We start from the raw sequence: 144,179 nt of genomic DNA on the forward strand, positions 1-144,179 counted from the left end.
ATTTAAATGATAAGAAAAGCATGCACTCCCTGAGAGTAAAACACACAACAGTTTCGTATTCTTGTGTCTGCAGAATCCCGATTGGAGAAGGAAACAAGAACAGCAGGAGAAGGCTCACACCCTCTACCTGAAGTCTTGGCTTGGTGTTGCTCTATGAGATTATCCATGAACCTGAAGGCAGTAAAATAGCCTCGCCTTTGATTTGCCAAGATGTAAGGGCTAATCACCAAGAAGTAATGCACACAGCGTAAAGCTTGACAGCTTATGTTTGTAGTCAACCAGACCTGGCTTCAAGTCCTGACTTTGTCATTTCAGGCTCTGTGACCTTGGAAAAGCCCTTAACGTTTCTTGTTCTCCAAAATGGGAACTATCCCTCCAGCCACTTTATAGGGCTGTGATGAAGATGAAATACGGTAAAGCACATACAGTGGTTAACACAGCACTCGGTGTGTTGATATGCTTGATTAATTTAGCTATTAATAACGATTAATAAATGGTTATTGCTATTCTCCTACATAATCATCTAAAGTAAGTTTAAAGAGTTCTGAAATCCACATGCTATAGGTACCCTCACACCGAAACACTTACGCCCTCATCCTCTGACCCACCTTGGTTAACCGTATCTCAAGGAGCAGGTCACAAATTCAGTACTAAGGCATTCTGACTCAGAAAGTTTCCAAATTTATAGAATTTTAGAATATTGTATTTAGAATATTTAGAATTTTAAAATATTTATAGAATATTTGTTCTATAAATAAATTTATAGAAATTTATAGAATATTGTCCTTTGCTACGATAACATCTTTCTCTGTCAGAAATTGAAGCACTTTTGACACATCACTACACAGAAAGACAAGGTGATTAAATCAAGAAATGTTTGAAACACACACACAGCTTTTCTGCCTAAATTAACTATGAGAGTACTTCATGCCTACAACTGGCAATTGAGTTGACATGGGGTATGGATTTGGCAATGGTCGTAGCTGACATCATAGTCAGTTTCAGCTAATCGGGCTGTTCTTCAAGGGACTAAAACAAAAATGGAGTCCTTTCTGAATTTTCAGATACTTGTCTTTAATCACTGACCCACCTTGCTTAGTGAATTCCACAGATGTCAGTAAAGCTTAGAAATGTTACTTCTCTCTTCCTAGCTGACCCTGAAAAGAACCTATCAGAGTGGCCACTTACATATGGTTTTCTAGAAACACAATCGAAGTTCTAGGTCTGGGCTCCACTGAAGTGGCCACAAGCAAGGTTTCAAAAAAGAAAGGAGGTGGAGGAGATGGGGGGGGGTGGTGATTCGCACTCTTAACTTCCTACTCCCTGAATGCACTAGTCTCTACCTGTAGCTGCAGCCAGTCTTGCACCCTAGAGACCATCAGGTTTATATAAATACAGCTGCAGCAACTGGGGATTCTGAGCATCTGACCAAATGATGACAAATTCTCTGAAAATAATTTTTTTTTTTTTTTTTTTTTTTTTTTTTGCGGTACGCGGGCCTCTCACTGTTGTGGCCTCTCCCGTTGTGGAGCACAGGCTCCAGACACGCAGGCTCAGCGGCCACGGCTCACGGGCCCAGCCACTCCGCGGCATGTGGGATCTTCCCGGACCGGGGCACGAACCCGTGTCCCCTGCATCGGCAGGCGGACTCCCAACCACTGCGCCACCAGAGAAGCCCTGAAAATAATTTTTAAGGCCTGCATAGACCATTGCATTAGGTATGTTTAATGGGATGGCCCCAGGTCAATCCAAGTTTTTTATGAAACAGCTCCTGGCACAACTTAGGACTGCTCATTTCTATCCTGTCTTGCATTAGAATAATCAAATTATACACTAAGCTACTGAAATGAATGCATATGCACTAGGATACTCTAAACAGAATTGGTAAAGTGGCAAAATTCTCCCTCCTTATATTCATCTGCTGTGCTAAGAATGTGGCCAAAGGTCCCATGCTGACCAGACACAAGGGTTCTTGTATCAAGTAAATGTGTAACAGAGGGAAACAAAGACAGCTCCAAAGTACAAAGGATTTCTTGTTTAAACATAAAAAAACACAAAATTTTCTAAGCAAAATTACAGTGAAAAATTAAGTATGCTATATATATGTATATATATATATACACTAAAGTATATTTGTATAAATGGTGTTTTTATAAACAAAAGACAGGAAGGCAATAAAATAAAACATTAATAGTGAATTGTGATATGATGGGTAGTTTGGGTTATTTTCTTCAAACTTTAGCATTCTACAATTCAAGTTTTCTACAAGGAATCTGTATTACTTTTATAAACAGAAACACATACAAAAAGAAAGTAGGAATTTTTTTAAACTTAGATTTGTAATGCAAACAGCTGGAACCAGCATATATTTAAAAGGAAACTCTTATACACTGTTGGTGGGAATGTAAATTGGTGCAGCCACTATGGAAGACGGTCTGGAGCTTCCTCAAAAAATCAAAAATAGAACTACCATATGATCCAGCAATCCTACTTCTGGGTATTTATCCAAAGAACACAAAAACACTAATTTGAAAAGATATATGCACCCCTATATTCATAGCAGCTTTATTTACAATAGCTAAGATAGGGAAACAACCTAAGTGTCATTGACAGATGAATGGATAAAGAAGCTGTAGTATATATGTGTAATGGAATATTACTCAGATATTAAAAAGATGAAATCTTGCCATTTGCACACAACATGGATGAAACTACAGGGCGTTATGCTAAGTGAAACAAGTCAGACAGAGAAAGACAAATACTGTATGATTTCACCGATATGTGGAATATAAACAAACAAACAAAAAACAAACGAACAAACCAAACAAAAACAAACACGTAGATACAGGAATAGAGTAGCGGTTACAAGATGGGAAGGGGTACAGTGGGGAGGAGGGCGAGGGCCAAGTGGGTAAAGTTGACCAGTGGTATGGTGACAGACGAAAACTAAATTTTTGGTGGTAAGCATGCCAGAGGGTATACAGAAGTGGAAATACAATGTTGTACACGTGAAACTTATGTAATGTTATAAACCAATGTTACTGCAATAAAAAATTTTTTAAATAAATAAAATTTAAAAATAAAAGCAGACTTGAAATTAACACTCCCTGCTGAGCAGATCTGACCCTGATTCTAGGCCATCTCTGCATCCTGTCTGGGATGGGGCAGAGGCTTTGGCTGAGAGATACTGGGAAGTCTGCTGTAGCTGGTGGTTCCAGTCACCCTCCTAGTCCTGGGACAAAAAACAGGAGAATACAGCTGTTCCTGTTTGGTGGTCAGAGAACACTCAAGTTGAAAGCGATGATATGTCAGCTCTATTGAAAGAACACAGAATCACACCTCCTGAGCTGTCTCATTCTGCAATTAATGATGATGTGCCATTAGAAGCCAGCCTCACAATTATTAAATAAAGCAAAGATGCTGAAAACAAAACAAAGTTTATCATCTGCAACAAAGAAAAAGAGCTGATAGAATCATGGACCATACTCCTAACTCTTCTGATACTAGAGATATGAAAAAATACTGCCCAGCTGGAAGACAGGAAGCAGCCTGTTACTATGCAAAGAAAAGGGGAAACTGCAAAAAAAGGATGAGAGAAGGCGGCACATGGATGAAAACTTATATTCGTGGTCAGAAAGAGCAGGAACCGGTGTAATACTTGACATTCAGGGAAGCGTTTGCCTCCTCTGAGGCAATGGTTAGATATTTTAAGGAAATACGAAAAACGCATTTTTTCATATTTGTAACTGTACCAACGAAGGAAGGAATATTTGCATGTGGAAGGAAGATGGACACTGGCCAGTCTGCAGCATAGCCTGGCTCTCACTTACTGCTTACCAGAGAACTTACCACTGACAGTTGGGAAGAAAAGGCATATTCGTTTTTATCAATAAACTCCGAAAAATAGTACTGAAAAATCTAAGAGTTGCAAAAGAGGTTTGTCCAAGCGCTCATAGTGTCCACTGTAGTACTTAAGGAAGCTGCCCTCAACAGCCAAGTTGCCTGGGAACTGACCACCCCAGAGAAAGCCTACTGACTTGGTATTTCAGCCAAATTATCTGGGAGCAGAAACAAGAGATCACCAAAGTGTGTACATCTCCAGTCTATAAGTATAGTCTGTAGTATGTCAAAATATCCCAAATTGTCTTTGCCAATCTCTTTTTCTTAGCTGTTTTTAGGCATGAATTTTCACCCACAGAGCTCATGCCATTCCCTTGGAGGGAATTCACTAAGATTTTCGTTCTATATTCGTTATACTCAAGTGCACACTGAGTCAACATTTATTAGATGTCTCTGCGTTTGATGATTTCGATAGATATTTTTAGCATTTAAGAAATAAATGTCTTTTTTTTATATAATTTTTTTTTTTTTTTTTTTTTGGCTGTGCTCGGTCTTCGTTGCTGCGCGTGGGCTTTCTCTAGTTGCGGCGAGCGGGGGCTACTCTTCGTTGCGGTGCGCGGGCTTCTCATTGCAGTGGCTTCTCTTGTTGCAGGGCACAGGCTCTAGGTGCGTGGGCTCCAGTAGTTGCGGCACGCGGGCTCAGTAGTTGTGGCGCATGGGCTTAGTTGCTCCACGGCATGTGGGATCTTCCCGGACCAGGGCTCAAACCCGTGTCCCCTGCAGATTCTTAACCACTGCGCCACCAGGGAAGTCCCAACAAATGTCTTTAAATTAAAAACGTATTTTCCTAGTCTATCCTATTCTAGCCATTAGAGCTTGCCCCTAAAGGATTATAGGCTTTTCTTTCTTCAGGTTTTGATGGCTTCTGTACCCCTCTTATGAAATACTGTATTTTACCTTTTATTATTGTTTGTAGTTATTTCCTTCATCTGGGTGAAAGCCATTTAAGGCAAGATTTGTCTTATTTGTCTTTGTATGATCTCTAACACTTTACAAGTGGTAGGAACTCTGGAAATATGTGTTGAGCTGAATTAAATGTAATTACTTGGCATAAATGATAGGAGTTGTACTGTCCTAGATAATTGGTACAAAATATCCAAAATTGCATTCATTATATCACTCAAATCCATCACTCAAAAGCCTGCTTATTGCCCTGAATTTCAGATAATGAATGTCACCAACCATGTCCCAGATGCCCGTCCTCATGAATTCTCTCCTTTTGCAGTCTCTCCCCTCTCTTCTCTGTCTGACTATAGGCCCATTATTTCATAACAGTCTCTGTGTAAGCTGCTCCTGATTTCTCTTACTCCCATCTGGCAAATCCTTCTCACCACTGCCAAGGTAACCTTCCTAACCCAGGTAAAATCTTATTTTTCTCCCTCAAAAACCTCAAAACACTCTCAGGTACCCAAAACCTAAATGGCTTCTCCCGACGCCCTCTACTCTGATCTCAAGCCAGGCCTAAATTTCCAGCTTTCAGCTCCACAAGGCCCACACTCTGGCCACATGGGTCAGTGACCTGCTCCCAAAATTTTACACACTTTCTTCACTCTCTGTTGCCTAATTATTTCCCTACAATTTCAAAAATTCTTCTGAAGCTCAGATTTATGCAGACTCAAGTTTAACAGAAACAGGTAAAAGGGAGGTACCTGAAATTTCTTTAGCTATTAGAGGTCACGCATTTCTTTTGCAATAAGAGGACAGAAGAACTGAAGCTATAAGCAGAGACACTCAACATCATCCCTGCAACATATACCATATGGGTGTCAAACTCCTGGAAAGCAAAAAGGTGATGATACATTTTGACTCTGGAAGGGAAGGGCTTTTTGTCTGTTTTGTTCCCTGATCTCCCAAGAGCCTCAAGCAGTGCCTACCACATAGTAGAAACTAAATAAATACCTGTTGAATGAGGAAATATATCAGGAGGCATATTCAGTATGGAAGAAATTGAGGACAAAGCGGCATTTCGTGTGTGCCCAGTCTGTACCTGGCAGTGCACGGACAATGGGGATGGAAATGGGCATAGGAAGCCAGGCCCCGCCCACGAAGAGCTTATAGCCCAGAGAAGGCGACCAGCACAGGGGTACTATTTGGAATAACTCAGGTGGGGAGTTTTAATGTTTGACCGTGGTCTCCCCAACCATCAGAGAAAAAAGTTGACTAAACCCTCTGCAGTCCCTGGGCCCTTCTTGTCTGAAGTATGCCGTTGACATTTCCTACATGGAAGTTCCAAGAGGCACGGGGCTGTGCCCTCTCACCTTTGTATTCCTTGCAGAAGCCAGTACCATTCCTTGCAACTAATTGTAGCTTAATATCTTTTTTTTAATTGAACTGATTGCAATTGTCTAATTTTAAAAACGGAAATAAAATTAGAGATAAAGAAGAAAACCTCTCTGCACATTATAGTAAAAATATGTAAATTGGGAGATCGGTATTGACATATACACACTACTATATATAAAATAGATAACTAATAAGGACCTACTGTATAGCACAGGGAACTCTACTCAATACTCTGTAATGGCCTATATGGGAAAAGAATCTAAAAAAGAGTGGATATATGTATATGTATAACTGATTCACTTTGCTGAAAACCTGAAACTAACACAACATTGTAAATCAACTATACTCCAATAAAATTTTTTTAAAAAATCATCACACACTGGGCTTCCCTGATGGCGCAGTGGTTGAGAGTCCGCCTGCCGATGCAGGGGACACGGGTTCGTGCCCCAGTCCGGGAAGATCCCACATGCCGTGGAGCGGCTGGGCCCGTGAGCCATGGCCACCGAGCCTGCGCGTCTGGAGCCTGTGCTCCGCAACGGGAGAGGCCACGACAGTGAGAGGGCTGCATACCGCAAAAAAAAAAAAAAAAATCATCACACACACACACACAAAAGAATAGGATGTCACCAATAAACAGATCGCAGCGTATGATGTGAGGCAGCACAGAACAGAAAAGGCAGAAAACTTTGCACATTCAGAAAATGAATAGCTTCTTTGGGGAAATTGCTTAGCAACTTTGTCTTGACCTCCTCAAAAACAATGAGAATAATCAACCTACTTCACAGGGTTGAGAGAAACTAATCAGATAATGGATGTGAACTTGCTCTCTAAGTATGAGAATGTTCACAAACATTAGTTAATACTATTACCACTGATCAGTTCCCCGTGTGTGGCTGCCTTCTTCCCTAAACTAGTTAGTCAACCAGGTAGAGTATGGAAGAATTTTGTCTTATATCCACTAACCTCCTTAGATTTAAACTATTGGCTGTCTCACATTTAGAATTCAACAGGTAGCTAAAATCGGGTTTACTGCTGTTGGAAATGTTTATTGATTAATTAATGTGGGGAAAGAATATAAGAAAGTCAGGAGAGATTAAAAAAAAGTATGCATACTTTTGGTTCAATATGATATACCAAAAATAAGAGAATTATTCAAAGAAGGAAAAAATATGTTCACAAAGATATTTATTGCAACATTAATTTACAACAGTGGAAAAGAATGACTTTTCTCTCCAGCTGTAGCAGAGCTCTAAAGGCCCTGCTGTCCTCTAACCTCAGGATGACTGCTTTTGGTAAAGCAAACTGTATAATGAGGTTCTTGAGCTCACCCCCCAGTGCAGTTGACCCTCAAACAACACAGGTTTGAACTGCATGGGTCCACTTATATGCAGATTTTTTTCAATAGTAAATACTATAGTACTGCCCATCCGAGGTTGGTTGAATCCGAGGATGAAGAGGAAGCTCGGATACAGAGGGCCCACTGTAAAGTTACACTCGGATTTTGGACTACGGGGCATCAGTGCCCCTAACATGCCCATTGTTCAAGGGTCAACTGTATTTTGAATTCAGTAGGTTTGGTTCAATGCCTAGAAATTTGCATTGAGCACCAATGGTGTAGGCAATGGCTGTGGTACCGTCATTTAATGGACATTTTATAAAAGATAATGTAGCAATAGAAAAACATTATAATTAACTAGGAGGTTAAGGAAAAGCAAAATCAGGGACTTCTCTGGTGGTCCAGTGGGTAAGACTCCACGCTCCCAATGCAGAGGACCCGGGTTCGATTCTTGGTTGGGGAACTAGATCCCGCATGCATGCTGCAACTAAGAGTCCATGTGCTGCAACTAAGAGTCCGCATGCCGCAACTAAGCCCTGGTGCAGCCTAAATAAATAAATATTAAAAAAAGAAAAAGCAGAACCAAAATTGCACAACTGTGTAAAAGTTGTATGTTCAAGTTGACGAGGTACAAGATCAATTTTAAAGAACAATTTGATTTGTTAATCTAGAATAACTGAGAGTTAATTATTGTCTTCCTTTTATTTTGAGGGCTGTTGCTTAGCTGATTTTAAAATCTGTACTCGTTAAAACCAATATGTGGATTTGGGAATTTATGAACACTTTAGAAAACAGAAACAGCCAAAAACGATGGCTTCTGCCTTTCCCATTAACGTTCTAATTAATGTTAGTATGTAAATACTTACATGACTTTAGGAAGATAGCTTAGACTTGTCAACAAACAAAGGCACAAGAAACACACAGAACCATAACCATTAACCTCTCTCATAAAAACCAACAACTACAGTAACTTCTACCACAAATTTAGAACCCAGAAATGTCCACACCAGGATGACTTAGTGTGCAGACACTATAATCACATTACATATAATACCACTGGGGCTTTCTCAGAACCATCCAAAAGATTAAAGAACCGAGACATGTATATGACATAGTTATTGCTAGAATAAAAGGTTTAGATTATCTCTTAATCCCTTAGCATCTGTAGCTGAAATGCATTCTCTGGCATTACAGGTAAGAAGAAATGAGTCAAGAAACTTGCTAATTTATAAAATAGTGATTTTTCATAGTCTCCTGTTTGGAGCCATATCTGTATAGTTAATCTCAGACAATCGAAGCACTTAATAGATGAGTACTTCTTCCCCATGCCTTTTCATTTCCCTGGGAACCTGTGTTATGATCACATTTCCCATTGAAGTGGGAATTGATGGATGCTACAATCATTACCAAGTTAAGTTAAACCAATTGTTACTTAAGAGATTAAGGCCAAAGCAGATCCTCCTCTATTTTCAGATAACTACCTCTAATTCTTACTTGGTCAAGAGCAAACATAGCCATGGAATGTCTTAAATATAGTGGAGGACAGAAATAGAGCTTTCTTTTCAGAACTGACAAAAAGGAATAATTCACACTAGAAACTCAATTACTTATGATATCTAAAAACATAATGCGAAGTCCTAGCCATGATCTGGCCATTACAATAGGAGTTAAGGGTAAAGTCCATCAAAGACACTATTTTCACTGGGGTTAGGATATGTAAATTTGGATGGTATTAAAAATATACTCCTTCACCCCATACCAGCAACAATGCTGGAGACAGTTGGTCCAGGGACTGACTTTTGATAACCATTGGAATGGTCAGACCAGGATATAATCTTAGGTCTCACAGAGATCTTTAAAAAGAACTAAACTACACTAATCGAAAACCAGCAATAAATATAAATAGATACATAGGTTAAACACTTAGCTGGTACAAACTTTTTAGCAGTTCTATTATGCTTCATTTCATTTGGGCAGAGACTGACCCTGCATTGTTTTATAAAGTACTGAATTCATATTCTAGGTGTATAGATTTTTTTCCCCAGTGAGCTTGGTTTTCCCCCCTTATATTCCCAGGGTCAGAGTCAGCTTCAGCCCAACCCAGGTGAAATTTTATTTCTGGAGATGCCTACCGAGCTGGACCTCGTGTCCAACCTCAGTGATGGCCATTCTTAATCTGCGGCAAGCCCAAAGAGCTGGGCTGTTTCCTAAACTGTGTGGAAGGCTGTAAGGATGTGTTGGGGCCAGGCTCAAATCCCTGAGAATCCACAAGATCAGCCCTGCATCAGTTCTGGAACTTGTATCTCCCACTGGCTTCTCTGAGCGTCAGAAAACGTGGAACAGCTGAATTAGTCTCCGACCGCTGTCTTGCCACCTTCTCCCATACCTTTTATCCTTGGGCACAGTGCACATTCTAAGTTTGGGTCAGTACTTGCCTGTCTTCTGGGTGGTTGAAAACCTCACAAGTAGGACAATGTTGGACACATGAAGACAACCATTCTCCAAGAACAACATTCTTCAACTGGTGACAGTGCAATTTTGGAAGAGTGGGTTTCTATACTTGAGGTATCAGGGAGTCATAACAAATGAAACTTCTCACAGTTTCTCATCTTCTCATCAAATATGCGGCACTCGTAGAAATAGCCCCAAAGCTCGAGCATCTCTGCAGAAGCCAGAGCAGATGGAAAGCATCACCCTGATCACAGTGGAAAAAATCTGATACCTGTGATTAACTTTACCTGCGCCTCACCTGTGCCTCTCACCCCACCTGCGCCTCTAGCCTCAGATCAGAAAGCTCTTCACACACAGTACTCATGTGATCCCACAACAATTAAGGAACATCATGCTGGGCTTACTGCCAACTTATCCCATTACAGTAGAGATAACACTATCTCTAGAAGGTTCTCACTTCAGCCACAAAGAAAGCCCTTCCCAGATTAAATCCTACTGTGTGTCCCTCCCCACCCCCCAGGCTTTTCCCCATATGCCTTTTTATACAGAGCATATTCCACCAAATCCTAAATTCTTGGGTTCATCATTATCTGCTACCCTCTTACCCTCCTTGTAAAGCAGACTTCCTGGTGCCAGGGACATTAGTGAAACCTTCATCTCAGAAATTTGCTCATCCACCCCCAGGGTTCCCAATTGTTTAACCCAGTGCCATCCAATAGAACATAATGAGAAAGCCACTTATGCAATTTTAAATTTTCTAGTAGCCACATTTTTAAAAATTCTATTTATTTTTGGCTGTGTTGGGTCTTCGTTGCTGTGCACAGGCTTTCTCTAGTTGCTGCGAGCGGGGTCTACTCTTTGTTGCAGTGCGCGGGCTTCTTGTTGGGGTGGCTCCTCTTTGCCGCGGAGCACGGGCTCTAGGCATGCGGGCGTGCGGGCTCAGTAGTTGTGGCTCATGGGCTTAGTTGCTCCGCGGCATGTGGGATCTTCCGGGACCAGGGATCAAACCCATGTCCCCTGCATTGGCAGGCAGATTCTTAACCACTGTGCCACCAGGGAAGTCCTGGTAGCCACATTTTTTAAAAGTAAAAAGGAATAAGTGAAATCAATTTTTAAAAGTGTATTGTGGTAAAAATTCACCATTTTAACCATTTTTAACTGTACAATTCAGTGGCATTAAAGTTCTTGCACAATGCTGTGCAACCGTCAGCACTATCCATTTCCAGAACTTTTGCGTCAGCCCAAACAGAAATTCTGTATTCATTAAACACTAACTCTCCACCCCCACTTCCCCTAGCGCCCCGGTAATCTCTATTGTACTTTCTGTCTCTATAAATTTGACTATTCATATAAGTGGAATCGTATAATATGTGTCCTTTTGTGGCTGGCTTGTTTCACTTAGCATAATGTTTTCAAGGTTCATCTCTGTAGTAGTGTGTGTCAGAATTTCATTCCTCTTTAAGGCTGAATAATATTTCATTATATATATCGTGTTTTGGTTGTTGATTCCTCTGTTGATGGAAATTTGGGTGTGACCATCTTTGGGCTATTATGAATAATGCTGCTATGAACACTGGTATACAAGTATCTGTCTGAGTCCCCATTTTCAGTTCTTTGGGCATATCCCAGAATTAGTGAAACTAATTCTAAAAATATATTTTACTTAAACTAATATATCGAAAATATTACAATTTCAACATGTAATCAGTAGGAAAAAATGAGATACTTTACATTATTTTTACATTATTTTTTTGTATGGGGTTTTCAAAATCCAGCGTATTTCTTCTCAATTCAGATGATAAATTTTCAACAAAAAATTGATCTCTGTTTAGATTTCATAAAATATATATTTGAAAAAGTAGATTCACATGCCCACATTGTTCCAAATATACTTTAGAATATGTAAATTAATTAAAATTAAATAGAATTTAAAATTCAGTTCCTTAGTCACATTTCAAGTGCTAAATACCCGCGTGTGGCCAGTGGCTCCCATACTGAAGAGGGCAGGTCTAACCAACTGAGTAGAAACGCCTCTTTTTGGTGCTATACAATCCACTCCATCCTCCCTTACTCAGCCTGCCTCCCACTATTTCCCAACAACTGATCCTGGTCATTAACTCGAGAAATATTTATTGAGCCCTGACAATGTGCTAACCACTGGATATAACGGGAAACACATCTATGCATGGAGCCCCAAACCAGGTGGGGCCAGCAGACATTAAAAACAAGTGATTGCATAAATACATATACATATACATATATATATACACACACACATATTTATAGTTATAAACCTTATGGAAAAAAAGGGTGTGATGACAGGACAAGCAGATGTCAAACAGAATCACATGAATAACAATATCTTAAAATTTTTGATAAGTACCTGGAGAAAAAAAAGATCTGATGGGAGTTATAATAGTGGGCTTTATGTAGAAGAGAAGCTTCTCAGAGGAAGCAACTTGAAGCTGAGAAGGAAGGACAGATGAGCTGGGGAACGGGTATAAAAGAGGGACAGGGTAGTAAAGTGACAGGCAGAGGGTCAGCACGTGTGAAAGGCCTGGGGTGAGAAAAAGTTTCGTCTCTGAGAAACAGAGATGAGTAGAATGGTGCAAGTGTAGACAGCCGGGCCCCCAATGGGTACATAAGCAGGACTCAGTGTAGACAGTGGGGAGGCTGGGCAGGTAAGCAGGACCCAGTTTATGCAGGTTTTTATATCATAGTAAGGATTTGGGATTTTGTACCAAATGCAACAGGAAAGCTATTAAAGAACAGTTAAGAATGTTGGGCTGGCATTTCTTTTAAAGGCCACTTTGACTGGTGAAGAAAAGTCCTGACTCTGCAGCTTGGCTCTTAAAAGGGCCCTTCTTTCCTTCTTCAGCCTTTTGACCTACGCTGCTTGGTCAAAGCTGAACCATAATTCTTAGCTTGTATTTATCTACTGTCATTGTATGTACTGCCTTCCTTCACTGTTATTCATACACTCAGGTCACTAATGCACCTCACCCTAACTGTAATCTTTTCCAGCAGGTGGAAAAGCTTCTCACCCATCTTTGTGTGTCCACAGCCTGGAGTATGGAGCAGACAGACCCAGTCAATCTGTTAAATTGGATTGAGGTCAAAGTCTAATCATAGTTTGCTACTTTCTCCTTCCAAAAAGCATTCTGTGACCTAATTAACTCTTTGATCCAACTTTTCTGTACTCTGCTTGCCACAAAGAATGAAGTCCCTGAACAAGACCTGGGCAGCCCTCCAGCATCCCGGCAGGCAATACTTAATTACAAAAAGGGGTTTTGTTTCAGGTCAGGCTAGGGTTACAAAAGACATCAGCCCATATGTGACCTAGCATTTCAGAGCTTCAAGGAACTCTCCTTCTACCCTTCAAAGTTCTGGCATGAAAACTATATACTTGACAGAGTTCTCAAGAAATACAAACCCATCTCCAAGAAGTGCTTGCACACTGGGCTAGATGCACCGTCCTTAGCTAAGGGTGCCAAAAGCATTAGATTCCTTTCTACCTTCCATTTATTGTGGATTCCATGATCCGGGGGTAAGAAGTGTGGAAAGGGCCCAAACTCTGCGATACACAAACTGTGATCTTGGCCAGATTAATCTCTGAACCTGTTTTGACATCTAAAACAGGTGATAATACCTATTACTACAGACTGGTTAGGGGGACTAGGTGAGAAGTGAAAATATCTAGCAGCAGTTTGCGGTCAAACTGTTTTCTGTGCCTTACGGTTTGGGGAGGGGGCAGAAGGGAGGGGGAGGAAGAAGGAAGTGACCTCTGCCACCAACAGAAAAGCCACTAGGTTTCCTCTTAATCCTTCCTGATGAATAAGACATTATGGTAGATAGCTCAGAAGAAAAAACAAAAGCCCATTTATGAAACATAGTAGGACAGATATTTTCAATATCACACAATTTTTGAAGATACAAAGAGTAAATATAATTTTACCTCTACAGAAGCAGCCTTTTGTTTTATCCCCACCCTCGGCAGCCTGGACAAGCATTAACAAAGTCTACCACTGCGGGGTAATTCCCGGATTATAAAAGATGACTGCGAGAGATGAGTAAGGACTTCAGGCTTCTCTCCACAGCCCTTCCCTAGCATCGCACTTGGGCTGAGCTGTCCAGAGCCACATTTTCCTGCTGCTTCATCTTCCCCTTTTCTCCTGCCCTACCCAGTTCCACCCAGGGCGCGGCTCGGGACCGGGAGCTTCCTACGCGCCAATCTGGATGCTCTGGGCTCTGGGTCCGAGGGGAGTGGGACCACTGCAGTCAAGACCACTTTCCATTCTTCCCGACCACCCTCAGATCCCAGGACTCCTCCGTCCGGCCCGCACAGCTCTCCGACCCCTCGCCCGGCGTCTCCCCACCCTCACCCAAGTGCACGCCGGGTCAGCGCGAGGCCGAGGCAGGTCACTGCCCGGGACTGACCCAGGCCGGGCCCGAGCCCGGGGCCGGGAAGGGATGAGCGTGTGCCCGGCGCGGCCCCGCCCCATCGCCAGATGCGGAGCTGTGGGTGCGCGGTGATTGGCGGGCACGGCCGCTGGATGAATGGGGTGACCGCAGCGGGGGAGCGGGGCGGGGCCGCGGAGGGCGCAGGGTGGTGGAGCGCGGTCGGGCGCGGGGCCGGAGTGGCACCGCCCTGCGCCGCAGGCGGTTAACGGTCCCCACGCCCTGAGAGTGGAGGAGGGGTCCGGGGGCCGGGCTGTGGTCCCAGGGCCTGGCGTGGCTGTAGGGCCCGAAAGTGATGGGGGCCCCGGAGGTGTTGAGGTCCAGACTCGGGCGCAGGAGGTTGGAGTGGGGGAGGAAAAGCCGCGCCCGCCCCTCCGGCCGGCGCAAAGGGCGTCCCCACCCCATGAGGATCCCTCCTGGGCTCTCGGAGCCTGTTGGTGCAAAGATGGCCCGGAGCTCTTCGGAGGACGAGCTATGACAGGAATCCATGTCCGGACACGCAGCTTTTTTCCATCCCTCGACCAGCACCCTTTTTTGACTTCGCATTTTACATTGGGTCATCCAGCAAATATCTGTTGAGCGCATACTTTATGCCTGGCACACCCCAGTGAACAAGGCGGACTTGTTTCTGCCATCACGAAGTCTAAAGCCTAATTGGGAAGGTAGGGATAAAAATAGCAAGCGAAACAGTCGCAGATTGTGTCAAGTGCTGTGAATTGAGCGTAAACTAGTGGCTGAGGGAAAGGAGGTGAGGAACTGATTTTAGCCGGGGTAATAGGGGAGACCTATCTGAAAAGGTGACTTTTAAGTTGAGACCTGGAAAAGGGGAGGTGGGCAGTTTTAAGTGGAGGGTATAGCCTTTGCAAATGCCCTGCTGCCTCAAAACCCTTTTCTCATCCTCTCCAATACCTGAATTCCTGGGGCACCTTTTTCTGCACTTCTTAAGGTACATCACTTTTTTACCAAGTATTGTAGTTTTATTATCTCAATTCCTGGCACACACCAGGTCCCCAAAGAACATTCAGGAAATATCAACGTAGCATTAACTGACTTGCAGATACCCGGCTAGGTGCCCAGGTAAATTTAAGAAGTGAATAGACTATTCATGAATGTTTCCTGAATATTCATTTTGTCTTTTTTGTGCTTCTCCTATACACTCACTGTAGCACCCTTTATCCCTAGTCTTTGGGAATTTTTCTTAATTTATTTAACCAGAACGCAACTTCCCAGGTTTTCACACTTTCAGAGCTTAGTGACTTCTTTTTAAAAATTATTTATTTTTGGCTGCGTTGGGTCTTCGTTGCTGTGCGCGGGGTTTTTCTCTAGTTGCGGCTAGCGAGAGCTACTCTTCATTGCCGTGCACTGGCTTCTCATCGCGGTGGCTTCTCTTGTTGTGGAGCACAGGCTCTAGAGCACAGGCTCAGTAGTTGTGGCGCACGGGCTTAGTTGCTCCGCGGCATGTGGGATCTTCCTGGACCAGGGCTCAAACCCATGTCTCCTGCATTGGCTGGCAGATTCTTAACCACTGTGCCACCAGGGAAGATCCTTTTTCTTATATAAATTTATTTTATTTTTTGGCTGCCTTGGGCCTTCGCTGCTGTGCGCAGGCTTTTCTCTGGTTGCAGAGAGCAGGGGCCACTCTTCCTTGCAGTGCGTGGGCTTCTCATTGCGGTGGCTTCTCTTGTTGCGGAGCACGGGCTCCAGGTGCGTGGGCTTCAGTAGTTGTGGCACGCGGGCTCTAGAGCGCAGGCGTAGTAGTTGTGGCGCACGGGCTTAGTTGCTCCGCGGCATGTGAGATCTTCCTGGACCAGGGCTCGAACCCGTGTCCCCTGCATTGGCAGGCGGATTGTTAACCACTGCGCCACCAGGGAAGTCCGCCACAACATTTTTAACTCAAAGCTTCTGTAGGTGAGGAATCGGGGCATCACTTACTTAGGTGGGTTCTCTGCTCCAGGGTTTCTCATGGACTACAGTCAAGATGCCCACTGGGCCTGTAGTCATTTCAAGGCTGCACTGGGTAAGGATCCACATTGTTGGCAGGATTCTGTTCCTTGTAGGCTGTCATATTGAGGACCTCAGTTCCTAGCAGTCTGTTGGCTAGAAGCCACCCTTAGTTTCTTGTTATGTGAGCACCTCCAACATGGCACCTTGCTTCATCAAAGCATGCAAGTCAAGAAGCTATATGGAGAGAGCCAATAAGATAGAAGTCACTTTTTTCTACCTAATCTTGTAAATGTCATTCCATCATTTTTTTCGCATGATTTCTGCCATGTTCTTTCTATCTATTAGGAGCAAGTTACCAGGTCTAATCCATGGACATGAATATCAGGTGCCAGAGATCATTGGTGGCACTTTCAGAAGCTGCCTAGCATTATTAAAGAACATTAAACTGCTGAAATAAACTTGGGGCTCCAAAAACCTTTCATGCATATCCTGAAACAGCCTACTATGTTTTATTTGCTGTCCTTATCATGAAGAAAGTAAATGGTCTTTGAAAATCTGATTCAATAAACATTCATTGAATGCCTACTACGTATCTGGTATAGCATAATGCTAGAGGAACAAAGATAAATGACACATCTTCCAGCCTTGAGTTGGGTTAGAGAAGTAAAAGCAAATAATTACAACATTAATATCACAAGAGATAAAACAAAGGCCTGTACAGAGTGCTCTGGTTACAGGGAGAATAGGAAAGAAACATTCTGTTCTAGGTTACATTCAGAAAGTAAAAACGGTGGGAGGAGGTGGAGAGAAAAATGAAAAGACAACATATAAATTAAGACTATGTAGAGGGCTTCCCTGGTGGCACAGTGGTTGAGAATCTGCCTGCTAATGCAGGGGACACGGGTTCGAGCCCTGGTCTAGGAGGATCCGACACGCCGCAGAGCAAATAGGCCCGTGAGCCACAACTCCTGAGCCTGCGTGTCTGGAGCCTGTGCTCTGCAACAAGAGAGGCCGCGATAGAGGCCCGCGCACCATGATGAAGAGTGGCCCCCACTTGCCACAACTAAAGCCCTCGCCCAGAAACAAAGATGCAACACAGCAAAAATAAATAAATTAATAAACTCCTACCCCCAACATCTTCTAAAAAAACAAAAAAAGACTGGGGGCTTCCCTGGTGGCGCAGTGGTTGAGAGTCCACCTGCCGATGCAGGGGACGTGGGTTTGTGCCCCGGTCCGGGAAGATCCCACATGCCGCAGAGCGGCTGGGCCCGTGAGCCGTGGCCGCTGAGTCTGCGCATCCGGAGCCTGTGCTCCGCAACGTGAGAGGCCACAACAGTGAGAGGCCCGCGTACCGCAAAAACCAAACAAAAAACAACAACAACAACAAAAAAAGACTATGTAGAAGTTAATCTTCCTGATTAGCAAAATGCACAATAACATATTATTGTACTTTTAACTTGCTAGACTTTAAACAATTTTATGTGTATAGGGTATCTGACAGTTTTTTTTTAAATTGATTTATTTATATTTGTTTTTGGCTGTGTTGGGTCTTCGTTTCTGTGCAAGGGCTTTCTCCAGTTGCGGTGAGCGGGGGCCACTCTTCATCGCTATGCACGGGCCTCTCACTGTCGTGGCCTCTCTTGTTGTGGAGCACAGGCTCCAGACGCGCAGGCTCAGTAGTTGTGGCTCACGGGCTTAGTTGCTCCGCGGCATGTGGGATCTTCCCAGACCAGGGCTCGAACCCGTGTCCCCTGCATTGGCTGGCAGATTCTTAACCACTGCGCCACCAGGGAAGCCCCAGTTTTTGTTTTTTGTTTCTTTTGTTTTTCTGGCCGCACATGCAGCATGTGGGATCCTAGTTCCTGGATCAGGGATCGAACCCCTGCCCCCTGCAGTGGAAGCGTGGGATATCTGACAGCTTTTTAAGTTGTATACCTGCGTCCATTCTGTTGAAATACATCTGATGGAGGGCAGTGCATTATTTAATCATTCAGATTGGAAGACAATACTATAAAGCTATTAAACCTGAAAGAGAATTGACTGAGTGAACCTGACATCAGGGAATATATGAATTTCAAAAAAAATAAATGTGCTTCACCAACACATGCCAAGCAATAGTTTGCAGAAATAATAGAACTGCAACATACACTTGTAGATTTCACTTGACACTTAAGATGCCATATTTACTCTCAGCAGAAAGGGAATTTGAGATTGTGAAAAGAAATGGCACCGCCAGTTTTTGACATGTAATATAGAATGTCTAATATTGCAGGTGTACAGGGCTTCCCTGGTGGTTCAGTGGTTAAGAATCCGCCTGCCAATGCAAGGGACACGGGTTCGAGCCCTAGTCTGGGAAGATCCCACATGCCGTGGAGCAACTAAGCCCGTGCACCACAACTACTGAGCCTCTGCTCTAGAGCCCATGAGCCACAAGTACTGAAGCCCGTGCACCTCAAGCCCGCGCTCCACAACAAGAGAAGCCACCACAATGAGAGGCCTGCGCACTGCAACAAGAGAAGCCACCGCTCGCCTCGACTGGAGAAAGCCTGCACACAGCAATGAAGACCCAACACAGCCAAACATAAATAAAATAAAATAAATTGCAGGTGTACAAAAGCAAGGCGTTTTATGACACGTTATGCATATAACTAATACATCACATAACCTAGAATAATTAAACCAATTATGGCTAATATTTGGAAAACTTGTTTCATAAATAATAGCATTAGGGCAAAGCATATTCTGTGCTATATCACCAACTCCAAAATCATCCAGAGCACTTATAGAACACACTGCTCGACGAGGACGTAGTCCACACAAGCATGTTCTTAACAACAGAACCATGTCACTACTCTTTGCCAGTTGCACATAGCTTTTAGCCAGAATTTTGGTTATCATCTGCTTTTGTCTACTTCCTAGAATTCTTTAGCTCCTTCGTATGTTATAGAATGAAATATATCAATTGAGAAATTTCTCTTTCTATAACCAGCAAAGTAAAAGACACATTGAGAAGCTCTCCTGATTTAAGATCTTATCTTTGACAAAGCTCAGCCTGTAAAGAGGTTGAGGACTGAGACCTGAATTCAATCTTAATTCTTCACTTACTGGCTTTGCAGCCTTGCGATGTCACTTAACCCTTCTGTGGCTCAATTTTCTCATCTCATTATGGTGCTGAAAGGATAAAAGGAGAGTGTATTGGGAAAGGCTTTAGAAATTTATAAGTAGTAAAAAGAAAAAGAACTGGTGCCAAATTTGACTTATCATCTAAATAAATGTAACAGTCTCTATTTCAAGAGAAAGTGCTTGATATTCAAGATAACTGATGCAGGACTTCCCAGGTGGCGCAGTGGTTAAGAATCCACCTGCCAGTGCAGGGGACATGGGTTCGAGCCCTGGTCCGGGAAGACCCCACATGCCGCGGAGCAACTAAGCCCGTGCGCCACAACTACTGAGCCTGTGCTCTAGAGCCCGCGAGCCACAACTACTGAGCCCGCCTGCCACAACTACTGAAGCCCGTGCACCTAGAACCCGTGCTCTGCAACAAGAGAAGCCACTGCAATGAGAAGCCCGAGAACCACAATGAAGAGTAGCACCCACTCAACTAGAGAAAGCCCGCGCGCAGCAACGAAGACCCAACACAGCCAAAAACAAATTAATTAATTTTTAAAAAAGGTAACTGATGCATTTATAGAAGAGTAAGACATCCCGAATTCATACCAATTTAAGACAATGGTATGTCTTTTTCATCGTAACCATAGTTATAGTCTTTCTTCTTTTATAGCACTTTAAAAAGGTTAAGTATTCTCTTGGAGTGTGTTAACTTTTCAGATTTTAACATTTCAGAAAGGTGGCAGGAAAAACTATCATTAATGGGGAACAGAAAAATATTACCCATCGATAGTAATTTTTTAAATTATTATAGTTGTTATTTTCTTTCTCTTAGACTTAATTTTTGGCCAAGGGGTTCCTAGTAAAAGCATATCTTACTGATCTGCATTTCAATTTTCCATTCATTTGTTCATTAATTTATCCATTTAATAAGTACTGACTGAGCTCCTACCAGGTGCCAGGCAATGTTCCAGGTGCTGGGGTTTCAAGTAGTGGTGAACAGAACAGTCTGTGCCCTCAGTGAGTTAACAGGGGGATGAGAATAAACAAAGATTAAAAGTGAGCCTATAGGGACTTCCCTGGTGGTACAGTGGTTAAGACTTCATGCTCCCAAAGCAGGGGGCCTGGGTTTGATCCCTGGTCGGGGAACTAGATCCCGCATGCATGCCGCAACTAAGAGCCCTCGTGCCCCAACTAAAGATCCCGCACGTGGCAACAAAGATCCCACATGCCACAACTAAGACCCAGAACAGCCAAATAAATAAATAAATAATTTTAAAGTGAATCTCTAGTATGTCTGACAGTGATAAGTGCTAAGGAGAAAAATAAAGCAGAGCAAAAGGAAGGCAAGGAGGGAGATGTTACAAATGTAGATAGTGATCAAGGAGAACTCCCCAAAAGATGACATTTATAGAGATCAGAGTGAAACAAGGGTATAAGCCTTGGAGATTTCTGGGTTAGATTATTCTAGGCATGGGGGAGAGCAAGTGCAAAGGCCCTGAGGCAATTCTAGTGCTTAGTGTGCTCAAGGAATAAGAAGGAGGCCGTTGCAGGTGGAAGACAGAGTAGCTTTAGAAGGTCCAAGAAATGACAAAGGTCTTATATGTTGTTTTAAGGGTTTTGACTTTTACTGAGTTAAGAGTTTGATAGATTGTTTTAAGTGACTTAATCTGGCATTGGTTTTAAGAGGATTGCTCAGGCTGCTGGGTTGTGAATAGACCGTAGGAGGAAAACACAGAAGTAGAGGTCAAGTTGGAGACTATTGCAAAATTCTGGGAGACAGCTGATAGTGACTTAAACCAGTGGCTGTCATAAGGAGGGTGAAAAGTAAACAGATTCTAGATATGTTCTGAGGATGGACTAGGCAGGATTTTGCTGATGCATGAAGATAGGATGTGAAAGAAAGAGGAGTTGAACATAACTCTAAGGTGTTTGCCTTGAGAACACCACAGAGGGAGCAGGTCTGGGGAAAAAATCAAGAGTTCACTTTTTATCCTCAGTTTGAGATGCCTTTTAGACAGACACCCAAGAGGAGGAGTCATTAATAGGCAGTTAAGTATATAAGTCTGGAATTCAGGGGAAAGGTTTGGGCTGGAGAGATACATTTGGGAGTCAGCAGATTGTAGATGGAATCCAAAGCCATAAAAGGGGGATGATAATACACCTAGGAAGTAATATAGATAGAGGGAAGTGAGGACACAGATGCCTTTCATTGCCCAGTTGCTCCCAGATAGAGTACTAAAGACTATAAAAGGAAGTGGAGAAGAAAAGACCAGAGAATCCAGAAACAGGTCAAATTGTTCACTCATTCAGTAGATATTTATGAGCATCCGCTATTTACCAGAGGTTCTGCTAGCCATTGGGAAAACAACATGGTAGACAGGCATGGGCAGTGCCTTTCAGTAGCTCACATCCATTAGGATGAACACTCAAGGACAGGAATAGCGATAAACCTGGTTACATGTTGACCAGCAACAAGGAGGAGTAGCAGCAAAGTAACAAAGGAAGCATGGAACAAACCCCAAGGTCTGAGGAGGAAAGAAAACTGCCTTTTAATCTCTCTCTCTCTCCAGCAAGACAAGCCAGGCCAATGGGAGCCCCTGGCAACAAGATAACAGAAAACACAAATTAGAAAAGAAGAAAAAAGTAAGATCACGGGGAGGAAAAACAAAAGGCAGAGACTGAATAGTGTTACCCTTAGCATAAACTAGCTTATACTTGGTTTATATTTTAATCAACATTCAAATGTCCAGAGGCAAACATAGGCTTGTATTTTATCTCAAAAGAGAGGTTTCATTGGGTTGTGCAAATACCTCCTAAGCACATGTAGTATTTCATCTTTAAATCAAACAGCACTCATTAGAACAGCATTCTAATGAAACTTTCAATCGTATTTCTTAATTCAACTTCAGATGCTACAACAATAGAATAAATCTCCCAATATTTCTTAATACTGAAGCAACCTTCTGATACAGTTGGAAGTGTATGGTTGGAGGAGACCTGGGGTCACAGAAGGGAGAATGCTGCCAGAATTTTAAAATAAAGAAAGAAAAGCAGGAGGAGAGAGAGGAGAAGAAATAAAATAGTTAACTATTATGTGAAGATAATTCAACAATCACTTCTCAGGGGACTACCATGGATGCTATAGGGCAGGGGTCCCCAACCCCCGGGCCACAGACTGGTACCAGTCTGTGGCCTGTTAGGAACTGGGCCACACAGAAGGAAGTGAGCAGTGGGTGAGCGAGAGAAGCTTCATCTGCATTTACAGCCGCTCCCCATCGCTCGCATTACCGCCTGAGCTCCACTTCCTGTCAGATCAGGAGCGGCATTAGGTTCTCATAGGAGTGCAAATCCTACTGTGAACTGCACACGTGAGGGATCTAGGCTGCGCGCTCCTTATGAGAATCTAACGCCTGATGATCTGAGGTGGAGCTGAGGTGGAGATGCCAGCACTGGGGAGCGGCTGCAAATACAGATTATCATTAGCAGAGAGGTTTGACTGCACAGAGACTACAATAAATCAATTCCTTGCAGACTCATAGCAAAACCCTATCAGTGAGTGGCAAGTGAAAACAAGCTCAGGGCTCCCACTGATTCTGCATCATGGTGAGTTGTATAATTATTTCATTATATATTACAATGTAATAATAATAGAAATAAAGTGCACAATAGATGTAACGTGCTTGAATCATCCCGAAACCATCATGCCCCCACCTCCTACCCTGGTCTGTGGAAAAATTGTTTTCCATGAAACTGGTCCCTGGTGCCAAAAACCTGGGGACCACTGCTATAGGGAAACAAGTAAGAGTTACAGGGCTGTGTACTGCACCTACTTGGGTTCTTTTTTTTTTTTTTGCGGTACGCGGGCCTCTCACTGTTGTGGCCTCTCCCATTGCTGAGCACAGGCTCCAGAGGTGCAGGCTCAGCGGCCATGGCTCACGGGCCCAGCCGCTCCGCGGCATGTGGGATCTTCCCGGACCGGGGCACGAACCCGTGTCCCCTGCATCGGCAGGCGGACTCTCAACCACTGCGCCACCAGGGAAGCCCCTTGGGTTCATTTTTGACAGGCTGGTTGTAAGGATTGGGATGGCTCCAGCACAGGGTCTAGAACCCAACTGGCCAGGAATTTGATTCTGACACTCAGTAACACACTTTCCTTGAACCCTGGCATGGAATCCTAGGCATTCTCTTGATCTATTTTGAAAAAAAATACCCACAGTTAAGTTGAAGAGTCATTTCTTGCAACTTTATCCATGAATGCGATGGTGTTGCCATATGGAGTAACTCATACTGAAGTCATGGTAGTCAGTTTACACTGCAGGGTTAAGATGAGTTGTCTGGGGGACAGAAATTTCTCCCTAAATCATATATGTATTGGGAACCCTAAGTCTCTGGATGGGTAAAGAATGAGAACATGACCTTACTAACTTAGGTTTGAGAGGAGTCAATAGTCCTGGGACATAACTATCTGACAGAGGGTTGGAGTTCTGGAGCAGAAAATGGAAGCACCAGTGTGATGATGGTGAGGGGGAGTAAGAGCTCAACACACTTATTCAAAACATATTTACTAAGCTCTTATTATATATCAGGGACTGTAGTAAGATCTGGGGATAAATAATGAGCAAAATTCAACATGGTTCTCCCTCCAATGGAGTTTACAATCTAACACCAGGGCTCTTTAAAGTGAAGGTACAAGCACCCCATGGATTGAACAAGATGGGACAGTCAGGAAACTACAATGCAGAGTGAAAAATGCTCTAATGGAAACCAAGATACACAGACAATGACTAAGGCATATCTGTCAAGGGCATATGAAAAGGCGTCCTTTGTTTTTGTTTTTGTTTTTTTTGCGGTACGCGGGCCCCTCACTGTTGTGGCCTCTCCGGTTGCGGAGCACAGGCTCCGGACGTGCAGGCTCAGCGGCCATGGCTCACAGGCCCAGCCGCTTCGCGGCCTGTGGGATCTTCCCGGACCAGGGCACGAACCCATGTCCCCTGCATCGGCAGGTGGACTCTCAACCACTGCGCCACCAGGGAAGCCCAAAAGGCGTCCTTTGAAGGCTAGGAATAAAATAATAGAAATTTGTGTTTACTTTTCTCTTAAAATACGAAAAATTATTTAATATTTAATGTATGACTTGACAGTTATATAAGTCCATAATTAAAAATAAATACAGATATTTTGGTAGTATGGCCGAAACATTTTGATAGGTGAACACAGCAAAAACAATTGTGTCTGGGTAAAACTGGAGATTTTTGGAATATCAAGTTAAATTTGAAACTTTTAAAACCTGGAAGGATAGAACTTGTTAGGGTGATGAAGAGCTGAACCAGCTCTGGCCTTGAACTTCGGGCAGAAAAGTGAAGAATAAAGGAGATACATTTGCCCAACTCTTCTAGGCCTCTGGCATATGCTTTTCACCCGCCCCTCGACAGACAGTTCTTCATTAATCTCCTTATCTTGGTTTCCATCGTAGTGTTTACCATTCTGCAGGGTAGTTGTTTCCTGACTATATCATTTCACAGGGGGAGGGGATCCTTGCAGTTTTTTATTTCTAACACCTAGCATAGTATCTGTCAAACTGAAGTCAGTGTTTGTGGAGTTGAATGGCAATCGACTGTTAAAAATCTTGTTATTTGTTTATGTTTACATTATCTCATTTGTATATAGTTTGTACACCTGTATTCTTAAGGCAATGGGCAATTGCCGAGGTCCTGGAACGGCTGGCACATGATAAACATTGTAAATACGTAAATGAATAAACTTGCCTACATTAAACAGTTGACCATGTTGGGTCCGTGGGCACGGGGTAATAGAAATACAGCCAGAGGGCACTGGGAGAAAGGCTTAATTTCTGGGGCTGGATATGGGGAAAGCATAGGATACTAGGATGATGAAGGCCTTAAATTATCCAAATATCAATGAAAAACAGCAAGGATCTTCCACTTGTGCCCTGAGCACAAAGCACTTTGTCTTATGTGCTTAAACCTGTCTAGCTGAAAAGACGTCACTTACTCCACCACATTTTCTCCTTCTACAAAAAGTCTTGAGGAGAGATGGAGTTGGTAGTGATCACTAAGGGAAAATCAGAATCCCTAAGAAAAATCACGGTAAATCTACCCACCAGGAGTTAAGCTATAGCATCAGTTTTGAGCGCTTTTTTGTTGTTGCCTTATCTTGTTCGCGCCGGTGATCTCCGCAGGCATTTAACCCTATCATCCAAAACCAAGAAGAACTGGCTCCCTTCCAGAACCCGCGAGGAGACTGCACCAGAGTGGGCTTCTGCTGTCCAAACGCGGCCACACAACCTCGCCACGCCTGGCACTAAAAGAATCAGAGTTCAGGGCATCGGGAACTTCACTGGTGCTATTGCGCAGGCTCTGCGTTCCACGCAGGCTTATTAGGAAGAAAGGGGATAAAATTGCCCAGAGACACGTGAACCGGAGGGGACCAACCCAGACCACGGTTCCCCACTGCGTCGGATTCTGGAATTTACAATCACGAAAGTTCTATTGTCTCGCGATTGGCTCCGGAGCCGCATGACATCATAGCGCTTGATTCGGCCTCCCGGCGGCGATTGGCTGGCCGCGCCATTGTGACGTCACGGTCAGCCCACGTTCAGATTGTAGATACCCGGAGCCTTCCTCTTCCCATCCCGGCGGCTGCTGCTGGCCCGGCACTCCCTCCCGCCTCTTCCTGGCTCGGCTGGCCCCGGGCGCTGCCGCCGCCGCCTCGCCACTTCTTGGAGCCGCAGCCACCCTCGGCCTAAGAGGTAAGCGGGCGGCTCCAGGAAACTTCGCCTGGCCGCCGCTCGGCCATGACACCCGCGCCGGCGCGCGGCCGGGACCGAGGGTTGCGACCCACCATTGGGTCCTGAGCCCGGTGCGCACGAGCGACTGCCGGCTCGGCCCGCGCTGCGCCCGCGTGGCAGAGGAGTTCGGCAGCTCCGGGGGCGCTGGCCCGCTCCTGGGCGCGATGGCGGGCGGGGTGAGAGCTGTGCGGGCGTCTCAGGAGTTTACGCGCGATGCTGTCTCACCTGTTCGGCGGTGGAAGCAGTCGGCGGGCGGTGTGCACGCTGACGGGCGCGGCGGGAACGCACCCGGCGCGCCGACGGGAAGTGGGGCGGGTGGGCTCTTGCTCTCGGGTCTGCCCGCCCGGGCGGGATGAAGGCGCGGCCGGAGGTCCGGGGAAGAGCCCCGAGAGCGATCGCGCTTCCTCAGGGGAGAACAAAACCCGAGGGAGCTGGGAGAGCTGCCACGGGGTCGCAATGCGCGGGTCGGTGCGCGGCGCCTCTGGCCTTTCCTTTTCTCTCTTACCCCTCCCGCCTCTGCCCCTCGGAGTGGGAGCCCGCTAGCCCGGGAACGCTTCGGTTTTTATTAAAACCAGATAACTGTAGCCCGCGGATCCTCGGGGAGGCCGGTGGGGAAGCGCGGGGGAGGGGACTGGAGAGCCACCTGGGAGACCCTAACTGGAGTCTGAGCGCGGGGCCGGCCGGGGAAGCCCTGGGGTCGCGTCTGCTGCGAGTGGCAAGGAAAAGGCTCTTTTACAGTGTACACGCAATAAGACTCGGCCCCCACCCCATCCCCGCTGTCTGCACGCCCGCCTCGGGGTGGAGGGAGTCGTGCCTGGAGCAAGGCTTGTTATTTTAAACTGTGTCTTGCAACCGTTCCGTGCCCTTGCACTTTTAGGTTGATGGTTTCCCCTGCTCACGATTGTAGTTCAGCTCAGCTCCTGGCTTCTTGATTGCAAATTGGATAATGCATTTGGCCCACTTTGGGGTGAGGGGTGAGGAGTCCCGTATGGAAGAATCCAGTGCATGACTTGTGAGCTGGGCTGCGGAACCTAGGCATGCGGCGGGAGAATAGTGGGGAGCGAGCAGCCTTAATTCTTTAATAGCGGGCCCCGTGGCAGGAAGTGCTTTCTTTATAGGGTAGGACGGAAGAGCTAACGTTGCTTGTTAGGTTTTGTAACTTGTTCGCCTAACCATTCCGTAGATAACCTGTTGGTGTGCACTTGTTTTGCTCGCACCACCTCTCAGCCAACAGCGTTCGGTGCATAATCTCAGATAGGGACACAGCCTATCTGTGGACGAACACTTTAACTTTCCGTCTGCAGTTAGGGATAAGCGGATCACTTTTTTAGTTCGTTCGGAAGCTGCCTGGGATTCTCCAAGGAAAGCTCCGTACTTGAAAGAGAAATGTCACTCACGTCCCTTTTAGATTCTGACCCCAGATTATAACTTCTCATTGCCAGGAATTTTTTCTGTACAGTTCCTCTTTTTTGTATTTCTTTTCTGTTTCTAACTGAAGACAAAAGGGAGAGTGTTATTGATGGTTACAGATGGTTAATTTTACAGAATATAGAACAGAACTGGGCTGAAAAGTGAACGTAGAAAGTGTATTAAGATTTGATGGCCAGATTTTTTTTCAAGAAAAGTACATCATAACTTCAGACACTGTCCTCACCCTCTTGACTCAATTTCCTCGTCTGTCCACAGGTTTCACGTTGCAGAATTGTTAGGGATTCCAAGAGATGACACAGTTGAAAGTGCCCAGCATGGGGCTTGCCAAATAGTGGTTTGATAAATGTTTCTTCTTCACTTATTTTTCTTCTTGGGGAAGGGGAAGTGAGGTTTAGGGGATGTGGCCAAGGACAGCTGGAGAATCTCAAGTAACTGGGAAAATATTCAAAACTAGGTTTTCACAGACACTAATGCCAGCATTCCTGCAAAGTCACTTTTGAAAATGAGGTGAGTTATCTCCTTCCCTGGGATCGACTGAGCTTCCTTTTTCTTTTTTGTGCGGGAGGGGTGTCAGAATTCTTAATTTTTGGATGTCTGCAAGGATCTTTTTTCCACTGCCCGCTCTTTTCCTCTTAGCATAACGGTTGATTGCCCTCCTGTTTGTAGGAGTGAGTATCGGTACTTGGGTGTCTTATTTCCAACTTGAATTATACAAATCAAGGCAAAACTGTTTACTTTCCTTTAGGGTGACTTTGATGCCTAAGTAGATAGTAGAGAGTGTGAATGATGGTTTTATTTCTTTCTTACTCGGGGCCACATCCTTCCCCTAAGAAAATTTGTAATTAAGTCTAATACCTCTTTTATGCCTACCAACTCTTTTACTGATGGGATAATCTTTCCATTAGTTAGTTCCCAAAATAGGTCTGTCTTTGCATGCATTCAGTTTCAGGTATTACTGATGTGGGCACCTTCCTATTAATAGTTGCTTTCCGTACATAATTCTTACAGCCTCCCTGTGAGAAGCGCTATCCCCTACCTCTTTTATAAAGAATTGAGAACTAAGGCCTAGAGATGCCAAGTGACTTGTCCAAATCACATAGCTCTGTCTTCTGTAACATACATGCTCCTTCCTCTGTCCTTGCTGCTGGGAGGATTTGGTCAGTGGGCTCTGCCCTTTATGTAACTCTGTTACTCTGTAACTTAAAACTCTAACCTCATGATTAAAGGTCCATCTTCGAGCCATCCAAGATTAACAATTTGCCATTTTTAAATCTGTGTCAAGTCTGTTCCTTCCTTTTAGCCCACATTTGATTTACTCTCTTTATTAATTAATTGACTTGTCAGTTACTGAGTGTGTACTGTGTGTGTGTGTCTTGGGGGAAGAGGTTGTATACAAAGCTGAAGGACAGTTTCTGACTCCAAAGGGCTTCCTGAATGAGTTTACACTTTAATCCTTTTATACCCATACTTAATCTGCACCTTCTACTAGAAGGGTATCAGAAGCAGATTTCCAGGGGGCTTGTCTCACTGTTTCTGGGAAAGCTTTATGGCAGAGCTCACCATGTTAGATGTATCAGTGCCTAAAACTGATGGGCCTGTTTTTCGTGCAAGAGACAGAAAACCCAATGCACATGGGCTTAAATGACCATCCGACCTGAAAAGTCCCATAGGCAGAACTTTTGCTCTGTTTCTCTGAAGTCTCCTCAGATGTTGGTTATGTCCATAGGCTGATTTTGCAAGATGACTGCCAGCTAGTCTGGACCCCTTGTTACCATATTCTCATGTGGGAACTTCCCTTCCCACCACCTTCCAAAGAGGGTCCTTGGCCTTGAGGTGATTGATTTTGGCTTTGGTTACTTGAAGTAATAACTAAAGCAATGAAATCTGATAACCTGGGGCCCATCCCAAACTGAGGAAGTGGATTTAAATGTCATCTCACCTACCTGGCTGCTAACTACACTTTCAGGAAGGGCCTCTGTGGACATGGGGGTGTGTCGGCTATAAGGGCCTCCAAGGATGTCAGGCCCCATCAAAGAGATGATTGGATTAAATGAAACAGAACTGAATCAATATTTGAATTTCACTTTACCTGTCATAGAGGAATCTTATGGGCGCACAGAGGTCAGAGGGTGGGCATTCTAGGAGAGGGAGTTTGGAGAGCAAACAAGTGAATCATTGGGCATTAAAGCAAGTAGCCCAGTTGCCTGAAGCTAATAGGGCAGAAGTGGAAAGAAAGGTTAGAAAGGCAAGTTGGCGCAGTGGTTGAGAGTCCGCCTGCCGACGTAGGGGACACGGGTTCATGTCCCGGTCCGGGAAGATCCCACATGCTGCAGAGCGGCTGGGCCTGTGAGCCATGGCCGCTGAGCCTGCGCTCTGCAACGGGAGAGGCCACAACAGTGAGGCCCGTGTACCGCCAAAAAAAAAAAGGGGGGGGGGCTCACTTTTATTAAACTTAATACATATCAAACTCTGCATTGAGCCCTTTTATGTGGGTTTATCTCAAGTACTGTTAATTGGTACTGTGAGCATTCCCACTTAACAGATGAGGAAATGGAGACTCAGAAGTTTTAGACTTGCCCAAGGTCACAAAGCATTCCAGCCTGGGTGGACTTGACCCAGTAGCCTGCTGTCTTTCCTGAGATGTTGGGTAACAGGACCGCTGAAGCTTTTGAACCAGAAGGAGTGCGTTGTGAATCCTGTGTTCCAAGAATATGAGTGTGGTCAGAGTACGTGGCGGGGATTGGCGAGGACGGACACCGGGGCTGTGTGAGGGTGGACTGGGAGGCTGTTGGAGGCCAGGGCAGTGGTGAGGCCTCACCTGGAGCCACAGCCATGAGCACAGACTGCAGCGAGCTAATCACATGAGGTTGTTTCTAGGACAAGATCTACGCAACTTGGAGACCAGCTGGATTGAGGGCCAGCAAGAGGAAGGGCGCTCTCAGGCCTGGGAGTTAGAAGAAATGCGGTGTCGTGGGGTAAGAGGGAGGAGGCTTTGTCCTCAGGTGGAAACATCTTAAGGGCCCACGTTCCATCCAGACAGGCCCTTTCTCACCCTGTCAGGCCCGCGGTCCTCTTTGCAGCTGGTGTTTGTCCGCCACTTTACAGGTGTGTGTTTCCACCACATTTCATCCGTTTTCAGGCAGTTTTTCACATTTTCACATATCTGGGTAGAGATGCAGCTTACAGTCAGTGGCATGGTGAAATCACACAAGCCGTCTTTCGCATTTTAATATTACTGAAATCAGGATGCTTCCCAGCTTTTAATGACGTATTGTTGGTGAGAAAAGTAAAGTCTCAGTATTGCTGAAGCTCATGGAGCCAGTTGCTGGCAGAGCCAGCAGTGAGAACCAAGGCCTCTGGGTTCCTCTCACCCACTGAGTTACCTCAGCTCACGTAAGAGATACTAAAATAAACATTGCCTCCTAATACAGGATTATGGTAAAGCACACGCATATTTCTTTGTTATTAAAACGGAAGTAATCTGAGAGGTTTGGAAGGCACAGTGGTTCAGGTAGAGTGCCTCATCCTTGTATAGAGCCCGGCTGCCCTGGTTCCCTATCCTAAACTTGCCATCAGCCTTAAGAAAATCAACTCTGGGCATTGGTCCCTTTCTTTAAAAATAAACAGTCACACCAAGGTGATTTTCAAGTCCGTCTCAGAACGAAAATTTTTTATTTTCACTTTTGCCGAGAGCAAATCCTTTGTTTCTGTTTGACCAGGGATAGAGAATGAAAGTTGAAGTCATTTAGGTCTCAGTAAGGTAGATGTCAGAATCAGTGATGGAAATTACAGTTTTCTCCTTAAGAGGTTAGTCGTAACCGCTGGAGATGTTCCAGCCTAGCAGAGTGAGTTGTTCAGGAAGGTGGACTGACCTCATTTTGAGTTTCTGTCATAGAATCCCTCCTCCCACCTGATCCCGATTTCAACCCATAAATGTTATCATTACCAAGCTCTTTGATTCCCACTGGCACGTTTCCTCTACGGGGACACTTTTATTTGACTTATGCATTTGCTTTTGGAATTGTGTGGCCCCTGGATTGAAAATATTCATACTTGGTGAGTTTTTAGGAAGACTGAATCCTCATGCTTCCTATTTAAAGCACAGTTGTGTGCGATGTCTCAGTATTCCTTGTATCTTAAGTTAGACTTTGGTACCTTTTGTTTGATGAATGTTTTCTTGCTGACTGGGATTTAGGAAATAGTTTTTCACTTAAGATTTTTAGTGCTGGGACTCTCATGCTTTCTGCAGTTAGAATAACCATTTTCTTTTTTTTTTTTTTTTTTGCGGTATGCGGGCCTCTCACTGTTGTGGCCCCTCCCGTTGTGGAGCACAGGCTCCGGCCGCGCAGGCTCAGTGGCCATGGCTCACGGGCCTAGCCGCTCCGCGGCATGTGGGATCTTCCCCAACCGGGGCACGAACCCGTCCACTGCGCCACCAGGGAAGCCCCTAGAATAACCATCTTCTTGAAACACCTGCAGTTTCAAAGGACAGTCCTGACACTAGGTTCACGCCCTCCTGCTAGCACACGCCCTCTGCCCTTTTCTTTCCCCATTGTCAACAGTTTTACTGTGTCAGAGCTAATCTCTGATAAGTGTATACTAAACAGACCTAATTAAAGCCACACTGGAGAATTGGCCACTCTGGTCCTTATTTTATCTGAGTTGTTCTGAACCCCAGAGTACCTGTTCCTTCTGTCTTGGGATAGCACACACTCCTACAGAGTAATTGTGAATTTCTCCTTCCCCAAAGAAGAGTTCTTATGACGCCGAATTCAATGATTATTCATTTGCTTCCCTGGGAAGTTTGGCCGTGTGCTGTACGTCCCTTGAGGGTAGTGTACAGGGTACTCTGCTTCAGGTTTTGGCAGAAGAAATACATTACCTTAATATCTACAGGAGTTGTTGACACCTCTGTCTGCCCTGTTTGTGAGCTGATATGTGCCTCTGTGAAAATTTGAGCTTACTTCTTACAAAACTTGCGAATGTTTAGCTTTACTGTGGATCTGAGGTGCGTTTATTAAGAGCATCTACTGTGCTTTTTTTTAAAGTTAGCAAAGCTATAGGAAGGGGATTGGCGAAGAGGCCTTTCAGGTTAGCAGCTGCACAGGATAGGGACCCAGCTCTGCCCCACAAGGCTGGGCAGGCTCCGGCAGGCCAGTCACTGCACCTCTGAGACTTCTGTGTAGAACTTGCAGGTGATAATACCTGTGCCTCCTTTGGAGGGTGTCCAGACTATCGGTATTATACATAAAAGTTAAGTAGGGGACTGACTTAATTTGATGAGCGTAGTTAAAAAATAATCCCTCTATTGGATAGGATGTTCACTGAAGCACTGTTTACTCAGCTGACTCAATCTTCTGTTATAATGTTCTTCAGAAGAATAAATGACACTGCAGTTGGGCAATGTTTGCAACTTATGACGAGAATGAGGCTGTTCTGTGGGTGCTAAATACACTACACGCCAGGCGCTTTTCTAAGGTGCTGTACATCTGTCAATTCATTTTGGCCTCACCAAATCCCCCCATGAGGTAGGTACCCCAGTTTTACAGATGAGAAACTAAGGCACAGAAAGGTTAAGTGACTTGTTCAAGGCCTCCCAGCTAGCAGGTGACAGAGGCCGGGTTCAAACCCAGACTGGTTGAGGGCATCCAGCGTCGGTTTCCTTGTCTGACCCCAGCGCCGCCTGGGTTTGATCTACAAGGTGTATAAGACCTGAGGGGTGTGGGTTGGGAGGGAAGGGCACCCACATCCTCCAGGCAGCCTCCGTCTGCGGATTGTCTGGTCTCCCTTGAGTAGAGGTGTACATCCTGTGTGTTTTGAGAACATCTGGGTCATTCTGACACAGGGCTGGTTAAAGGCTGCTTGTTCGGGCTGTTCAGAATAACATCTCCCCCAGCCCTTCAGTCCTCTTGGGATTCTTACTGTTTTAGGACTTCCTCGTTTTCTTTCTGGGTGTGGGTTACTAGGTCTGACAACATTATGATGGCTGTTAAGTACCATAATTCCTAAAATATGAGGATCACAAAATTCACAGAATTGTTTATATATTAACATGGAATGTTACCAGGTGATAAAATAACTGTTGGCTTTAGACACTCTGTAGAGGACATGATAGATTGATTGCTGGGTTGTGTTTGCTTTTAAAAATGCCAGATCGTACCAGGCTTTTTTCTTTTGGAAACACATTTTAACCCTGCCTGTTCCTCCCATTCCCACCCCCCCCACACACACACCTGAACAACAGTTATAAAATATGGAGGTTTAGATTGAGTTTTTAAAAAGAAATGTGTTTTCGTGACACACCCTTATTTATGTTACACAGGTTTGAATTAAAATCTAAGACATTTCTCTCCAGGGGGGGTACATAACTTATCTTTGTTAATTATGTTTCTCCACCCTCTTTTAATTTCAACCAAGGCTGTAACGCTGCCTTTGTGTATTTTGTATGAATTAGCTTGGAGACCATGACAATTTATTTTGAATATTCAAGTAATCACGTCAGTTAATCAAGTAATCATATCAGGCTGCAGTCAGATTTAGAATTATAAGTAGCTGCTTAATGTTGCTTAAATGTTGCTTAAAAGCCGCTTAAATGTTTGTCTCCCAGCTATCTGCAACTGCAGTCTGATTTGTATGTTAGAAATGGGGTGGAAGTAGAGCTCGGCCTCTTTAAGCTGGGTCTTTAAGGGACCAGTTAGAGGCTTGCAGAGGATCTCATATCCAGATCTGTGCGGCCTTGCATTGTCTGCAAGTTTGTTTCAGCCAGGAAGGCGGTTGTCCTGTGAAACAGGTCGGAGCTTCTCCAAATACCCCCTTAAAGACAGTGTTTCAGGACTTCGTGAACCCAGGAGAATGCTGTATGTACTGGGCTTGTTATGGCAGATCCTTTTTGTTTTCTTTGCAAGGCACGGTAGATTTGGAAGAGGCTCAGCGACCCAGAGGAAGGTGGCTGCGAGTGCAGAGTGAGGTGGGCGCTCTACATGGAGCCCTGGTACAGAGCTCCATGCTTGAGTTTACCATCTTTTAGGAAATGGGACTGGCATATTTTAAAGTGCTTCCTGAAATTCAAGATGTAGGTGAATAGTTGCAAAGTACTGTTGGAAAACCAATCTCAGCGGGTGATTTACTTAACCCATGGATTCAAGTATTCACCCACCCACCCAACCCATTGTCCATCTCAGACATTTCTTTTTTTTTTCCTAAATTTTATTTAAGAATTCATATAAAATACTCCAGGTAACTGAGTTTCAGTCCTCATCTTCCTCCTCTTATTCATCTTGATTAATCTAGAAGTAACATTAACTCATAACTTTCTTTCCTGTTAGCAGCTATGCATAACCGATCACGTAGATGATGATTCTTCAAATATTTTTTGGTGAGATATTTCAAATACTTTTTGGAAAAAGGCACCTCGGAAGTTACAGTGATTTTGCTTTTGCTTCTTTCGATTGTTATAACACCTCCTCTGAGATTCCCAGCTTTTCCATGCACTTTCATTCTTTCCTGAAGGAACTGCTCAAAATTGGCAGCATCCATGATTCCATCTTCTACAGGACAGGTACAGTCAAGAGTAAACTTCTGGACCTGCTTTTTCTTGCCCCCCTTCGCCACAAGCTTTTTCCACGCTTGCACTTTATTTATTTATTGGTTTTTAAATTTATTTATTTAGGGCTTCCCTGGTGGCGCAGTGGTTGAGAGTCCGCCTCCCGATACAGGGGACACGGGTTCGTGCCCCAGTTGGTGAAGATCCCACATGCCGCGGGGCGGCTGGGCCCGTGAGCCATGGCCGCTGAGCCTGCGCGTCCGGGGCCTGTGCTCCGCAACGGGAGAGGCCACGACAGTGAGAGGCCCGAGTACCGCAAAAAAAAAAAAAAAAAAGTAAATTTATTTATTTATTTATTTATTTATCTTTGGCTGCGTTGGGTCTTCATTGCTGCACGCGGGCTTTCTCTAGTTGTGGTGAGCAGGGGCTACTCTTTGTTGCAGTGGCTTCCCTTGTTGCGGAGCGCAGGCTCTAGGTGCATGGGCTTCAGTAGTTGTGGCATGTGGGCTCAGTAGTTGTGGCTCACGGGCTCTAGGGTGCAGGCTCAGTAGTTGTGGCACACGGGCTTAGTTGCTCTGCGGCATGTGGGAATCTCCTGGACCAGGGCTCGAACCTGTGTCCCCTGCACTGGCAGGCGGATTCTTAACCACTGTGCCACCAGGGATACCCCAACGCTTGCACTTTGAAAAGCCTTTCAGAATCTGAAAAGACCTTTCCAAGAACACATCCTACCTCCCTTCATGTCTCAAAGAACTTCACCTAAAACTTGTATTAATTGGGTCAATTTTTCAAGCATTTAGCTTTTGACAAAAGTCACTCTTTTTTTTTTTCTTTCCCTAACATGTCTTCCTAGTAACAACCAAAAGGGCTGCTTTAAAATCTAGCCCCAGAAATACACAATCAGCAAGTAAAAGACCTGCCAGCAATGGGCTCCATACCTCCCCCCATGGTTTTAAACCAAAAGCGTACAAACGCCTAGAAGCCTTAAAAGCCCACCCGGGCAGAAAGATGCAGGTGAGCCGACAATGTTAACAAGGACGTCCCAACAACGGAGGAGGGTAGGAAGACTTTCTTGCAGTGACCTGGGAGGAGAACGATCTGCAGCCAGAGTGACATGAGGGCGCCGCACGGCTCCAGGTGCAGAACTTCTCATCTGCTGATTCACCTGGTTGCCCTCCAAACCTGTCTCCTGTTGGCCAGCATGGCCAGGAGCACCGCCATCGCCTGTGTGCCCAGGCCGTCAGGCTGGCAGCACTGCCTGGGTCCTTCTCCTGTCAGCTGCATCCCTCCCCCGCTCCCTCCAACCGTCAAGTCACCAGGTGTCCATTCGGGCTCTGCCCTGTCCGCAGCCCACCAGTCCTTCCTAGGTGCCTGGTTTCCCCCTCCTCCTTCCTGCCTCCCTGTGTTCTGCTCCCAGCTGTGCTGTCACAGAGGTCTTGTGACAGGTTAATGGGATCATGCGCTCCACCCTAACACCTTTGTTTATTCCCTGTCAGGGCCATCCTTGATCCAGCGTCGTTTTCTGCCGGCACTTTTCACTCTGCACACACCACAGACTCACATCTCCCCAGATGTGCCTTGTAGGCTGTATTTGGATGCTTCCTCAATTGCTCTGCACCGACAGAAACACAAAAGCAAAGCAAACTAAATAACAGAAAAGGCCCTGTTCTTTGTAAGTCAAACTCATACAGCCTAGAACCTTTCGTGCTTTTGACTCAATTAGATGTTCCCACCCCTTCCGGCTTGTGTAACCTTGGTTATACATGACTGACTAACCTCTGTGTGCCTCAGTCTCCTCATTCAGCAAGTGAGGATGACGAGTGCTTTCCTTCTGTCTCTGCTCAGCGCCTGGCACGCTCCCCGCGTATCCTTGGAACCTGTGTACTGTCTGGCATGGAGTAGGTATCTGCCAGTTACTTGCACGAATGTCTCTAAATATGTACCTTTCACGTACGATCAGTTCTGTAACCTGTGCTTATGGCTGTGTGAAGGTGAATACGCCTCAGTAGCCTGAGAGGCCTGAGACTTCGTAACACTGCACAGATGAGGGGCCCACCTGGGGAAGCGGGCTCTGGGGCACTGGTTTCCCTGCTTAGGGTTGCTGTTCCCCCAGCCAGGCTGAGGGAGTAGAGCAAATTGCTAGACATCCCACCTGCCCAGGAGCAGAGGATGTTTTTTTAATGTCTGTGTTAAAGGACCTTGCTTATTTGTATATTACCTTGTAGAGCTTTTAGGTGGAGTAAGCCAGTGATAGAGTACACTGGTGACCCTGTGCCCGAGGAAGGAAGAGAACGAACTCTGGTGTCTAGGCTCTGAACTATTCCCTGATCAAATAATGGTAGAAACTGACACTTTTTTTTTTTCTTTTTAATCGGAGTATAGTTGCTTTACACTGCTGTGTCAGTTTCTGCTGTACAGCAAAGTGAATCAGCCATACGTATACGTATATCCCCTCTTTTTTGGATTTCCTTTCCATTTAGGTCACCACAGAGCTCGGAGTAGAGTTCCCTGTGCTATACAAGAGATCCTCATTAGTTATCTATTTTATACATAGTGGTGTAGACACTCTTTTTTTAACTTTATTTTGGTTGGCCGCAGCAGTGAGCCAAGGTTAAGGTAGCCCCGTGTAGCTTGGACTGAGTCTGTCTGCATCAGTAACCACGTGGTCATCAATTCATTTACCATCCACACTTATTCACCGTAGAGGAGTTCTGTGTGCTGCCCTCTGCTCGGGTGCATGAATCCCGCAGAGACACATGACAATACACCTACTGACAAATAGATTATAATCCAGTAGAAGAGGTGAGGTATGTACTTGATGCAACAGATAATTATTGGTGCTGTGGATATGGCTGTGTGTGTTGCAATTAAATTTGAGTGCAGGCGACAGGGATTCCAAAATAGTAATGGTTCCAATAATGGCATCTCAAAACAAGGTATTGTATTTCCCATAAAGGGCTGGAGAAAGGTACAGGTATGACCCAACTGTAGGCTCCTAGCTCACTGTGTGTAAGGCTTAGAGGCAGCAGGATGGAGGAAGAGACAGAGGCAGGAAGGACAGAGGATTCATTCGTGCTTTCTCTTAGGGAAGTTCCCAGAAACTGCCCCTAGACAATTTTGCTTATGTCTGCTTGGCCAGAACTTTAAACGTGCAGCCACATGACGCTGCAAGGCAGACCGGGAAATCTCATCTTGATTCTGGGTGGCTGTGAGCAGGTCCTTCTGCTCTATCCAGAATTTGGGTGACCACCCCCAGTCTGTACCTAGGGTGGTGGATGAGGTTGACTGACGGTGCTGCCCGTGTGGAAGTTGCAGTGTGGAGGATCCTGACGGGGAACAGACACGACTACCACGGTGATGAGAACGGAGAGCGTAGTGTGGGGTGCTATGGGCGCAGACAGGAAGGACGCGTAAATCAGACCGGGAGGGCCGGGGAAGGGTGCCTGGAGAACAAGCAGACATCTGCCTGGTGGAAAGAGGAAGTAGGCATTCAGGCAAAGGCACCAAGGCGAGGAAGCAGGTAGCACGTGAGGAACTGATAGGAAAATCGAAGGAGGAAGCAGGGGTCTGGGGCCACCCTGAGGAGTTTGGACATTTTCCTAAGAGCCTTTAACTGGTTTTGAGGTGAGTAACCTAGAAAGATGCTTTTTGGGGAGTGGGGAGCAATGCAAGGCTGGAGGCAGGGATCCTCTATCGGGAGGGAGTGCACTAATCCAGTTGACGTGATGGTGACCTTGATTGGACAGTGACTTTGGGGGTTGAGAGAAAAATGGATACAAACCCCCCCAGTTCGTAGAACTGGGAACGGATTTAGACTAATTTGGGCTGCTTTTCACTTGACAGATGATGAAAGCAAGGCTGTCAAGTGGCATGCCCGGGCCACACAGCTGGCTCAGGGTCATCCCTCTGCCTGAACCCTTTGTGTCACTGCTGAATGGCCAACTGGCGCAACAGGGCTTTGTGGGCATTCAGAGAAGGCAGAGAGAGGGCAGGTGGCGTGTGACTGGAGTGCGGTGTGCGTGTGGCTGTGGAGCAGAAGCCGGTGTGTTGGGTGCTCCCGGTTCTGCAGGCTGAGGACAGCGCTGGGGTACTTCAGGGAAGTAGTGTGAGATAATCCTGCAGGAGTGTTTCGAAATCATGGAAGGCTTTAATAGCAGATTAAGTGGTTTAGGCTCAATTCTTTTTTTTTTTTTTTTTTTGCGGCATGCAGGCGTTTTGTGGCCTCTTCCGTTGCGGAGCACAGGCTCTGGATGCGCAGGCTCAGCAGCCATGGCTCACGGGCCCAGCCGCTCCGCAGCATGTTGGATCCTCCCGGATCGGGGCTCGAACCCGTGTCCCCTGCATCGGCAGGTGGACTTTCAACCACTGCGCCACCAGGGAAGCCCTAGGCTCAATTCTTTAAGCAGCGGGAGCCAGTTAACAGTTGGTATCAAAGAACTAACACAAGCTTGACAGCCAAGTCTGTGTTTAACCTTTGCCCCTCCCGGTGCCTTGTATCAGGCGCTTATGGTCAGCAGAATAAGGGCCCCCAGAGATGTCCATGTCCTAATCCCCAGCACCCATGAATATGTGGGGTTATAGGCAGAGCAGCATTAAGGTTGCAGACAGAATTAAGGTTGCTAATCAGCTGACTGGAGCAGGGAGGGTCCTAGGTTATCCAGGTGGGCTCAGGGTAACCCCCAGGGTCCTTAAGTATGGAACAGGGAGGCGGGAGAGAAGTAGAAGGGTGGGGTGTGAGGAGACTTGGCCCAGTGTTGCTGGCCTTGAGATGGAGGAGGGGACTGTGAATGGAGTGATACAGGCAGTCCCTAGAAGCCGGAAAAGGCGAAGAAAAGGATTCTCCCATAGAGCCTCCAAAACGGAACGCGGCCCTGCCCACACCTTGGTTTTAGTCCATTGAGACCCGTTTTGGACTTCTGACCCCTAAGATGCATTGTGGTGTTTCAAGCCACTAAGTTTGTGGTCCTTGGTTATCTGATACAGCGGTCAGTACTTGTTTGCTGAGTGAATGAGTTGCGCTTTAAGAGATCAATGTGACAGATTCATGCATTAGGTGGACTGGATGAGGGGAGGTTCTGGAGGCCAGGGAGTTCATAGAAGATGGTTCTGGCAAAGAGGTGACGAGGCTGAGGCAGGCCGCGGTGGGGGAGTGGGTGACTGGACTCGCAGGGCCTGTGAACAAGCCTGAAGCCCTGGCTGGCCTGGGATCCACTCTTGGTGGTGGGGTGGAGTGTGCTTTCAGGCTGGGTTCCTGGGAAGGTGATTGGGCAGGAAATCACCTGGAGGGAGTCAGGAGGAAGGGAGGCTTGGCTTGTTGGGTTTAAGGTTCAGAAGCACCTCATGTATGTAGGTGGAGAGAGCAGATGGAAACTGGCCCTTGAGTGTGGAGTTGGGGATACAGGATTGGGTGTCATTGGTCATGATTCATCTGTACCCTGTCTTTAAATTTTTCTGGTGAAGAGACTCAGCAGCCCTTTTGAAGAATCCAGTATGTCACATTCCTTAAAATTAAGAAGTTTTTCTTAGTGTTTTTTGCCTAAATTTTTTTTGCGGCCATTTGAATTCTGTGACTGTTTTCTCCCCCCCCCATTTATTTATTTATTTATGACTGCTTTGGGTCTTTGTTGCTGTGTGCGGGCTTTCCCTAGTTGCTGCGAGTGGCGGCTACTCTTCATTGTGGGCTTCTCGTTGAGGTGGCTTCTCTTGTTGCGGAGCACGGGCTCTAGAGCGCAGGCTCAGTAGTTGCGGCTCACGGGCTTAGTTGCTCTGCAGCATGTGGGATCTTCCCAGACCAGGGCTCGAACCCGTGTCCCCTGCATTGGCAGGAGGATTCTTAACCACTGCACCACCAGGGAAGTCCAATTCTGTGAATCTTTAAAAAATTTTTTACTAAATAAAAATAAGTTAATACTAAATACTTGTTTTAAAAAAATAAAAATAACATCATCCATGACCCTTCCTTGCATATTTCACCCTGTGCTGCAGGTCATCTTCCCAGAAGCCTCTCTGGCTCCGGTTGGTCTATCACCCAGCTGGTCATCAGGGTCACACGCTTACCTACCCACCCCCAACCTGCCCCCAGGTCCTGGCCCTATCAGATCTCACCCACTGAACTGGGGAGGATAGAGCCCTAAACAAAACTTGGCTTGTGTTGGAAAAAGGGAAATGGATGGTACTTGCTAGAACATTTCCACATCTGTTTTTTAAAAATATCAATTTGCCACTGAACTATATATATACTTATTTTAGACTTGGTTACTGAAAGTCCTGAAAGTTCTTGGTTTTTGAATTCCTTTGTTCTTCATAATGAACTTGGTTGTAATGATTGAAGTTACAACCTGTTTCCTGAGAAATGGGAGAGGGACCATTTCCGAGGAGCTGTGTAGAGTGTATTGACATTAGAGGTGTTTTACTGTGGCACCGCATTGCCTTCCTACCTGTCTGTTGCTGCCGTCTTAGCACTCTGATCACTGTCCTTCTACTTGGTGGCAGTGTATCGAGTAATATAAGTTTAAAAGTTTTCAGTGAAGATTGTACTGAATATAAGTAAAAAAAAAAGCCTTTGAAGATGAGTTATGACTAATAATGATGTCCATAAACCACACATGAAAATCAGTTTAATTTCAATGAGTTACTTACATTTCATTCTCCAGAAAAAATAAGATTAACACGAGATGGCATTCGTTCTAAGTTAACCAACTAAACTTTCTGCTCTCCCTTCCCTTTGCTCTTTGATTTGATTAAATAAGATTTGTGGGTGCTACCTGGTGAGTTGTCTTTCGCATCAATTGGTATCCCTGTAAGACAGAGGCCCCACAGTATCCGGCAACCAAGTGCAGCAGGGTTAAGCCGTGTTGAGCAGGAGGTGGGGGAGGAGGTGTTGGTCTGGACCCCAGTGCCCATTATTGACATTTCAACTGTGCTGTCCCCAGGAAACAGTCATGATTTTTTTCTTTCTTGAAATCAAGTTGTTTCCCCTAATGAGACAGTCCGCTTGGCGTACAGGCATTTCTCTGTAATGTTTTCCAAACTAAGAAAGCAAATAGAGAAAACATTTTGTAGAGAGAAGCCTGCAGATAACTGCACTGTGGCCGTGACCTAAGGTGAACACCCTGAGCTCTTGTTTGAAAGCACTGGGTTTCTTCACAACGGATGGGAGGACATAATAATACACCTTTATAGCAAGTGAGTGTTAAGCTTCACACAGGATTTGTTCTCCCGTTGACACTGCTCTCTGTCAAAGGAATAAATGATGGGGGGGGGTCATGCTTGGAGCTCTGAAATGTCACCTTCAGGTTCTTATTTTGGAGAAGGGAGTGTCCTGTAATTTTCTCCCTCTTATTCATATTCATTCTGTCTGTCTCTGCTGACCTGCTTTTCTTCCTCCAGTGGGGACTCTGCTTTCCTGTTGGTAATTATATTTCTGTGTGATGTCAGGGACATACCTGCCACTGACACCCCATTTAGAGGGAGAAGGAGGTGAGCCCCTGACCGGGCAGATGTGCTCCCCTGAGCAGGCTGCACTTTTAAGTTTGGGGAAACCTCCTGCCTGACGCTCTGTTGGACTCATTAGCAACATGAATCAGAGAACAGAGGACCCAGTGACAATTGGACAACTGAGGCGATAGTTAAATGGAAAGTGTGTTGTTTTAAAAGATGTTTTGTAGTGGCCGGAAAATGAATTTTTGACTGATTCTGAGCTCTCTCTCTCTTTCTCTCATATGTATGTGTGTGTATGTATATGTACGTAAGCACTTCAGCATCTGTGTACTGGCTGGTGAGTTAATAACATTTTAGCTGCAGTACTACCTAATGTGACTTAGCCACAGGATACTTAGGTCTTATTACTTATGACTTAAAGTTTTAGGTTTTGGTGAATAAGAGTTTCCACGAGGAGTATCTTCATTTAAAAGGGAAGTATCATGCTAAAGAAACGTTCAGAGGTTTTAGCCCACATACTAATGTGAAAATCAGCTCATCCTGCTGTATATAATTTGAGTTACTGGGAAACCGGTAAGAATGTAATTATTTCACAGAGTGCTTTAAATTAAAATATATTCATTGTACGTTTTATTCATTACTGCTAGCTGGCTCTTTTTGAGGTATATTGGAATTTTTGCCTTTAAGTTGAGAAGCTAAATTAATGTCTTTTTAGAGATAAAACCTACAGAGGGGAAAAAATTCTGTATGCAGTTTTTAATACAGCAACTCTCAGACTTTTTGGTCTTAGGACCTGCCCTTCTAAAAATTACTGAGAACCTCAGAGCTTTTGTTTATGTGGGTTATATCTATTGGTATTTATTCTATTAGAAATTGATTTTAAATTATTTTAAATAGTAATACATCTAAAAGTAATAATTAGCGCATTACATGATAACATTGTCTATATTTTTATGAAAAATATTCTTTTCCAAACAAAAAGAAATGAGTGAAACCAGACATTTGACTGTTTTTGCCCATCACTTTGGTATCTGGCTTAATGAAAGACAGCTGGATCCTCTTCTCTGCTTCTGCATTCAATCTTTTGAGATATCACACATTATGTAGCCTCTGGGTCACTTAACAGTGAAGAGAGAGTTGAGATTGAAAAAGTAATCTCTTAGCAACATTACAAAAATAGTTTTGATCTTATAGAACCCCTGAAAAGGACCCAAGGACCTTCAGGTGTCTGGCCTACACTTTGAGAACCCCTGTTCTAACTAGAGCCTATTGTATTTTTAAATAAGGACCAACCTTCTACTTGGCTATGAAAACATCCTTTATGGGGGTGGGTGGTGGTGTCTTATTTCATCAGCTATTGCCTCCTGAGTCCTTCTGCCTGAATAAATTTCTTGATTTATGTCACAGGAGGATCTCTGAATGTCACCTTTGTACGTGAACTTCATCAGGTGGACTGGTTTTGGTCATTTTATCAAATAAATGTATCTGTAGGTCTGTAAGTACCATACTTCGGTAGGATAATATTTAAAAGTAAATTTATGTCATCTGAATATGCTGGTTGCTTGCATAGGTGCTCTACTGGAGGACTGTAGTGTTCAGGGTTTTTTGTTGGTTTTTTTAAAAATTATTTTATTTTATTTTATTTATTTGGGCTGTGTTGGGTCTTTGTTGCTGCACGCGGGCTTTCTCTAGTTAGGGCGAGCGGGGGCTACTCTTCCTTGTGGTGCGCGAGCTTCTTACTGCAGTGGCTTCTCCTGTTGCGGAGCACGGGCTCTCGGCACGCGGGCTTCAGTAGTTGTGGCTCGCGGGCTCTAGAGCGCAGGCTCAGTAGTTGTGGTTCGCGGGCTTAGTTGCTCCGCGGCATGTGGGATCTTCCCAGACCAGGGCTCGAACCCCCATCCCCTGCATTGGCAGGTGGATTCTTAACCACTGCGCCACCAGGGAAGCCCTAGTGGTCAGTTTGTAAAATAAAAATCCAGAGCAGAAAGGAGTTAATCAAGAGTAAGGTCTCAGTGTGGTGTAAACACCTTTTTCAAAATTTTTATTTATTTATGTATGCATGCATGCATGCATGTATGTATGAATGCATGCATGCCACGGCATACAGGAATCTTAGTTCCCCGACCAGGGATCGAACCTGCGCCCCCTGCAGTAGACCATGGAGTCTTAACCACTGGACCGCCAGGGAAATCCCGTAAATACCTTTTTAGATGTTCGAGATGATCATTTCTTTCCCCCCCCCATTCTCTTTGCCATCTATACATTATTGTATTGGGGCCTTCAGATTGGCTGTCTTTTGGAACAGTTTAAAAATAGCTAACTTCCTTTTTGTTCATGCCTGTTTGATAGATACTACTTAACTTTCTTTTTAGTTACTGCTGATTTTGGACAGCTCTTTTGCTTTAATCAAAATTTCCTGCATCGCGTCCCCACATCACCTTGTTCTCTTTAACCATTTAACCTTTATATTCTTGTGTTACACAAAGGTTCTTCTGGCGTTTTTTGTATGTCTGATCATGTAGAGTTCTGCTCTGGGGACTCGTCAACCCGGCATCTGCCTCCCCTTTCCTTTACTCTAGGGACTTTTTTCAGGATGTTTATAACCTCAGGTTCTGTGATGTCTGAATGAGGTGCCAGTGCACACTGAGCTGCTCGCTTCCAGATGCTGAGGTGTTTCTCTGGGATATATTTTGCACTGTCCAGTATAGTAGTCACCAGTCACAGAGCACTTGCAGTGTGGCTAATGCAAGTGAGGAACTGAGGTTTTTCATTTACTTTTACTTAATTTACATTTAAATAGCCATGTGTGGCTCAGGTCTCTCTAGACCATGCAGCTCCCAGGGTGTCTGACAGCTTCCTTTTACTGACTCATGCCCGGCTCAGTCTTGACCTCAGAGTCTCTTGCAGGTTCGTCTATTCATTTTTATAAGTTTTGTGTATATTTTATCTGTCAATTTTAGAAGTAGCACATAGGTTTCAGCATCTGTAGACTGCCTTACTGCCGGAAACAGAACTAGAGGGAATATTGGAGCTAAAAAAGTGAAGGCTGATGTTGGCTGCTTTTTATGAGATCTTGAGGTGGTTCTAGGTGAGATTCAAGGGTAAATAGGGTTAAGAGGAAAGATTTTAGGTTGGGGAGACTTGAACAGATTTGTCAGCTGATAAAAGGATCCTACAGAGAGAGGAAATTGAAGGTAAAGGGGGAAGTGGAGTTGAACAGTCAATTCTTGAAGGAGGCAGGAAAGTAGGAGATGCTAAGCCTCCCTTTATGAATTGGGAGGGGAAAGAGTGGGTTGTTTTTCAGGGGTTTTTTTAAGTATTTGATTTTTTTTTTTCCCCCAAGCAAAAGTCTACGAAATCAACCTTTTTTTTTTTTTTTTTTTTTTTTTTTTTTTTTTTGTGGCCGTGCAGCACGCGACATCTTAGTTCCCCAGCCAGGGATCAAACCCATGCCTGCTGCAGTAGAAGCGTGGACCATCAGGGAAGTCCCTGAAATTAACCATTTTGAAGTGGACAGTTCAGTGCATGTAGTTCACCCACAGTGTGGTGCTCCAGCCACCTGTGTCTAATCTTGAAACATTTTCATCCCCCACAGGAGACCCTGTGCCCATCAGCCGTTCTCTGCCCGCCCTTTCCCTGCAGCCTCTGGGCAACACTAATCTTTCTATCTTTATGGATTTGTTTATTTTGCATATTTCATATAAACAGAATCATACAGTATGTCGCCCTTTGTGTCTGGCTTCTTGGCATAATGTTTGGAGTTTCATCCACTTGTAGCATGTAACAAGCGCCTTGACATTCGAAGGCGAGGGAGTTTCCGGGAATTCATATTGACAGCCTGAATCTCAGCAGAACGAGTCAGTTCGGCCAGTTGGATTTACCGAGGATTAAGGCTCCACAGGGGCAGATGTGGCGTCAAGAGTATTTGTGGGATGACCGACTGAGGTCCACGCTGAGGGGAAACACACCCCAGGAGCCAGCGCTGGGGGGGATGGACATCGAAGTTCTAGATCAGGTGATGGTAATCGCCACAGCGAATTGGCTGCCAGTGGGGGCAGGCGGGGGAGGACCCTCCTTTAAGAGGGGGAGGAATGTCCTATTTCCGAGTGGAGTAAATTTGGGGCCCTGAGTTAGAGCCTATCTGCAGCGGAGGGAGCCTCTTCTGCCTGCAGATCAGGGGGCACCGTGCCGCCTGCTGCATGAACCGACCAACCGCACGTCCGAGGCAGGTGAGGTGGAAGCTGTGTCCTCCTGCCCCGCTGGGTGGCAAGGCAGCCCTGCTGCGCTGGGGACTTCCTCAGAAGCGGGGGCGGTGTGGGGTGGGGCGTGGGAAGCAGCCCCAGCCTTTCTTGCTGCTTCCTTTGATGAAAGTCATAAAGGGAGTCAGCCCCACTGGTTGGTGCCGGGAGCAGTGATGGAGGCAGCAGCGTTGCTGGCAAGGCTGCCCGGGGCCCCGGCTGTTTTCACCCACTGCTTGTGGAATAAAGGTCAGAGGACTTTCAAGGTCTTCCCCGTCTTGTCCCCAGTCTGCTCTCCAGCCTCTTGACCCTGCAGCACTCATCCCCCAGATATGCAGTGGGCACCCCCGTGTGCCCAGCACCGAGCTGATGGTCCATGTGAAGCAGACACACACAGCCCTTGTCCTCGAGGACTTAGGTCCTCAGTGTTCGTTCATATCTGGGCTGTGATTAGAGTGTAAACAGAGGGACCTCACCAAACCTGGGGCTTTGGGGAAGAGGAGTCAGGGAGGGTTTGTCTGAGCGAAGGACCTTTATGCAGAGGTGAGGTCAGAGGGACCTTTATGCAGGAGGCTGAGGGAGCTTTCCCTGCACAGGACGTGCCTGCAGAAAGGAGAAGGTGGAGGGAGGTGGGTGTGGTCGGGGCAGTGGGCACGAGGGGAGGGCAGTCTTGGGCTGGAAGCAGGTGTGAGCCGGTGATGGAGGGGCTCTAAGCAAATGAGGGATTGTAGGTCGTATCCAGAGAACAAGGGACACCACTTTTGAAAGGCTTCAGGCAGGAGTGGGCCTGCAGATTTTGGTGGCTCTGGTGCAGTGTGTGGGGATGGATGGGAGGGGACAGGGCTGGGTGCTCGGGACTCGCCAGCTGGGAGTCCACATGGAAGAACACGACCTGGGCTAGTGGTGCGGACGGGAGAGGTGGGTGTGTATAAGGTACTAGGGGAGAGCATCGGCATGCCCAGAGATGGTGTTGTTGCCCAGGTGCGCTGCCCCCTGCCTGCCGTAGCCTTCCACGCTTCCACGCCTCCTTTCAGGCTGTGCTTCAGCTTGAAACACCCATCAGCATTCTGCCTCCTAGGCCTTCCACCTGGTAAAAACCCTTACTAACCTGGCCCCATGCCACTTGTGCGAAGTCTGCCCTGATCCGCTGCTCGGAATAAATTCATTTAACATTTATGGAGCATTCACATGTTTTAATGTGTTTTAAATCATTGCCGACACTTTTCTGGTGAAGGCGGCATCATATCACATGCCAGTCAGTCATGTGACCGCTTCATTCTTCCCAAAGTGTGGCGGCCCCCTTCCCCCTCTGCTCCTTGGATGCTGTCCTTCATTTGGAATACACTTCCCAAATCCCTTGGCCTACCCATACCTACTGCTCTTTTAAGGGTTGGTCCAAGCCCCACTCCTCTGGGGAGTCTCTCTGGGCATCCCAGCCCCAGATCTCTCCCTCCTCCCCACAGTGCTCAGTGCTTTGGTGCTTCTTGTCTTTTACGGGGTGTTCTTGTGGTATTAACTTTCTATGTGTGTGTGATTCCAGATAAGTTAGACAGTTGTGGACTGTTTCCTGTCCCCTCCATCAAGAAGAGCGCTTGTGCGTAGTTGGCACACGTACGTATCTGTAGCGGGCTTATAACCACCCTAAATTCCTGTAAGTGATAGATAAGATATGGGTACTGAAATGGATAGATGTGACACTTGGATGTCAGTATCATATGCTGGTTTATGACACAGTAATGGGTATCTTAACCTAGAATTTGTTTTGGATTGAAGAGTAAATACCCACACGATTCTCCTCTGCTGTAGCTTTCCATACATTGTTTTGTTCTTGGACAGGACATCCAACCCCGAGGAGGTTGGTGGGTGGTAAATAGAGTGCGAAGCAAATGGCATTTTGGAGGATGAGCTGAGCACTGACCTTCCTGATGGAACTTAACCCCAGGATGGGATCCTTACCTTGGAACTGGGCCTAGGGGCGGGGCAGAGTCAGGAGACCCAGCGACCTTTGGCACAGTGCCTTTCTACCTTTTTCAGGCTGTATGGGAACGGGGTTATCAGCGTCCAAAAAAAGTCCTTGGCCTCAGGTTAATCTGTACTCCCAGCTGTTGGGTGAGGGGAGGTGCTTATTTATGCAATATCCCCACAGGCCCTCTCTGGTGTTTGTACTCTCTGAAAGTTCTATGTCAAACCTCAAGCTAATGCTTCTCCTTATTTTATGATAGCCCATTCCTCAACTTTCTGTCTTGGTTTAAGATTAGATCGTTCTCCCAAACTCATTGCCATGGGTCTCTTTATTTTTTTAATCTTTTAACTATATATCCATGTTCTAAAAAAAAATTGTGTATTTTAAATCACATCAGTTGATGTAATATCTAGAGATAGAGATAGATCCATACTGATTTAATTATATGCTGCATATCCATATTTTAAAGGGATTTGGGAGCTCATTTCATTACTCATCCTGGCTCTAGAAACTGACCAGTGCTCTACGTGGTGGACACATTTCTCGTTCCGTATCATGTTGTCCTCCAGGGCACTTAAACCAGAAGTTTCCACTTGAGATTCTTTTCAGCTTATAGCCTCACTGAAATTACATTATCACCATTATTTGCTTTTCTGTCATTTCTAAGCAGGCTTGCCACCTGAGATTTAATATGACTTCATTGATGCTGTGAGCAGGACACCAACCTTCTTTCGGACTCATTTGAATGGGGAAGAAAAACCAAATCAAGTGTATGTCCCATAAACATTGTAGCCAGTAGTAACCATGGGTCCAGTGACATTCTGTTTTGTACACCATTGTCTTGGTGTTAGGATGCCTTGGGCATAAATCCCTTACAAAACCTTAGATTGTTACTTAGAACCCAGTAGTGTGTTATAGGTATTTGTAGGTGGCCAGTTGGATGTACTTTCATTTTTCCTAGCAGAGTTAAACTTAGTCAGATTTTACCATGAGAGGCAGCTAAGAGCTTAGTTTGTTTGAACCCCCGAACCAAGTACAGGCTCTGTCATCGTGTGCAGTACCTTCTAGTATGCGAGCCTCCATTTCCTTCTCTGTAAAGTAGGGAAAAGACCCTTTACAAGGTTACTGAGAAGATTGAATTAAGTGGTGCACGTGAGGGTGCCCGGAGTGATACTTAGCACACACTGAGCGTTCAGTGTTAGTTACTATTCAGATAATCATCATTGTGCTTTCGGTTTTTAATGATCTTACCACCCTGAAGCCAGGGATTCTCTAAAGGAAGAATATTATGATTTCATAACGAAGTCTTCTTAACTCATTAATGAGGCATTACAGTCTGTAATGATCTGAGATTTGTTTGATGCTGGGATAAATTGGGCCAGAGTTAATGCCATTTCATCCTGTTAGACTCTGTATAGCTTATCTCATTGCCTGCCTGACATTTTGCTGATCAAAATTTCCTTTCCCCCGATGGTGGACCACTTGTCGTTATGAGGATTTTTATGATCCAAGTAGCAGTTGGTTGATTCTAAATAGAAGCTTTGGGTTCAACCTTTTTTGTTCTGGATGCAGGTGACTGAGCTGAAAAGTGCAGGCGAGAGGACACCTTGGGGTTTCTCATTTGTATCCTGTGAAATGCATATGAACTTTCTCTGTGAACAAGTCAAAATATTTTTCTAACTGCTCACTCAGTGCCTCCACATGGGATTGGAAAAACCAAGCTGTTTTTTGCTGCTTTATCGATAGTAATACTAATGACATAAACTGGATTTGGCTGCTGCAGAGCAAACAATGCCCTGTCTTCTGCAAAATGTTACGTACACAGTTAAAAACCACCTGGAAGCATCATCTTAATTCAAGTTCTTAAATACAGAAAACATTTGGCTTTTTAAAAGCTAGTTTTATGAGCCTCTGTTACTAGAACCGGATTTACTGTTGCTTTGCGGGGCTCCTTCCTTTGTGGTTGGGTTTGTAGAGTCCACTTTTTAAAAAACAGTCCATGGGCTTCCCTGGTGGCGCAGTGGTTGAGAGTCCGCCTGCCGATGCAGGGGACACGGGTTCGTGCCCCGGTCCGGGAAGATCCCACATGCCGCGGAGCGGCTGGGCCCGTGAGCCATGGCCGCTGAGCCTGCGCGTCCGGAGCCTGTGCTCCGCAACGGGAGAGGCCACAACGGTGAGAGGCCCGCGTACTGCAAAAAAAGAAAAAAAAATGCTTGGACTGTGCTTTTTAAATGCATGCTGTCCTCAAGGATCACTACTGTGTATGTAAGACGAATACTTCTCTTAGAGGTTTAAAAATTGGTAACTAGACTGAGTTCCTGGGTTTGAGGGGGGATCTTTGTGGAATGCAGACAATTCCATTTACTAATAACCTGAGAGAAGGAAAAACTCTTAACATAAGTGACCAGTTAAATTGCAGCTTATATTCACAAATCAATTCTTAAGCAGAGGATACACAGAATTTATTATTCATTTTTCTTTTATGACCATTAGCCAGAAATGACTCTTTATACATTTATTCAATGTTTATTCAGCTGTTGGGCTTTCTGTATGATTTATATTTCTAATATATACATAGAGCATTTTGTATTAGACTAAAAAATAAAATCTCTTTTTCCTTCATGACATTACCCAGTCCTGGCCAGGGTGCAGTTTATATAGGCCGTTCACATAGTCCCTGCTGGTAGGAATGTTAATAGGTGAAAATGTTTTGGAAAGAAATTTTGCCATATATATTATATGAAGACCCTTAGACATGATTGGCCAATTTCTGGGAATCTCATTCAAGGAAGTAATTTAATATACAGCTAAAGTTTTACGTGCAGAGATGGCCATCACAATATTATTTAAGAGTAGTAAAAACTTGGACGTCCCTGGTGGCGCAGTGGTTAACAATCTGCCTGTCAGTGCAGGTGACACAGGTTCAAGCCCTGGTCTGGGAAGATCCCACATGCCGAGGAGCAACTAACCCCGAGTGCCACAACTACTAAACCTGCGCTCTAGAACCCGCAAGCCACAACTACTGAGCCTGCGTGCTGCAACTACTGAAGCCCGCGCACTGCAACAAAGAGTAGCCCCCGCTCGCCGCAACTAGAGAAAGCCAGTGTGTAACAATGAAGCCCCAGCGTGGCCAAAAATAAATAAATAAATAAATTTATTAAAAAGAATAGTAAAAACTTGGAAACAGACTAAATGACTAATAATGGGGGAATAATTAAAGCATTTATATAAATATTGCTCCAAAACTCAGATTAGGTTCATGAGGATAGTAATTGCTGCAGTGTTGAAATGCAAGATTATACAAGTATATGCTTTTTAAAAGCATATAGAATAGTGGAATATATTTTATTTATATATTTATTATATAATACTAGCATAGCTCTGTGCTAAATGCTGTACACGAACCACTTCATCTGAGTACATAGGTATTATTTTTACTCCCATTTGAAGGGAATGTTTCAGGTGAGGCAACTGAGGCTTTCAGAGGTTAACTTGCCCAAGATCACTCTGCTTGTAAATGGCAGGAGGAGGGACATGGATTCTACCACACTCTCAGAGGCTTTTTGTTTTTACCTTAAAATGAAACCAAAAAAAAAAAACCTCTTCTATTTTTTCAAGTTCCTGCAATAAACATCCCTTTTTTATTTTCAGTGTAACATAGAAACTAGAGTGCAGTGGTTAAAAGAGCAGGCTGTGGAGTCACTCTGCCTGCTACGGGCATGACCTTGGATAAAGGACTTAGCTGCTCTCTGCCTCAGTGTGCTCACCTGTGAAAAGGGGACGTGTGAAAGGGCTGGTGTGAGGGTCAAGTGAGATCATCCTTGTAAATTCATAGCAGAAAGACTGGCACGTAGTGAGGACTGAGTGTTAGTTGCTCTTGCTATTATCATGATGCTCTTCAAAGAAAAGGACTTGAAAATAAGAAAAATCATTTGAAATGGTGGCCTGCGCTGTCCTAAGTGGTTTTCAGATTCTCGCAGAGATGTTTGATGGGAGGGTGACTTCGGAAAGCTTTTTTGTGGCAGTCATTAGCAGACCATTTAGTGAAGGGAAATAGCAATTTGCTAAATAATTCAACCCCCTGAAGTGTGTAATTCATGTTGGAGTGTAGCTGGCTTAGTGTTTTCTTAGGACAAGAAGAGCATAAATCCCTAAACAAATGCGTGGCTTAGGTCCTAGCTTAAGCTTGAACTTCTACTTAACATTACTCACTCAGTGCACAGTTCATCTTGCAGATTTTTCCGTATAAGGGAACACATCACTACAGTGAATGTTCACTAATTTGCACTCCAGTAATTCACAACACATGGCCTGCCTGTTGACTCAGCAGGCACGATGCGTCTATGCTGAACAGAATCGGTGGCCAGGCGGTACATTTCTAGATGGTCAGAACCTTCCCTATTCCCTTCTTCCCTCCTACTTGTCCCTGTGCTCCGTGACTCATAGGATAGCACTGCGTGCAGGGTGCAGAGTCAGAACCAGAATTGGGGCTTCCTCCTCTCACTCCCCTCGCCTTCCTGCCACCCCTCCTGTGGCCCCTGGTTCCCTCCCCTGCCGTGGCCTCACGGTGTCCTCCATCTCCTGTGTGGACTATTGTGGCAGTCTTCTGACTTGACCTTGATATCACTCTCTTTCCAGCCTCCCGCCCACCCTCACTCTCACCCCCCACCCCCAATCTAAAATCAACCAGTAGAGCCCTTAGCTGCTTCTCCAACATGGGTTTTCACTTTTCTCTCCCCTCCCCTTTGTCCCGTCCCCCACTGGCAAGCCTTACACGTGACTGTGACCCACCGGTCCCTACGTAGAATCGGTACGTCCTTTGTCGAGGCATCTCCCTCAGCTTGCTAGTTATCCTTTCTCCCTAGTGAGACTGACTTCTCCGGAGGCAGGTGTGTGTCCTGTGGCTCGGTGTCCCAGTGCCTCCCACGGTGCGGTGACTGTGCTCCAGGATCATAAAAGCAGCTGCCGCGAATCGAAGTGCCCCTGCTTTGCCCCGAGCATGTCATATCATCTCACAACAACCCCGTGGGGTGTAGGCATCATTACACACGTGTTTAAAGTCCAGGGAACCGGGGTCTGTACAGCTTACCAAAGATCATATTACAGTGTTAAGTGTCAGAGCCCAGAGGGTAGTAGCTCACATTATACCTATTACATGAAATTATTTTCGTGTAGAAATAGTGAGAATCTATACTCATAGGCAGCACTTCATTATGAGTTAAGTAGTTTAGGGCCCATCTGGAGATCTGTCAACTACTTATAGCTAGGGTTCTTAATTTGGGGATTGAGGGTCCTTAGGATTTGGGGGAGTTTGTCAATTTTATCCAAATTCTCTGTTATCTGGGGATAGAAAGAGGGTCATCTTCACTTTTTTTTTTTTTAACCTTTGCTTTAATCGTATTTTTACAATTGGAGTGGGATCCCCAAAAGGTCCAGAACTGCTAATTTCACATTATTTCTATGGAAAATAGAATACAGAAAATAGAATTTTCCAAAGGCCAGATGACTAGTTTACAATGTAACATCTGGAACACAACCCTTTTGTAAAGTAGAGATTATATGTTTTGATAACTTGAGGGAGTAAATGAATGAAAATGATTCACCTTAGAGACTAGGTTTTCTAAAAGTAGCAATTACGGTCATTCCCTTTCCCTCTCAAAACCACCCTTCCGTTATACACTGAACGTTTGTGTGCCCTCACCCCCCATTTCATATGCTGAAGCCTTAACTCTCTGTGTGATGATGTTTGGAGGTGAGGCCTTTGGGAAGGGTTAGATGAACCTTGACCTTGGTCTTGCCAGCCCCCAGAACTGTGAGAAATAAATGTCTGTTGTTTAAACCACCTGTCTATAGTATTCTGTTACAGCAGCCCAAGCTGACCAAGACACTCTTCCTTTCCTTCTCCAACCTGAGGGCATATATTAAATTGTTCATGTATATGAAGAAAATTATTGGGGAAAACCGTAATACATTTTAAACATGTCCCTGCTTCTGTAGTCCCGTTAGTTTTCTTCAAGTTAAGTGTGTTTATTTGGTTCTGCCTAGGAATATGTGATAGCTTTTCCAAATCAAAGTAGGGTATTATGTATCCTTTTATATCTGTCACCCCCCAATTAAATGTTCTTGTCTTGGAACATTTGTGGGGTTTCTTTGGGGGGGTTATTTATTTTTATCGGAGTATAATTGCTTTACAGTGTTGTTAGTTTCTGTTGTATAGCAAAGTGAATCAGCTATCTGTGTACATATCTCCCCTCTTTTTAGGATTTCCTTCCCATTTAGGTCACCACAGAGCATTAAGTAGAGTTCCCTGTGCTATACAGTAGGTTCTCATTGGTTATCCATTTTATACGTAGTTTCGGAACATTTGTGTTTTTAAGTGAGCTAAGAACGTGGGTTCCAGCTGGGTGATAGATTTCTGAGTTTAGGGGGAAGGACCACATTCCCTATCTCTGCCACCTACCGTGATGCCTTAAAACACATTTGCTGCTCACAGAAGGCATGTTGTTAAACAGTATATGCCGGTTTATATGCCTCAATTCTTTTCCTAAAATGTTCACCTGATTGACTTCTTCAGGAAAGATACCTTACAAGTTCTTTTTCTTTTTTTTCACACACACACACACTGTATTTTATTTTTACAAGAGATAAATAGACTGACACCAAGCATTGTAAATGGATGTCCACAACAAAAGCAACGATTGCAATTACCAAACACGAAACACACTCATACTCTGTCATAATATTGACATTCAGTCCAGGAATCCTCCACGGTAAGAGCTCCTTTACTTTGCAGTGCCTTACAAGTTCTATACGTAAATATTTTTGCTCCTCCTAACTGTGTCCTTAATTTTCATTTTCAGATCTGTTAGTGTCTCTTCCTTGGTGTTCCAGCTGTAGGTGGGCACCTAATTTTCATGCTAATTTGACCACTGGCTTGTCTTTCTTCGTTTTGTTATGGCAAAATGGCTTTTATGACAGCTTGGAGTTGGATATTGGTACTTGGGGAGAATTGAAATGAAGGGAAACTCTTGTTATCAGCCAGTCAGAATATTCATTTACATTAATGTGACTTGCTAAACTACTTGGAGTTCCACTAAAATGTAATCACTTTAGGGCCTGATTCTCAGTTATTTCACCTTTAATGGTTGTCAAGGGGGTTTTAAACACAGTGGCACAGTTGTTGAAAGCAGCACTAGGTGAAAAGGAGAAAAGCTTTGCTAGGAAGAGATCTAATCTTACTGGAGAATTTTGAGAGAGGGTTACAGAAGTCCCCGCAGCCCTTGCTAGACAGTGTCTGTGCTCTGGGCAGCTGTGGGCGTGGAAGGCTCCTTCCCGTCCTGAGGGCAGCAAGGCCCCCTGCAGGGCACAACTTGTGCCCACACTGCACACACCCAGGAAACCGGAATCACGGAACGGTAGGACTCCTCCACTTCATAAAAGTGCTTCTTCGCCACTTTCTGTTTTTCATTGGATTGACAAGAAAGTGACCCAAAGGGTAGAAGAAAACAGTTTTTATTTTTCATAATGAAGTAAGCTTTTCTTCATATTTTTCATTTATCAAAAAAACATCTAGAATCTGACAACTCAAAACTATTGATGATGCCTAAAGTTTTCTATGTTCTGTGTAGAATAGAAAGCGGCACGGAGATAACGGATGGCAGGAACTTCTTATTTAAACCAGAGAGGCGGAATAGATTTACAGATTTATCCCAGTTATCTATGCCTGCTCCATCCGTGGTTCTGTAAAATGGCATTGGTTCAGACTCTGGAACACTTCAAGATCACAGAATGCCCCTGAATCATCAAAGCTTTGATTTTATTCGGGAAGATTTTATTTGATACGTTTAATGATTTTCTTACTCTCTGAAAACTGGCCTATGTGAGAGGTATGGTCCCTTGAAGTCAATCAGAACATTAGGCTGGTCAAACAGTATTCCTGTCGCCTGAGTAGTCTGGGTAAATAAGCGTTTACTGGGAGGCTAAATCAGACAGCTCTGAAAATTAAAGTAGGGAAAACTCTAGCATTTAGGTGAAGGGTTAAGCTTTCATGAATGAGGTTATAGTTCACACTATTCCTTTCCAGCAGAACTCATTAACAGATGCCAAAAAGTCACAACTGTGTGTTAGTGGGAGGTGCAAGGGGGGCGTGAGGAGATTGAATTTTTTAAAAAGTCAAATGCTTAGTCTTGTTTATTGGTTTGTTTTCCACTTTTGTGGATTTTTTTTTAATGTAACTTGTTATTTTGAGGTCATTTCAGGTTCATAACTAAGAAATAACACAGAGATCCCAGATCCCAAGTACCCTTTACCCAGTTCCCCCTCCCTGGTAACATGGTGGAGAGCTGTAGTTTGGTACCACAATGAGGTTGCTGACATTGTTACAGAAAAGATACAGGACGTTTCCATCAGCACATGTTGCCCTTTTATAGCCACATCTGCTTCCCTCCTGCCTTCACTACATCTCTAACCCCTGGTAACTGCTCATCTCTTCTCCATCTCTATAATTTTGTCATTTCAAAAGTGTTATATAAAGGGATTGGCTTTTTTCCACTAAGTCTCTAGAGATTCATCCAGGTTGTTACATGTTTCAGAAGTGTGTTCCTTTTGTTGCAGAGAAGTGTTCCATGGTGTGGATGTACCACTATTTGTTTAATAATTCACCTGTTGAAGGGTATCTTGGTTGTTTCCAGTTTGGGGCTATAATAGATAAAGGTGCTGTGAATATTCACATATAGGTTTTTGTGTGCATGTCAGTCTTTTCTCTGGAATAAATGCCCAGTAACTTTATTTTAATGATGGCATACTGTTTGTATGCCTGTCCCATAATTTGTTTAGCAAGTTACTTTCAGATGGGTATTTTTCTGCTGCTTATATCACTGATGACAATCTTATAATTAAATCTTAATATACATCTGCTTTTATTTCCTTAGTATAAGGATTTCTACAAGTGAGCTTGAGTGTGCAGAATTTAAAAGCTTTTTTTTAAGTATCTCTCATTTTTTAATGTTTATTTTTAATTTAAGTGCATCTGATTCCAGAGCATTTTCATTACCTCAAAAACCCCATACACCTCAGCAGTTACTTCCCATCCTGCCCTCCCCCAGCCCCTGGAAACCACTAATGTACTTTGTGTCTGTATGCATTTGCCTATTCTGGACATTTCCTATAAAATAGAATCGTGTAATGTGTGACCTTTTGTGTCTGACTTCTTTAACGTAGCATGATGTTTCCAAGGTTCATCTATGTTGTAACATGTATCAGTTCTTCATACCTTTTTATGGCTGAAAAACATTCCATCGTGTGGATGTACTACCTTTTATTTATTCATCAGTTGGTGGATATTTGGGTTTTTACCCCTCCCCCCCTTTTTTTGGCTAATATAAATAATGCTGCTGTGAATACTTGGGTACAGGCTTTTATTTCTTCTGGGCATATACCTAGGAGTAGAATTGCTGGGTCATATGATAGCTCTGCGTTTCACTTTTTTAGGACCTACCAAACGATTTTCCACAGCAGATGTACCATTTGACAATCCCAAATGATGTATGAGTGTTCCAATTTCTCCATATCCTCACCAACAACTGTGTCTTTCTTTATGATGATAGCATTCCTAGTGGGTGTCATATGGACCTTTCTAAAAGAGAGAAAGGGCCAGAGCTGTTGGGGTAACACTACCTTGCTGAGAGGTGGCCACCTGACCTACCAGCTACGGAAAGCCCTCGGACACTGCTAATATGGAGTTTCCCAGTGGTGTCAGTGGGCTGTCTCTGGGCTTCTGTAGAGGAAGAGGAGATTGTAGCCCTGCCTGTGCCTCATGCCAGAGCCCCTGACTTGGATGCAGTTCAGCGAGGGCCCAGGAAGCTGGGCGGGGTGGGGGTTTACCTACTCATCCTTTGGGGACCCAATTGCAGAAACTCTGAGGCTGAAAAATTTCCTTGCTAGCTTTTATCATAACAGCAATTGTTTTACTCATTCTCGGGGGGAAAAAAAACACCCTTTCTTGGATACTGTGGGTAAAGGCTAGAAAGGCTTGTGGTTTCCATTTTCATAGGTGACATTTCAAAAGTCATTGCAGGGCTTCCCTGGTGGCGCAGTGGTTGAGAGTCCGCCTGCCGATGCAGGGGATGCGGGTTCGTGTCCTGGTCCGGGAGGATCCCACATGCCACAGAGCGGCTGGGCCCGTGAGCCATGGCCGCTGAGCCTGCGCGTCCGGAGCCTGTGCTCCGCAACAGGAGAGGCCACGACAGTGAGAGGCCCGTGTACAGCAAAAAAAAAAAAAAAAAGTCATTGCAGATCACAAGCTGCCAAAATGATAGCTTTAAAATGTACTTAAAAAAAAATTCTGTGTAGTAGTTAGCAGAGAGCGCAAGATTTGTACATAGTAGGGTAACTAACTCTTCCCAGTGTGCCTGGGACTTGCCTGACTTTTTTTTTTTCCCCTGATATTGAATCCCAGGAAACCAAGTTCCAATAAATCAGGACACTTGGCCACCCTAAGTCATATAAACCTGCAGATAACGAAATGGACCTGCTTGTTGTTTGGCCAGGTTACTTAAAGTCTGTGAACTTTAGTTTCCTCATCCGGAAAATCGGGATAATTCCTTACTGAGTCTTTGAAAATCTGGTATGTAATAGACGCTCAATAAATGTTAGCTCCCTTGTCTTAAGCTTCAGACTATAGATGAAAGTTATATTCTTTTTATAACCAAATTCTATATTTTCGATTACAAGCCTTTTCATTTCCTTCCCCGTTCCAATTAAATCAAGGGTGTGTGTGTGTGTTTACTTTTTATTTTTTAGGGCCGTGCTTCTAATTGGTGCCTTGGTTGAGTGTAGTAAGCAGCAGGAAAGCCAGCAAGGGAAAGGGGAGTTGGCTTTGAAGAGCCCCCTCTAACCGCCCGCAACCTGTTAATTTAGTCTATTGCTAAGTAACAGATTACTGCAAAATTCAGCAGCTTTAAACAGCAAACATGTATTATCCCACACAGTCCCTGAGGGTCAGGAGACCCAGAGAGGCTTAGCTGGGTGGTCCTGCCTCAGGGTCTGTGCTGAGGTGCCGGTGGGCCTGCAGTCTGCTTCCTCACTCACTCGGGTGTTGGCAGAGGGCTTGGTTTCTTTCTGCCTTGGCCCCCCCATAGGATGGCTCACGACAGGGCAGCTGGCGTCCCCGAAGCTAGTCATGTGAGAAGCATACTGACCATGATGGAAGAAGTCACAGTGGCTTTTATAACCTCATCCCAGAAGTGACACACCATCCCTTCTGCTGTGTTCTACTGGCCCTACACACAGCCCTGGTCCAGTGCAGGAGAGGATCCCTGGGGACCACCTTAGAGGCTGCCTTCCACAGATGCCAAGTTCACATGAAGACACCTCTGTCCTCTAATCCAGGGACTGAAGCCAATAGGAAGTGGCTCAGTGTAGGACTGATAATAACGGAGCCTGAGCCAGAGCCCACCTCTTGGCCAGTGCCCGGATGCTTCCTGTCGTCCACCTTGCCTCCTTCCAAGCAGCACGTCCAGTTGGCTGTGGGCAGGTATGTGCTGTGAGTTCTGGCGTTGGCAGCCACTTGGTGGTACCTCACACGTCCCCAGCTTGGTATGACCAAGCCTGCGGTTACTAAATCCCTCCTGTGTCCCGAGAACAGCTGCTGGGGGTGACACAGAGCAGGATAGACCCTCCCTCGCTGCGCTTTACAGGCCTGGCCTCCATTGACACCTGTCAGCCTGGGAAGCGCTGACAGAGGGTAAGGGGTCCCTCCTTATATTATGTTGTATTCCTTACAACAACATTCCAGAGTGGAGGATTTGCCACCCTTTTCCCACTGACTTCCCAAATAGGTCTTAATATGGAGATTCCTAAGATCTCTCTTACCAAGCATCATGAGTGAATACAACTGGTTGTTTTTGGTTTTTGTGTTTTTTCATTTTGTTTGTTTTTGGCTGCATTGGGTCTTCGTTGCTGCGCAGGGCTTTCTCTAGTTGCAGCAAGTGGGGGCTGCTCTTCATTGTGTGCGCGGGCTTCTCATCGCGGTGGCTTCCCTTGTTGCAGAGCGCGGGCTCTAGGCACGTGGGCTTCACTAGTTGCAGCACACGGGCTCAGTAGTTGTGGCACTCAGGGCCTCAAGTAAGCATGCTTCAGTAGTTGCAGCGCGTGGGCTATAGGGCATGCGGGCTCAGTTGCTCTGTGGCATGTGGGATCTTCCCGGGCCAGGAATCGAACCCATGTCCCCTGCATTGGCAGGCGGATTCTTAACCACTGTGCCACCAGGGAAGTCCCTACAACTGATCTTTTAAAATTTTAATTGAAGTATAGTTGATTTACAATATTGTATTAGTTTCAGGTGTACAGCAAAGTGATTCAGTTATATATTTTCAGATTATTTGCCATTATAGGTTATTATAAGATACCGAGTATTGTTTCCTGTGCTGTATAGTAAATCCTTGTTGCATATCTATTTTACATATAGTAATTTGTATCCGTTAATCCGTTAACCCCGTAGTACTAATTTATCCCTCCTCCGCCCCCCTTTCCCCTCTGGTGACCGTAAGTTTGTTTTCTACGTGAGTCTGTTTCTGTTTTGTATATAAATTAATTGCTGTTATGTTTTAGATTCCACATATAAGTGATATCTGATATTTGTCTTTCTCTGTCGGACTTACTTCACTTAGTGTGGTAATCTCTGGATCCATCCATGTTGCTGCAAATGGCAATATTTCATTCTTTTTTTATGGCTGAGTAATATCCCACTGTGAATACAACTGGTTTTGTTTTTGTTTTTTAACTTGATAGTGTTATTTAAAATTAATTCTGCATTTATTCTCATGGATAAAGCTGTGTGAACTCAAAACCACTCATACATATTGTCACCATCCTCTTCACAGTGACCTTATGAACATGCCCCTTGAAAGGCCATACCGGGTATTTTAGGAGAGGTAGGTTGTGGGGTGGGAGACTTGGCTTCAAACTTCGGCTCCCAAAGTCTGTGACCTTTGGCATCTCAGCCCCCTCTGCAGCTGTAGTAAATGAATGAACTCATTGGGCATCTACCATGTGCTAGTTGCTAGGAGTACAAAAGGCATGTCAGGTACAGACTGACTTCTGCTCTGTGCTGATGGTATGAACACTGATCTTCTCTTCCACTCAGAAGTCAGTGACCAGTGTCCCCTTAACATTCCAGAGAATTTATCTAGAGACTTAAAAGTCTCCTGGATTTGCACATATTATGTCATCCCATCCAAAGTAGAGAATGCCAGAGCTGTGAGGTGTGGATGTGGGCAGGTTTCCTTGCCCATGGACTTTGCAGGGGACCCCAGTCTATGGCTTAGCAAAAACTCTCATGAACATTGAATGTGAAATTGGTCAGTGCCAGAGGTCTTTGTAATGATGATGATAACACAGATATGTTTGCATCTATTGTGTGCATGCATGATTGTAAATATTTTACGTATATTATTGACTCATTTAATCCCATAGAGAAGGCACTGTCAATGGCCCTTCTTTTACAGGTGAGGAAATTAAGTAGCTGGCCCAAGGTCACACAGCTAGTAAGTGGTGGAGCAGGGGCTGGAACCCTGGCTGTCGGGCTCCTGCCCAGTGCTCGCCACAGGGTCTTTGCACACTGCCAACCACTGTGTTTCAGGAGGGCAGAGTGATGTCTGTCTCTGTCAGTCGTTTTCCTAACGAGCAGTACTGCATACTGCTTGGCACATAGCAGGCGCTTGTTAAATATTCAGCTGCCTTTCCGACGACTGGTAGCATGAAGGGCAGTCACTCTCAGCATCACCAGGAGCACAGAAATAAAACCAGTCATGGGAAGACCTGATCCCGGCACTCGGATCTTTCACCTTGTCTCACCGCCTCGTGTGGATCGATGAGTTACTGTCAGCAAAGCTCTTTGTGGGAGCAGAGCTCTCCATCCGTCCACAGCAGTCTGGCCTTCATCCACCGGCAAGGGGCTTTCTGTGTCTATATTCGCTTCGTCTTCTTCCAAATGACAGTGTGCTTCAACCGAAGCCAAATGTCACTGGTTTTTTTATTCTGATTTCAAATGAGAATTGAGTCGTCCGAGAGTAATTTTCTACAGTGAACCCCTCTCCAGATGCTTGTGGGGTAAGTGGGTTGGTGTGTGGGGTCTTTACTGGGGAAGAACTTTGATGATATGTTCTGTTCCTTAGCTCTGAATAAGAATTCCCCTAGAGGCCAAGGGGGAGTCACTTGACACCTAACCTGGGACTTGGAGAAAAGGTGGAAGACAGAATGAACAGGGAGGAAGGACCACAGATGATTCATTTAAGAACAGAGTGGGTGTGACCCTCCACCGCTTTAGAAGAATAGAATGTCCTTCTGCAATGGTTAGAATAGTGCTTTTCAGTTAACTGGTGGCGACCAAGGAGTTGGAGGTGACGTGGGCTTCCCTTTCAACCTGTCTCATCTAACTTTTGGATAAGGGAAAACTTGAGTGTGGCAGCATTTACAGTCCCCGCCCCCCCCACACACCCCAGTTGTCCATTACACCAGAACGAGGGGCTCAGCCTTTAACCGCAGTGCTGACCTATAGCAGGACTTGGTGGTGCCTGGCGGTGCCCCAGCTTTGCAGTGACTGGCCTGAAGCCCAGCCAGAGCTGTGTCCTTTCTCACGTGCTTGCTGTACAGTAGGAGAGAATGACTCCATCAGAGTATTAACGCGAGTTGGATGTGCCCTTAGAATGAGGGTAAGAAAGTATGAGAAGCTTATGGGGGAATGAGAGTAAGCACAGATTCCTGGATTGTCAGAATGAGAGGACCACATCAATTATCTGTTGATGTGGCAGATAATTTCTCCCGAGCCAAGATTTAATCCGGAGTTATCTTTTTTTTTTTGCGGTACGTGGGCCCCTCACTGTTGTGGCCTCTCCCGTTGCGGAGGACAGGCTCCGGACGCGCAGGCCCAGCGGCCATGGCTCACAGGCCCAGCCGCTCCGCGGCATGTGGGATCTTCCCGGACCAGGGCACGAACCTGTGTCCCCTGCATCGGCAGGCGGACTCTCAACCACTGCGCCACCAGGGAAGCCCCAGAGTTATCTTCTTTTTAAGTGCCAGCACTCTAAAGGGATTCTCTTGTCAACTTGCTTTCATATCTGGAAGCTTGTTAGTGCTTAGATGTTTTTCTCCTTAGGGTCTCTATGACAGTTGTATATTTTAACATTTCTGAGCAGATGTGGTCATTTTCCTCCTCTTATTCCCAAGCTGATTTTCTCCAACCAAGAAAAACCTTTTTAAATTCAAGAAACAGTGTTGTGACTACCAAATTAAAGCACCATTTAATGTTTTGTGTTATTGGCAGCAACTTGGAATGTTCCCATGCCTGCTTAACAGGAGTTGACTGTTAAGGGGATGAATGGGTTGGAGAATAGAAAGTGGAGGGAGATTTCCTCCTGACCCCTTGGAGCTGGAAGCTCAGTTTAGCTGACTCATTTTTAGATGAACTGTGACAATTCTAAGTGAATAAATAAATAAAACGGGACACGATGAGGAAGCTAACAGTAGGTAAATGTCTGCAGTAAACACATCTTTAAACCAAAAGCAATGTGACTTGACTGATTTCACAGGAAAGGGGGCTTTCAAAGCAAGCTGACTTCTCCCTGCCACCATTGCCTTGGCAGCAAGAAAAACCAGGGCTTGACCCTGAAAATCAATCGTCACTGCTAAGCTTGAGAGTCAGCAAACAGCCTGGTTGTGGGTTTAGGTAATTAACTTCCTTTAGGTAATTAACTTCCTTTATAATTTTTTTAAATCTTACTATCCTTTAAAACAAATTTGCCTTAAGATCTCAGTACTTTTCACGTGCTCAGTAGCTTTCTCACTTTCTTCTGCTCCAGGTATAAATGGCCAAGAGGCTCAGCATTTGCGTTCTTACCAAGACCAATAACTTCATCTTGAGAATCGCGGTGGGAGCAGCTCTCCTTAACCCCAGCGACCTTCCCTGTGCTCACCCCACCACCCCGTTTGCTCACAGTTTGTTGTCTCTCTTGGGGGCCACGTGGAGAGGGGGGGCACTGGTTTGCCACAGAGCTTGTTGTGTCTTGTTTCGAGCCTCCAACAAATTCTGTGTGATACTAGATCACAGTGAAAACGAATGCTCGTTCGGCCTCACGCAGATGACTCACCTGGGCCTGCTCCTGGGGAGAGCCAACTCATGGACAGATGGATCTTCCACAGGAGCCCGGCTCTCTGGGGGATTCGGGTTTTGCCCTTTTGTGCCCTGTTTTCATCAGTATTTCCAGGTTTGTGTATTCTGAGCTGTGGTAGTTTGAACGTTTCTCTTGAATTTAGGCCTGAGGCTCACCTCAACCCTAAAAGACGTAGTACACGTGCCAGGAACTTGCCGCATCACAGAACTAATCCTTGATTTAGATGAAGGTGTACTGAATGCTCCCTCATCCTCTTTTAATACAGGGTAATTACTGGCCCTAGTTAATCATTTCTTTTAGTGAGATACTTACAATGAGGCGCAATTGTAATACAGCTGCATGGTTACCAGAAACACTCCAGAATTTGATAGTGGGAAGTGGCTTTCAACTAAGAGTGTCTTTTGGGAAATGTGCGTACAGAGGAGTTCTTTAAAATCTGTTCTGATTTACCTGCCTGTGTTCTCTACCCTTATCCTGTTTTCATTGTTGTCATTTTCTGTGTGTGGCCCTTGAACTCGTGAAGAGCTTTTGGATGCTGTTGTGGTTGGAATTTTCCTTAATGTATCTGATTACTCCCTGTCGTGACCTGTCATTCTGGGAGGCCCCGTAGGTTGAGCGAGTGCCAGAGACTCCTGGTTAAAGAGGGTGGGGAGGCAGTGCTTGGCTAGGTGTCAGCGTGATCTGGCCCCTGGGAGGTGCTGACTCTCCCTTTTTCCTGTCTGAGTGTGGGGAACCAGTCACATCAAAGAATGGCTTATTCTTTGGCTGCACTCAGGACCAGAGCTCCTCTTGCATGGGCCCAGCACATGGGCTTGGTCCCTGCTAGTACAATTGTCCAGAGCAGCTGTGTGCCTGAGTGGCCCAGCTCGCCCAAGCTGCCAGTAGGTTGCCTGGTTGTTAAGAAGTGACGTTCCCAGCCCACGTGCAGCTTGGAAGATGGGGATCTGCCACAGTCAGGCAGGCCACAGACCTGGCCGTGCAGTTGGACACCTTGTGCAAAGTGGGTCATGCCATTCCCGTGATCCCAGATCGCCAGGCAGAGTGTCAAGGGCTTTGCAGGGCCCCGTGCCTCTCCCGTTCCTTTAGAAAAGTACAAAAGAGTACAGCTCAGCCCACAGGCTGCTCAGCAAGTGCGCAGTTCGCCCAGCAGGGCGGGCCGGCCTGGCGGGAGGAGTTCACTTGCTGGGACCTTTTGTCCTGTTCCTGCCAGGCGGGCCAGCCAGGGAGCTGCGAAGGGGACGTGGGGACTGGTGTGAGTGCAGCTAAGGAGCCGCCTCCCCTGCCAGCCGGTGGCCACGAGCTCCCCGCGCCGTGGGGTTGATTTCTGTGAACCCCAGTGGGCGGGGAGGGGAGGACAGAGGGGAGATGGCCCCAGGCCACTGCCCCCAGCTGGCCCTCAAACTGGAGTGCCCTTTCTCTCCGCTCTGTGGTCACCTTCTCCGAGTGGCGACTGCATTTTCCAAAGTAAATTTTCGCTCCGTGATCCCATCCCCTTTACCCTGCTTTATTTTTTCTTGCTGACAGTCACTTAACGTACCATATTTTACGTGTGTGTTCCTGCCCAGCCTGGAATTTTGTTCCCTGCTGCACCCGTCAGGGCCGTCCTGCCTCTGCTTCTGGCACGGGGCAGGTGCTTGGTAAGCGTGTGGTATGAATGAGAAATGAATCCGTGGTATTAAGGGATCTGGACGTGTGGCCGGCTGGACAGGAACTCAGAACTGTGCTGAGATGATGAAAGCAAACCTTTGCTGGAGAAGCCTCCTGGTGACCAGTGTAAAAACAGCCCCTTCTGAGCAGGTCACGGGACGTGTCCAGTCGTGGGCGTGGCCCGGAGAGAGGATGGGGAAAGCCACAAACGTGGCCGCGTCCAGCCCACAACCAGGCCTCCGATTCCCCGGCCAGGGACTCTGCTGGTTAGGGCCTCATGTTCCCCCTTGTCAACATAGACGTTTCAGGAATTATGAGCAACTCTCTCTGAAAATTACTACTGTTGTGATTGTTCGGCTAGCTTTTTCACGTGTTCCTAAGTTGGATGGTGAAAAGTTCTGCAAGCCTGAGAGAATTCTCAAGCTGAGAAGAAATGTGGTCTAAGAACAGCTGGGCCCTTCCTGACAGAAGCGTGTGGAGATGTTCCGTCTTAGAATGAGCCCCTGTGCTGCCACCTCCTGCAGGGCTCAGGACGGGTTCAGATTCGGATCGTTCAGGACAGATGGCCTGTAACAGAAGTCTTCAGTATCACCACATACTAGATCCCATAGTCTCGTCTGGGGGCCTGCTGCTGGGTTCAGTGCGATTGGACTGAAATTTTACCTTGTGTTTAGCCAGGCTGCTTTTCTGTTGCCATGATGTCAGCGTTGTCATCTTTGTAACGATGGGTCATTTATACCCATTCCTGGGCCTCATTTTTTCCCTAAGTCCACGAATGTTCTCCCCCCACCTCCACCCCACAGGTCTGTTTCCTGTCATTTTTGAGCATTCCTTTACTTCTGTTTCCAGCTTTTCTACATCCTCCCTACATAGAAACCAAAACTGGTTGCAGGCTCCCGTGAAAGGGCTCTTAGATAAAAATGAGAAGGGTGTTCTTACTGTTTCCGTCAGGTGTGTTCCCGACGTTGGATCCCAGAATGCTGTTACTTGCTAGGACTTTTACAGCTTGTTGTTAATGCGTATGTGCATCATTTCCAACATCTGCTTGTTGGCAAACTCGGTTGGTTTTGGTGTTCAGCACGTGCCTTCTCGCCCATCGTGAAAATCTAGTCTGTTCTAGGCCTCCAGGCGAACTCTTTGTGTTTTTCCCTATTCAGCAATCCTTTGTACACAGTAGGTTTAGTACGTTCATTTCAGCCTCACCTTTCATGCTCAGATAATGCTTCACGCTGACAGGTGCCTGTCTCCTGAGATGTTGTCAACTGTCCCACCTTCCATTGCTGCCCCCTGCGGGTGTGAGGACTTGCATTGGACATTGTGGGCTCACTGGTGGGAGTTTAGTGGGCAGGGCACACGGACGCTGGTGGTATCCACTGTGGAGTGGACCCTGCGGCAGACACACAGCAGGAAACCTTTATGGGAGGGCTTTCTGTGCGCCAGGCAGTGCTCTAAGGACCTTAGGCGTATTGGTGTATTAGATCATTTGCTCTTCTTAACAGCCTGAGGGGCAATTATTATTTCCCACATGTTACAGGTAGGAGGCTAAATAAGTTGTCCAAGGCCATATTACTATTAGGTGGAAAAAATGGGTTTCAAACCCAAATTGTCTGATAAGGAGCCCAACGTGGAGCCTCTTAATCACCTGCCAGCCTGTCCGCTTTTCTACCTAGTTGTGTAACTGTTGAATGACAAAGGTGGCGTATCTAATTGCTGGCACTTGGTGTGTGGGAGCTGGTGGCTTCTTGGCTGAGGGAGTCCGCGCCCTGCAAGTCTCCCCCCAGGGCAGGACAGATGCTGGAACGGAACCCTGGTCGCTGCTGCTTTCAAGGTGTCATCGACGGCAAATGATTAACTGCCTAGTTGTTGAAACCAATTTTGCCTTTGCCCTTGGAAGCAAAAATATTTGTGGTTATTTCTATGAGAGTAATGACCAAGACAGTTAAACGTATGCCTCCAAACTTTAATATAGAAAATCTAGTCAATACACAGATGAAAAGATGCTTCGCTACCCTGTAAATGTAAATCTTAAATGGGGGGAAAATAGGGAGTTTTAAAGTCTTAAAGATGGAGGTAGGTCTGTAACCAGTGATAGGAGATCATCTCCAAGATGTTGTCAGTGAAAACAATCAGCAATATTTTTCCAAGCCTTTTTTTTTTGCAGTTACCACGGTAAGAATATATTTCACATCGCAGCTGAGTACATCATACTCATAAGTATGGTACAGTAACACTGAAGATTCGTGACAGTATTCATTCTCACTAAGGGCAAAGCACTGTGATTATTATGATCAGTTTATTATTTCTAATGCGAAGTTGAGTTGATCATCTATTAATGGGTTGTGACCAACAATTGTAAAAACTCCCATTTGGCGTGACTTCTTTTGTGCTCAAAAGAAAGAAATCTCTGGAAGTATACCCAAGAAATGGTACCGGTAGGCTTCTTCTAACAGTGGGGTGGAGGGATGGTGTTGGAGCAAAGTGATGAGATTTTTCTTACCTCCTCTTTTCATTTTAAATGTTTGAATTTTTTTTACTATGGACGTGAGTACGTTAAGACAGTAAGTAATAAAAGTACCCAGCAGAGGAACTGTCTTCTCCCTGTGGCGGTCCTATTTGCCCCGAAGGGCTCTTCCCTGTCTGCCTCCTTTCTATCCAGTTCCATCCTTCTCCCCACTGAGATTTCAGCTTCACAGAGAGAGTTTTTACAGAGCTGAGAAAAGAAGCACAGAAAACTGGTGCTTCATTTATAAAGTGAATTTACAGGATTGTGTCTTTTCTTTTGATTTTCAAATTAGAACTTAGCCCATAAGTTTCTTTTGTGAGTTTAAAAAGAAATTGTTTGAACATGAGGAACTTAACCTTGTCCAGAGCATGTTCCCTGAAAAGAATTTGTTCTTGTTGTTTTATGAAAAAATACAAAAAGCATTTTGAGTAGAGATTTAATCAATGTCTCTTTTCTTAATAGGTTTTAAAATGGAACACTTTGATGCATCACTTAGTACCTATTTCCAGGCATTGCTCGGCCCCCGAGGTAAGGTGGTTTTGGGTTTTGCTCCCCCCTCCTTCCCCCCTGCTCCTTGTTACAGGCACATGTAAATATTGCATGAAGACATTCTAGAAAACATGAGCATTTTCCAGTGATTAGACTAATGCTTTGTCCTGGATACCAGGGGCTTGGAGTCCTCTGAGGTCCCCTGGCTGCTGGCACAGAGACACAGGTGCTGTGACCCTCTGCTGACTTTGGCTGGAGCTCAGCTTTGCCGTCAAGCTTGCAGCCTGAGAATGCCACAGATTTCACCACTACTGGTGACATGGCTTCCTCAGTTCTTGTGAGTCTTCAGCTGAAACTGACTTCCAAAATGCACTGCTGCAATAGGAGTTTAAAACTCTTCCCCTTTTACAATTCTAAGGGGTTTTTTTTGTTTTTTTTGCGGTACGCGGGCCTCTCACTGTTGTGGCCTCTCCTGTTTTGGAGCACAGGCTCCGGACGCGCAGGCTCAGTGGCCATGGCTCACGAGCCCAGCCGCTCCGCGGCACGTGGGATCTTCCCAGACCGGGGCACGAACCCGCGTCCCCTGCATCGGCAGGCGGACTCTCAACCACTGCGCCACCAGGGAAGCCCCTAAGGGCTTTTTAATGTCCTTTGGTGTTGTGTCACGTCAATGGCTAGATATATACACCTGAGCTCTTTTGCTCTTCATCTTTCATTACCTTTTAGGAAGTAGGTCAGCTCCATATTACACCTTCTTCTAATGTCATCTATAATGTTTTAGTTGTAAAGAAGGAACTTTGGGAGTTCCCAGGAAGATTCTTAGGAAAACTACAAGAGGCTTTTAAACAGATGAAAAGATTCTGTTTCACTTGTGGTTTTTAAAATACAAAAGAAAACAATAAAAGGAACTTCATCTGTTAGTAAGGCAGAGATGAATTAAGGCTGATACCATCTGTGATAATAGTGAGGGTGTGGAGAAAGAGTCTAACTTGGGGTGACCTCTCTGGAAGGTACTTGTGGTTTCTGTTGAAATTAAAATGCTCGTGTCCTTTGACTCAGCAAAGGTATGTATAAGGAAGGTCCTTAACAGCATCGCTTGTCAAAACTGGAAATAATCTAGAAGCCCATCCATAGGGGACAAGTCAAATTAGTGTGCAGCCCCTGGAAAAGAACAAGCCAGATGTATCTCTCTGTGCTGGTGTTGGGACGATGCCTTCCTTGAGTGTTGCTGGATCAAAAATCCAATTTTAAATGGCTGGAACAATAATAAAAATTATTAGCTTACATGATGTGATCTGAGTCACTTCAGGGGCTCCGTGATGACACCCAAGGACCCCGTTCTTGTCATTTCCTACCTTGCATCCTCGGTATGTCAGCAGCTCTGTCCTCAGGATAGGTTTTCCCACCTTTCGTGGTTGCAAGGTGGCTGCTGCAGCTCTAGGCTGCACCTCCAGAGGAGGAGGGAGAAGTCTGATCATTTGCACAGTTTTAAGAACAAGTAAATTCTTCCCCAGAGCTCTTCACAAACTGTCATCTCCTCAGAGTTCAGTGGCCACAGTTGCTCCACATGCTTATGTCTGAGCCAGCCCCCAGGGAGTGGGTTAGGTCTCCACAGTTGACCAGATCCCTAAGGATTTACCGCCTGGGGTTGGGGCCAGCCACCCAGGAAGTACTTGGATACTTGGTCATATAGAAGAATGAAGATCTGTGATAAAATTTAAAAAGCATGGTGCAAAACAGCGTTAAGTAAAAGGAAATGGGAGGTTTTTGTGGGCGCATTTATTATGTTTGTGATTATGTACACATCAACATTTGTAACAGTCTGATGTTAGTTGCTTCGGAGGAACTTGTTTTCTCAGAATTGACCGCTTCCAGCCCAGAGCTGAGAACAAAAGGGGTTAAGAATCATCTTGTTAAGTTCACTGGGGGGGCTGCTTCCCTGAAGGGCTTCTGAGAAGCACAGTTCGGCAGCAACTGGCAGCCACCACTCTAGCATCACTAGTGGGGAGAGGGTGGAAGGCGTCTCCCTCTAAAGCCAAGAGAAGAAACACTGCGGGAATTTAGGGTGTCTGCAAGAAAGGAGACTGACAGTGGTTCCCCAAGTGGATGTATGCTCCACTTAACCTGTGCTTGTCCTACAAGGTCAAGGGAGAGAGCATTGGAGAGAGTAACAAGATGGTCCAGCCAGGAGCTCAAAGAAGGGGCTGAGACACTGTCCCCACTTAGCTGCTGCTGCTTAGAGGATACGGAAGTGAAACCAGCATGTGCCTCTGAGCTCCACAGTGGGGAGGCCTTGGAGGGTATGTAGAGCGAAGGGCAGGCTACAGGTTTGGGGGCTCACTGCAGCAGGATGCAGAGGGGGACGTGCTGCAGAGGTGGCTTCCTAGGAGTCAGCCAGAGGATGGAGTTGAGTCTTGCAGGGGACATATAACACCCAAGGGATCCGGCTGCCAGGGAGTTTGTTCCCAGCCACGGGAGGGCTGTCAGGTTGCCGCGGGCAGCCACTTGGAGTGCATTTTCCTTTTCCTCCTCCTTCCTGCCTAGGAGAGGGGAGGGGAGCCAGGGAGGTCCCTCCTGTGCCAGTAATTTCCTTGAATCAGTATAGGTCTTCCCTCTCAAGCTTCTGTTCTTCACTTACCTGGTCATTGCTGCTTCACCCTCACTTTTTAAAAAACCATCCCCGCTGCTGTTGCCCATGGCACTCGTGGCAGACGCTGCCTGTTGAATCAGAGGATCATCTGAGCTGGCTGAGTGGCACGTCTTCTGAGTCTGCACATGCTGGGCAGACTGGCTGACACTGGGCTGGGATGGAGGGCTTTGGAGCTCAAAGACTGCCATGTCTAGGGTTTCCTTGTCCCATGCATAATTCAGCAAGCCTGGTTAATCAATCCAGTTAATGGAAAATTGAGCTTTCTCCTTGGTTTCTTTAAGATTCTTTGGAAAGGATTTTTAAAAATTATTTAGCAAAACCTGTGACTAATAACGCGTGTCGTTACTCAGAACATGAGTGTGAGCCTCACCTTGAGGCTGTATATTGAAGACTCACAGTTCCTCTTCCAGTTGCTTTGTTGGCTTGGGAAATTTTAATTAATGTTTTAATGTTTGAAAAACATTGTTAGTATTTTTGTATCTACTTTGTTAATCACTAAATGTTGTTTCTTTTAATATTTTCCAGATCCCAGAGTAAAAGGATGGTTTCTTCTGGACAGTTATATCCCTACTTTGCTCTGCTCCATCCTATACTTGCTAATTGTGTGGCTGGGACCAAAATACATGAAGAATAGGCCGCCGTTCTCTTGTCGGGGGATTTTAGTGCTGTATAACCTTGGACTCACGCTGCTGTCTCTCTATATGTTCTGTGAGGTAGGTCAGAGGTTAACACAGCTTCCTCTCACTTAAATGTACTCGTGTCACCGTCCTGAATTGTGCTCCTAAGTGGAGAAAGGCAGCTGCGTGGGGGGAGAGAACAGGGAGGGCAGGTACAGTAATGCGTCTCGAGGATGTTATAAAATCGATGTTTCAAAACGCCAGAGTTATTTGTACAAATGTGCCTTCTGGGCACATCTATCTAAAGTAGAAGGCTTTGCTGTGGATTCTTTTGTTATTTATGTTCTGTATTATACTCAGAATTAAAATTAATATTTTCAGAAATACTCTTACGCAAGCAGACCACAGAGTAGAAAATGAACAGAACGCAAAGAACAGATCTGTGAGCATTTTATTATGAAGCATTTAATAAACGCCTGGTTCTTGTTTGGAGGCAGCTGGGGAAGGAAGTGGGCGGAGTCTGCGTTTGGTATGTTTGTGGTCGGTCAGCCCTCTCCATCCTGATCTGATCGCCGTAGACAGCTTGGAGCTTTGAGAGGTTATTTTTTTCAAAGCTAAGAAGAGTAGATAGTGAGGTCTGCGTTTAGGGTTGGAATGGTCTAAGTTCAGGCCAGATTATTTTTTCTATAAAACAGGGATGTTGAAAACCAAATTTGATGATCTTGAAGGCTTAAGGAAGAGTGAAAGACACATCGGAATCAAAACTTAAGCCTCCTATTTTGACAGTATAGTCACTTAGCCTTTAAAGCTAGAAGGGGAGGAAAGCTCCCACCGTGATAAGTACGATTTGTATGCATTTTTAGGGACAGAACTACACTGTTCAGGTTTATAGCACAAAACTACTGCTAAATCTCTGGGGCTGAGACTCAAGCCATACATAAAACAAACACTTGCAAGTACTCCTGTTTGGATTTTTAACCTTTCATTTTGGCTTCTTCTCCAAGGAGTAGTAAAAGAGAAGAAAAGGGGAGAAATCAATACGAATCTTGCAGTGAATTCCCCAGCAGCCTCGGGCTGTGACGGGGGTCTCCCCGTGTGTGTGCGGGGGTGTGCGTGTGATGCAGGAGCTGGTGGGAAGCATGTGTCTGATCGTCAGAGGCACTGCCGCTGGGAGAGGTTTGGGTCTGGCCGCCCCCCACGTGTGCTTCATAAGCCAAGGTAAAGGTTTTATGACTAGGCTGGTAGATGCTACTATCATTGCTTTTATGCCTGACAGTCTGTGAAATGCTCACAACTCCTGTTCTGCTTCCTTTCTGGCCTGTTCTAGAGCGAAAGCAGTTTAATTAGCCTCCGAGGTGGAGATTGTGGGCCTGGAGGCAAGGGCAGTGCACAGGAGTGGGCCCAGCACTGTGCTCATCTCTGTGTTCCAGGGACAAAGCCGCAGCAAGCTGTCAGGTGTCTTAGAGCGAACCGTTGACTTTCCCCTACTTGATAGATGGTAGAGCCATTTCCTTAAGAAGGCTCTTATAGAGTTTATTATTACGCCTAGCAATATTCTAGAGAAAAAGTATTTAAGACTATTAAATCTTACAGAACTTAAGTATCTATCTGTCTTATATGTTTCTCAAGCCCTAGGGATATAATTACAACTTCATAATTAACCTCTGAAACAGGTAATTCCCTGGTAAAGAGGGGAAGAAGAGTGCTGGGTAGATCGCTTCCAAGTGCATGTGGCTGAATGTGGGGGGTTCTAAAAGCATTGTAATAGGAAGTACAGATTTCCCTCCAAGACAGCTTGGCGAAAACATTGGAAGATGTTGAGCAGTATCTAAGCCCTGAATAGAGAGATTCAGGAAATAGAGGAGGAAAATAACGTGCTTAACCCACAATTTAGAGTACATAGGGAAGTAATGGATAAGGGGGCAATAATCTTTAAATTAAATCAAGTTTATAAAAATAGGCCCAGATCAGATATTCCCGAGTTGAAAATAAACCCTAGTACCCACATTAGATGGTATTTCTTTTTGATTTTGTCTGACTTTTTTTTTTCCTGTACTTACATAAACCCCTTAGGAATACCCTTATAACATATCTTTCGTCAAGTTTTAAATTTCATTTTAGCTACTGGTTTTTCCTCTTTTTTTCCTTAGCATTTATAGTCCAATGAGTACTGAAACACGGGGCAGTCATGGCATTTTACAGCAGAACAAACTGAGGGGACCATGGAGCCCAGCTGGGCCCCTCATTTCAGGGAAACATCCCAAGAGTTGGAGCCATTGCCTGTGGTCACACCATTGGCATGGTCACAACGATTAGTCTTTATTTACCCACCTGCTTATCTACGTATTTGGGTCTGTAAAGAATCTTAAAAATAAATATGTAGCCATTGGTATTTCTGTTTGTTTAATCCTGTGGTATGAATTCTCAGCTGCCTTGGCAAAGTTCTAGGTTAATATAAAGAAAATTAACTGTTGCAAGGAGATAAGAGAAATCTTGAAAGAGGGAGATAAAAAGGAAATGAGAGAGGCGTCAGGAAGTTTTAAAATGACTGGAAGAAGAAAAGTAACCAAATGACTGTCTTGTAACTGTGAAACTGAGTTTAAGGTATAGAAAGAGCTTGGTCATAGCTTCTGCACTTGGTAGAAAGAAAATTAAAAAGAGAGACATGGCTTTACTTCTGATTGCCTCATGAACTTGGTGTTTATTTCTGGGAAAGAGGTCATAATCCCTGAATAGAAGTATGTTTGAAAGTGGTATGTTTTAGCTTAGGAGTAGAGGACTTCACGGCAAGCATTTTTTCATTTATTAAATTAGGTGTTGTCTAAGATCACAGTCAGTGGTAAAGCCTCGAAAATAAAATGTCAAGTTATAGGAGAGAAACAACTTAGTTTGCATTACTCACTCAGCTTTGTAAAACGGTGTCCTCATAGCAAACATAAACACCTTGTGTGCCGTTCTACCCACACCCCTACTCCTCCAGCCCCCTCCCTCCCCCCCACCTCCCAGCTCCAGGGCATGTTTCATCTGAATGGAAGCCCCACTGTGTTTTCAGACTATCCACACATCTTTCCCTTTGTCCCCAAGATTGAGAATCCCCACCCACCAGATGCCAGATTGTGACTTTTCCCTCATTGTGCAGGGTGTACCTGGGCTGGACTCAGGTTTCCCCTGGCTCACCCAGTAGTACAACTCCTTAGTTAACATGTCAGACACTCAGGGGGCTGCTCTGTCCTGACCTGGAACTTTTTTGGTATATCGGCCCTGCTCCTGGCCTCTGGCCTCTCGTCAGCAAAGCAGGGAGGATCCAGTTGCTTGGTTTGTCACGGTCCGGAGGGGAGCATCCCTGTGCAGGGATCGCGGGGCTCAGCAGTAGCAGCAGGAAGCAGGGTCAGCACGCACAGCACGTCAACCTTGAACTTGAATGGAGAGAACTGCTGGCTGCCCTCCTTAGCAGCCTGCCCCAGTGCCCCATCCACTCAGACCCCCAAGACCAGGTTCTTCCTTTCTTTGGGTCTCTGCCCCACCTAGAAACTCCACTTCCTTCAGACCTAAGCCTGCCTCGGTTTGACAGTCCCCGTCTCGTTTCTGAGGACCCTTCTCAAGGTCAGTTGCTTTGTGACACCTTGAGAGGGCTTGGCTCTAGAGCAGTGATCCCAGCCTCTCCTGCCTCCCCGTGGTCCCGAGGAGCCTGACGCCTTCTGTCCCATCACGGTGCCCCCAGGGGTGCCCACGGTGCCTCCAGCCTTGCGTCTCTCACACGCACCTCACTGGCTGTAGTTACAATGTTCCTTCCACATCTTTTCCGTCCCCTTGTTAGCATGGCTTCAGCATTAAGACATAAAAAAGCAAATGCCAGAACAACGTTTTACTTTATTTAACAAAGATAAATCACAGATTACAAACAAGATTATTTTGATTGTTTATTCCATTGCATTTAGAACTGTGTGTTGTGAAGTAGTGTGAGAAAATTCAGTGAAATGATTCAAACATTCAGAACATTTAAAATGTAATTTTAGAGAATGATTGATAGCTAACTCGATAGGTGACCTGAATTGGCATAGATTCAAAACTTATTTTTTCTTTCCCTTTGCAATTTTTACTTAAAATTGTAAGTCCAAAACTACTTCAAAATATGGAAAATAAAATCATAGAAATATATTTATCTATGTACCTAACAAATATTGACATTACTGGTTTGAATTTTTTGTTTAAAGAAGAAATGACAAAAATGCATCTAAAGCACAGCCCCTTCACAGATTTGACTCTTCTGAAGTTCGTTTCTTTTCTGGATATGTTTGGGGTGTTTTTTGTTTTTTTTTTGTGGTACGCGGGCCTCTCACTGTTGTGTCCTCTCCCGATGCGGAGGAGCACAGGCTCCGGATGCGCAGGCCCAGCGGCCATGGCTCACGGGCCCAGCCGCTCCGCGGCATGTGGGATCTTCCCGGACCGGGGCACGAACCCGTGTCCCGTGCATCAGCAGGCGGACTCTCAACCACTGCGCCACCAGGGAAGCCCCTGGATATGTTTTTATACTTTTACTAAACATGTATGTATATGTGACAACTTACAGAATATTCTGAGACAATTTTTTTAACTTACATAAATGGTGTACAGTTTATACTCTTTATCAAATAGCTTTTTTCAGTCAGCATTATATTTTGAGAATATATGTTGAATCGTATGGATTTCATTTCATTAGTTTTAACTTCTCTGTATTATTTCAGTGTTAGAGTTTATTACGCCATTTTATCCATTTTTCTTTGGATGGACATGTATGTTATTTCCAATGTAACAATTTTGCATTGAGATCCTTGGAGAATTATCTCCCAACACTATCTTTCTCCTTTGCAGAAACTTCACTCTTGTTTTGCATTTTGCATTTTTTAATGTATTACAGAAACAAAATTGTATTATTTTCATAATTATTCTCCAAAGCAGCAATTCTCATGTGCTTTACTAGCTAGAAATAAATCTATATGCTGGCATTTGAGGTAAAAAGCTTTTGCAGTTAAGAAGGAATTAAAAAGTATGTTTTTTTCTTGATCAGAAACCTTCCTCCCCAAACAGAAACAATGTTGCATTGAATGTTATTGGACATGTCCCTGTGTGCAAATTTTATTTATTTATTTATTTAGGCCAGGTATACACTTAGGAGTTAATGACTGAATCTTGACACTCTTGTCTTTTAGTGGGGAAATTTTAATCCATTTTCATTTAGTATAATCGTTATATTGGAATAATTTCTGTCACCTTTGTGTGTTTGTATGTTTTCTTTGCTCTTTTTTTATTCCTTTCCTGCTTTCTGTTGCATTTTTTTTCATTTTACTGATTTAAAAGTTATTCTAATTCTATTATTTAGTAATTACCTATAAGTTTTTAACATGCACCCTTGACTTAATGAAGTCTAAAATGAATTACTGTTTCTACTCCTGAACAGTACAAGGACCGTAGAAGATCTGGGCTCTGATCCCCCATCTTCCATGTTATTGTTGGCAGGTGTTTCATTCCACCTCTTTCTGAGGTCCTAAACAGTCATCATTACAGTCTGTGCTTACTGATTTTCTTTGCACGCTGTTCATTTGTGAAATCCATTCTTTCCTTTGAGATTCAGTTTTCTTCTGAAGTAGTTCCTTTTCTGGGAAGGGTAAACTCAGTCTCTGTTTGAGCATCATTTATGTGACTTTATGCTTGAATAGTATTTTAGCAGGGCGTAGAATTCTAAATTAGCAGTTATTTTCCCCCAGCACTTTGCAGATTTATCAGAGAAGTCTGCCGCACTCCCATTTTTGTTCATTTTGTAGGTAGTCTTTTTCTTTCCAGATATTTCTAAAATTGTTTAAGAATGAAACAGAGTGTGCCTAGATAGTAGTCCACTTTTATTTATCTCACTCAGGTTTGTGTGCATCCAAGCTGAGAATTTCTGTGTTTCTGAATTTGGGAAAGTCGTCAGGCATCATATCCTCGATGCTTCCTCCTCCTTCACCAGCTCTGGCTGGAGCTCCTATTAGACGTGTGTTGGACATTCTCACCCCTACGTATTCTCTCTCATGTTTTTTGAATCTTTATGTCTCTCCTGCATTCCTCTAATTCACTCGTATTTTCAGTTGTGTCTAATCTGCTCTTTCAGCCATTTTTAGTTTCAGTTACTATACATTTTTTATTTCTTCATAAAAATTCACTGCTTGTTCTTTTTTTCACTTCATAACATGGAAACATTGGTTTTTTTCCTAGTTAGATACAACTGTGATCTCAAACTTAACCATTTGCTGTATTGCTATTTGAAAATATCCTTTAAAAAATTTTCTTCCAGCTATATCTGTGAGGTCATGCCTCTGGGAATAATTATTATATCAATGTTAATTTTTTTTTTTTGGCCACACTGCACAGCATGTGGGATCTTAGTTTCCCGCCCAGAGATCAAACCCATGCCCCCTGCATTGGAAGCGCAGAGTCTTAACCACTGGACCGCCAGGGAAGACCCTATGTTAAATTTCTTTACCTTTTTTAAAAACAAAAACAGGACAGTTTGTAGGGTGTCCCGTGTAAGCATCCCAAGCTAGTATTGCTGGGGTCATCTCAGGTAAACGTGTCTGCCCCAAATAAAAGAGATTTTTAAAAGAACTTGAATATAAGCTCACTTCCTCTTTTCTAACTTATTTTTTTAGGAGAAGCCTCACCTTACAGTTAGGCATCAGTGGTGTTGGAGTTTTTTTGGAGTTTCATATAGCGTTTCTGCCTTGTGTTAACGGTGGGGAGGTGGTTCAGCTTTCGCGCGGTTTGCTGCGTTGCCAGGACCAGACGTCAGTGGTTTTCTTCTTTGAATCTTCTCTTGAAGATTTCTGATGCTGCTTTATGCGGAGGATGAGAGAAGTTGAGCATTTGACGGGAAGGGTGTTTTGCTTGTGCTTTCCGCCCCCTCTGTAATTGTGGCGTCGGTGCTGTCAGCACGTCTCCCCAGGCCCCCGACAGCACTGCCTCCCTGGCTCTGGCTTTGAATGTCCTCGATAGAGCTGCAGAGCAGTTGTTCTGGAGACATTATATTCTAAACGGTCTTGTTTTTCTTTCCCTTCAGGCTTTCTTAAAATAGATGTGTTATTGTGGAAAAAAATAGGATTTGGAAAAACACTTAAAGGACCTGGCAAGTAATTACTGAATTTTATTTAGAAATGATTTTGTTTCCCAAAATACTCTGAAAAAGACATTTAGTACTATTCTGCCTTTCCACATTGAACAGAAGTTGAAACTCTGGTGAGATTAATACTTATAGGAAAGGCCCAACTATTGCCTAAAACACTTCTCACTCACAGTTCCCTTACCACTGAAACTCCTTGCTCAGAAAGAAGCTTCTCTCAGGGAGAAGCAGCACCTCAGTTACCTGCCTGTCCATTTACCTGGCACTGCCCTGAGGGAATGCCTGCAGTGGGAAGATGGAGAGAAGGATTCAGCCTTCTGACAGACAGCCTTCCCCTCAGCCACACTCCCAGGGGACAGGGAAGGGATGCCTTCCAGTAGAGAGGAAGCTTTGGCTTTGGTCCAGAGCCAGGCCTGACTCCTCTAAACTGACCCTACAGACCTTGGTAACTGAGCCTTACAGCTGGTGTAAAAAGGAACCAGTCTACAAATCCTCAACTAAAGCAGACTCAGTTTGTAAAGCAGGAGTCAGAAGGTAAGCTGGAGGTCTCTCTTTGTTTTTGTTTTTGTTTTTGTTTTTGTGGTACACGGGCCTCTCACTGTTGTGGCCTCTCCCGTTGCGGAGCACAGGCTCCAGACGTGCAGGCTCAGCGGCCATGGCTCACAGGCCCAGCCGCTCCGCGGCATGTGGGATCTTCCCGGACCAGGGCACGAACCCGCGTCCCCTGCATTGGCAGGCGGATTCTCAACCACTGTGCCACCAGGGAAGCCCTGGAGGTCTCTCTTTAAATTCCGCAGAGGATGCTCTGGTGGGGCTTCTGTATACAGTAGGAGCAGCAGCAGTGCAGACCTAGTCACGAGGCTTCAAGCGCTGGGGCAGAAAGAGCAGACATTTGTGTAGAGTCATAGCAAAGACTTACATATACAGTGCCTGCCTTATGCCAGGTACTGGGTTCACTCACTGTTCATCACACTGTCACTGTCCCCTTTCTGCAGAGGCAAAGCCCCGGGTGGACCTGGGATTCGAGTCTGTGCTTCAGGCCATTGTGCATCACTGCCTCAGAACACTGAGCCTCAGCTTGGGTTTTCTCTCCCAGCCAGTCCCATAAAATATAAAATGAGTGTTTCTTGTGGGGTATGTGGAAGCAATTTACCAGAAACCACCTCTCAGGAGGCTGAATAGTGAGACAAAAGTACTGCCAGCGTAAGTGGACAGGGCCCAGGGTTGAGGGAAGAATGCCAGACATACCTGTGTCAGGCTGGGCTGAGGACAAGCTGTTTCTTTGTGCTTTGTTCTGAAGCCTTCTCTAGTGTACAGAGCCTGGCCTTATGACGTAACCAAGAGTATTGCAGTCAGCTGTAACCCAAGGGGTTCCTGGGCCTCAGTGGAAAAAAACACTTTGGGAGGCCACAGGTATGAAATTATCTTAATGGGCATCCTTCTGCTCTGGACAGGAAAGATTTGAAATTCAAAACCACATGCTTTGACTTGACCCTGTTCCATAATGGCACTGCCAATATTGGCCAGCTAAACCTTGGAGAAAGAGGTGCTTTTAATTTGGGAGTAGCTGATGGTTCATTTGAAACCAAACATCTGCTGAAGATAAAGATGCAGCGAAAGGTCTGCTTTTCCATAGAATTCTTCATGAATAGAGTATCTCCATTGTGTTCTTACTAAAGACACAAAACCAGACAAAGAAGGTCAGAGGAGCTTGGAAGTGCTGTTAGAGACATTGCATTTGGACCAAGAGTCAGGATTCCTAGGTGCTGGTCCCAGCAGTGCCACTGAGAAGCTGTGTGACTTTGGACCAGCCATATCAGTACTCGTCTCTGTTTCCTTAATAAAAAACATGACCTTGTACCGGTTCAAAAAAGTACACACTTGTAGATGCCACAGGAACAGTCAAGTCTAGGGAGATGTCAACCTCACACGCTTTGGGTGGTGGTGCTTATTTTAGCAAAGTCCCTCGGGTCCTGGGATGGTTGAATTTCAGCGTGGATAGTGTCTGTTCCCGTTACCTTTCATTCCATTTCTGCTTAGGGGGAGATAACCACACAGCTCATCAAACCCTCATCACTAAATCCATTAGCCCCTTTTGGAAAGGGGTCACCTTACTGCTCTGACATCTTGGGTTGAGTGAACTGATGAGGGCCACACAGGATGACATTTTTCTGCTTGAAGTGTTTCAAATGATCTTGTTTCTTGAGATGCTTTGGTGGCATTACAGAAAGTGCCTTGGAAGTGGTTATCATGCTATAGGGTATACATTTGTGGTTAAATTGTGGTGTTAGATGAGAAAAGTCAACTCTCACCTAGACAATCAACTAGAGATGAATCACTCCGTGAACTGCATCATCCAGACCCAGCTGTGATATTCACTTCAGTTTTCTTCTTTAAGTGAAAAGATGCACGAAACCACTTTTGGTTATTGAATTTGTCTCATAAGGAGAGAAGAAAGCTTCTAGCTAGGCTTTAATTGTAGCTCTGCACACGCCCATGGCCTAATTGAAGTTTGCTTTACTCCAGAGAAGGAGTGGTGGTTCACAGCGGTGCTGTGTGTGTCTTGGTTACTGGGGAGAAGCCAGGTGTAGGGTACTTAGTGCTCCCTCGGTGGTTCTTGGAGTGGCCGGTGGGATCCGGAGCTGGGGTGGTGGTGGCCAGCTGCTTGCTGTGGCCTGCTTTTCCACTGGAGCACGGACCTGCCCTGTCGGGGTGACTTCCAGAAGTCAGGGTAGAGCCCTGCCCTCACTTCCAGTGCCTCCCCTTTGGTCCCACCTCCTGGGCCCTCCCTGGGGCTGCAGTGTGATGAGCTGCTCAGAGCAGCTCTTGGAGGGAAGGCCGGGCGTTGGCTGAGAGCCTCCAGGGTCTGGTACTCAGACATGCCGTTTTCTTCTGATGGGAATGGAGAGAGCAGGACCCTGATACTGGCCACTTGTACAGAGGGCGGCTGAGAAGCTTAGGTGAATAAACTTGAACTCGGGTGCTTGATCCTCATGTGTTAAATATCCTATCCCTTTTGAAGCCAAGGATATTTAAGAATTAAACTCCATGTCACCAGTATGACATTTAATGAGGACTGGTTTTCATCTTGTGAACGGAAACTTTTATTTTCCCCTGCAAATAAAACATTGGGCCTAGATTTAAGGGGCAAGAAGCAGCACCTTGAACACTTTGTTGTTATCGAGCAAATATTTGTTCAACATCCCTTATGTACGAGTCCCCGTTCCATCTCCCTCCACCCCCGTGATGGATTCTGTGGATGCAGATGTGCAGACACAACCTCTGAGAGCTTACAGAGGAGCTTCAGACAGAGCCAGTGACGGGTCTTAAAGGAGCATGTAAGCACATAGGTGTAAGTCACAGCACCTAGGCTCAGAGGCAGGAGACGGGCTTCAGCTGGAGTGCTCAAGAGAGCAATCATGAAAAACAATAAAATTTTAGCTGACCTTTGAAGGATGAATACGATTTTGAGAGCTGGAGATGGGGGTCCATGGGTGCAGAGAGCACTGCAGTTGAAAAGGATAAAGTAATGGTCATTTCTAACAGTTGCTGTGCTTATCCTCTCTACCAGGTTGGGTGAGATAAGCATTACATACATCTTGTTAACGTCTCACGGCAGCCTGAACAGGCCAGAGTATTATTTTTATCCTGTTTGAAGAGTGAGTAAAATGAGGCCTGAAGAGCTGCCATCTGTTTTTGTAAATAAAGGAACAGGCATGGTTTGCTGTTTCATAGTATTTTTTGTGCTCCCTCCCTCCCATTGGTGATGTAAAAGAACTGCAAGTTTCTGTTTCTAAGGAAAGGCTTCTGTGAACAAAGATTTTACATTCTCTTCTGGTGTTTTTGAAAGTTGTTTCCCCTTTTTTACTGCCAAGGGGCAAAAGCAGATGTGCTTAGAGGGGATGCCCAGAAGTGGTGACGCGTTTGCTTTGAAGTCTTCACACTGTCTCTCCTAGTTGCTCCTGTGACCAGAAACACGGAATCATGCAACAGCCAGCTGGGCTCAAGGGGTGGGACTTCCTACAAGGGAAACAGATTTTGCCCTTGGAGAAGGTATCTCACCTGGGAGAGGCTCACACCTGTGCTCTAGGCTTCTTTATCTCCATCCTTTAACCCAGTGTAGTTCCAAAAAGTTCTTTCTCTGTACCCTCCAGCCACAGAAGAAAATTTATCAGCGCCCTCATGGGGTAGAAGGAAGGGCAGCAAAGAACATTGTGCCAAGATGACACCTCTCTTCCCTCAGGTGTCCACCCCAGCGCGGGCACACATGCACACACACACACGCGCGCACACACACGCACACGCACACACGCAGCCCACTTTAGACTCAGGCTTTGTATCTTGATGCAACGTTGGGACTTCTGGTAGGTCTGCATGCGGTGTGCTTAACTGGCATGACTTTAGGAAGGGGAAGACCAGAAAGATAATATACCTTCCAGTAAATTACCTGTGGGTCTGGTTTTTCAAAGATAGTATAGTGTAGTTTATGTGTGGTCTGTTTTCAAAAAAATCGTAGTAACTGTAGAAAATTAAAACAGAACCTTTGGAAATAATTTAATACAGCCTCATCTGCTTACAGTAAAGAATGACCAAGGTCCAAGGGAATTAGCTGGCGTGTCCCAGGTTGCTCACTAGCCCTGGTACTTCTGCTCCCTAATCCTGGGTTCTTTTCATCATAAAATGATCGGCTGGTCTTTGGCCGCAAAAACCGTGTTAGCTCTTAAAGGAGTTAGTAGAAGGAAAACCAGATTGAAGCAGGGTGTTGAGTGTGCTGGCTTTTGTCTCTGAGGGTGGAAGTTTAACCGTTTGTCTTCAGACCTTTGTGATCAGCTGATGTTCCCTGAGGGTATCTGTGTGCCGCTGCCCTCCCCCCCAGTCAAACTCTGTTGGAGGACAGTGTAGGGGAAGGTGGTCAGTGCGAGGGTTTAAAGTCCTGTGTCTCGGTTACATCTTTCGTGCAGTGCTGGTAGGTGAACCATTTCTTACGTGAATCAGGTAGCATGAAACCAGTGGTTCCCACTCCTAGTTTCACACTGGAATTGCCTTGCAAGCTTCTGGTTTAATGGTCTGGGGGAAGCCAGGCATTAGGAATTTTTTTTTTTTTTTTTTTGCGGTACGCGGGCCTCTCACTGTTGTGGCCTCTCCTGTTGCGGAGCTCAGGCTCAGTGGCCATGGCTCACGGGCCCATCTGCTCCGCGGCATGTGGGATCCTCCTGGACCGGGGCACGAACCCGTGTCCCCTGCATCGGCAGGCAGACCCTCAACCACTGCGCCACCAGGGAAGCCCCCATTAGCAATTTTTAAAAGCTCCCCCGGTGAGCCTGTCCTACAGCTGGAATGGGAACCACAGCTTAACAGTTCTCAAACATCAGTGGCATCAAAAATCACCTGTGAAACAACCAGTTTTCACACCGCGGAGCTTCACACCCAGAAGTTTCTGATTCAGTGGGTCTGGGGTTAGGCCTCAGATTTTATATTTCTAGCTAACTCCTGGGTGATGGTGCTGCTGCATCGGGACCACACTTTATAAACCACAGGATTGGATTCTCTAGGGTTTTGGCTCTGAAGCTCCAGGCAGGGCTCAGGTATTTGCATGTCTTTTGAGTTCCCACATGATGCTGGTGCAGCTGGACTAGGGAACACGTTGAGAACCACACTTGGGGGCCCAGTGGCCGGTTCCTCGTCTTGGCTCCCCAGATGAGCTCAAGCACGACAAGACAGACCACCTGAGGTTTCTCCTCCCATGGCCCCACTTGACCACCAGAGGGAGAGCCACCAGGAACAGTTGAGGATGCCAAGGCTTCAGGAGATGGTGGTGAGCTGCGGTCTCCATGGAGAAAGGCGCATCTCGTGGGTGTCTGGCTGGCTGGAACATAGTGGACACACACAGGGTGGTCAGATCACACCTTCCTTCTGGACCGTTGGAGCAGGTCCTTAGGTCTCCCCTTAGCCGGGCATCACCCTCATGTGTGGGTGAGGCAGCTGAGGCCCTCATGGAGAACTGGCGACCCTGCAGCTCTGCACCCCAAGTCCGGGGTCCTCACTGTGCCACCACAGTGCCTACTCTGCCGCAGGTGAGTTCCGAGGCATGGGCACAGTTCCTCGGTTCGCAGAGGTCTCATTCATGGATCCGGAGATGACACAGCAGCGGAAAACAGTGAAGAGGCTCAGGCTGGACTCGGTTGCCCCAGGCTTGCAGCAGGGGGGCTCCAGACCGGCATCAGGATCACCTGGGAACCTGCTAGAAGTAGGAATTCTTGGGCCCCACCCCAGACCTGCCAGACCAGAAACACTCCCCAGCAATCTGCCTTTCACTGTGCCCTTGAGGTGGTTCTGGTCCTACACACTCAGGTTTGAGAAAGCCTGTGGTTTCCCCTGAGGCCGTGGCAGGGCAGGACCCAAGCCCATGATTGGAAAACTTGGGCCTCGGAATTGGCGAGGTGCCTGTGACGGGCCCAGGGGAACTGAGGGTTCTGGAGAGAGGCAGCCTGGCAAAGCAGGGCCTGCCCCTTGTGAAATTGAGTCCCTAGTCATTTAAACCCCCCTTGGTTCACACTCCCTTGTCATTATGGTTTTTTGCCCGGACCAGACTTGCCTCAGCACAGCCCAAGGTCAGTTTGCACAGATTCTCAAATTAATGAACTTTAATTGAATAGGACTTCTCCTGGTTCTTATTTTGTTGGTGATTAGCTTTTTCCCTTTTTTTTTTTTCCAGTTAGTGACGGGAGTATGGGAAGGCCAGTACAACTTCTTCTGTCAGGGCACACGCAGTGGAGGAGAAGCAGACATGAAGGTATTGTCTTTTTTTTTTTTTTTTTTAATAACTAAATTGTTCAAAAGACAAGATGGCCGTCCAGGTAATCCCTGTGGACATTTTTTAAAGAACTTTAAAAGCAGTATGTGCACATGGTATGAGAACTTAAGCAGCATGAAAAGTATAGAATGGAAACTAAAATCTCCCTCTCTGCAAAAAGTAAGTCCTGTTGACAGCTTCCAGGGAAAAAAATGTGCATGCATTTATCAGTATTTGTGCTCTGTTTATATAAACGGGATCGGAAGGATGTCTTAAGTGTTTTAATCATTCCTCTAAGTGGCCTCTGAGTGTGGTCTGCCGGTTCCAGCTTCCACTCTGGCGTGTTTTTTGGGTTTTGTTTTTAACAAAACGCTGCAGTCTACCCTCAACGTGGCAGTCATTTCGTTAGAGACCCCGTGTGGCACGTTTAATTGGGCAGAACCTGGTACTGGATACCCTGATTCCTTTCTTCCTCTGCCTCGTGTCTGTCACCTGCCCCACGCCAGCCCCTGAAAGCAGAAGTGCCTTTCATGTGGTTTTCTTCCTCCGATGGCTCTGTAGGCTCCTTCCAGAGGGAACAGGAGGCCGGCGGGGATCTGTTAGAGACTTGAAAAGGGTTGGTGGACCTTTGAGAGCTTTCCCTGCCTCCACTCCCCCCAGCCCCCCACCCAGCCCCTGGTGTTCTGGCTAAAGGCACTGCAGAGTGACGCTTTGGCAGGGCCAGTCGGGGGGAGCGGGGGCGGTGGGATCCTGGGGTTGAGCGCAGAACCCGGAAGATGCTTACGGCCCCTTCCTCCTAGATCATCCGCGTGCTCTGGTGGTACTACTTCTCCAAGCTCATTGAGTTCATGGACACCTTCTTCTTCATCCTGCGCAAGAACTACCACCAGGTCACGGTCCTGCATGTGTACCACCACGCCTCCATGCTCAACATCTGGTGGTTCGTGATGAACTGGGTCCCCTGTGGCCACTGTGAGTCGGGCATCTTTGGGGACAGGTGTGAGCGGAAAGGCTGAGTTGAAACTAAGGCTTTGAGAAAAGGTGTTGTTTCTGTAGATATCTAGGTCAAGCCTTTGAACGTGGTGTCCAGGTTGCCTTTAACGATAGTCTGCGTGGCCTGTGCACTCAGCAAGCTGACAGAACCTTTTTCTAGTTTGGTGCACATCCTGTGCTGATTTGGCAAGATGAGGGAAAGACCAGATTCCCAGCCTGGGGCACATGAAGAAATCAGGACAGAGTTCTCTATTCCAGATTGTCCCTGATCCTTGTTCCCCTATAATTTGGAAGACGTTTGACTGACAGGGACAGACCAGGAAGATGGAATCCCACCATGGAGTGGGCACCGGAGAACAAGCATTAGCTGTAGTACCTCAGGGAGTCTGCATCTACTCTGATATAGTGACCCTCACCTTCCTGAAGCGTGTTTAGCTGAGCAGCTTCTGTGACAAGCACCAACGTTTGAAGTAAATTCTCTAAGAAGGATGTGGACCGCTTGTAGTCTGAAGTGTCCTGTAATTTCCAGAGATTTAAGTTGTCCCCGTCAGTGTCAGCCCAGGAGTTCTAACATGTCCCAGTCAAAATTTCTGTCATCCATCACCAACAGATTTTGACCAGGACCCCTTGAGTCTATTCACAATATGTTTTTCCCCAGGATAGCACCACCCTTGATTAACTTGGCCCGCCAGGATTCACATAGAGGATTTTAGAACCAGAAAGGACTTTCCAAGTATAGCTCCTTCCAGTTTGGGAGAACCCTGAGATAAAAGAAGGGTTGGTAGAGCTCACACCTCATGGCCGTGGGTTACCTGACTTAACTTTCTAATAGAAATGGCACCTCCCCACATTAGAAGAGGACTTTAAATGTCAAAGATCCCACAGGATGACAGATGATCACCAGCCCCACCTGGCCGATGAGAAACAACCAGAGAATGGGCGTGACTTGTCCAAGGTCACGTGGCCAGTTGCTGTCATAGCCCAGCCTGGTGTGTCTGACCGCACGAGGGGAAAAACTGGTAGCTTTGCTTGATTGCTCACTGTGGGGGCAGAGGGCGGAGAGTCTGAAAAAAGACCTGCTGGTTCTACTGGAAATTACAAATTAAGACATAAATAATGGGTCTCTCATCTCTAAGGAACGAGGCTCTGGACTCTATTATTGATAAGAATATATGGCCTCCGCACTGCGGTCCTGGGGAATAATTAGGAGGTGCTTTCAAAGACCTCTCCAGACCTCAGCAAATGTGTAGAGACGGCCAGCTTTGAACGTACCGCCCATCGGCTGTGCTCCCCACATCTTCAACGCAGCAGTCAGAGGCACTTGGGCAGCTGCCTCTGGGAGCCACTGGGGGCCTGGCAGCAAAACCTTTAGGTGCCAGAGTGGGGCGGGTGGTCTCCTGACTCCTGTGCTGGATGCCCACCTGGTAGCTGCGCAACAGACCCTGGGCTTAAAGCATCATGACGACTGCCTTCCCTGGGTGGAAATTGAATTCTGATTGCATGCCCGTGCAGTGCCAGATTGCTGCCGCCGTGTCTGCTAGCCCCTGTTCAAAAACACTTTATGGTTTTTTTTGATTTAAAAGGAATCTTGGATTTTATTTGTGACCTGTTACATATAAAGCATTGAGGCATCCTCCTCCCCAATTCCCTCTGTTCCTGCAGCTTATTTTGGTGCCACGCTTAACAGCTTCATCCACGTCCTCATGTACTCGTACTACGGTCTGTCGTCCGTCCCTTCCATGAGGCCGTACCTCTGGTGGAAGAAGTACATCACGCAGGGGCAGCTGGTGAGTGACGTGGCCTCTTTCCCCCAGGACTTGCCACCTGGGGAACGCCAGGCTCTTCCCGGGGCGCTCTTGCTGCCCTCCTGGCTTCCTTGTTGTTTACGAGCACCTAAGATGTGGCTTTCCCATCCTCTCTCTCTCGGTCCAGTTAAACTCCTTGAAGTGGGCAGAGCAGGGCATCGTGTTCATTTCAGTCGCTGGAGAGACCATGCCTGTGAGGGTGCAGCTAGTTGGATTGCGGAGCAAGGATTAAATCGAACTCTCTGACTTCAAGTTCAGCCATTTGTTCTGAGTTTGTGCACAGAGCATGTGTGTGTGCACATGTTTTCTAATCAGAACCCAAATCCAAGGTGAAACCTGTGTATGTGTTTCCAGGATTTGCTGGGAGGAGCGTGAGCCCAGGGCGCTAGCTTATTAGGCAGCAAGGATGCAGGTGCCGCGCGACCTCTCAGCCTGTGTGGTGGTGAGGGTGGCACCCTTCCTGGGCCCACGTGCCAGGGCCACCCAGCAGCTGTTCGCACTTGGTGGTTATTTCCCGCCGTCCTTCTTAAAGCTTTCCTCAGCTGTCAGTATGTTATACACCCTATTCCTCTCCCTTCCTGATTTCTTTCATAAACTAATTATTAACACTATTACTACTCACGTTAAAATCCTGACATTTGTTGAGTTTACTACGTGCCAGGCTCTCACGTCAAGTAAGCAGTTTTACATGGATTGTCCCAGTAGCCTGATTTCGTGTTATTACCCCTGTTTTATAGATGAGGACATGGGAGCAATAGGCCAGAGCTAGCTAACCTGTCGATATTAGGTATTAAACTCTTGGCCCTGGCCTTGCCTTATTGGTACATTTTTTTCTAAGGAAACCAAGCTGATTCAGATCCCTCCAAGCCAACTGCAGTTTTTCAATATTGAAAGATAACCTTCTGGGGAAAAAAATCCGAGGAGACCGTCTGAGCTGCTTATGTGTTTGGCCTTTCGTTATCATCTTTGCCAGCGGCTGGACAGGCCTTGTTAATTTTCTCCTTACCCACCTGTGAGGAAGGATAATTGTTCTTCAGCCTCCCTGTTACACTTGAGAAGCGACGCAGAGATCGATTTGCTCCACGCGGCGTGGCTCTGCAGAAGCAGAATTTAGAGCAGCCTGGAGAGGCGGTTTCCCATTAGGCTCTGCCCTTTGAGGTGGAAGATTGCACCCAGTTCGCCTAGATTTATTCTGCACACCACTTACAGTTTCTTCTCAGTCTAGAATACTTAACCTTAAAAAAGGAAACAAACAACAGCAAAAAACAGTTCCCTACATGGAAGCACTGAAAGGTGGGCCCGAAATCCAGTGGGCAGAGCCCTGCCCTCCGCTGTTAACTCCTTAAAGGAAGCAGCAGCCACGCCTTATCTTAGCCCCTTCTCCCCATTTCCCTCGGCCCTTCCCCTGCTTCTCAAGATTGACTTGTCAGAAATAATCTAGGGAATTAGCATTATATGCCAGTCAGAGTATCAGTCTGTCTGCCAGCCTCAGCCTTCACCAAACCAGAAGGTCCACGGATAAGGATGGGGAAAGTGTCCCGTGGGATTGCACGTCCTGCGGTGAGGTCCCTGGTCCCTCTAAACATACACCCCACGCCCATCCTTCCTTTACAAAGAAAACAAAAAACAAAACTCTTGCATCTCCTATACTGTATTCCTGAACTGTGTGTGTGGTGTGTGTGTGTGTGTGTGTGTGTGTGTGAGGTTTTTTAAACGTGTTTTCCATTTTTCCCTCCAGCTTCATTGAGATGTAATTCACATATAGTATTGTGTAAGTTCAGGGTGTACAACGTAATGACTTGATGTATGTATCTGTTGTGAAATCTACCCTCAGCAACTGCCGAATGTACAAGGCAGTGTTGCCGGCTGTTCCCCAAGGTTTAGAGAAGATGGTTTCAGTAGTTGGAAGGGGAGGAGTGTATACGTAGGACCCATTCAGATGTATAACGAGTTTGGGTACGTTTAGCATAGGCCCCGTGTTTTTGGAATGACCTCTGTACCTACAGAAAGGTTAATAAGCGTTCCTTCCCAATCTTGGGGGTGCGGGGTAGAGCGCCCATCTGGCGGATGCCTTGGCCCTGGGCCGTGGCCGCGTGCTCAGCTGTGCCTCCTCCCCCACCAGGTACAGTTTGTGCTGACCATCCTCCAGACCAGCTGCGGGGTCATCTGGCCGTGCGCCTTCCCTCTTGGTTGGTTGTATTTCCAGATTGGATACATGATTTCTCTGATTGCCCTCTTCACAAACTTCTATATTCAGGTAAATCTCACTCTTCTGTGGCGGTTGAGATTTGGGGTCCTTGCAGCCAAGGCCCTCATTCGTTCCCTATGGGGAGCCCCTGCCTTGGTGGGGCTGGGGTGGGGGTCGCTGCCAATGTAGGAGGAGGTACTGAAGTCTGTCCAGGCCTCTGGAGTTCCAGGTCTTCGATGAGGGAGGCTCGGGGTCCCTGTGGGAAAGCAGAGCTGTCCAGCAGGCCCCGTACCGCCTCCCTCGTGGCCACTGCAGACCCGCCATAGGTGAGTCTCAACGCCATGTCCCTCAGCCCCACTGCCCTAGACTTTGGGGCTTAACTAAATGTCTGAAGAAATTTCCATCACAGACCCCAGTTATAGACAGAAATCAGCCTTTCGTCCTGGTTTTCTTATACTTTCTCTCCCCGCTGCTCAGGTTTGGGGTGTGGGTCGTTCCCAAGTGCATGATGTGATGTAGGTTTTTGCTCGTGGAAGGGTCTGTTTAGGGCAGGTTACCTGCAGGGGAGCCTGACCTTTTGCAGCCACAGTTGACTCCCCTGTGTCCCGTCACCCCTGGGGCTCCTGTGTTCGTGCTCCACGGGCAGGGCCTGGTTCTGGGCAGGCATATAGGGGGTGGTCAGGAGCAAGGACAGAGGGAGTAAAGCCGGCTCACGTTGAGCATCCCTCCCCCCGGGGCGGGGAGGGGCAGAGCAGCATGTTTGCCCCTCCCTGCGCCCCATGCAGGCAGACACCTTTCCCCAGACACACCTGGGGTGGCGGCTTTGAGTTGCATTCACATCTTGCTGGGCTGGTGGTTCATGCTACACTTTGGGGCAGCCACCAGGTATGAGGGAGGTTAAAGGATAGGGCCCGACGAAGCTGAAGCCACACCTGTTTTGACTGCCCTCGCGGCAGAGCACTCTGTACGTAAAGGGCCGAAATAGTTGCTGAAGTCATGAGGCAGCTTTGAAGGCAGAGGATGTGAGTGACAGAAGGTACCGCAGTGGGAGCGTGGAAGGGCAGAGCTGAGTGAAGTGTAAATTGTGTTTTCTGTCTAACTCTCAGATAACATTGATACAGTGAGCCTGTGACTCACTGAACTTACCCAGGCTGAGCCTCAAAGAAATGGAAGAGTGATTGAAACCAGTGGCAAAAAAACATTTTCCTGGTCGCTTGACCACAGACGTTGCTTCTTGATATGATAGCACTGGTCCCCAAAGGCTCTAACGTTAGGGATGCAGCTGGGCCCCCGCCGTGGTTGCCATCTGCCCTTATGCCTTGCAGACCTACAACAAGAAGGGGGCCTCCCGGAGGAGAGAACACCAGAACGGCTCCGTGACGGCCGTGAACGGCCACACCAGCAGCTTTTCTTCTCTGGAAAACAGTGTGAAGCCGAGGAAGCAGCGTAAGGACTGAGGCCCAAGGGTTGACAGCCTCTGAACCCCGTCGTCTGATTGTAAGCACAAATGAATTGTGCCCAATGCTCGTTAACAGCTGCTGTAACTAGTCGGCCTACCATAGTGTGACTCACGTAGGACCTCTTCCATCAGTTCCAAACCCCTAGGAAATGTAGACAGATTACCCAAGTAGGCATAAGATTTTTAACATTTCTGGGCTCTCACCGACCCCTGCGCTAGACTGTGGAGGGCGTGTTGTTGTAGTACACGACACTGCTGTTGCCTTATTAGTTATAACATGATAGGTGCTGAATTGTGATTCACAATTTAATAACACTGTAATCCACACTTTTTTTTTTTAACTGTAGACCATGCATGTGATTGTAAATTTGTATAATAATGGTGTTACAGTAGAGAAACACACATGCCTTAAAAGTTAAAAAACAGGGCCCAAAGCGTATTCGTTTAAATTAGGGTATGTTTCAAGTTTTTATTCATTTCTAATAGCTCTGTTCAGAAAAGTCAAAGACCATGACTTATGAAACTGTCGTGTGACACGTAGTTTCAAGTGACTTGTACATGTGAACTCGGCACCTTCAGTTTTGTAATATCGGCTTTAAATCAGGCAGGTTCAAATCTAGTGGAACAGTCAGTTTAACTTTTTAACAGATCTTATTTTTTTATTTTGAGTGCCACTATTAATAATGTAAAAAGGGAGGGGGGGTTCTAAAGCAGTCTTGATGAAACTTAAAATATATATTCTTTGTCTTCAGGATTTTAGGAAGTGTGTAGGATGAGTAGGCCGTTTTAAATTTCAGAATTGCTTCAGTGTTTTTATACAGGAAACAAAGCCCATTTTGCTTTCCACTTGTGAGAGAAGATTTATACTTTTCAAGAGAGATGATTAAATGTTTACCATTTGACAGAGTCCCATAGATGAGCAGTGGGGAACTGGTTGCCAGGGTCCAAATTTGGGTTGATTTCTGTACTATTTGTTTTGACACAAACTTCCTTTGAAAATGTGCCTAGCTTACCAAAATGAATTAAAGGTGGGGAAAGGACCTTAGAAAAATTTAAGGTAAAATTAAACAGATAGCTGCCGCATGAGAGAACTGGGGGATTGGGTAGAGATGGTTTGTTTAATGTAAATCTAATAGCACCTGTAATTTTTTTATCCTGCTTCAAATCTAAAGATTTGTTTAGAAATATTGTTTAAAAATAAGACTGCTTATCATAAAATCATGTCTCATACCCTAGAGGCAGTGGTCAAACAGATAAGGACTGTTGTGTGTGTCATCTTAAAGTGTTGGAATTTAGCCTCGGAATAACCTTCTCCGTCTGGAGGAGAAAAACATTCACTGAACCACTCGTGACACATCTGAGAAGGTCATTGACAATGTATGAACGAATTGTTGGTTTGATATTTATGTAAATATCAGTTTATCATGCTTTAATTTTGCACATTCGTATTATAGGGAGCCAGTTGGTTCTCTTACTTAGTCTTGTGGGATTTCTGTTTGGAAGGAGTCACAGCATCTGTTTACATTTACCTTATCAGATCTAGAATGTGTATATTTGTAAATGTATGTCTTCCTAGGTCCTAGTTTGCAAATGTCTACATATTTCAATACAGAACGTATAACATTCAATAGTGTGCTGTCAAAGTGTGCTTTAGCTCATCTGGATATACCCACAATGTTAAATAATGTCTAAACATTAATCATTAAAATGTTTTTGATTACCTGTGCTTAGTTTTACATTGTTTATGCGCTGCTAATTCTGAATGACTGGAGAAAAATCCGCTTTCTTCACCATCTAGGAACTCACCCCAATAGATATAAATAATTCAGTTTGGAAGGTTATGTTGTGGCTCAGCTCACAGGAGGAGGGATCGATCCCCACATCGTAAGACATGGTGGTGGCTGAACCCCAATTTCCTTCCTCTAAGCCTTTCCGAGTTTCCCCACTAAAGGCCCCAGCTCGAAGTCCACTCCTTTTTCCTTCCTCCCTCCCTGCCCCAGGCTATTAGAGTTACTTTCCTAGATCTAGACCAGAGGTCTGCACATTCTTTCTGTAGAGAGCCAGATAGTACATGCTTTAGGCTTTGCAGTCCACCCTGTCTCTGTCCACACTGTTCAGCTGCCTTTCGTACCCGAGCTCCAAAGCAGTCACAGGTCATGTGTAAGTGGGTGGGCGTGGCTGTGTTCCAGTACAACTTTATTTGCAAAACTGAAGGCCTGTGGCCATAGTTCCCTGACCCCTACTCTAGAGTAATGAGGGCCCACCTGTGTCACATTCTTTGCCAAAGACCATTTCACATCCCAGGCCCTGCCCCCCCAGGCCTCCCCCATTCTGACTTACCAGGTCCGTCCACATCCACGATGGAAATGAGGACACGGACAGCCCCTCTTCCTTCCCTCCACTTCATACCACAGAGTCCCCAGTGCAGGCATGACCCTGGCTTTGAGTGTGTTCTGATTTGTCAATATCACCTTAAAAATATCATCAGAAACTGAATTTAGTATTAGGGATATCACCTGAAAAATGCAGAGGACTTTGGGGTTTGGTGGTGAAGATTATTTATATGCTTGTCCTTCCCCTCTGGGTCCAGAACGAATTGAAAAGACGTCAAAAAACCAGACTGGTGGAAATCGGAATAGCTCATCTGTCACTGAGAAGACTGGTTGGTGATACGAAGACCACGGTAGGGCTCTGAGAATACCCTGGTTGCCGTCCCTGTTGACGTACCATGGTCGGCACTGGCACACCAGTGGTTTGTGGCTGCCCCCGGTCTGTTGGTCTGGTGATGAACTGATTATTAAAATATTTTGAATATCAGTCCTGGAATTGACCCACCTTCGACTGCAAGCTCCCTTGCCGTGTCAGGTTCTGCCCTGATGACCTTACCTGCTCGGTAGTATCTCCCAATCCTGGCAACCAAAAAGACGCCCTCCTCCCCTCAGAGAAATGAGTGGGTGAGAGGGCTGAGCGAGGCCAGACGTGTTCCCACCCTTTGCTCTCTCCTGTACGGAAGTGGAAGGGCAAGTTCACACACCCGGTGGAAAAGGGAGGCTTCCCACTTCCCCTCTTGAGCAGCCTTGCCATTTATAGGAAAGGCAGTGGAGCTAATGTGGGAAGCGCAGCTTGGGGGCCACACTGCCTGGTTGGAATCCTATCTGTGTGATCTTTAGGCACGTTGCTTTAACTTCGCCTCAGCGTTCCCACCTGTCAACTTGGAATAATGTTCGTACCTACATTACGGGGTCATTATGAGGGTTAAATAGATTAATGTATACAAAGCTCTTGGAACCACATCCAGCACAGAGTGAACTCGGTGTTAGCTGCCACCTCAGTCCGCCTAGCTGGTCTCTTTAAAGGAGCAGCTGTTGTTTTACTGTTACTTCCTTGATTAGTTGCTCTAACAATCCTATCAAAAAGGAGAGGAAGTTACTTGGGTTAAATCAAGAGTTGAAAAGAAGGGGCTTCCCTGGTGGCGCAGTGGTTAAGAATCCGCCTGCCAATGCAGGGGACACAGGTTCAGGCCCTGGTCTGGGAAGATCCCACATGCCGCGGAGCAGCTAAGCCCGTGCACCACAACTACAGAGCCTGCGCTCTAAAGCCCGCGAGCCACAACTACTGAGCCCACGTGCCACAACTACTGAAGCCCGCGCGCGCCTAGAGCCCGTGCTCTGCAACAAGAGAAGCCACCGCAATGAGAAGCCCCCGCTCGCTGCTACTAGAGAACGCCCTCACGCAGCAACGAAGACCCAACGCAGCCTAAATAAATGAACGCATGAGTTGAAAAGAAACCAGCAATTGTTGGGAGTCAAAACGTGTATGACTATGTTATTCCAGATTTTGTCAGAGTTTCAGAATTTCTGGAATCTGCTTTATTTCCTCTCGGGAAAACAGGACAGGTTCATTAGTCTCTGGTCTGGTGCATTATTCCTCCAGATCCCTGACAGCAGTTCTGCGATTGCATCCGCAGACACAGCGTATTTCATGTGAACTGATTTTAAACAGGTGTCTCCCACTATCCCCACGTCAGTCGGAGATTTCAATACTAAGCAGCTTCTCCTCTTCAGTATTAACTTGGAGAATATTGTCTTCGGTGGAGAAGGAAGATGGCAGCAGAATAGTGGTTGCCTTAGTTTGCGTTCTGCTTCCACAGCATTGCGTCACCAGCCACTAAGTCTCATTCCAGGCATAGATTTAAGACTCATCTTTGTCGCCCTTGACATTTTTATAAGCTTCATTTTCTCTCCTTTCCAACATATTTATGGCACTCACCCAAAGCGAGAAAGTTCCCAGGCTGACGTTTGCTATAGTTTGCACCCAGCTTGTGGAAGACAGCTTGGGCTCCGGGGCAGAAGTTGTAGGAACAGGCAGAGTAGGACCCAGTAACTGGTGATGTAGTGGTGGCAGAGAGCCCATCATGGTGGTCAGCGGCTGTCCCCTTTCTCAGATCATTCAGACTCTCCTCAAGCGTGCTCACCATCCCCTCTGTTGCCCGTGTGTGTTTTTTGTGTTGACCACCTGGTTCACTGAGCGCCTGGTGCAGAGGACTGAGTTAGGTGTATTGGGCAAACAGGGACCCATGAGAAAAGACTTCAGTCCCCAAAGGAGCCTTTGTTAGACTGGGATCAAACATACACACAGATGACTCCCACACAGGGTGGTTTGTGGTGAGAGCGTGAGATTGACGCAAATCATAAGAGTCCAGGGAGAGAGAATTCTAGCAAGGTGATGAAGGAGAGTTCCTGCAATCTGAGCCTTCAGAGATGACTTGGATTTCTATAGGTGGTGGCTGAAGGTTGCCGGGGAGACAGCATTCCAAGTTCAGAAAACATGCAACAAACGAGTGGAAGGCTGGGACAGTGAGACACAGCACATTTCACTGAACTATTGGATGTGTGGGAGAAACCGCTTATTTTTAAATTAAGAGGTAAAGTGGAAAGTCCTTCCTCCCTCCCTCCCTCCCTCCCTCCCTCCTCCCTCCCTTCCTTCCTTCCTAGTAATTAGCCTTGAAAGAATCATCTGTAGCTATGCCTCCTGCCCAGATGACCTCCTCCTCTTCTCCAAGGGTGACTGCAACAAGAATTGGCACTCGTGTCTTAGTTATAAACTGATGGGAGTCATTTATCAGATGGGGCAGACTCAAAGGGGCCTCAGCCCTTCTGAAAATTCCTCGGAACCAAACTTGGGGCACCCAAGGGTATGGATCGTGTGTAGGATTCCATGTTAGCGTGTAAACAAAAAATTCTTAAGTGACTATATCAATACATATTACTACTGGCATTCTTTATTCAGATAATGGGTATAGATGTGGATTTCCCTTGATGGTTGAATTTCACAATGTTTCAACCAAGCTAGCACTTTTTAGCAAGTTGTGTGCCTTCCCCTTGACGACCTTCCCAGTGAAACAGCTGCCTGTTTGTAGCAAACCATCACCACCAGGCTCCAGCAGCCTCTGTCTCCTGTGTCCCCTCGTGAAGTGCCGAGGTGGTCCGTCCTTTGTAAGGCCACGTGACTTGGGGTGACCAAACCCCGCCTGCCTTCTCACCCTACAGTGCCACTCACGCAGAGCCAGCACCCCTGGTAAAACGTATTTTAAGACCAAGGCCCAAAGTCGGGCCATGCCCACACAAGGGAGCAGAGGGGATCCAAGTCTAGCTTTCCTCAGGACTCCAGAAGAGGAAAGTCATGACCCCAAGCTAGGTCCTGAATCCCATCCTTATTTTAGAACTGGGTGTGATGGGGTACGGGCACAGTGTCTTAGGCCACAAGCAGTGCCCCTGTCTGCTGGAAGTGGTCCAGCACCGAGTACATGTTAGAATACAGGCTTTGCTGTTGACTGTGGGACCGCAAACAAGTCACCTCACTTTCCGGAACCTCAGTTTCCTCAACTGAAGAGCGCTGTGGGTGTGTGACCGATGGCTGAGGTTAAAGGCAGAGATGAGATTCGGAGTGTTTGGCACAGGGCTTTACAGTAACAGCCACCATTTATTATCAAGGATGAGAGACCATATAGGTAAGGAAACGAGGAAATGTTGCACATTCATCAGTTTTTCATCAGATTTTAAATTCTGTTGCTCAACACAAATTATTTCCACTAGATTATCCTTGGTTGAAGCTCAGTTAATACTAGCTTTTGGTAAGGGAACTCAAATTTCTTTTTTCGATTTTTTTTATACAATTTTTAAAAGTAACTTTCCATTTACAGTTTTTACAGAATACTGGCTATATTCCCCATGTTGTAGCTTGTTTTATACCTAATAGTTTGTACCTCTTAGTCCCCCTACTCCTATATTGCCCCCCCCCACTGAGAACCACTAGTTCTCTGTATCTGTGAATCTGCTTCTTTTTTCGTTATATTCACTAGTTGGTTGTATTTTTTCCACTTTTTAAATCAAAGTATAGTTGATTTACTGTATTTTTTAATCAGATTTCGAAAGAAGTAAACTGGATGTCTTAAATTTAGTTGTCTCACCAAATGATTTTAAGTAGGAGAATTTGTCTAATCATAAGTGGTCACTCAAAAACAAAAATTATCCTTTATAGCACTAACTGTATCTAATTCTGGTAGGACACATCATAAGTCTCTGGGTCTCATCTATAAATGAGAGGGTTGTAGGAGTGTTCTAGGCCCTTCCATGGAACATTCTGTGATTCCAAAACAGAACTCAGACAGAGCCCCTTGCCTCTCCAGGACACTGACATGCTTCCTACGCATCTCTAAGGCGAGATTTTGAACACACAGTGTACAATGCAGAGAATCCTGCACACAGTCAACCTCTCCGGCTCTGTGGGACCCTGGGCTGCTTGGAAAATACAGCCCTGAAGAGGAATAGTCAGTGTGAAATTCAGACCTTCTTGTCTGGATTTAATATAGCATAATTTTATTTGGCCTGTTTTAGATTCATCCCTAATGTTTGGGGAGTATATTTGAGAAAGAACTTTATGTTTTTTACAGTATGTTTTAAATGTATCTCAATACAGAAAAGAATGGGTGGGAGGTGATTGAAATAAAGCCCTTTATGAAAGGAGGTCAAGGGATTCAAGAACCTCTCAAGTGTCCACACTGGCCCAAGATCCAGGCGCACATGGCCTGTGTCCCAGGACCTGTAGTGGGATTTGTGATGAAGTTTCTGAAGAAGCAGAGGCAGGAAAAGAGGGAAGTACCACGTTCAGATAAAAGCAAGAAGACAGGAACACTGATGGAATAAAAGCACCAGAGAAGGAGCGCTGTTCTAGAGGCTTCTCTTCTCCTTTCTATTTTGTTGGAGTCTAGTTGATCTACAGTGTTGTGTTAGTTTCTGCTGTACAGCAAAGTGACTCAGTTATACAATTATATACACTTTTAAAGTATTCTTTTCCGTTATGGTTTAGAATAGGCTATTGAATTATAGTTCTCTGTGCTATACAGCAGGCTGTTGTTTATCCATTCTCTATATAATAGCTTACATCTGGCAGCAGCCTCTCTTATGATCTGAGCTGAACAGCTGCGGTGCCCTCACCAGCCTTACAAATCGCTAAAGGGACTCAGTTTGGTTCAGGTGTTCCAGAAGGGAGTCAGGTGTGGAGCAGTGCCGTGGTCTGCACGTTTGTGTCCCTGTTAAGTTCATCTGTTGATACGTAATGCCCAAGGCGATGGGATTTGGAGGTGGGGCCTTTGGGAGGTGATGAGGTCATGAGGGTGAAGCCCTTGTGATTGAGATTAGCGCCTTTAATAAAGGAAAGAGGCCCCAGAGAGCTAGCCAGTCCCTTCTGCCAGGTGAGTTTATAGGGCGAAGATGACCGTCTGTGAGGAAGCCGGGACTCACCAGTCACCGAATCTGCACCTTGATTTTGGACCTGCCAGCTTCCAGAACTGTGAGCAATAAATGTTCGTTGTTTATAAGCCTCCTGGTCTGTGGTGTTCTATCACAGTCGCCCCAACCGACTGAGACGTGTGCCTTGTACCAAGCGACCACTGAGCGCGAGACACAGGTGCTTTCCTCCCCGCATCAGGTATTAGCGTCTGTCGTCTCCCCACGTTACAGATGAGGAAGCTGAGACCCAGAGAGCATACGAGACCTGCCCAGGTGAGTGTGACACCAGAGTTCAAATGGGCCCACCTGTTCCAATCTGATGAGCTCACCCTGCAGGGAGCCGCCCAGAAGGCAGCCCCTCAGACCAGCTCCTAAAGCACAGGATTACAGCTCCATTATTCCCATGCTGGCTGCTTCCCTTCCAACCAGGGTGATAACATCAGTGTGATTTTAAATTATTTGGAAAGTACACATTATCTAATGAGGGGTTTCAGTTAATGGATTAGAGCTGCTGGGAGAATTGTACAGAGATCCCCAAATATTAAACCATCTGATTTAATGCTTTGTCATATTTAAAGGACTTTTACACTTATATACTATCTCTTCCTTCTGTGATGCCACTGAGTAAAAGAAACCGCCAAGTCGTAAAAGGTAACGCCAAATCATATCTGTAAATTTAATAAAAATTCTTGTCAGGGGACTTCCCTGGTAGTCCAGTGGTTAAGACTCCGCCCTTCCAATGCAGGAGGTGCAGGTATGATCCCTGGTCAGGGAACTAAGATCCCACGTGCCGTGTGATGCAGCCAAAAAAAAAAAAAAATTGGTTGGAAAAATAATCCCATTTTGCATTCATTATTCTGTTTTTAAAGAACTGACAGTAGCATATATTTACTTAGGTATCGATATAGCACTTATTGCATCTGCATTACAATAAAACTTTTGAGTCAGTTTCTCTCAGACACTGAAGACAGCTCCAAATTGCTTTGGTCACTGGTAAGTATCTGGCGTCTCAGAAACTTGCTGTTTCCCCCAACTCCTGCTGAGGTTCCTGCTCTGTTCTGGGCATTTTGCCAGTTGCTGGGGAAACAGCAATGAAAAGATAACCTCATCCTGGAAGAAAGACAAGAACAAGCAAACCAAATAATTACAAATTATGATAACTGTTCTGAAGGACATAAGCAGGACACTGACATTGAGAATAATCTCAGGCACTGTTATACTTGAGATGGTTTTGAGGCATATGGAAGGATATCTGAGTGTCTGTGTATGTGTTTAAATTGGTACTTATTTTCTTGAGCTGAATAAGATATCACTGGAAGTTTCCCACCTTCTCTAGGAAGCTGTCAGGAAGGTCTTGATAGACCTGTCTGTTCTCCACCTGAACGGTGGCCCTTCACCAAGCACGAGTGAGCCCCATGCTGGGCTCTGACAGTTCTGTGAGTATCTGGGATTCCTGCTGCTCTCCACGTGACGGGCAGGCTTGTACACTGATATCTTGTCATTTCAGCCCTGCACCACAGGTTGATCTCTTTGAAGATTTTTTTAAGCAACAATTAAGGATTCAAATATAAGCAAAATCCAACTGTGAACGGTAGTACCAATGTCATCCGAGGACACAATGGGTCAACCACTGCTTTTCATGCCTGGCAGTGGCACATCCTGCCTAGCAGTTGCCAGGGTCCTTTAATGAGAAGAATAAGACAGATCTCCATTTCAGAAAGACTAAAGCTGTGTGGGTGGGTGGGTGGTGGAGGCTGTGTGTTATAATCTCACTCCATTCTGGAAGATGCCAGTATGGATTATAAACAGCCCATTCGATTCTAAGACACTTGAGGGCAGGAACTGTCTTTTATTTGTGTCTAATCCCTAGTGTGTGCCCAGCACAGAACCAGACACAGCAGATGTTCAGTAAATGTTTTGACGAATGAATGGAGTAATCAGGAAGGGCTGGACAACACGATGTGCAGTAAGAAAAACAGGCTTTCCAGCCAATTAGATCCAAGTTTAAATCTCACCATGTGTCATGGACTGAATGTTTGTGCACCCCCAAAATTCATATATTGAAACCCTACCCCTCAGTGTGATGGTATTAGGAGATGGGCTTTGGGAGGTGATTAGGATTAGATGAGGTCATGAGGGTGGAGTCCTTGTGAATGGGATTAGCACCCTTCTAAGAGTGGCAGGAGAGCTTGCTTCTCTCTCTCCATCATATGAGGATGCAAGAAGTCGGCAGTCTGCAGCCCGAAGGAGGGTCTCACCAGAACCTGACCATGCTGGCATCTAATCTCAGACTTCCAGCTTCCAGAACTGTGAGAAATACATTTGTTTATAAGCCACCTAGTCTATGGTACTGTTATGGCAGCCTGAACTAAGACACAATGTGACCTTGTCAAATTATCCAACCTCCTATAACTCAGTGTGGCTGTCCAGGATTGGAGAAGACACACATAGATCACAGGGTCTGCAGGGGGGACTCTGATACAAATGAACTTCTTTACAAAACAGAAACAGACTCATAGACCTAGAAAACAAACTTATGTTACCAGGGGGAAAGGGGGTAGGGGAAAGATAAATTAGGAGTTTGGGATTAGCAGATACACACTACTATATATAAAGGAGAAAACCCACAAGGACCTACTGTACAGCACAGGGAACTACATTCAGTACCTTGTAATAACCTATAATGGAAAAGAATCTGAAAAAGAATAGATACATACATGTATAACTGGATCACTTTGCTGTACACCAGAAACCAACACAACATTGTAAATCAACTATACCTTAATTGAAAACAAAAAATCCCTAAATGTTCCCAGCTTGTTGGGACCCAAGGTGGGAACCCCTGCGTTCAGGAACTCGAGAGTCAGCTGTGAATTGGCATTTAGAATAGCGCATGGAAGAGCTGACCCAAGATCCCCTCGGGGTCACCAGCTTCCCCCACCTCAGGGCCGCCTCCAGACAGTTGCTCAGCAGCAAATAAAATCCTAGATCTTTCCGTGGCCTGCAGCCTCTTCCGGAGCTGTCCCGGCCCCCTCAGACCTCCCCGCCCACCCCCGGGCTCCTGGCTTCAGCCACAATCCTCTTCGCTGGTTCCCTGTAGCCAAGCTCTGCCCATCTTGAGGCCTCGTCCGTGCGGCTCCTCCCCAGATAAGTTATTTCCGTGACTTGTTCTGCACTGAAATGCCACCTCCCAAAATTTAGAGGCCTCCCTAAGTAGCAGGTCTAAAATACCTCCCTACACCCTCCTCACACACTCCTCTCTCTTACTTGGCTTTGTTTTCCTGTGTAAGAGTTTCATTCTCTTATGTATTTGTTTGTCCCCCGCCTAGAAGACAAGGGCTTTTTCTATTGCCTGGCACATAGGAAAGTCTCAAATGTTTGGGTATTTTTGTTTGTTTTTTTTGCGGTACGTGGGCCTCTCACTGTTGTGGCCTCTCCCGTTGCGGAGCACAGGCTCCGGACGCGCAGGCTCAGCGGCCATGGCTCACGGGCCCAGCCGCTCCGCGGCACATGGGATCTTCCCGGACCGGGGCACGAACCCGTGTCCCCTGCATCGGCAGGCGAACTCCGAACCACTGCGCCACCAGGGAAGCCCTCAAATGTTTGAAAAAATGAATTTGTGAATGAATGGACAGGAGATGATTATCGTGGAGGTCGCTCACACCCTCTGGTAGGGGGGTGGGGGGGTGGAGAGCTGTGACCTTGTCTCTCATAAGAAGGATACCCTGGTAGAAGAGAATGTAAAAGAATGTATATATTTATATTGATACGTATATGTATAACTGAATCACTTTACTGTATACCTGAAAGTAACACAACATTTTAAATCAACTATATTTCAATAAAAATTTTTTAAAAAAGAAGGGCAGCATGGTTATCAATAAGATATCTTAGTCATGTCAGCAAGGCGGGCCCAGATATATTTCGGAATCGAGCATATGATGGTGAAGAGTCATATCCCACCAATGTTAAGAATTAACGAGCTGTCTGTTCTCTTATGAACTTAATGTATAAATTCTGCTGCTCTGTGCCCTTCAGATCTAGAAGTGAAGATGAAAATAATTGTGAAGATGAGGGATGGGGCTGGGAACTATTTTTAGAAGCCTGCAACCAACGAGATTTTATTTAAAGACGCCTCAGTTGGGCCTTATTTGATTTTATGACCTCTCTTCATCTGTTTTCTTGAATTACAGCTTGGAAATAATGATCATCCCAATTGTTCTACTTGTTATTAGAACTAACAAACTCATGGTGCCTGATGAGAAGAGAATGGAAGGATGTTAGTCCCAGTGAGGGAACGAGAGAAACCCAGAGGTGGCCCCGTTGTTAGTGACCCCTGAGCTTCCCGCCACTGGCCAGGGCAGCTCTGGCTGGCCGTGGGCTGCAACCACAGGAGAACCGTGCAGTGATTTGCCAAAGAGCTTTGTGGGCATGACTCGTGACAAGGATCCCTCAAGGACATGCTGACCTTAGAAATAACTTTTTGGGCACTGAGTCGAGACACAGAAAACATTCATCAACAGCCAGGGCGACCAGAGGGTCTGTGATGAGAGCACACCCACAGGAGGGGAGCAGAGGATGACAGCTGAGAGCAGTGGCAGCTGCAGCGGAGGCCGAGATGATACATAGTGTGAAAGCCACGTTAGAGGAGCAGAACTGAGAGCACAGGGGAAGGAGGGGACCTTTATAGAGGAGACACCTGAAACCTGTGGCCTCACTTTTCTCCCTTCTCCAACTGACAAAAATCATACCCTATTAACTATCTCTATGTCTGCCCTCATTTTAAATTTTTTGCAAGCCAACACCCAGACAAGATCACTGGGTGACTTTACATCAGTAAATTTTTATAAGACCAAGGATGCCCATTGTGGTGGTGTTTATAGTTAAAAAAAAAAAAAATTGTGGGGCTTCCCTGGCGGTCCAGTGGTTAAGAATCCATCCTTCCAATGCAGGGGGCAAGGGTTCAATCCTTGGTTGGGAAACTAAGATCCCACATGCCTTGCAGTGAGGCCAAAAAAAAAAAAGGTAACAACCTAAAAGTCCACATGGGTTAAGTAAATTAGGTACATCATTCATAGGATAGTATGCAATGGATCAAACATGCTTTGAAGGGCTTCCCTTGTGGCACAGTGGTTAAGAATCCGCCTGCCAATGCAGGGGACATGGGTTCGAGTCCTGGTCCGGGAAGATCCCACATGCCACGCAGCAACAAAGCCCGTGCGCCACAACTACTGAGCCTGCGCTCTAGAGCCCGCGTGCCACACTACTGAAGCCCACGCTCCTAGAGCCCGTGCTCCGCGACAAGAGAAGCCACCGCAATGAGAAGCCCGCACACCACAACAAAGAGTAGCCCCGCTCTCAGCAACTAGAGAAAACCTGCGTGCAGCAGCGAAGACCCAAAGCAGCCAAAAATTAAATAAATGAATAAATAAATAAAGTTATATTTAAAAAATCATGCTTTGAAAAAACTTGAATCGTGTGAGAAAAATGGTCATGGAAATATTAAATGAAAAAGTGAGTTATTAATCAGTTTATACCACATTTTTTCCAATTTGTTAAAATATGGTTCTATGTGTATGTAAAAAGACAAGAAGGATACATATCAAAATGTCAACAGCGATTGTATCTGAGTGGGAAGATTACAGGTGATTTTTATTTTCTCCTTTGTGTTTTTCTAAAATTTCCAAAGTTTCTGCAATGAATACTTATTATTTGTATAATGGGAGAGTCATTAATTTTTTTTGACAGAATCAGTCAGTCCATTACCCAGAGATTCAACCTATCTGAAATGAGTGCTTTGCAAAAAATTGAAGACATCCTCTTTCCCCTTGAGGATACTGCTCTTGATGTCTAAACCGTGGTTTAATAGAAAAACAACATTTTGTTTTAGAGGCAGCAAGAAGCTATGCGATCTTGCATGAGTTGTTACATAATTTCCAGGTGAATTGACAGCCCCTACTGTGTTAGAAAAGACCCAAGTCCAAGGTCCAAGTTCCTGCTCATCCCCTTGAAACCTGGGGCAAGACGGTCCATTTGTAGTCAGTTTCCCCACGTATAAATGTAGAGTCTGCTTGCTTTTCTGTTCACCTCACAAGAATATTTTTGAGTCCTAAACCCCGACATTACATGGAAAGTAAGGCAGGGCCATTCTCACAGAAATGCTGTCAGGACTCCTTTCCACACAGGGCAACTTTTACTGGAAGGCCAGAGGGGAGGCTGGTTCAGATCGATAAATCCCTGCGGAGATGAGCCATGATTCACTCGGGGAGTCACGGAGGCCAATGGCAGGGGAGGCAGGAGACCGCCAAGGTCTGCGGCAGGAATGCAAGTTCAGCCTTTTCCCAAACAGTGTGGGCTTCACAGTAAATATTTTGACTGCTCTGCCATCTGGCAGTTCACAGCCAGCCTCGTTCTTCCAAGAGATTCTTGACCATCTCAACAGAGATGGGGGGCAAATTGCTTTGTATTTCTACTCAGCCAACACTCAGCTTCAGGGTCACAGCTAGGCGAACTGGTCAAGCCTCCGGCACTTGACATCAGCACCCTCAAATTTCCCTTCTTTATTCTTTCCCCATCTTCCCTTGACCTACATGCTCTCTCCGTCCTCACTTTCAAAACACTTTCTAGTAGTCATTTACACACTAGTAAGAATTTGAATTCCCAAATCTCTTCTCCCAATAGCATGTTAAGCTCATTTCTTATGGTATAATAAAAGACTATCCAGTGCTAGGAAAACTGAAGACAGTAGTGAATGGGTGGAAGGAGATGGGGGAGGTCAAGTGAATTTAGGGGAGATATTGCTCACTTTCCCTCAGGCCAGGGTCACCTATGTTACTGAACCCAACTTAAGTCCTCTTGCCTGATGTGCAGTAAAGCGAATCTACTGACGCCAGGTTGTGATGAAGGAAAGTACCGCGTTTATTGCAAGGCACCCAGTGTGGGACCAAGAAAGGAGGACTGGCAGCTCATGCTAGAAAGACCTGAACACCCACATGGCTTTTGGAGGAGGGTTTTTTTGGTTGTTTTTAAAAATTTTTTTTTATTTTTGGCCACACCACATGGCACGTGGGATCTTAGTTCCCTGACCAGGGATCGAACCCATGCCCCCTGCAGTAGAAGCGTGGAGTCCTAACCACTGGACTACCAGGGAATTCCCTGGGGAAGAGTTTTTAAAGGTAATATTAGGGGTGAAGGTTGCCAGATCCCTGATCAGCTCGTGGGCATCCTTCTGACTGGTTGGTGGTGAGGTAACAGGGTGGTATTTCAGGAGTTAACATTATCAACCTTCTGGTTCCAGCTGGTCTGGGGTCTACATGCTGGTGGTCAGCAATTGATTTCTTCCACCTGGTGAGGGTTTTAGTATCTGTAAAACAACTCAAGGATATGGCTCAAGATATTATCTATAACCCTTGAGGAGGAACTGAATGTCCTTGACTTTGTTTTATGACTCAACTATTTTTATTTTGTCCTGCTTCATCGTTTTTTTTGTTTCTGTGTTTTCTCATTTCTCTGATTAAATTTGCTCTTTGGAACTCAGGGAAGGACAAGGAGGCTAAAGCTTTTCTACAAACAAGAGGCAGGGGACATGGGGGTCTGTCCCCAAGAAGGCCCTGCAGAATCCTGCTCAGTTTCAACTACTCTCCAGTCCTAAAATCTGGTCTTAGAGCGAAGTGAGTGGCACCTGTTTTGGAAAACACAATACTAAATTGGAGTATTCGTGAAAATGCGTAATTGCAGTGCTGAGAGCTCTCCTCAAACTTCCACAGATCAGAATAAAATGCAAACCTTTCACACTGGCCTGGGGCCCACGTGATCTGGCCCCTGCTCCCCTGCATGAGGTCATCTCTACCACTGTCCTCCCTGCTCCCTCGAATCTGACCACGGAGGGCTTCCTGAGCAAGCCAAGCTCATTCCTGCCTGGGAATCTTTGCACTCCTTGTTTTCTATCCTGGAACACTCCTCCATGGGGATCCCAGAGGAGGAGAGGTATTACAGGATAAAATGCAGGATACTCAGTTACAACTGAATTTCAGAATAATGACAAATACTTTAATACATGTAGTACATGCCTGCCTCCAAATATTGCATGGGGCATACTTATCCTGGAAAAGTTTTCATCATCTATCTGAAACTCAGACTTAGCTGTCTGTCTTGTATTTTTATTTGCTAAATCCGGCCACCCTAAATAGAAGTCTCTCCTTACCCCTCATCTAGATACCCCTCCCCCGGGCAACTGCCCTTCAGATCCAACACCCTTGCATCTCCTTACCTGTTTTATTTTCTTCAAAGCACTTACAACCACATGAAATTATGTTTATTGTTAGCCTCACCCACTAGTTAGAGAGAATGTTCCATGGTTCCTTGTGTAGAGAGACCTCAAGTATCTTGTTTCTGGCTGCCTCTGATACATGGAACATAGTAAAAACAATTGCATTTGGATGAGTGAATGGATGAAAGAGTAAATGAGTTGAGTTTTACATACACACTTGCTTTTCTTGAATGTTTTATTTGAAGGGAAAAGCAGATAACTTCCAACATGAGTTTTCAGTTCAAGGTGTTTGATGCTCACATCTCAGCTCCCATCACCTCTTTTATCTGCTGCTAGACCCCTTCTCCTGACTTCGCCTTCCTTTCTGAAAATGACGTCCTGCTTTCCCACTCATTTTCCTGCCCACCTTCCCCTGCTGCACTGCCTGCCCCAAGCAGGTCCCTCCCCTCTTAGCTAATTTCTTTGACTCTGACATTGCACAGAGACCAATCACTTTTGCTTTAAGTCTTCACAATGCAAATGCACCCCAGAAGATAACATTTGTCCATTCTTCTTGATGCAAATAAATTTATCAGATGCTTTCCTGGAAGCAGGTTTTGGTTTAGAGAAATGAAAGAGGAGGGAAGCTCCCGGAGCCGGTGATTGTGTACAGGAGCCTTGAACAGAAAAAAGTGGTTCAGAAAGGTGAGATCAGGGGTACGTTTTCATTTTATTAAACCAGAGCCCTCTGTCTGCACTAACGCTTCTCAGCTCCCGGCTGCCTTAAGGATTGTGGGCAGTCCCGGCTCTGTCCTTCCCTTTCACTATCAGCCCCCCAAAGGGGTCAAGAGGACATTTTCGTACTGGTTTCAAACCTCTATCAGCTGCTGTTGGTAGGCACAGGAGAGGTTAGAGGAGCATCTCTTTATGGCTCTGGGTATCTGGCAGAGATAATGACCCAGGGTCAGTCCCGGGGCCTGGCACTGGACTGGGGTCCCCTCTGCCCTGTTGCCAAGGCAGGGCCCTAACTGGACGCCACGTGAATCCCAAGGGATGGAGGCTTGCAGGGGCTGAGACACAAGGCTCGCATTCCTGTAATCAACCAAACTGCTCCTGTGGGGCCTCCAGACTGATTGTAGTTTCCTTTGTGTGCAACTTAGAATCCGTGCTTCATATCTGGGTCAGAGCAACGGGAGGGGCACATGACTTACTTTAAAATTAGCCTCAAAATTCATTGTATAACAGCTCCCATTGTCACTAAACGGAAGGCTTCCTGGGAGGATAAGCCAGCATTTGTAATTAAGTCTGTCTGGTGGAGTTATCTTGGAGCAAACCCTTTCAGTGTACCAGGACTCAACGTTTCCACCTGTAAAACGGGGTAGCTTTGTGTGAAAGAAAAGAAAGGGCAACAAGAGTAACTACTTCATCCAGACCCCCTTCCCCCAACCACCACCACCACATACACACACACACATATATACACACAAACTCACATACACACACATACACATATACACACACTCACATGTACACTCACATACACATATATACACACTCACACACAAACTCACATATACACACACATATACACACAAACTCACACACAAACTCACACATACACACACATATACACACTCACACAGAAATTCACACTCACATACACATATACACACACTCACAAACTCACATTCACATATACACTCACAGACTCACACACAAACTCACACATATACACACACACACAAACTCACACTCACATATACACTCACACACACATACACATATACACACACGGTTATTAGGGTCATCAGCAGATAGAGAAAAACATCCCATCTAGTCCCCAAAAGATAGGACAAAAGCAGAGAAGGAAAGAAATGCTTACTTCCTAGATCAGGCCATCAGCAGAGTCCAGTGTTGATGTTCCGATAGTTCAGTGAGCTTGGAGAATATAGTTTAAGTCTTAAGAAAATAAACTTTTCTAACTATTTCTCCTGGGGCAGGGAGATAGTCTTCACACAAATTCAAAATCAGCAAAAAGAAACTAACATAAAAACATCCTGACGGCTCTCTTTCTCCAAGGACAGATAGTTTCCCCAGATCTCTGATTCATCTTGGCAACATCTGCAAATAAACCCCAATGACCTAGAGGCTAAAGAGGTACAAAGAACTATGTGTGACTGTGTGTGCCTAAAATGTTTCTTTATAGCAGGAAAGGGTGTTCCCATGATCCACTGAGTTAGAAGAATAGGCAGTTGTAATTTATACCTCACTTCTGAGGTGGTAATAAGGAGCTGAAGGTTGGGGGAGAGGGTGCTAAAAGAATTGGGCCTCTTTTTTTTTTTTTTTTTTTTTACATTTTACAGCCTTTCATTAAGCACATAAAACTGTACTATTTCATATATTTCTCCATGAACATTTTGTGAAATTCAGATCGCAGCATATCATTTACAAATCTTTCGTCTTTCTTCCGATCATCTACACCTTTTGCACAGTTCTTGAAAACGACATCATCATCCCACCTTCTTTTAACTTTGAAGTTGGCCTGAGGCTGGGATGGGCCAGTGAGATCAAGGAGAGGGTTTCCCCTCAGAATGTTTTCCATACGAATCCTTCCTTCTTCAGCCTTTTGTTCTCCTTCCTTCCTGGCCTGCTCTTCAGCTCCTTCTTTTTTAATTTTTTCCAGCTCTGCAAGAAGAGCTGCAGTATCATCATCATCACTCTCCTCTTCAAAATCTTCATCTTCCTCACCTGTTAGAGGGTCGTGTGCATCGAGGTTGGCAGCGGGAATCTGGTCCAACCAAGGCTTCTTTGACACTGAAGAGGAGGTTGTATGTTCTCGGGTTGGCCGGTCTCTGTTTTTTTCTCTTGCAGCAGCTCTCTCTCTCTCTCTCTTCCAACTCGCTCCTGAAATCACGGTTCCGAACTTCTCCCGGGGCATCCTGAGTGGTCTGTCTATATTTTATCTTTGCATGAGAGGGTAGGTCTCTGCTTGAATATTGCTTTGAGAGTTGGCTCAAATCACCTTCTCCTTTTCCTCTCCCCCCTCTTGCAGGTTCAAAAGTTGGCCTAGCTGCTGTTGTCATCTTCCACGAGTCTGCTTTCCTGCTGCTGCTCGCTTTGGCCGAGCTCCGATGCAGTTGCCTCAGGAGATCATACAGACGCCATTATAACTCTTGGTTCCCAGAAACCTCTGCACCGGGCCTCTTTTTAAGTATGGGGACAAAGAGCACGTGACACTCAGCCAGAAGCCACCCGCCTGGATGAATCAGGCAGGGAGGCTTCCATGAGTGCTTAAAGGAGGTCTTTGTAGTCAGAAAGACCTGGGTCCAACCCCAGCTTACAAGACATGCAAGCTACTTTGCCTGTTTTAACCTCACTTTGCTCATCTGTAATATGGGGATAATAAAAGTACGTATCTTATGAGGCTGTTGTGAGGCTTAAATGAGATAATGCTGGAAAAAAAAAGTGGGGGGATTTTAGCAGAGTGCCTGGCACATAATCAGGCCTAATAAATGCTCAACATATTAGTAATCATTGAGATGAGTCCTAATTTCCTAGGGCTGCCATAACAAATTACCACAAATGTGGTGACTAAAGACAATGGAAATTATTCTCTCACAGTTCTGGGGGCCAGAAGTCTGGAATCAGATGTTGGCAGGGCAGTGCTGCCTCCGAAGGCTCCAGGGGAGACTCCTTTCTTTCTCCTCCAGCTCCAGATGGCTGCCAGCATTCCTCGGCTTGGGGCTGCATCACTCCAACGTCTGCCCCCTGGTCACATGGCCTCCCCTTCTCCTCCCTCTGTCTCTCCTCTGTTTGTCTTATAAGGACACTTCTCCTCTCTCACCCCAGGCCCTGCAAGTGTCGGCAGCTTGCCTGACTGTGCTTCTGGGTCTCCATCTATAACACAGGGAAACCTCTGCGCTTAATGAGAGTTTTCTTGATTTAGAACGTCTTTCTTGGGACCTCCCTGGTGGCACAGTGGTTAAGACTCTGAGCTCACAATGGAGGGAGCCTGCGTTCAATCCCTGGTCAGGGAACTAGGTCCCACGTGCATGCCACAACTAAGGAGCCCGCCTGCCGCAGCTAAGACCCAGCGCAACCAAATAAATAAATCAAATATTTTTTTTAAAAAAAATTATAGAATGTCTTTCTTTGTCCCTTTGGCAGGATTACGCCTTGCCCATCCAGGAAGAGGATTAGCACTGTTGGTCTTCCAGGGTCCTCGAAGGAAGTTCACAGAAATGCATGCAGCAGACCATGGGTAGCTTTGGGGAACGGCATCTCCTAAACTAGCAACCTTGGGCCATTGGTGCTTGAAACTCAGCAGAGCCCTCAGAGGTCCGCCCTCACTCGTAAAAGCGCACAGCTTTGGTTCACCTCTGCGGCCCCCTCATCATCTAGGTCCTAAAGTTATAAATGAACAGGCTCGTCCAGCAGGATGCACAGAGGCAGCTAGGTACGACCTCGTCTAACTGCCCATTTTACTCCTTCCTTTCCTCACTTAGAATATTTCTAAACTACCTTTCACTCATTCCTACAGAATCATTGCCTTTGTTTTCGACCATGTGTTGTATGAAATTCTGATTCTGCTGGTATAAAGTTTAGGATCTCTTGGGACTCCCCTGGTGGTCCAGTGGCTAAGACTCCACGCTTCCAATGCAGGGGGCCTGGGTTTGATCCCTGGTCAGGGAACTAGATCCCACATGCCGCAACGAAGATCCCGCGTGCCTCAACTAAGACCTGGTGCAGTCGAATAAATAAATAAATATTTTTTTTAAAATAAGAAAGTTTAGGATCTCTCGTAGTTAGGGACTCCCCAGTGCCGCATCTGAGTCCCAAGGTTTTCACGTGTGAACGTCTGTCTCCTGGAATACGTGGGATGCAGAGTGGGAGGTGGAGATTGGCCTCCCTGGGCTGGGCAGCTGCTCGCTGGGCTCCCTGCTGGGTGGGCCCAGGGCTGCAGATCACATGCCATCTGCTCTCCCAGCCCTGCTCCTGACCCGCCCAGAGGGACTCGCTATTCTAATTCACCCACCAAAGATGCACTCTTTCCGATCTAAACCAACTAATCTGTGTCGGCTTGACGTGGCCCTGCTTGGGTCCCAGAATATCCACCGTCCTCCTTTTCTCCCTCCTTTACAAACCAGGGGTCAGAAGAGCTGGCAGTGAAATAAGATAATAGATCCTAAGCTGTTTATACTACAAACAAGCCTGTCACCTGCCCAGGTGAATTGCCTTTTGAAGCCTGTGCTTGTAACCCCTGAACAAATGATCCTGAGCTCTGCTGACCTGGAGGCCAAGTTAGAGACCAACATGCAAACCAGCTGGACTCTCCTGGTGGCTCCTTGATAGCCCGAAAGCTCCAGCCAAAGGACCTGGCAAAGGCTCCCTCACTGAGGGTCCTGGCAGGCTGAGAAACTCTGCAGGTTCTCGGGCTTCACCTACTGGCTCGCTGCTTTTCCTCGCTGGTTTCCAGTCTACACCAGTGGTTCTCATCTAGGGATGTTGCCCCTCAAGGGACATTTGGCAATGCCTGGGGACATGTTTGGTTGTGACAACCTGAGGAAGGGTGCTCCCAGCATCAGATGGGTATAATGCAGGGATGCAGCTAATCTTCCTACAACACACAGGACAGCCGCAGGATAACAAAGAGTTATCTGGTCCCAAACGCCAACAGTGCTGAGGCTGAGAGAGACTCCGTGTATACCTGCACTTGGATCTGTTTACTGGAATTTGGTTCTTCCTGTCTTATTGAAACCGAGCAGGACCCTGTGGGGCTCCTGGGCGAGGAAGCCTTTCTGTTCTCCATTTTCTTGTTTGTAGGGAACAGAATCCAGCCTCCACGACCTTCCCTGAGCTCCAAAGGGCGATTCGAACAGTTGCTAATCAAGGCGAGAGCAGCCAGGAACCACCTGAGGCCAGGAACCAGAGAAGCTCAGCGAGAAGATTACCTGTGACCAGATTAGAGGAGTGCAGGCCCTGCACACACCCTAATCCTGTCAGCAATCCCACCCTTGAACTACTGCTATAAAACTCATCAAATCTTCCCACAGGAGCCCGCTGTGGCCCCCTTTGCCTGGAAAAGCAGTAAAGCTATTCTTTTCTACTTCACCCAAAACTCTGTCTCTGAGATTCCATTCGGCACTGGCGCACAGAGGTCACGTTTTCGGCATCATTATTGACCCTTGGACTGATGCTTCGGCCACCCTTGGTCCCAAGCCCACTCTCACCTTGGATGTAAATACCAAGTACCTTTCCATTCCACAGCCCGAAACCACTAAACAAAGGCAAGGCTGCCCTCACCTCACCGGGTTCCTGTAAATTCTTCCAAACGCTGTCTGGGGCTCTGTGATGATTTCAGACCATGCTTGGGGCTCCCCCTACAGCCTTCCACCCCTGAAAGCCAAGCAAGGCCCTGCAGCACTGACTTAGTTAATGCTAATACAGTCTTGCTTTTTAAAGGATGTGAGTTTTAGATGTTTAGTTCTGTTTTGTGAAGGGATGATACGTAACAGAAAAAAGCAATCCCACGCTAAGCCTCCATTCTGCTCAGTGCTTCTAACACGGTTAACTAGTGTCGTCCTATTTTTGTTCATGTGGTCACTTATCTCCTTTCTTGGATTTTTTTTCGTATCAACTCTCCCTACCTCTTTGTACCCCGCAAATTATTAAGCCTAATTTCAATTTTTCGTAACATCCTTTAGTTTCTCAACCCCTGCACTTCTTTAAACAATAGATTTCATCCATATGGCAGGCAGAATAGTGCCCACCCCGACTCCCAAAGATGTCCACACCCTAATCCCCAGAACTTGTGATGTGTTACCTTACATGGCAAAGCAGCAGATGTGGTTAAGTTAGGGACCTTGTGGGGGTGGTAATCCTGGATTATGCCCAACCAATGCCCAACCCAATCACATGTTTCCTTAAAAAGGGAGACCTTCTCCCAGCTGTGATCAGAGAGGCAGACGTGACAGGGGAGGGTGGTCACTGAGATGCAGTGTTGCTGGTTTTGAAGATGGGCCGGTGGGGGGGTGGGGGGGGAGGAGCCACGAGCCAAGGGATGTGGGCAGCCCTTTAGAAACTGGAAGATGCATGGAAGTGGACTCTCTCCCAGGGCCTCCAGAAAAGGATACAGCCTTGCTGACACCTTGGTTGAGCCCAGTAAGACCCAAGTCGGAGCTCTGATCTCCAGGACTCAGTCTGTTGTTGTTTTAAGCCACCGAGTTTGTGGCAATTGTTAGGCAGCCACAGGAAACTAGGGCAATCCCACACTTTCCATCCTTCTTATTCATTAAGGTATTCCTTTCCTCTTAAAACTATGCTTGACTTCTAAAAGACTTTTCTATCTTAAGCCTTTTATTTCTTGTCTCCCATTAGCAAAGAGTTATCCAGACATTCCTTCCTGATGTTTCTAAGAGCTGTGAAGTGGCAGGTTTCTAGTTTGTTGGGGTGCAGCCTGGTGATAGCCTACAGATCTCACTTCGCAAATGAGAGCAGGAACTTCAGAGAGGGCAAGCCCTTGTCAAGTTCACTCTGTTATCAGACAGCAGACCAGAACCACACCCCATGTCCTGACTCACCAACTCCTCCTATTTTCATTTCTTTCCCCATAGGAAAAAAAATTGGACTATCTCATTGATTCGAGAAGAGCATACTTACTTTTTCTGACTATGGGGGCTCTGAAAATATGCTCCTAATTGATACTGTATGGATCAGGGTTTCCTGGCAAAAGTCCCATGGAAATTAGTTCAGGGAGATACTCCAGGAAAATTGTTTTAAAGCTTCTGCTGTCAAATAACTTGGGAAACACAGCATGTTTAAGCTTGTCTTGGAAAGTCATTATATACGTAAGCATAATAAAACTTCACAAAAGTCCCATAAAAAGAAACAAGTTCTGGGGCTTCCCTGGTGGCGCAGTGGTTGAGAGGCCGCCTGCCGATGCAGGGGACGCGGGTTCATGCCCCAGGAAGATCCCACATGCCGCGGAGCGGCTGGGCCCGTGAGCCATGGCCGCTGGGCCTACGCATCTGGAGCCTGTGCTCCGCAACGGGAGAGGCCACAACAGTGAGAGGTCCGCGAACTGCAAAAAAAAAAAAAAAGAAAAAGAAACAAGTTCTAACCCAGAGTTTACCCTTTTCATATCATACCCATTTGCCTTCAACTAGAAATGCTGGTGTGGAAAGTCTCTCCATGTGCTTCCTTTGGCCCTTCAGCTATTGTGTAGTTGGTTTAGTTCAGGATGTGGACTTGGCCTGAGTACACAGTGTGGGATCTTTGGGAGTTGAGCAGGTGAATGCTGAGACAGACTGCTGGTTACCACCCATTCTTCCTTTTTTCCTTATTAACTGAACCCCATTTTATTTGGGTCAACAAGCGTTGAGCTAAAACTATGATTTCTCTCAGACTCCTTCGAAGTTATATGTGGCCATAGACATAGTTCTGGCCAATGAGATGGGAACAGAAGTCTATAGAGGAACTTCCAGAAACGCTCCTACATGCATATCCTCTTCATCTTTCATCTTCTTCCTGCCTAGAGTACAGAGGCAATACCTGGAGGTGCAGCAGCCATCTTGTGACTGTGAGGTCAATAGCCATTTACCAAGGGTGGCAGAGAAGAAAGCTAGCAAGAGCCTGAGCCCCTGGTCGTGTGGAATCATCTCACCAGCTTTGGGCAGCTTCTGGTCTACTGGAGAATGTGAGAAAATAATAAACTGCTGTCGGGTTAAGCTTCTGTGGTCAAGTTTCTGTTCCATGCCATTGAACATCTTTCTGACTGAATCGTGGTTCAATATTTACTTCTGAGATTCATAGAATTTTGCTCTGTGAGTATAGTCTTGGCTTTCTTTATGAAAGGCAATTACTGGGGAGAGTATAAGACATTTACAGAGCAGTCCAGCACCAGCGTCAAGTCACCCAAGTCAGTGGTTCTCTAAGTTTGGCCCCAGACTAGCAGCATTAGCCAGACTTGGCATCTTCCTAGAGATGCATATTCTTGGGACTTCCCTGGTGGTCCAGTGGTTAGGACTCCATGCTCCCAATGTAGGGGGCCCGGGTTCAATCCCTGGTCAGAGAACTAGATCCCACATACCGCAACTAGAGCCCGCAAATCGCAACTAAATATCCCGCACGCGGCAATGAAGATCCCGCGTGCTACAACTAAGACCCAGTGCAGCCAAATAAATAAATAAATAATTTTTTAAAAAAAGAAGAAAAGAAAGAAATTCACATTCTCAGGCCCCACCCCAGATCTGCTGAATCTGAGACTGGGGGTGGAGTCCAGCAATCTGTGTTTCAGCAAGCCATCTTGGTGATTCTCAGGTACACTGAAGTCTGAGAGTCACTGACAAGTTAAATATGTTACGTTCAGTGAGTTCAAACCCAAGGCAGGAAACACTTTGAACAAAACAATTGCATCTGAACAGTAAGACCCATGCCAACAGCTAACAGATCACAGGCTCTCTGGGAAGAGGTGTCCTGCCGTGCCCTGACAACTCAAACTGAGATAGCAGTAAAGGTAACGACACAAAGAAGCACCACCACTTGACAGCAGCGTTAATCGTGGCTCATGTCAGGGTACAAAGGGGCCACGGTTGCAATTTTGACAGGAAACCTTCACTTTTATTTTTCTTAAATTTTTATTGGAGTATAGTTGATTTACAATGTTGTGTTAGTTTCAGGTGTACAGCAAAGTGATGCAGTCATACATATATATCTCCACTCTTGTTTTCTTTTTTAGATTCTTTTCCCATATAGGTCATTACAGAGTACTGAGTAGAGTTCCCTGTGCTATACAGTAGGTTCTTATTAGTTATCTATTTTATATACAGTAGTGTGTTTACGTCAGTCCCAATCTCCCAATTTATCCCTCCCCCGTTCACTCTACTTTTCTTTGGTTACAGGTTATTCTCTTGCCTCCAACTCTGATTGCAACCAGATCAGAGCAGAGATAGGATTTACATAAAGCTCAGCAATTTAAAAAAAAATTTTTTTGTTTTTTTGGCCACACTGCGCTGCATGTGGGATCCTAGTTCCCCGACCAAGGATGGAACCCTCACGCCCTGCAGTGGAAGCATGGAGTCTTAACCACTGGACTGCTAGGGAATTCCCTAAAATGTGTATATGCATTTAAGAGCAGGGTTGGGATGAGTGTGTGATTGGAAATGATCAGTGTGTTTGGAAATGTTATGAGGATGCTTCAGGGTCTAAGTGAGATCACTTTCAACTTGAGATCTCTAAACCCACTCTGTGCCGTCCCAAGGTGCCTAATTTCCTCCTTCAGTTAAACAACCAACAATACTGATCACTCTCAGTTTTCCAAAGACTTATACTCTTGTTTCACGAGAGTCCCCAGGAGGCCGGTCTTTGTAGTGGACATTTGTTGAATTCTTGGAAGCAGAGGGGACAGGAGGTCCCTCTGCTGTGGAACTTTCAGGGCACAGAAGCAGTTGAGAGTTACTCAGAGTGACAGCGTGGTGCTGAGAATTCAGCTCTGGCAACAATATCCAGTGTCCAGTGGACGTGATGTCAATACCAGTTTCCCAACCAAACCCATCCTGAGGCTTCAACCTTGCGTGACCTTTCTTGCTCCCAGGCCTCCCTTGATTCCTACGCACCTTATGAGCCTCAGTATATGGCCCTCCTTTCTATTATGTGAGTTGCCCCAAATTCATCCAATAAGTTCCCCTTTTGCCTAAGTAAGCCAGAGTCATTTTCTATTGCTTGCAACCAAGAAGTGTGACTAACGCAATATCATTACCATCTTTTTCAGATGAAGAAACCAAGACCTGGAGATTAAGCAACTTCTGAAACATGTGGTAACCAGCCTCCAAGACGGTCCCCAATGATCCTCTCCTCTTGGGTGTTCACACCTTTGTGTAGTCTCCCCCCACACTGAATCAAGACTGATGTGTAGAGTATGACACAGGTAAGCCTGCTCACCCCACCTGCCTGTTCCTTCCTGTGGAAACCACAATAAAGACTCTTGCCCACGTGTTTCCCTTATAACCTCTGCCTCCTGACTGACCCAGTGCTTTCCCATGTAGTGGAAGTACACCTCCCCAGAATCTGTAAGTATAACAAGCTATCTTTTCACTGGCTGTCATCTCCTGATCTGTTGGCCTTGCCATATCTAAGTAATAATAAAACCTTTATTTAAAACCAAGGCCACTCAAGCAGCCCCGGGAAGTAGCCCAGGTGAGAGGGGCTGAGGGTTCCCTCCAGCCCCAGGTGAGCCTTCAGATGAACAGCAGCCCTGGTCAACACCTGTTTACAGTCTCCTGAGAGGAAGAAATCTAAGCCAGAGCTGCCCATCCAAGCCAATCACAAATTTGCAGCCCACAGAGAGATAATACATGCTTGGTGGTTTTTTTTGTTTGTTTTATTTGTTTTTTGGGGGTTTTTTTTTTTGCGGTATGTGGGCCTCTCACTGCTGTGGCCTCTCCCATTGAGGAGCACAGGCTCCACATGCGCAGGCTCAGCGGCCACAGCTCACGGGCCCAGCCGCTCCGCGGCATGTGGGATCTTCCCGGACCGGGGCACGAACCCGTGTCCCCTGCATCGGCAGGTGGACTCTCAACCACTGCGCCACCAGGGAAGTCCGAGACATTTATTTTTAATGTTGTTTAATTAGGCTTTCAAGCTCCATCCTTAAAACGTTTTATCTGGTATTTATCAAAATAGGCCAAAAGTCCAGCTAATAATATTGTCAGCCACTTTTGTTGCTCTCCAGTAAATTACGTAGAAAATTATTGAGAGTAATTCTCAATTTTCCAAGTGACCGGAACAATTAGGGACTTCAAGTCTCCAGTTCAAGAGTTCATTGGACTCATTACTTCAAAGAGAGTAGAAATAAACTTCCTGGGATTATCTTTCTAAAATAACTCTTCTAACAGCTGACGTGCAGAACTGACTTTGTACTCGGATCCACATGACTGGGTGCGATGGACTTAGTGGTCCTGGGAGAATATTCCAAGTTTTGGCTTCTTAGAGGATTTTTCATTCTTGGTTTCTTGGTTTGTTCGAAGGGGTCAAAGGGGAGCCTCATATGCCAACTGAATGGGTCTCTTTATCATCATTTTCTGTCGCTTTCCTTTACAAGATTCATTATGACTTTGGAAATGTGCTAACATCTGTCTTAAGGGATTCTATTTAATAAAGATGAAATCTGGTAAGTGGCTCTAGGGGACTCTGCATGTGTGTGTGTGTGTGTGTGTGTGTGTGTGTGTGTGTGTGGTGTGTTGGGGGTGGACAGAGTGGGGGAAGAAGATAAATTTTGGAGTTGCAATTGTAGCCCTTGGAACAAAAAAGGATGTTTAGCATATACCCATAATAAATGTGGTCTTCATTATTTTAAGTTATTATTATCCCAAGAAAAATAATTTAAAGCATTCAATTCACAGGTTAAATAAATGGTCCACAGAAGATAAACAAAGGCAGTCTGTTCGGTAACTATCATTACTTCCCCCACTAATTTTCAGGTTGCCAAATGACTATCAGGAAAATAGTTTTAAGGACTTCCCTGGCAGTCCAGAGGTTAAGACTCCGCACTTCCACTGCAGGGGGCACGGGTTCAATCCCTGGTCAGGGAACTAAGATCTCACATGCCACGCAGTGCGACCAAAAAGCATATATATATACACACACACATATATACATATATGTTAGTCAAGCAAACTATTTAAGATTTATTTGTCCTCACCCATTTAGGCACACGAGTAAGCTAAAGTGGGCTAGAAACAAGATGAACAACAAACTCTGATTAAACAATTCATTCATCAAACGCGGACACTTGCTATGGGACAGGAACTTGTGCTACTATAAAAGACACAGGAAAAGGAAGAGTCTTGATTCAGTGTCACACTGTAGTCGAGCGTGCATGGGAACACGCCTGTGAGGCACCAATCCTGATGTGAGCAAGGAGATAGTCCAGGAATGTTCTCAGGAGGAGGTGACATTGAGCTAGAAGCGGAGGGACTGGTCAGTGTTAGGCAGACATGAAGGTAAAGGGAGCAGGAAGAATAAAGGTTTGGAGGTGCAGGGGTGGGGCAGGTTCCAGGACCTCAGAGTCAATATGAGGCATCAGGACGGAGGGAGGAGATGGATGGATGCAGGGGTCCAAGGGCCGGCTCCTGCGGGGCTGCACCTGCCTTGCCAGGCCAGACTAAATCCTGAGAGAAGTGGGAGCTATTGAAGAAAGCATTTCAAGCAGGTAAGATTTATTTTGGGTTTACTGGCAGAGTGGGGAGGTTGATGTTTGCATGTGTGTGTGTGTGTGTGTGTGTGTGTGTGTGTGATTAACCTTGCACAATCTTCTTAAGCTTAGTAAATACAAATACAATACAAGGTACTTAAGATGGAAAGCACCAACACACCGTGTCATACACTATTGCAACATTCTCTTCATTCACATAGCACATGAGGATGAATGTATTCTCACCAAATATCTCCTTCTTTAACATGTGAGCAGAGTCGTTGTTTGGTGGGAGAGAGAGAAAATAAAAGTGATGCCAAGCTTCAGTGACCTTCTTTTTTTAAATTTCATTTTATTTTATATTTTGAGGTTTCACATTTTGCTTTTTTATTATTTATTTATTTATTTTTGTGGTACACGGGCCTCTCACTGTCGGGGCCTCTCCCGTTGCCGAGCACAGGCTCCGGACGCGCAGGCTCAGCGGCCATGGCTCATGGACCCAGCCACTCCGCGGCATGTGGGATCTTCCCGGACCGGGACACGAACCCATGTCTCCTGCATCGGCAGGCGGACGCTCAACCACTGTGCCACCAGGGAAGCCCTGCTTTTTTATTTTTTTAATTGAAGGATAGTCAACATACAATATTATATTAGTTTCAGGTGTACAACATAGTTTTTCGACATCTATATGCGTTAGGAATTGGTCACCAGGATAAGTTTAATAATCATCTGTCACCACACAAAGTTATTGCAATGTTACTATGTTCCGCATGCTGTACATTACATCCCCATGACTTATTTCTTTATTTTCCAAATGGAGGTTTGTACCTCTTCATCCTAGTTTGCTCCTCCCCCACCCACCTCCCCTCTGGCAACCACTAGTTTGTTCTCTGTCTGTTTCTGTTTTGCTATGTTTGTTCTTTTGATGTCTTAGATTCTACATATAAGGGAAATCATACAGTATTTATCTTTCTCTGTTCAGTGACCTTCATTTGTCTCAAATGTGGTTTCACTGCTGATGTTTCATCCCAGCATTTCACACTGGCCTCCTCAAACTTTTTTTTATCAAAGTCTTAACAACCATCATGTCGAAGTGACCTTAAAAACTGTACAGAAGGCACCTTTTGGGGACAATATGTTCATGGGGAAAAAAATCTCTTTGTCCCCCTTCTCCCCACCCATCTGTGCTTCTGCCTAAAAGCATTTGTATTTCAGAGCCTAACACTCTGTTCTTTAGATCTTAGGTGCCAATTTTCATTTTCAGAAGCCATACCAGAGAAACTGAGAAATCCCTTTTTTGACTTGACTCCTTGGAGCTTTGTAAAGAATGAATGTCAGATTCAGGCTTTATTTAAACCCTGCTTTAGTTCATTAAAAAACAAATTCTGTCTATTTAAAATTTTAATCATTACATGTCAAGAGCCACCATAACCAGACTCGGTACAACTTTAAAACACATCAGCTGATTTGGGCAGGTCACCAAATGCATCCGTTTTTCATTGCATTTAATCTCAAATATCTTTTAGATTTCGCATTTAAGGTCACCAAATGCATCCATTTTTCATTGCATTTAATCTCAAACATCATTTTTGGCTTTCTTTTTTATAAAATTTATTTATTTTATTTATTTATTTTTGGCTGCATTGGGTCTTCATTGTTGCACGCGGGCTTTCTCTGGTTGCAGCAAGCGGGGGCTACTCTTCGTTGCGGTGCGTGGGCTTCCCATTGCAGTGGCTTCTCTTGTTGCGGAGCATGGGCTCTAGGTGCGCAGGCTTCAGTAGTTGTGGCTCGCGGGTTCTAGAGTGCAGGCTCAGTAGTTGTGGCACACGGGCTTAGCTGCTCCGTGACATGTGGGATCTTCCCAGACCAGGGCTCGAACCCATGTCCCCTGCATTAGCAGGTGGATTCTTAACCACTGTGCCACAAGTGAAGCCCCATTTCTGGCTTTCTTACTGGTCACCACAGTCACATCTTAAAAAAGAAAAAAGAAACAATACATTTAATCAGATAAGTCAATATTAGGAACTATTCACTAGTCACATAGAGCATGTTTTTATGTTGTAGGCACAAGCATTCCCCAAATGTAACTATTTGTGTGTAGTTTTCTCTTAAGAAAATTTACCTGAAAGATGATCATAGATTTTGAACTCCATGAAAGAAAATTCTAATTTTCCCTCTGAGATTATTTTTTTTAAGATTAGTAAAGAATGTTTTAACAAAAATGAACCACAGAATGAAGTTAGATTTTTAAAGTATTTTTAAGATCTGTAAGTAAACAGTGACTTCACCTGCCTACTCTATGAAAGACCGTGGAAGTTTTAAATGAACCCCCCAATGCTGAGCTGTGTGTCCCTTTATCCCTTTACCCCAGGCTCTGCATTTTAATGACATAAGTCAAGTAATGCTATCATCTGTTTGAAGATCCAATGATGTCACTTTTTCCAAACAAAGGACGAGTTAGACTGGATTTTAAACATTACTAGAGGTTTATCTCACAAGATTCTCCCAACCTAATGGTTCTGGAGACCTAATGGAGCTGATTTTAATAGGAGGGGTGGAGGTGGGGGCAGAAGATGGAGAGTTGGGGTTCGGGGAAGGAGGCGGATTGAAAAGGATAAAAAAAAAAAAAAAAGGACATGTGGTCTCTGTCTGGGTTGAAAGTGCACTCGCTTCTTGCCTCCCCAGAAACAATTGGAGAGGAAACATGGGTTAATGTTAGGGAGACACTAGGAGTTAATCATTCAGGGTACAGATGAAAGCAAGAAGGAATTCTAAAAATTGTGCCCTCCCTTTCAAAACTGAAGCCGTTTGCAAGAAGCAGAATGGAAGAGCTTATTAGCTTGACTCCTTTGCCCTCTGCAGCAGGTGCTCCCAGGTGAAATCCTGGCATTTCGTAAAGTGAGAGTTCGCTCTGCAAAATCAGAAGAATCGAGGGCATCGAAGAACAGCCATCAGGTGAGTTTGGCACAAAACTAAGTCAAAATTCCACGTTTGTGTCGGGGGCTCCTCGACCTCCCCCATCCTCGTTGCCCTCCACAGAGGTCACTGAAAAGAAGTCAGACAGACAGAGCTGCCACTGACAGAGCTGCCGTCCTCATGGGCCACTGCTCTGTCATCCTGCAGCATCAGTAGCTTTGGGAGGAGCAAGGGAGGGTTGCCAAGGCATTCGATTGTATGTCCACTTCCATTCTATTTTCAGTGCCCTTTATGCAAAAGAGGCCCTGCTGCAGCCCCACTTCCTCTTAAGAAGCTTTGCCACCCAGATCCACCCTGCGCCTTTCCCCAAACCCTGCGAATTGTTTCACTCCCTATGGCCGACCGACCCCATGGCTGGCGCTATGAGGCGGATCCCTTCCTTCTTTCTTCTCCTCCTTCCTATGTCTTCCTGCCCTCAAACAATTTCAGCCCTGTACTTGATGCTAGAGATACAAGGAAGACCAGAACATTCCCTGCCCTCAAATCCTTCTCAGTCCAGTGAAGGAGACATAAACTGAGGTCTGAGAACTCTGACTAATAAAGCAGCATGTCGCAGAGCTCCAGCTCATATGGAAAGTAGAACTGACGTCTTCTGACTCATAGCAAAACCTCCATCACAGCACCACATACGAAACAAGCTATTTATACATGGATGAGTTCCATTAACAGATTTATCGTTTCAGAAAAGGCCATTGGTGCCAAGATAGCATTTCAACTTCTACCTTATCTTCCTCCCACTTGCTAAAGGAAGACTTTATCTGAAAGAATATGTTCCCCCACGGCTAAAGAGGCTGCCCAAAGGACACAGGCTTTTCTTACCGACAGGTGTGCAGCACATGTGGGTAAGGCCCTTCCTTCAGCATAGGGACCACACCCCACACTGTCACTCGTGAGCTCCTGAAGCAGATGGAGAGGCAAGGCCTGGGCAGCCAGTGCCACCTTCTGGAGGGGCCAGGGCCTTGCAGGTGTTGTGGTTGGTGGCGCAGCAGAAGCAAATGTCAGGCCTTCCAGGAAATTCTTCCCTTTGTATACAACAGAGTGTCCTAATGCAGCTGGGCTTTTAGCGGTTGGGCACATAGCAGCATCAGGAAATTCAATTAGGGGACGGATGCCAGAGACCAGGAGAGGTACCAGAAACACCGAGAAGCTTACAAGTTTACAGATAGCCTGGTGACACAAAATCAGAGAAAACATTAGGGACCTTTATTTAGTTCCTTATGAACAACTCTCAAATCTTTCTGATTTCAGATGTTACAAATTCATCCCACCAACATTGGACCTGTGAGTCTCAGAGAAAACAAGTCTCCATTGCTTGAGGAACGACTACTTCATTTACTGTCTTTCAACCCTACCCTTCTGCAAACTGTCAGGTCCCTACCCCTTTCTCTTCCTTACAGATCCAAAAATGGTTCTGTAAAGCACAGTTTGAAAACCACTGCCATGGTACATTACTGGGAAATTTGTTCATGTGTTAAAACTCAAACATCACTTCCATTTCAAAGATCACCTCCTCAATGTTTTGGTTAGCTATAGCTGTGTAACAAACTACCCAAAACATAGTGGTTCAAAACAACATGGATTTTATTTGCTCCCAGCACTCTCACTTATTAGCAATGACAATGTGTATGATTCCATGAGGCAGGAATTCAGGACAGCTCAGTGGAATACTTCTCCTCTATGTGGGGTCAGCTGGGGTCATCAGGTGTCTGGGCTGGGCTGGTTGGTCTGGGCTGGAAGGTCCAAGAAGTCTTCACTCTCATGGCTGGTGCCTGGGTGCTCCTCCAAGTGGCCTCTCTCTATCCACATGCTTAATGAGCTTCCTTACAACATAGTGGTCTTTGGGTAGTCAGTCCTAAGTCCATGATGGCTGGCTTCCAGGGGAAAACATTCCAAGCAACAAAGGCAGGAACTGCAGATCCCCTGCCTCAGAAGTTAGTGTCTGTCCTGCCTCAGAAGTTAGTGTCCTGCCTCAGAAGTTACATGGGCTCACGTCTGCTGCACGTCGCAAGACCAGCCTAGATTCAGAGGGAGGGTAGGTAAACCTGCCTCTCCGTGGGGGAAAGGCAAAAGAATTTGCAGTGACCTTTAATCTACCTCAGTGAGGGCAGCCTTTCCAGAACTCCAGTTGAAGCCTCAGATTCTATTATGGTCTCTCCTTGTCTCTTGAATTTCTGTTTCATAACATTTATCATAAGTTAGTTATGTGATGAGCTGTCTTCCTCATCAGGAACCTTATGGCCAATGAGGGCAGGGAATGAGGTGACTCTGTTAGACTCACCATTGCATACCCACTGCCTGGGGCAGTGCCGATGCATCATAGGCTTTTGGAAAATGTTTGTTTAGAGAATAGGATAAACTGTTACCAGGAAAATAGAAAAACACACGTAGGGAAAGTCAGAACAACATAATGTAGTTCATGTGATATAGTTCTATTGGAGGAAAAAAGATAAAATAGTGCTCCGAGTCTTTGAAATCCATCTTTTTGGGTAACAAACTTCTCATTAACCACCTAGAAATCTCATACTTCCTATCTTTTCCACCACGGAGGAAAAATCTAATATGTTCCATTTAAGCACATCTGTATATGAATTTTCCAGAGTATCTATATATTTAAAAAAATTTTTTAATTGTGGAAAATTACGCACACAGAAAGTTTACCATCTTAACCATTTCTAAGTGTATATTTCAGTGGTGTTAAGTATCTTCACATTGCTGTGTAACCATCGCCACCATCCATCTCCAGAACGCTTTTAATCTTGCAAAACTGAAACTCTACCTATTAAACAACTCCCCATTTCCCCACCTCCCCAACCCCCACTTTATTTTCTGTCCCTATACCTCTACTCTATAGATCCTTCATGTAAGTGAACTCATACAGTATTAGTCTTTTTGTGCCTGGCTTATTTCACTGAGCATAATGTCCTCAAGTTTCATCCATTTTGCAGCACGTGTTAGAATTTCCTCCTTTTTGAAGGCTGAATAATATTCAGAATCACCTATATTTTTAAACCAGGTTTTTTCTTGTAATTGTGAAAGTAATTATATCTATTCTGAGAAGGTGTAAGAGAACGGCAGTGTCTTGAAACACTAAGCTTACCTACCCATGCACACCGTGTAGCCTTATTATTTTTTTTAGAGTCGCTTTACAATATTTGTTAGTTTCTGGTGTACAGCAAACTGATTCAGTTACATATATGTATTCTTTTTCAGATTCTTTTCCACTATAGGTTATTACAAGATATTGAGTATATCAATAGATCCTATGCATTTTAGTTATTCCTCATCTTCTCCGGAAGGTGTCGCTAGTCCTTGAAAATGGAAAGTCACATCTGGCCGTTAGGCAATTAGGTGATAGATTTTCCTTCAAATAATTTCTACTTCGCCACCCAGACAAAGCTGTGCTGAGCATACCCAGGGAATGGTGCCCCTGACATCCTCCCATCTGCCTTTTCAATCTTTTTTCTTCTTGTTACAACCTCCCTACCCCATGCCCTGCCCCTCCTCCCATCTTTTAAAACTGACCTTTTCCAGGAGTCTCTCTCCTGGCCAGTCACCTTGGTCTCATCCTGCCAGATTCGCCTGCCATGTCTCTTGTATCCCAGAGACCCCTCCCAGTAAACACCCAAGTGTGAATAGGATCACAGATGATATTTGTGAATGAAAGGTTTATAGCTGGGTTTTTTTTTTTCCTTTCTTTATTTCCCAAGATTTCTTTGAATTGGTTACACATTTTATAATTTAAAATTGATTTTAGGGACTTCCCTGGTGGCACAGTGGTTAAGAATGCACCTGCTAATGCAGGGGACACAGGTTTGCACCCTGGTCCAGGAAGATTCCACAGGCCATGGAGCAACTAAGCCCATGCACCACAACTACTGAGCCTGCGCTCTAGAGCCCGCGAGCCACAACTGAGCACACGCACCACAACTACTGAAACCCATACACCCTAGAGCCCTTGCTTCACAGCAAGAGAAGCCACCACGCTGAAAAGCCGGTGCACCGCAACGAAGAGTAGCCCCCGCTCAGCACAACTAGAGAAAGCCCGCGCACAGCAACAAAGACCCAACACGGCCATAAATTAATTAATTAATTAAATTTAAAAATAAGTAAGGGCTTCCCTGGTGGAGCAGCGGTTGAGAGTCCACCTGCCGATGCAGGGGACACGGGTTCGAGCCCTGGTCCTGTAGGATCCGACATGCGCGGAGCGGCTGGGCCCGTGAGCCACAGTTACTGAGCCTGCGCGTCTGGAGCCTGTGCTCCACAGCAAGAGGCCGCAACAGTGAGAGGCCCGCGCACAGCAATGAAGAGTGGCCCCCGCTTGCCACAGCTGGAGAAAGTCCTCACACAGAAACGAAGACCCAACACAGCCATAAATAGATAAATAAATAAATTTAAAACTATATATATATAATTCTAAAATAAATAAATAAAATTAATTTTAAAAAGTTAAGTCAAGTTTTTACTAGGTCAGCAGTGGCATAATTCTACTCTGTCTTTTACACCTGATATTCCCGATTTTTGCCATTACTGAGCACCATCTGTGTTATTATTTGCCTAATAACTTTAAAACAGTTATTTTTATTTATTTTTTTGTTTTTCATTGACGTATAGTTGATTTACAATGTTGTGTTGGTTTCTGGTGTACAGCAAAATGATTATATATGTATATATGTATTCTTTTTCACATTCTTTTCCATTATAGGTGTTATTACAACATATTGAATATAGTTCCCTGTGCTATACAGTAGAACGTTCTCGTTTATATATTTTATATATAGTGGTTTGTATCTGTTAATCCCAAACTCCTACTTTATCCCTCCCACACCCCCATCCCCTTTGGTAACCATAAAGTTTGTTTTCTGTGTCTGTTTCTGTTTTGTAAATAAGTTCATTTGTGTCATATTTTAGATTCCACATATAAGTGATATCATATATTTGTCTTTGTCTGACTTACTTCACTCAGTATGATAATCTCTAAGTCCACCCATGTTGCTGCAAATGGCATTATTTCATTCTTTTTTATGGCTGAGTAATATTCCATTGTATCTTTATAACACATCTCTTTATTCATTCATCTGTTAATAGACATTTAGGTTGTTTCCTTGTCTTGGCCATTGTGAATAGTGCTGCTATGAACATAGGGGTGAGTGTATCTTTTTGAATTATAGTTTTGTCCAGATATATGCCCAGGAGTGGGATTGCTGGATCATGTGGCAACTCTATTTTTAGTTTTTTAAGGAAACTCCATACAGTTTTCCATAGTTATTTGCCTAATAACTTTTATTAAACTTATTCACTTTTCTACAAAGTTAAATAAATATATCTTAAAAGATAATTTTATGTGACATTCTAAAATGGAAAACGCATTTGCCACAAATATAAAGTAACCATAAAAATAAATACAACAGAAATAAAACAACATTCTCAAATCTACTTTAAACCATTGCCTGCTGGAAGCTGGGATCCTTTGTTAAAAGGGTGATTAGCAAGTGTTAGGGGTCTTCTCCTAGGGGTCATCAGATTGATTGGAGGAGCACTGAGTCATTGTTAATTAGTACAATGGGCCTCATATCTCTTTAGGTTCATTTGCACTTTAATGAAGTAATCTTGAAGACTACACCTTGGCTGGAGGGAAAGACTTTCTCAAAGTTGTAGTTCAGATGTAGGGGCTGGTGGGCGTGGAAGAGGTGTGTGTGCACCCATTAGGGTTAGGTGGCCTTGTCCCGAAGGTGATACCCCCTGGGGTGCACTAAATTGTTTGGCCTGCACCCAGGCCCCACAAGCAGGGATTAAGGTACGAAGATGATAGTCATCTACCAGGGCCTGACCATAGCTCCTGTACTCACAGATATTCAAGCAGGCGAAAGCATGCTTTTCTTGTTTTTTCGACCATGAGCCTTAATCACAGACAGGCAGAAGGAAAAAAATGCAGCAAAGCTGAGAGCAAAGTGCTGCAGAAATAGACTTCCTGCAAAATTGTCTTTGCAGCTTTTTCCCTCTTCAATTTAGTCTTTGCTCATTGCTACAGCTATTGTCAAGTCACTAATTACAAGTGAAGACCCAAACACTAGATAAATCTATGAATATTAGGCTGTAGTAGAAAGAGCTCTAGAGCTGGAAGTAAGAAACCTGAAATCCAGTCCTCTTCCAGCACTTCTTCGCTGTGTCATCACCAAGACCCACTTATCCCATCGTTCATCACGTCTCATCTGCCATTAAACCTTCAATTCCCTGGGCTTCCCTGGTGGCGCAGTGGTTGAGAGTCCACCTGCCGATGCAGGGGACACTGGTTCGTGCCCCGATCCGGGAAGATCCCACATGCCGCGGAGCGGCTGGGCCCGTGAGCCATGGCCGCTGAGCCTGCGCATCCGGAGCCTGTGCTCCACAACCGGAGAGGCCACAACAGTGAGAGGCCCGCGTACCGCACAAAAAACAAACAAACAAACAAAAAAACCCTTCAATTCCCTCCCCCTTATTTGAATGAATTAGGATCTGAGGACTCCAACTAGAACCTCTGTAAGATGAGAACAACATCTTATACCCACCCTGGAAGGCTGGGGACTGGACCAGATAACCTCTTGTACCCACCAGTTTGGAGGTCATAGAATCCTATGAACTAGCAAAAATCAGCTGTACACCTGTGCCTAATTCTTGAGCATGAAGCAAATACAAGATATACCAGTGTCTGAGATGTCAACAGAGACAGTTATGTATAGACAGCCAACTATTCACAATAAGGATGATGAAGATATGTAATTTTTATTGAATCCTCACAACAGCCCCATGAATTCGTTTCTATTACTATGCCCATTTTTTTTTTTTTTTTTTTTTTTGCAGTTCACGGGCCTCTCACTGCTGTGGCCTCTCCCGTTGCGGAGCACAGGCTCCAGACGCGCAGGCTCAGCGGCCATGGCTTACGGGCCCAGCCGCTCCGTGGCATGTGGGATCTTCCCGGACCGGGGCACGAACCCGTGTCCCCTGCATCGGCAGGCGGACTCTCAACCACTGCGCCACCAGGGAAGCCCTATGCCCATTTTAAAGGGGTAGAAACCAAGGCACAGAGAGTCCAAGTCATTTGTCCATAGTGCACAATCAATACGCAGGAGAGCGGCTTTCGAACAGAGGTGGTCTCCCACAGGAGTTGTGCCCTTAGTGCTAACATCACACCACTTAGGCAAATAGGAGGAAGAAGATATACAAACCACTGCCTCGCCCTCAAAGCCTTGCACCCTCAAGGGGGCGGGCACAAATGCAAGCTCTAAGCCAGGTAGAATGCAGTCAGGGGCAAATACAGCTGTTAGGAGAAAGTGTTCCTTCTGGATGGGCGTGTAGGCGACAGTGAGGGACAGTGGGCCCGGTGATTCCCTGGGAGGGAACGCAGAGGATCACGCAAATAGAACAGCACAATTTTCAAAAGATGGCCTGATGGTCCCCTTCACGCCTGGCCTGCCACCTCTGTTCTGACATCAGTCAAACTTAACATCACTAATAGGGACAGCAGGCAAGGGTCCCCGATGGGATGGACAGGAAGCCCACTGCCCCTCTGAGGAAGGAGTCTTGCTCCTGTTAAATCAGTTAAACAAGGAGGCCATAGACCCGAGGTGGCTTTAATGCCATGGCGACCTGAATAAGCAAAGCAAAACCTAAACCTGTAAATGCCTCAAGGTTACGAAATTGAAACCGAAGGACAACCAATCACGAACAGCCAACTAGGCTTTAAGCTACAGCCAATCAATAATCTCCATGCTCTGTTTCTGCCTTTTCTCTCTAAAAGTCTCTCCCAGCTCCTGCTAGTGGAGGACTCCTAAGCAGCCCTGGTTTGATGCGGCCCAATGTGGAATCAATTTTTGCTCAGATAGACTTAAAAATTTTAATATGCCTCAGTTTATCTTTTAATACTCCCAACAATCTAATGATGTCGTCAGAGCTAACTTACATGAAGTGCAGGAAATAGAGGAGAAAGTTAAATGATACCACAAGGAAGCTAGGCAACAAATCCAGAATATGGAAACATTCTGTAGGAAAACAGACCTGTTTTCTGTAAGTCAGTGACATGGGAGGTCAAAGGAGAGGGGACTAGTCTGGATGAAAACACTAAAGAGCAATAACAACGTCACGTAATATGGACCCTAACTCCAAGAAGTCAACTGTAAAAAGACATTTTTGAGATAATCAAGGAAGTCTGATTATGGGTGATGTAGTGGATAATACCAAGAAAAAGTCAGTTAGGAGTAAATGTGGCATTGTGGTTGTACAAGAAAATGTCATGCTTTAGAGATCTGTCATGCTTTTAGGGATTTGATATGATTTCCAGCATCTTCTTTAAAATATTTTAGCAAGAAAGAAAAAAAGTGATAGATATAGAAGACACGGCACAATTTTTATACTATTGAGTTTCACCAATGGGGGGGGTCACTCCACTGGTCTCTCTCCAATTTTATGTATGTTTGAATATTTGTAACAAACTACGAGTACACAGCCCCAAGCTAGAAACAAACCAACTGCCTGTCCATCAACAGGTGAATGGATAAACCAATAGCCATACAAGGGAATACTACTCAGAAGTGAAAAGGAATAGACAGCTGATACACAAAACAACGTGGATGAATCACATAAGCATTGTGCTGAGTGGAAGAAGCCAGATTCGAAAGGCTGTATGCTCTATGATTCCATTTATAGGACATTCTGAAAAAGACTAAAGGGACAGAAAATTGATCAGTGGTTGGCAGGGCCTAGGGTAGGAGGATGGGATTGAGTACAAAGAGGCAAGAGGAATTTGGGGGGTGGGGATGGAAATGTTCCATATCCTGGTAGAAATGGTCTGTATCTTGGGGGTTATGTAACTGTATACATTTGTCAAAATTTATAGAACTATGCACCAAAAAAAGGTGAATTTTACTCTAAGTAATTATACTTTAATTACTTTAATATACTACTCTAAGTAGTATACTTTAATTAACCTGAGTTTAAAAACAAATACAATGAGACCAAGAGCTAAGGAAGAAAGGGAGGGAGGAAGGAAGGAAAAGAGAGGACGGGGGATCCTCTGCATAGCAGACTTGGAGCCTGGAGACGGAGCAAATCTCTTTGCAAACACTGACCGGTGCAAGGTCAGAGACATCTTGAGAACCACTGCTTCCCTGTGACTGTTTCCACAGTCCCAGGGGGAAAAACAAAAATATATAAATTCTGCTTCTCTTTTCCCTTCGTGTTTGTTGGGCTGTGCTTCTTTTCCTCTGCTGTGGCCCCTTCTCCTTACCTTATTCATACTCTCTTAGGAAGACAGTCTCCCCATAGACTCAAGTGCTGGCTGATGAAAGCAGGACTGAAACATTTGATCTCACCTTGATTTAACTAGAACAGCCTGTTCCGGGGATGGAACAAGCAGTGACCCAGAGGTTTTTGTTAAAGAATCTGACTGTATTGATCCAAGTAAATGAAAGAATAGATAAGTATTTTTACTGCAGCCGTCTGGCTAAGAATTGATGGGAAAATATTCATGAAGAGTTAAATAGAAAACAATGGTGTTCTCTTGCCAGCATGCTTTTCACCTGGTGGAGAATTCATTTCATTTTTTTTTAATTTAATTAATGAATTTATTTATTTATTTTTGGCTGTGCTGGGTCTTCGTTGCTGTACGCGGGCTTTCTCTCTTTGCAGCGAGCGGGGACTACTCTTCGTTGGGGTGCGTGGCCTTCTCATTGTGGTGGCTTCTCTTGCTGTGGAGCACGGGCTCTAGGCACACGGGCTTCAGTAGTTGTGGCGCGTGTGCTCAGTAGTTGTGGCTCACGGGCTGTAGACCGCAGGCTCAGTAGTTGTGCACAGGCTTAGTTGCTCTGCAGCAGGCATGTGGGATCTTCCCAGACCAGGGCTCGAACCCATGTCCCCTGCATTGGCAGGCGGATTCTTTTTTTTTTTTTTAATTAATTTATTTATTTATTTTTTGGCTGTGTTGGGTCTTCGTTTCTGTGCGAGGGCTTTCTCCAGTTGCGGCGAGCGGGGGCCCCCGCTTCATCACGGTGCGCGGGCCTCTCACTGTCGCGTCCTCTCCTGTTGCAGAGCACAGGCTCCAGATGTGCAGGCTCAGTAGTTGTGGCTCACAGGCTTAGCTGCTCCGCGGCATGTGGGATCTTCCCAGACCAGGGCTCTAACCCGTGTCCCCTGCATTGGCAGGCAGATTCTTAACCACTGCGCCACCAGGGAAGCCCCAAGAACTCATTTCATATTTCCATTTTTAGCAAATATGTCCCACATCTCCCTAGGCTGGAGCCCCTGACCCTCCTCGGGACACCTCTCAGACAGGAGAGTTGCCTAATCACAACCTGTTTATTTCACCCTAAATTTTACAGTCCTAAGTCCTTTGCCAAGCTGTCATTTTCATGAGATCAAAGTACATTTGCTTTAAGAGGTACAAACTAGTATGTAGAAAATAAGTAAGCTACAAGGATAGGGAATATGGCCAACATTTTATAATAACTATAAATGGAGTATAACCTTTTTTTTGGGGGGGGGCCTCTCCACACTGCTTGTGGGATCTTAGTTCCCCAACCAGGGATCGAACCTGGGCCCTTGGCAGTAAGAGCAAGGAGCCCTAACCACTGAACTGCCAGGGGAATATAAGATTTAAAAATTGTGAATCACTATGTTGTACACCTGAAACTTATATAATACTGTAAATCAACTACACCTCAAGAAAAAATAATAAAAATAAATTCTACTGCTAAAAAAAAAGTACGTTTCAAAAGACTGAAAGTTGATTGATTAGCAAAATAATAAACTGTCTAATCATTTGTTGACGCAGTATTGTCTCTTGTAACAAGAATTTTGGTGACCATCAAGAAATCAAACTATTAGAATTTTTTAAAAGTGTTACTTTCATTTCGTATCTTAACCTTTTATTTTTATTTTAAAGTTTATTCTTTAAGTGTTAGAATGGGTAATCCATTCCAATGGTTGAAAAAATAAGGAAAAAGTAGAGTGGAAAGTTTCCTTCCCTCAGTTGTCCCCATTTGCCCACTAATCCCTCCCTAAAAGTTTCTTTTGTATTCTTCTAGGGATTTTAATGCATATGAATGTGAATATTTACTTACTCCACTTTTAAAACCTAAACTTTCTATTAAAGTATATATGTCTGGAGGAAAAAGTACACAAATCTTAAGTGATCAGCTCAATATTTTTTCTCAAAGTGAACATACTCATGTCCTCCTAGATCAAGAAAGAAAACTTTCTCAGCCTCTCATGGGCCATGAGGCTCTTACCATGAGACTCTTAGTAAACAGGTATTCAGGTCTTTTGCTCATTTAAAAAAAACAGGTCGTTTATTTTTTTTTACTGATTAGTGGTTCTTTACATCTCTGGCTATGAGTCCTTTGTTTATTACATGTACTGCAAATAACTTTTCCTCTCTGTGGCCTCCTTTTGACCCTTTAAATGGTGTCTTTGGATGGACTGAGGTCCTTAGCTTTAATGTACTCCAATTTGTAATTTTTTGTTTGTTTGTTTGTTTTGACCAAGCCATGCAGGCTGCGGGGATCTTAGCTCCCCAACCAGGGATCCAACACGGGCCACCTGCAGTGGAAGCATGGAGTCCCAACCACTGCAACACCAAGGAATTACCTAAATTTTATTATTTTATGGTTACCACTTTTTGCTTCCTGTTTAAAAAATCTTTACCTTCACTAAACTCATGAAGATATTTATCTATGCTTCTTCTATTAGCTCAATTGTTTTATGTTTTCAGACCTCCAATCCATCTGAATTGATCTTTGTGTATGTTGTAAGCTAGGGGGGTCCAGATTCATTTTTCTTCCCATTTGAATATCCAGTTAACTTAGCCCCATTTTTTAAAATTAATTTATTTTTGGCTGCGTTCGGTCTTCATTTTTGCACGTGGGCTTTCCCTAGTTGCAGAGAGCGGAAGCTACTCTTCATTGTGTGCACAGGCTTCTCATTGTGGTGGCTTCTCTTGTTGCAGAGCATGGGCTCTAGGCACAAGGGCTTCAGTAGTTGTGGCTCACAGGCTCCAGAGCACATTCTTCCCTGCTGTTGCATTGGTTAAGAATCCGCCTGCCAATGCAGGCGACACGGGTTTGAGCCCTGGTCGGGGAAGATCCCACATGCTGCAGAGCAACTAAGCCCATGCACCACAGCTACTGAGCCTGTGCTCTAGAGCCCACGAGACACAACTACTGAGCCTGTGTGCCACAACTACTGAAGCCCGCGTGCCTAGAGCACATGCCCTGCAACAAGAGAAGCCACAGCAATGAGAAGACTGTGCACCACAACGAAGAGTAGCCCCTGCTTGCCGCAACTAGAGAAAGCCCTCGTGCAGCAACAGAGACCCAAAGCAGCCAAAAATTAATTAATTAATTTAAAAACAAACAAACAAAAATGTTGCCTATATTCCCCATGTTGTACAATACATCCTTGAGCCTATCTTACACTCAATAATTTGGACCTCTCACTCCCCACCTCTATATTGTCCCTCCCCCTCCCAACAGGTAACCATTAGTTTGTTCTCTAGATCTGTGGGTCTGCTTCTTTCTTGTTATATTCTCTACTTTGTTGTATTTTTTAGATTCCATGTATAAGTGATATCATACAGTATTTGTCTTTTTCTGTCTGACTTATTTCATTTAGCATAATACCCTCCAAGTTCATCCATGTTGCTGCAAATGGCAAAATTTTGTTCATTTTTATGGCTGAGTAGTATTCCATTGTGTATATATACACCACATCTTCTTTATTCATCTCCTGATGGACACTTAGTTTGCTTCCATATCTTGGCAATTGTAAATAATGCTGCTATGAACATTGGGGTGCATGTATCTTTTCAGATTATTGTTTTGTTTTTCTTGGATGTATAACCAGGAGTGGAATTGCTGGGTCATATGGTAATTCTATATTTCTTTACTTTTTTTTTCTCTCTCTCTTTATTTTCTTTAGTTTTTTCTTTTTTTTAAATTTTATTTTTTTTTTATTTTTTTCTTCTATTTTTTGTTTTTTGAGATACCTCCATACTGTTTTCCACAGTGTCTGTACCAACTTACATTCCCACCAACAGTATATGAGGGTTCCCTTTTCTCCATAGTCTCACCAACATTTGTTATTTGTTTTCTTTTTGATGACAGCCATTCTGACAGGTGTAAAGTGATATTTCATTGTGGTTTAGATTTGCATTTCCCCGATAATTATCGAGGTTGGACATCTTTTCATGTGCCTATTGGCCATCTGCATTTCCTATTTGGAAAAATGTCTATTCAGTTCTTCTGCCCACTTTTTAATTGAGTTGTTTATTTTTTTGATGTTGAGTTGTATGAGCTGTTTATATATGTTGAATATTAACCCCTTATTGGTCATATCATTTGCAAGTATTTTCTCTCATTTAGTAGGTAGATTGTCTTTTTGTTTCATCAATAGTTTCCTTTGTTGTGCAAATGCTTTTAAGTTTAATTAGGTCCCATTTGTTTATTTTTGCTTTTATTTCCTTTACTTTAGGACACAGATCCAAAAAAATATTGCTGCAATTTATGTTAGAGTGTTCTGCCTATGATTTCCTCTAGGAGTTTTATAGTATTCAGTCTTACATTTAGGTCTTTAATTTGTTTTGAGTTTATGTTTGTATATGGTGTTAGACAATGTTCTAATTTCATTCTTTTACATGTAGCTGTCCAGTTTTCCCAGCACCTTGATGAGACTGTCTTTATTCCACTGTATATCCTTGCCTCCTTTGTCATAGATTAATTAACCATAGGTGCGTTGGTTTATTTCTGGGCTTTCTATCTTGTTCCATTGATCTATATTTCTGTTTTTGTGCCCATACAATACTGTTTTTATTACTGTAGCTTTGTAGTATAGTCTGAAGTCAGGGAGTGTGATTCCTCCAGCTCTGTCCTTCTTTCTCAAGATTGTTTTGGCTATTCAGGGACTCTGGCTTTCCCCCTTGCTTTCTTCCTTCTGAAGTATACTTGATGGGTGATCCATGTGTTACAGGTGTACAGTATGGTGATTCACAGCTCCTGAAGGTTATACTGCATCAATAGTTATTATAAAATCTCTGGGCTTTGCTTTGAGTGAAACGGGGAGTCAATGCAGGGGTTTGATATGACTTCCATTTAACAGAATTTTTCTGGAGGCTGGGTGGAGACAATATCAGACAAGGGTGGAAGCAGGGAGAACTGTTAGGAGGGTGTTGCCATAATCTAGGCGAGATGATGAGGTGGTGAGATCCGTGAGACACGGTCAGAGATACTGGATAAATTGTAAGCGGAGAGCCAACAGAATCCCCTGACCAATCCTAGGTGGAGAGAAAGAGGGTGGTCAAAAGGATGTCAGGGATTTGGGCCTGAAAGGAAGGATGGGGTGCCAGTAACCGAGGGAGGGTTGGGATGCTGGGGAAGGTGACGGACCTGGATTTCACCCTGGACTGATGCTTGGACTGGGATGTCGACTCTTTGGTGTCTCTTAGATGTTCCCGTGGTGATGCCAGGCCTGCAGTGGGTAACGAAGCACAGCAGGGGAGAGGCCTGGGTGGTAGTATTTATTTGGGAGTCATAAGCCTGAGAGATGGGCTTTAAAACTGTGAGTTGGGAGCAGCCTAGAAAGGTAAGGGCAGGAACAGAGCGAGGAGGTCCTGGGGCCCCAGCGATAAGAAGGGAAAAGAGGAACCAGGGGAGGAGGCTATGAGGAAGCATCCAGTAGGCAGGAGAAAAATCCAGAGGGTGTGGTGTCTTGGAAGCCAAGTGAAAGGAGAGCTTTGAGGCCGAGAGCTATCCCGGAGTCACAGCTGCGCAGCGACCAGGTAAGATAAGCCGGGAACGGCCGCTGGCTTTAGCTTCACAGGGGCCATTGGTTACTAATGCGAGCAGTTTCGGTGGAGTGGTGGGGATGGTTTAAGAGAGATTTGGGGAAGAATCGTGGCCCTCAAGTGCAGATAATTCTTTGGGGATGTTGGCTGCGGAGGAGAGCAGTAGCTGGTGGGAGCAGAAGGAAGGCCGGGAAGAGGTTTTCTTTCTTTCTTTTTATTTTTTTAAGATTGGAAAAATTACAGCTTTTTGGTGTGCAAATAAGAGTGATTTAGTAGACAGAAAAACTGATAATGCAGAACTGGGTAGAATTAACGGGGCAAGCATCTTGAGTACAGGAGAAAGGATGGGATTAAGTGGTTTTGGATTGGAGCACAGAAGGTGAGGGGTCAGCAAACGCTTTCTACAAAGGACCAGATAGTAAATATTTTAGTATTTGCGGGTCCCACAGTCTCTGTCACCACTGTTCTGCTGCGGCTCTAAAGCCGCCGTGGACGATACACAAATGAATGGGCATGGCCATGTTCCAATAAAACTGCGTTTCAGTTCATCAAAATTTTAATTTCATATAATTTTCACATGTCGCAACATATATTCTTCTTTTGATTTCGACCATTCCAAAAGTTAACAGCAGGCTGTACAGAAACGGGCAGTGAGCTGGATTTGGCCCCTAGGCCAAAGTCTGCCAACGTCCAATCTATGTACCTGACAAGAGTAACCCAGACAGGTACAAAGAAATTGAGTAGAAGTGCTGAGGGGAATCTGAATTCTCCGGAGCGCTTCAATGTTCTCAGTGAGGTAGGACCCTGAGAACGAGGATGAGTGAGAAAGTATAGAAGATTCGAGGAGAGAAGCAAAGACATAAAATACAGAGTGTGGATTGACCAGGAACATCCAAGTAGAACGAGTCTCCCTGCAGCTTAAGTCCCCTTTTGAGGTCTGCGGTCAGATCTCTTCAGGGGAGGCTGTGTTTTTCTGCAGCCACGATACGTAGTTGTCACAAAGTTGGGCTTGAGAAGCTGTGATTCTGCCAAAAGAGTTTCAAGTAGGAGGAAGCGAAGTTAAGAGTTTTCATCTAAGAAGTTATAGATGATTGTAGGCTTATGAGAGATTTAACAAATAATAATACAGGACGCCCAGTTAAATCTGAATTTCAGATAAACAACAAATACGTTTTTAGTGTAAGCCTGTCCCACGATTAGGAGGAAGAGAGAAGATGAAGCAGTCCGGGGAGATGTGCAAATTGGGACATCAATGGATTGGAGGTCTTGTCCGGGAACGGGTGCTGGGGGGAACCACCAGCCAGGACAAGGTAGAGTCGAACGCCTGACCTTGAGATGCTGAGCAGTGGCAGCTACCGGTCATGACAAATGTTCAGCCACTGGAGCCACTGGAGGAATGAGTGGCATTGGGTGGGGGAGGGGATCATTGGAGGTAAGGAATTCAAGGAACTGTTCAGGGGGATCGTATGCATTGATAGCGTATGGATAGCGCCATGGATGACTAACGGTTCACACTCACCATGTGTCCAGCACTATGTGGGGACATGAAATAAAGATTAATCAGGATTCCAGTCCAGCGTGACCTAGAAAGGGCATTTAGAGCTAGATCTTGGGCCCTTGGATGTGATGCTAAGAACTTCAGACCACTGGTTTAACATCCCTCCCCTCCTGTGTGATGGAAAGGAACAAATCAACGAAATCAGTACGCCTCACCCGATCTGACATACCTGAATGTGAAAGTGTTTAAAATCCTTGCAACACATTATGTTATGATATATATATACATGAGGGTTGGGTTAGCTGCAGTTAGGTTTTTTGTAAGCTTTCATAATCTTCTGATTAGTTTTAAATGAAAGTAATTTAGAAAATACTTGAAGGACATTCTTTTTAATTTGCCCGGAACAAGTGAGTAAAATTAGACTGAATAAAAAGAGGAAGGTTGAACCCTAAAATATGCCTGTGGTTGATGCTGCAGGGTGGGCTTGAGGAGGACTTAGGGAGGAGCCAGCAAGGGGGCTGTGACCCGAACCAGGTGTAAGTTCTGACCTTCCAGAAGAGGGAAGAGGAAGGCAAACATTTTCTGCTAACTCATGTCCCTGGTCCACTTCAGAGTGAGCTCACCACTCCCCTTCCCCTTCGCACACCCAGGTGGTTACTGGGATTTGGAAACAAAAGCTCCAAGGAGACACACAGGGGCTTTAGAGTTTTCAAAGTACAGTCCACTCGGCAAGATGTTGGCTAAGATGTGTGGCCGCCTCTTCAGAAGGTGAGCTCTTGTTATCCAGTCAGAAATGAAAAATGATTCGGTTATTATGATTATGATAGAATAAGCTCAGGAAGAAAATACAGACTCAGTAGAGAAGCGGCAAACCCACAGCAGCTACAGAGATCCTCACTGGGCTCTGGAAGGGATGGAAGAACATACGGGAGAGGGACTGGGTGATGGTTAGAAACCCTCTTGCCTACCTCTGGAGACTAAGTTCCCAGGGAGCAGAGAAGGGGTTTGTGCACAGCTGTGCCCTCAGTTCCTGGAGCAGCTCCTGACAGAGAGGAGATGAATAATACTTGTCGAGTGAATAAATGAGTACAGAACAGTGAAAGAAAACCTGGAGAATCTCCTCGGCTACCTTTGGCCACTTAACCAGACGTGTGGCCTTGGGCGAGTTAATTAGCATCTCTGAGCCTCAGTTTCCTACACCTCCACACCTTTGCAAAGCAGAAATGAGATAGCGCTTAACGTTTAGGAATAGTGGTTGTTGTGGGTTACTGATAGGAAAAGAGATGGGGCGTGGTCTTTGCGTGGTATTTTTTTTTTTTAATTTTTTTTGCGGTATGCGGCCCTCTCACTGTTGTGGCCTCTCCCGTTGCGGAGCACAGGCTCCGGACGCGCAGGCTCAGCGGCCATGGCTCATGGGCCCAGCCGCTCCACGGCATGTGGGATCCTCCCGGACCGGGGCACGAACCCGTGTCCCCTGCATCGGCAGGCGGACTCTCAACCACTGCGCCACGAGGGAAGCCCTAGCTTGAGAATTTTAAAAGGGGGTGGTACTTTAAAATTTTGGGAAATCCTGGAACTTAGAAGAAAATTTTTCAAGTAAAGTTAAAAAAATTATTTACTTTCTATTATATGTCAACTCGTATGGAAGACAGTTATATACATTATCTGCAGAAAATCCTTGGGGATAGGCAACATCCTAGGAAAGAACGTAACAAGTATGTAAATGGCTAAACAGCGGCATGTAAACAGGGGGAACAGGGCTTCAAACCAAAATTCAGGTTTAAGTATCTTGGAATGTTAAAGGCAAATTTAGAGGGTTAGTCCCATCTCCCACACAGAGCCCAAATCTTCTCTGCAATAGTGAAGTCTAGATTTGGAGCCAGAGTTAGACCCCTTAAGACAGCCTAATTCATTCTGAATTAGTCAAAGGTTTTTCTTTCCAAAACATTAAAGCTGGTCTCGAGCAATTTCCCCTCTCTGGCCCTGGCTCTGACCTCTGGAGCTGCCCGCAGGAAATACAGACCAGCCAGAAGGACAGGGGGCTGTGTCCTTCTCACCCTCGTTACTGCTTCCCACAGCCGTGCACGCAGGGGACACTCAGGAAATGTTTGCTGCATCGAACCTGGCTTTGCCTTTTCTTGCAATGACGCCTAAGAGACGAAATAGCCCCAGTCTCCAGCCCTCCAAGGTCAGTGCTGCTCTTGCCCTCTGAGATCCTGGCTCCAAGCCTTGACCTGAAACCCCCCTGGGAAGATAGGTCTGTGCTCTCATTAACTCAGTCGGTCAAGAAGCATCCACTGAGTGCCTACTGCGTACCAGGC

At 45.3% G+C, this 144,179-nt stretch overlaps 2 protein-coding genes and 1 pseudogene across 3 annotated transcripts; 1 reads left to right on the forward strand and 2 right to left on the reverse strand.

The window, feature by feature from the left end:
* Window positions 1-26,129: 26,129 nt before the first annotated feature.
* On the forward strand, window positions 26,130-95,061 carry ELOVL5 (ELOVL fatty acid elongase 5). Its single transcript, XM_082664397.1, has 8 exons — window positions 26,130-26,252; window positions 69,688-69,753; window positions 72,890-73,077; window positions 86,829-86,906; window positions 87,707-87,878; window positions 89,562-89,686; window positions 91,827-91,961; window positions 93,218-95,061. Exons 2-8 carry the CDS (start codon window positions 69,696-69,698, stop codon window positions 93,347-93,349), a joined length of 888 nt encoding a protein of 295 aa, XP_082520523.1. The 5' UTR covers window positions 26,130-26,252; window positions 69,688-69,695; the 3' UTR covers window positions 93,350-95,061.
* On the reverse strand, window positions 34,970-36,486 carry LOC309828214 (large ribosomal subunit protein eL22-like; annotated as a pseudogene). The gene is made up of 2 exons: window positions 36,448-36,486; window positions 34,970-35,336 (listed from the first exon to the last, which is right to left on the reverse strand). The product of its transcript is annotated as a large ribosomal subunit protein eL22-like (transcript).
* Window positions 95,062-111,778: 16,717 nt separating the features above from the next.
* LOC309828714 (spliceosome-associated protein CWC15 homolog) lies at window positions 111,779-112,560 on the reverse strand (the record flags this gene model as incomplete). Its single annotated transcript, XM_082664229.1, is given in 2 exon segments — window positions 111,779-112,276; window positions 112,278-112,560. Coding segments are annotated over 2 exon segments (693 nt in total). The 5' UTR covers window positions 112,473-112,560.
* Window positions 112,561-144,179: the final 31,619 nt, after the last annotated feature.

This window comes from Grampus griseus, assembly GCF_964374135.1.
Source record: "Grampus griseus genome assembly, chromosome: 10".
Lineage (NCBI taxonomy): Eukaryota > Metazoa > Chordata > Mammalia > Artiodactyla > Delphinidae > Grampus > Grampus griseus.

Bases quoted from the DNA above. Each gene is read 5' to 3' on its own strand.
- ELOVL5 (XM_082664397.1), top strand. From the start codon at position 69,696: ATGGAACACTTTGATGCATCACTTAGTACCTATTTCCAGGCATTGCTC. The intron at 87,879-89,561 runs GTGAGTCGGGCA...CTGTTCCTGCAG, and splicing joins CTGGGTCCCCTGTGGCCACT to CTTATTTTGGTGCCACGCTT. The intron at 91,962-93,217 runs GTAAATCTCACT...TATGCCTTGCAG, and splicing joins TCACAAACTTCTATATTCAG to ACCTACAACAAGAAGGGGGC.